Source organism: Euprymna scolopes, chromosome 2, assembly GCF_053919585.1.
Source record: "Euprymna scolopes isolate OS-2025 chromosome 2, ASM5391958v1, whole genome shotgun sequence".
Taxonomy (NCBI): Eukaryota; Metazoa; Mollusca; class Cephalopoda; order Sepiida; family Sepiolidae; genus Euprymna; species Euprymna scolopes.
The window spans coordinates 28,156,485-28,300,663 of NC_136483.1; the positions used below are offsets into that span (position 1 = coordinate 28,156,485).

The 144,179-nt window shown below is 35.7% G+C and overlaps 2 protein-coding genes across 3 annotated transcripts in view; both read right to left on the reverse strand.

Annotated features, from left to right (window-relative positions):
* Positions 1-28,969: 28,969 nt before the first annotated feature.
* LOC145241468 (uncharacterized) lies at positions 28,970-103,684 on the reverse strand. Its single transcript, XM_080104453.1, has 6 exons — positions 103,635-103,684; positions 86,995-87,330; positions 73,488-73,666; positions 69,369-69,520; positions 36,214-36,374; positions 28,970-29,388 (listed from the first exon to the last, which is right to left on the reverse strand). Exons 2-6 carry the CDS (start codon positions 87,320-87,322, stop codon positions 29,342-29,344), a joined length of 867 nt encoding a protein of 288 aa, XP_079960579.1. The 5' UTR covers positions 87,323-87,330; positions 103,635-103,684; the 3' UTR covers positions 28,970-29,341.
* A 22,913-nt stretch (positions 103,685-126,597) lies between these two features.
* Positions 126,598-144,179, reverse strand: part of LOC145290257 (uncharacterized) — a 48,350-nt gene continuing 30,768 nt past the window's right edge. Inside the window, exons 4-6 of one of the 2 annotated variants that reach the window (XM_080136472.1) lie at positions 139,345-139,505; positions 135,534-135,697; positions 126,598-127,086 (exon numbers count right to left, since the gene is read on the reverse strand). In XM_080136472.1, coding sequence (XP_079992598.1) covers positions 127,040-127,086; positions 135,534-135,697; positions 139,345-139,505 — 372 coding nt within the window. In that variant the 3' untranslated portion in view covers positions 126,598-127,039. Of the gene's footprint in view, positions 127,087-135,533; positions 135,698-139,272; positions 139,506-144,179 lie in introns of both variants that reach the window. The other variant, XM_080136471.1, reaches the window with a different exon arrangement.

The following is a 144,179-nucleotide window of genomic DNA, read 5'->3' on the forward strand; positions in this document are numbered from 1 at the left end:
AATTTTTTATTTCCATGCTTTGTGGACCAGGCGAGAACGCAGACCCCACAGTTTTAATGAACCACCGTTCTGCCAGATTAAACATACCCATTCCTGTGTCTCGATACATCTTCTATCACTATATGTAATCAGTTTTTTTTAAATAGTCAACCATATAGGAGCTTATTCATGACCACACACACACACACACACACACACACACACACACACACACATTCAGCTTTATATTATAGATATATATATGATTAGGTGCCTTCAGTCAAAAATAAAATCAAAACATAAAACTACATCCTTTTTCCTTAGTCTCTGAGTCACATTTCTTCCCCCCCATATCTATCTATCTATCTATCTATCTATCTATCTATCTATATATATATATCTATATCTATCTATCTATCTATCTATATCTATCTATCTATCTATCTATATCTTCTATCTTCTATCTATCTATCTATCTATCTATCTATCTATCTTCTATCTATCTATCTATCTATCTATCTATCTATCTATCTTCTATCTATCTATCTATCTTCTATCTATCTTCTATCTATCTATCTATCTATCTATCTATATCTATCTATCTATCTATCTATCTATATCTATCTATCTATCTATATCTATCTATCTATCTATCTATATCTATCTATCTATCTATCTATCTATATATCTATAAAAACAGAGATGTGTGTGCCACAGACGATTTCTGATTGGTTAATCCAATAATCACATCTCCTAAAAAACAATGGTTTCTACGCTCTTACCTTTACCATAAAATATTATGGCTTTATTTATTGTCCATCTTGGAAGGGTTTAATTTTTTGATAACTTGTTATTTACAAATTAAAAAAATACGAAACTAATATACGAAACTAAACTACACGAATCAAACGCTCCTACAAACTTAGTAGTAGTACTAGCAAGCACACGCGCACACACGCACACACACACGTTCACTAACGTCACGTTGTTATGGCAACCAAACCCGCTGACTTATATAAACAGTAAACACACACAGTAAATGTGATTTTCTTCATTTTCTCATTTCACTCGTGGTCTTAAATTCATTTCGGGTTCGTATTACTGTACACATAGATTCGAATAAGTTGCCAAAAAACAAATATATAACAAATAAATGTTATCAAAGGCAAGATAAGTTACTTTTCTACCAAACTGGATATAGTTTTTGTGTTTTTATTCAATGTAACATGTTTATTCAGCTCGAAAAACGGGTTTGTATTACTGTACACATAGATTCGAAAAAGTTGTCAAAAACCAAATATATAACAAATACAGGTACTTATGCAGAGAGTGATCCGGACGTAACTCACCGGACGCTCGGCTAGCCCCGTAGCACGACGTCAACAGCCGGAGTTAGCCGAGCGTCGGCGATGTAGTTCGACGGTTTTCAACGAGCGTCGCCGATGTAGTTCGACGGTTGTCAACGCTACGCGCGTGCGCGACGCAAGAAAAAAAATTCAAAGCAGCAGACGACAATAAGGAAAAAGAAGAAAAGAAAGTAAAACAGTACAGAATCAGATTTATTTAACAAGAACCGTTACAATTTCAGATTCATTTAACAACCCTTAAAATTGCGTACCTATGGAAGGAAATATGAACTTAACATATTTGTCGGAAAAATTGCAAACAGCAGCGCCGCAGCGGGTGTCCTGGAATTTTGTCAGGAAAGGAGTTTGCTTGCAAAAAAGAAAACCTGTCCCTCATAGTCGTGTGATGCTCTCCAACAGTCTGAGGAAATACCAACAGTAAATATTCCTCGCATTTTTCTTTTACCAGGTTTTTCCTTAACCAACCACCCAACAAAAAAAAAAAACATGTTTTGTACAAAAAAAAAAAAAAAACAGTTTGCTTGTTACCTTTTTTTTTCGCTGTTTATTCTTAAAAAAATAAAAAAAAAATAACCCTAACCCTAACCCTAAAAAAAGACACCCCCTAAAAAAACATGTTTTGTAAAAAAAACAAATTTTGCTTGTTACTTTTTTTTCGCTGTTTCTTCTTCTTCTTCTTCTTCAAAAAAAAAAAAAAAAAAAAAAACATAACTTTCTTGTATATAAAAAAACACTTTACATTTACAAAAAAAAAAAAAAAAAAAAATACGAAAAAATTTGTTTTCCGTTACAGTAAATAAAAGTTTTAACAAATTTTACATTAAGGTAGGTTTCTCTTTTCTTGTTATGTTTTCCTCGCCGACGCTCGGCTAACTCCGGCTGTTGACGTCGTTATACGGGGCAAGCCGAGCGTCCGGTGAGTTACGTCCGGATCACTCTCTGCATAAGTACCCAAATACATGTTATCAAAGGCAAGATAAGTTACTTTTCTACCAAACTGGATATATTTTTCGTGTTTTTATTCAATGTAACATGTTTATTAAGCTCGAAAACCATACGGTTTTTACCGATGTATTGGAAAATTCAAGATGGCGCCTCACTCCCTCTTTAACACGGTAAGTATGGGAAAAGGTGTTATAAATAAAAACTAGAAAAAATACTATTAAAAACCCGCCGAATATATGTCAACCTATGTCATGGTAACATATTGAGCGAGTTTTTAACAGTATTTTATTCAGTTTTTTATTTATAACACCTTTTCCCAAACTTACCGTGTTAAAGTGGGACTAAGACGCCATCTTGAATTTTCCAATACATCGGTAAACACTGTATGGTTTTCGAGCTGAATAAACATGTTACATTCAATAAAAATACGAAAATATATATCCAGTTTGGTAGAAAAGTAACTTATCTTGCCTTTGATAACATTTATTTGTTATATATTTGTTTTTGGCAACTTTTTCGAATCTATGTGTACAGTAATACAAACCCATTAAAAATATTGTTTTTGATTTTGAAAAAATATTGTGGTTCATTTGTATTTAAAAATATTGTGGTTCATTTTGATTAAAAAAATATTCATTTTGATTAAAAAAATATTCATTTTGATTTAAAAAAAATATTGTTCATTTCGATTAAAAAACATTCATTTTGATTTTAAAAAATCATTTTGATTAAAAATATTGTTTAATTCTAATATTTGTTTATTGTCTTAACTCATATCAAATGTTTTGCTTGTGTTCTGCTTAAAATATTCATATTCTTACATGCATAATTTTCATTTAATTATATTAAATAAACTTCAAGTTTACTACAAATCAAATCGTGTTCCTTCACTTTTTTTTTAAAATGTAATTTATAAGTAATTAAAGACCGCATTCTAATCTTTAAAATCTATAATACAACGAAATATTCAATTGCTTATAATACTTAAACAAACAACTTGTGTTTTTTTATTATTATTTTTTTATTATTAATATTAGATGAGTTTCAGTATAAATCATCGTGTTCTTTATTTCAATCCAATTTGGAAGTTTTGTAACGCTGTCTGTAAAAATATACATGATGTTTATAATGACCTATGATTGCGTATTTATATACATTATTTTCCATATCCTTCTGTTCATCGTACATTTTTTACTCCCAAACTTAAACATGGTGGGTGCATGGAATTCATTTACCGATACAAAAGAATTATTTTAATACTTGCCAGGATGCGGAGGAAAATGAATGAAGGGGGAGGGGAATGAAATAAAAACATTTTGGAAACAGATTAAGTTTGAAAGAATTGCTTTGCACAGAAAGAAATTAATGAAAAAAGAATAAAATTAAATTTCTTTTCCTTCTTGATTTTTTTTAGTTTTTTATGAAAAAGGAAGTCAAAATTAAGACTATAAAAAAAACAATTTTTATTAAGAGCGAACCTCAGTCGTCAGGTCTGTAAATAAAAAACGTGGAATAATCAAGAAATGTTTTCTAATACAATTTTTTTTTTTACTTATGTGTTCATTTGTCTCTTTGAAGTTCGTTTGTTTAATATATCGGTTTGCAATATCACTTTGTCATTCTGTCAGACTCAAATTTTAAATCTATATATCTATAAAAGTGTGTGTGTGTGTGTGTGTGTGTGTCTGTGTACATTTCCCTACGAAATAACTCTGTGAATTTTTAGTTTACAGACTCGAAATTATACAGGGTACTGAGATTTAGAAAAATCTATGTGATCGGTTTTTAGCCAGAAATTTGGCGATTAAGGGGTCAAAGTTAAACGATTTGAGCTTTGAGAACTCTAGCAAACTTCTCCGACAATTTTGGGTCTACACCCTTGAAATTTTAGATATAGGTTCCGTGGACATGGATCTAACTTAATAACTTGATTTGAGGCCAAAACAATAAATTTTCAGGGGTCATAATAGGGGTCAAAGTTTAAAAAATTACCCCTTTTTTTTGCTCAGCATACACCTCCAAACACCCGGGCAACGCCGGGCACCCATGCTAGTATATATATATATATATATATATATATATATATATATATATATATATATATATATATATATATATATATATACATGAATTTATCTATCCCTGTTTTAAATGATCAAATTGCCAGATCATCGAAGACAAAATTCAAGCAATGAAGCAGGTATATATATATATATATATATATATATATATATATATATATATATATATATATATATATATATATACTAGCTGTACCCTGCCACGCGTCGCTGTGGCTCAAATTGGCGCAATGGAAAACGTTCCAAAATGAGAAAAAGCATGTTTCTTATAGGTTTAAAATTTCCATTTTGCATGGGTACAGTTTTTGTTGTGCCATTTTCTTAGCTGATATAGAGATTTTCCGGTTTGGTGCCTCTTTTTTTTTTTTTTTTTTTTAATTACATTTTCACCCCAAACAAGGCACATTGCCACTTTGGTGTAGGGGGCTACTATCAGGGGAAACATCTACTGGGGTACTATGTAGGGATTAGGGCAGCGAGATGTTGGTTCACGTTGCACTTGAACTTATGCATGTCAGTACAGTTGGGGAAGCAGTGACCCGGAATGGAATTCCAAAGTCTAGCAGTTCTGGGGAAGAAACTACTGGAGTAGAAGGATCTTTTATATCTAGGGATTTCTACAGTGTGGGGGTGGGATTTTGCAGCTTGTCGGGTCTGTCGAGGGTGTTCACGTCGTGGGGGCACAAGTGCTTGCAGTTCTTCAGAGCATTCACCATTATAGTACTTGTAGAACAGGTAGAGGGATGCAACGTTTCGACGATGGGAGAGAGGCTGAAGTTTTGATGCCAGTTTAGGGCCTATCAGATTTGCGACTCTCTTTTGAACCCTGTCAAGGAGCGAGAGACTAGTAGCCGATGCACCGGCCCAAATATGACAGCAATACTCCATACATGGGCGAATAGTGGCCTTATAGAGGTACAGGATACTTTCGGGTGTTAAAAGTTTTCTAGCACGGTAGAGAGAGCCCACCTTCCTTGCAGCGGCCCTGGCAATGCCCTCGATGTAACTGTTCCAACTCATGTTTCCAGTGAACGTTAGGCCAAGGAGCTTGAGAGACGTACTCTCAGATAAAGAGTTGTTGGCCAATGCTATAGGTGGTAGAGAAGGTTTCTTGTAATTATTGAATGAAACCAGTTTTGTCTTGGTGGCATTGAACGTTACCATCCATTTTTGTCCCCATTCCACTACTGATTGGAGGTCATCCTCTAGTGTTTCTGCCATTACTTTAGATATATGTTCGTTTGTTTTCCTGTCGTGCCTGCTATAGAGTGTGGTGTCATCAGCATATATCCCCATCTCAGAGGCAATCTTGTCGGGGAGGTCATTTATGAATATCAGGAACAGCAGAGGTCCCAGGATAGATCCTTGGGGCACTCCCGCATTTATATCATATTGTTTAGATGTACGACCGTCGAGGACAACCTGGATTTTTCTCTTATCTAAGAAGGATTTAATTACGTTAAGTATTCTACCAGTGATACCGTAAGATCTAATCTTCCTGAGGAGACCCTCATGCCATACCCTGTCAAAAGCCTTAGATATATCTAGAGCTACCGCTCTTCCCTCTCCCGCTTTGTCCAGTGAATGGTATATGCGTTCAGAGATTACAGTGAGGATGTCTGCCGTGGAACGGGCTTGTCTAAATCCATATTGACGGTCGGTCAGAAGTTTAGCATCTGTAAGGTGCTGGACTAGAGCATGGTTAATTAAGGTCTCAAATATTTTGGCAAAAAGTGGGAGGAGGCTAATAGGGCGATAATTTAATGGGTCAGTTCTTTCGCCAGAATTCTTGAATACTGGTACTACAGAAGCAGTTTTCCAACAGCTCGGAAAGCAAGATTCATTAAGGCATTTGTTGTAGAGTTTGGAGAGAACTGGAGCTACTTCGGCTGAGCACTTTTTTAATAGCACAGCTGGGATGAGGTCGGGTCCACATGCTTTGGAAGTGTCAAGGTTTTTTATGATAGCATGCACCTGAGCAGGGGTGATTTTCAGGTCGTCTAGCGTGGCGTCTGTCCGCATAGGAAATTGAGGTAGGGGGTGGTTTAGAGGGTCCAGTGTGGAGTTTGAGGCAAACCGACTGGCAAGCATGTTAGCCTTCTCGGTTGCTGAGCAAAGAACCTCGTGATTGTTGGTTAGTGGGGGAATTGTTGATTGCCCATTATTTACTACACTGTTGTAGATTTTCCAGAAGTCACGAGTTCCTAGTTTTTGTGCTTCGATGCGTTTTTTCGTGGTTTCCGTAAATTCCCTCTTAGCTGTCGCTATTTCTTTCTTAACGTCACTTCTAGCTTCTATATACTTCTGTCTGTTTGAACTGGACTGATGTCGATTAAACCTGCGGAATGCACGCAGCCTTTGAGCAATGGCAGTTGCGCAAGTCGAAGTAAACCATTGGGGAGAGTGGGGCTTGCTATAGAATTTCCGCATGGGAACATGCGCTTCGATTGCAGTTTTGAACCATTCAGTGGTCTCGGTTGCACACTGTTCAGCAGGAAGAGAAAAAATATTTCCCCATGGGGCGTCTCTGATAAGATCTCTGATAGCTTCCCAGTCAGCCTTTTTATAATATCTCGTTGTTTTGAGCACTGGCTCTTCAGTTTTGGGTCTAGAGTTTAGGGCGATTTCAACCATTATCACCGCATGATCAGCGTTCCCAAGTGGGCTGTCGGCTTTCGTTACACAATCATCAGGAACTGTGGTCAAAAACAGATCTAATAGTGATGCGTGTTGTTCTTCCTGATCAGGGAAGCGGGTTGGAAAAGTAACAATTTGCACTAGGGAGTGAGATACAGAGAAGCTATGAGTTGCGCTGCCTGCTGCATCTGTGTAAGTAGAGAATCCAAGCCAGTTTTTGTGATGGACATTAAAGTCGCCAAATACATGTAGTGTCGAAGGAGAGTGCTGTGTCTATGCTGTCTCTTGAATATGTAACATAAATTGTCCATGTGAAAAAACAGTCAGTGTGTAACTGGAAGGCCCACAATTGTAAAGATTGTTCCCTGTGCTTTGTTGATGGTTATTGCAAATGACAATAAAATTGGAAAGTGCAATTTGCTAAAGTGTAATGATGTATCCGGTGGAATCATAGGAATGCATGGAATGAAGATATATTCATCTGTGAAAGGTCCTGTTAAGATTGTTGTTTCTATGATATTGTTTGTTAATTTTTTTTTTACTGCAAGCTATGTGCCATTGCAAAGCTTGGATTGGTTTATATTTCATGTCGTAAAAATGAAATAGTTTAGAAAAAGTTAAAACAAACTTTTTTATGTAAACAATGCCGTTAAAAGAAACGAAACAATTAAAACGTAATGTTTCATGAGTGAAAAGCTTTAACATAAATAAAATTAAAAAATTGGTAAGTACATAAATGAATTTAAATTTTTAAAATATGGGATTTTTTGTGTGTGTGTGTGTGTGTGTGTGTGTGTGTGCTAATGCAGAGAGTGATCCGCGCTATTTTTTTTTAATCGTTTTCCACGTTTATTTAAAGTTTATGATATGTTGTTATTCAATTGTAAGGTTAAAGTACAGAATAGGTACAAAACACCCTCCCTTCCCCATGTTAAGAATGGCTTTTTAAATAATAACATTATTTCAGCACTGATCACTCTCTGCATGAGTAAGTTCTTTTTTTTTTTTACTTATCGAGTTTACAGAAAATGAAATCTTTCGTCAATTCGTGGCTGTGAAATGAATCGAACCGGAAGTTCAGTTTTATCAACAGAACAGATTCGCAGTAACGGTTAAAAAAATATATTTATTTTATTTAATATTTTAATTTTAATAATTCGCGAGGTAAATTTATTTTAATAACATAAAAACATATCTCGACTCTAAAAATGAGGTGTCTGAAAATTTCAAATAAATTGGTAACGTAGAAATATGGTTTTATTCGTTTAGAACGAACCAACATTTACATTTTATATATATATATATATATATATATATATATATAGCTTAGTGCATTAGAAGAAAAGAATGAGCTCAATACTGTGGAGAAATGCGTGACTTACCTGGATAGACCACGTGCGGGTCGGTCACCAAAAATAAATAAAAAGAAAGAAAAGAAATGGTCAAGACTCTTATTTATAGAGTAGTGATCACGTGAGTTAGAAGAATATGCAAATAGAGGTGAACGATTTTGCGATATAAAAAGCCTGTGTTGTTAAGAGGAGGCGAGACTGTTGGCAGAAGTCAGTGCTGTCAGACGTGCTTTAGAGTTTTGTTATTATATGCTGTGTTCGATTGTTGGGAGAGAGAAAAGAGAAGAGGAGGAACCAAGAAGACATTCTGCAGATACTTGACTTTGTGTTGGTTTTTAAGAGGAGGCTTATCTGGACAATATAAAGCTCAACAAGTATCTTTTGAGCTTATATAGCAGACCAATAGGAATGCGAAATGAGGTCACAAGAACTATGTATTGGTAAATATAGATTGGTTCATTTATTCAATAAGGGAATACTAACAATTAGTTGGGGGATAGATGGAACTCTTTATGCTAAGGCATTTCGAAGTCTAATGCTTCTCATCAGAAGAGTAGAGAAGATGTTAGGTAACATAGTCGGGATGCAGCATCTAGCGTGGGATTTATTAGGAACGAAATAGATCAATTAAAATTATAGATGATGTTGGAGGGAGTTTTATCGAATTCTAAATAAAGGAGGAGCGTATAATATAGAGTGTAGTGTAGAAAGGTGTGTAGGGTATTTATCATAGTCTTAAATGTGTGTAGTGTATGTTTTGTTATTCTATTTTATCGGTGTGTAAGCTGTCTGTTATCTATGGAGGGACATTTTGACAGATGCAACCGAGACGACAACAGCACTATGAAGTGGGTTATAATTTTACCGAGACGACAACAGCACTATGAAGTGGGTTATAATTTTAGGAGAGTTATTATGGTCATGATTTAAGGCGAAAGGGCGAATGGGCGTGTCCTAAGCAGGGTTGAACAAGAGGGATTACATGAGGCGTCCTGTTTCAGAGTTTTAATTTAGAGAGGCGAGTGAGGGTTCGAAAGTGAGTTAAAGGAGCAAGTTATGGGGTGGGTCTGGGTGTGTAGTTGTAAGGCTATAATAATAGATTTCAGAATACCAATATATATTAGATAATATGTGGCAATAATTCTAGGTTTTCTTTGTTATTAGATATACAGGGAGGGAGTTTGGGTATAAGGCAGGGATAGGAAGATAGGGTAGCAAAATCTTTGGAGGTGTATAAAAGGATAAAAGAGAATTTTCGATGTGGATGATTGGTGTGGAGAAGTGATAGAGGGAAATGTACTATTATCAATAATAATAATATTAATAATAATAATAATAAAATACTACTAATAAAGATAGTAATGATAATAAACAACAACAACAACAACAACAACAACAATAATAATAATAATAATAATAATAATAATAATAACGATAACAAAAACAGAACAACCAAATCCGACAGAAACAAAACTCTGCTGGAGTAAAATATGGGAAGAGCGACGAGATCACAATAGAAATGCCAAATGGCTGAAAGACATGAAAGAAGAATTACAACAAATAGAAGAAGGAAGAGTGAATGAAATCAGCAAGGAAACCCTAAAGAAAACCATAGGAAAAATGGCAAACTGGAGAGCACCAGGGCACGACGGGATACATGCATACTGGTTCAAAAAATTCACAACCTTACACGAAAGGCTAGCCCAAAACCTGAGAATATGTATACAGGAAGCAAGCGTACCAGACTGGATGACAAAAGGTAGAACCACACGGCTACAGAAGGACACGGAGAAAGGAACCGTCCCTAGCAACTACATGCGAATCACGTTCTTACCAACTATGTGGAAGATACTGACAGCGCAACTGAGGGAACAAATCTACCACTCCCTGAATAACCGTGGATTCATCCCCGAGGAGCAGAAAGGATGTCAAAAAGGAAAAAGAGGACCAGATGACCTGTTATATATAAATCCAAAAACCCTAAAGGAGGTAAAAAGGAGGAGAAAGAATTTAGCCATGGCATGGATTGACTACAAAAAAGCGTATGACAGGATCCCCCAAGCATAGAAAATAGAATGCCTAAAAATGTGTAAAATACCAAGCGAGATCACTAACGTAATAGAAAATGAAATGAAAACATGGAGACTGGAATTGACAGCCGATGGACAACACATAACAGAAATTAACATACAAAGAGGCATCTTTCAAGGAGACTCACTATCACCACTACTGTTCATCATAGCCATGATGCCCTTGAACAGTATTCTGAGAAAGTGCCAAACCGGATACAAGTTCTCCAATACAGAGGAAAAAATGAACCACCTGATGTACATAGACGATCTGAAACTTTTTGCAAGGACCGAAAAGGAGCTAGCGACACTAATCAACACTACCAGTATCTTCAGCCAAGATATCCAAATGGAATTTGGAATGGAAAAGTGCGCACAACTAGTTATAAGAAAGGGAAAACTGGAAACGACAGAAGGCATTGAACTACCCAACCAAACAGAAATGAGGGCACTAGGGGAACACGACAACTATAAATACTTGGGAATTCTGGAGGCGGACACCATCAGAGCAACAGAAATGAAAGAGAAAATTGGAAAGTAATACCTCAGGAGAATAATAAAACTCCTGGAAACGAAATTATATAGCAGAAACCTAATAAAAGGTATAAATACATGGGCAGTATCACTAGTAAGATACTCTGGACCGTTTATAGGGTGGATCAAAGAAGAACTGAGATAACTCGACCAGAAAACCAGGAAACTCATGACCATGCATAATGCATTACATCCAAAGGACGATACTGACAGACTCTACTTAAAAAGGAAAGGCGCCGGGAGAGGACTGATCTGTATAGAAGACTGTGTGAAGGATACAAAAAAAGAACTAGAAAAATACATAATCCAAAACACTGAAAGGATAATTATGGCAGCGAGAGACACCAAAAAAACAAACAAAACAATAAAACAGAGAGACAAACAACAAAACGAGAAAAGAGAAATGGGAAGAGAAACAACTCCACATAAGTATGAGGCTGTTGCGATGACGCAAATTTATTTACAAATGCTACCGAAGGGGGTGGAGAGAGTTGGACGTCTGGAGAGACTTGTTGTCACTCAGCTTCCAGAGAACACCACAGGTCTCCAAACCGATCGTTTGTTGACTTGCGTGAAAGCTTCATGTGAGCCAATAATAATAATAATAATAATAATAATAATAATAATAATAATAACAATAATAATAATAATAGCTAAAAGGTAAATAAAATTCAGGGATCGAGATAAAGGTAAGGTCAAAATAACACATGAAATCAAATTAAGGGGTAAAGGATGAAGAGTGAAGTAAAGAGAAGAAAAAAAAGATAAAAATAATAGAAATAAAAAAGTAAATAACTAAGTTGAAAATTTAGTTAAATGGGGACAGAGTTAGATTATGCATACAAGAATGAGGCACAAGGGAATAACATTTTCCTATTTGTCCTCATATATATATATATATATATATATATATATATATATATATATATATAACCTAGATTTAAAACAGGTCAAGAAACTAGATATCCAGGTTAAATAGAGCATACACAAAGGAACAGGTCAACCAGAGGTCAAATAAGCCTTTGTCCGATAGTGCATGTTCATTGGCTGATAGGAATGGCGCTGTGAATACTAGAAAGCTGATTGGCTAACTAAAATCTCAATAGAAGTTGCATATATAAAAACGACAGACAACCACAAAATTCGTGCATAAGCCTGAAGAGTCCTAAAGTGGATGAAACATGGAATATTTAGTGTAGCTTAATCGCCATATATATTTTATAACTAGCTGCACCTACGTATTGAGCACTTTTGAAGCAAATACTTAAAGTTTATGCATAAATTTATACTTTCGTATATTAATTTTATGTGAGTAAATGAAGTAGTTATATATATATATATATATATATATATATATATATATATATATATATATATATATATATATAGCGAAACAGTACTGTATGTGGATGACTATACTGCTCCTTATCTTGAGTTGAGCATATTAGGACGTGATACACGATATACCAATAGCGTATTAAGCGATGCTCTTTGTGTAAACAAAATGAGCTTAGGTATTCGGACGATGTCAAAACGTTAATTCAATACCTGCACAGCAATTACCCATTAGCGTAATGGTTCGAAGCCTTGACTGTCGTACAGGCGGTTGGATTTCAATCCTGGCTTTGAGGTAATTGCCTGTCTAGTCGCACTGATGAGTTATGATACAGCGAAACAATACTGTACGTGGATGACTATATATATATATTTTTTTTTCAGAATGTTTGGCTGTGGAAATTACTGTAACACCTCACTCGAGAGAAGGTGGTTAGGACTCTTATTTATCTAGAATTCTTGGTACGTGTCGTCTAGACTCCTCAGAGATTGTTACATAAATCTGGTATGCTGAAAGTGAATATCGAAGCAGCAGACAGGAAGAAAGACAAACAATTGTAGTCTATCTACAGAAGCTTAATTTCCACAAAATTATATTTTTACAATTCTCATTCAATTCGTAGTAAGTTTTTCCAAAGTCTCAAATCTCTTCACAGACAGCGACAGACGGATAGATGAGGTGGGGAGGGGGCACCTCTCCAGGGAACGGCGGGTTTATACGACCTGTTCTCCCCGAATTCAACAAACAATCTGTTAAATTTTAGAGCGCATCGACCCGATGTGGGTGGGGTGGAAGTCTCCCCAGTCAATCAAATCACGCTAAGCCCCAACGATCTGAGACCCCATTCAAGACTAAAAATCACATAACATCGACGTCATCAACCATCACTCAGCCAGTACAGTATGTTCGTCTAACATCCTCGCATTTCCTGTTGTTGAGTTTTCTCAAATAACAAAATATCTCAGGTCTTCGAACCCCCCACCCAAAAAAACAAATATATCCATTTTGACAGTGAATTAAAATATATCTATATTTATCTTCTCTATCTTACATCCTTGGGTTATCTGGCGTCACCCGGGAATAAAAGCTACTTCAGCGTAGTTTTAACGCTCCTCAATGGGGGATTACGTTACATTAGCCCCCATTAGACTATATTGCTTCGTAGAACCAATGGAGTCTAATTCCTTAACACCATCCCTTTTTACAATTCGCCGTCAGATTTTTTTCCACAGACCCCTCTCTCCATCCTCAAATCATTCGGCAATAAGACAACATACACACAATCCCATATCCACCCTTTTTATTCTGGGTTCTCCCCTTTTTTCCTTTAAAAGTTCATAAGAAAGTTAATTCGAAAAAGTTTCTAAAATCATCAAAAATATAAAAGTTCAAAGTAAAATCATCAAAAATGTAAAAAGTTCAAAGTTCGTCAGGGCTAATATAATTTCTTTTTTTCACATGCAAATTTTTTTTCCTTGGTTATATATACTTTTTTTTTTCTATCTACATTAATAATTCAAAGATAAGATAATCATCATTTAAAAAATTGTCATTCCATAAAATGCATTAAGTTTATTAATTACTCGTAAGAGTTACTTCCCTTGTTTAAAAGTTTTGTCCCTTTTTTAAATAACATTACTCGACTTTTTTCAAGGCTTTATAAGAGTTATTCCCCTTTTTCCAATTTTTTCTCATCAATCTTATCATAGTTCAAAAAAATTTTTTTTCCACAGGGTCACAGTCACAATTTACAAGAGTTTTTTCAAGGTTTTTTTCTTTTCACTTCGCTGCTATCAACAACGCAGTCTCGTAATACAGGGTATGCAGCCCTAATCAGGGTTCTCAAGGACCCGCTTTTTATTGAGCTAGGGGAATTTTCTCACCTTATGCAGTTGTAGTTGAACTTCACCTTTTATTTCACAGTTCAAGTCTTCTTTCAAAAGCATCTTGTAAGATTTTCTTCACGGAGGGCTTTTTCTCACCTCAATAGACGGTCACAAGGTATCGTTGGGCTTTCTATCGACGGTTCTCAGCTCAACTCCCTGAAAGAATTTTAGATAAAGCAGAGAGAAAATAAAAGAAAAGAAAGGAAGATCTTCAAGTCGTCTTAAGTTTCCCTGGATTTCAGCATCAGGGAGGTTTTCAGGTTGCGTCTCGTTTTCGTCAGCACCAGCAGCCGCGTTCTTCCAGAAACACAGGTTGTTTCGAACCAGGATCTCTTCCGCCATCCGTGCAATCAGCCTGGAGATGCTCATCGCCTCGCTTCTTCCTCCATTCATGCACCATACAACCATTAGCAGTAACTTACCTTACTAAGTGTTGCATACATATCTTCATAGTACACCTGTTTCTCCTTCCCATTCCCGTTCACAACACCTATGAATGACTGCAGGGCTTATGCAGGGTGGAGGCACTGCCATCGGTATCAGGTCACTCCCGGCCTGATCCAAAACCGAGGGCCACCCGACGATCATTACAACGGCACATGCCCCCTCCCCACCATCAGCCCATATTTACTATTCTTTTTTTTTTAATTAATATCTCCAGGTGCGAACATCATGCACCTGAGTTACTCGCAAGGGAAAAATCCATCTAAAAAAATAATAAATAACTTTTCGCGCACAATTGAGTGTACCACACTTCACTCAGTGATGTCAATAATTATTTCCTAGACCTTATTTCGCAAATTAAAAATCCTGCCTGACTGAGGCAAAATCTTAATTCTTCCAAAAGTCAATTTAATCGCTGGAATGAATGCTTCTAATTATTCCCAACTGGACTCAACTAAAATTTGTACATTTAAAAACGAAATCCTTCCAAACTGAGGTAACAAAAAATATTTAAAAAAAAAATCATTTTAACTCTCCAAAATTTCCAAAAGTCTAATTCTGGACCATCCATTTTATATGAAAAAAAATGTATCTTTCCGCTTGAGGAGAAAGAGAAGAGAAAAAGAAAGAGAGAAGGAAAAGAACAATTAGTTAAATTTTCAAGAAAACCCAATTCAATTCTTAAATTAATATCTCCACAACTTCTGTCAAGGAATTACTTTCAATTTCCCAAATCTAGGTACAATTATTACTCCCCCCCTTTTTTTTCTTTTTACTAGATCAACTCATATAAACTTGATATCATAGTTTCCCACTAGGAGGACTGCTCCCACTCCAAAATAAAAACGAAGTTGATCTGACTCAATTTTCAAAATAGGATGTCAACAGTTCTCTCCCCTTCTGGCCGGCGCTCCCCTTAATCTGTCTTTCAGAGGAGTTTCCTGGGTCCCTCTTGGTCTCAGTGTCAACCGTTACTTCAATACGGATAGAGGGATTTGGTCTTCTTCCTCCCAGGTTCCACTCGAACCCTCTGACAGAATTTCACTGCCCGCATTCGACCCCTCTCCAGGGTCGTCTCCAATGCCAATGCCAATGCCCTCTGTAGTCCTCAGTTTGGAAATCCGCCCAGATTGGCGCTGATTTCCAGCCTCTTGCAATCCCCGGGGGTCTGAGATCGCCATTTTATTAATCCGATTTCTCAGCGTTCTCATAACATCTACGTCGAGTTGAACAGGCTCCCCCTCCTCATTGGAGGTTTCCATTTTCAGGGGTGCAACCAAAGTGGCCTTACGTAGGCATCTCCCCGATCTCTGCAGAACGAGTTTGACATCATATTCCAATTCCGCCAACTTCAGATCATTGGCGTGTACCCTTTTTATTTTCCCAGCAACCTGATCCCAGATTATAAATAAAAGCGGGCCAGTCTGCTCCACTATTCGATAATAAGGAGTCCAACGCTTATCCAGCTTCCCTTCTCGAGTTTGTACCTTATAATACACAGAGTCCCCTACCTTGAATTCCACTTCCCTTCGATCCTTGTTCATTCGAGCGTTCCGCTTCTTCTGTGCTCGCTTAATACGGTTCCTTGCCTGGACAAATTTCTGATGTTGCTGTTCCAACAATATTTGGTGATGCTTCTCCCCCAAATACTTCCTACGCGGCCTTAAAAGAATATCAATCGGGAGCACGACATCCCTTCCAAACACTAATTCAAACGGTGAGAATTCCGATGTTTCATTCATTGTGAAACTCACTGCTGCTAAGGCTTGTGTGAGGAACTGATCCCATTCCGCTGGATTATCAGTCACAAGTTTACCCAGGATATCCACCAGCGTCTTGTGGAAGCGCTCGACCTTGGAGTTACTCTGGAGGTGATAAGGGGAGGTCAACACATGCTGGACACCAAGTTCGTCGAGTACCTCCTTCATAATTCTATTCACGTTTTCTGTGCCATTGTCGGTAACTAATTGTTCTGGGGACCCATACCTCGGATAAATCTCACCTAGGATTATACCGGCCACCGACTGGGCTGTCTTATCTGGCACGGCATAAGCCTCTGGCCAGTTAGTAAGCCAGTCCACTATGCTCACGATATATTGATTACCACGCTCTATCAATGGGTAGGGTCCGGAAATGTTCAAACTCACTTTTTGGAAAGGATACTGTGGAAATCTGTCTCCGCCAGTGGAGCAAGCAGGTGGTATCTACTGTGAGTCTGACATGTTACACATCTATTTACCCATTCTACAACATCCAGGACTTCTCTCCATAGGCGGGCTGGTACCACCATCTTTAATTCCATTTTTCCGCCTCGACCGGCAATATAATTCAGCCTATCATGCTGGAGGGTGTATTTTTGGGTTCGACCCTCCTTCACTCGAGCTCTCAATCCTGCTAATTCCTTATCTTCTTGACCGGCTTCAATTATTTCGACCCAATGTGGGTCGACTATAGGCTCAGCTTCAGCTATATCTGTCTCACTCCAATCCGGTCTCTCCTTTATGGTGTGGGAATTAATCACTCCCCCCTGAAAAGCCCTATCATCCACTTCCGGTTCTAATCGGATGTCTTCGGATTCCAGCTGCTCTGGAATCCGGGACAGGAGGTCTGCACAGGTATTCTCCTTACCTTGCAAGTATTCAATTTGGCACTGATAGCCGGACAGCTTGAGTGCCCACTGTTGGATCTTCTTGTTTGTCCAATCTGCCTCAAATAAATATTTCAACGGTTTTTGGTCAGTTTTTTCCACAAATTCAGCCCCACTCAAATAATAATTTAGCTTTTGTACTGCATATTCAGGGGTCCACTTATAATGGGCGTGCTTTTTTGTTAACGCTATTATGGGGGCGGCCAGTCGGCTAAATGCAGGTATAAATCAGCGATAATAGCCGATCATTCCAATGAACCCTCGCACTTGGCGCACGGTTTTCGGCTCAGGTAAAGACCTGATAACCTCCACCTTGTCTATGTCCGGTCTTATTCCAGCTTCATTGATCACAAACCCTAAATACTTGGTCTCCTTCTTAAGAAACTGACATTTGAGTAACTTTTTTTTAAGTTGGTGTTGGCGCAACCTCTCAAGTACCTCCGTCAAATGTGCAAAGTGCTCCTCAGGCGTTCGTGAGAAGATTAAAATATAGTCCATGTATGCCACTGCAAACCTCTCCAACCCCCGTAAAACTATCCACATCAATTACAGAGGCCAAAAGGCATAACTCTAAAATTAAACAGTCCTGTATGACATGCAAACGCCGCTTTCTCTTGATCCTCCCCATCGAGGACTACCTGCCAGTAACCTGATCTCAAGTCCAGTGTGGTAAATCATCTCACTTTACCCAACAAAGCCAGTATATCATCTATTAGGAGCAAAGGCATCGCTACGGGTTTGGTAATGGCATTCAGCTTCCGGAAATCCACACAAAATCTATGTCCCCCATCTTTCTTCACGATCACCATGGGGAAACTCCACGGCGAGGTGGAGTGTTCAATTGTTCCCGCCTCCAACATCTCATACCCCGCTTCCTCCACAATTTTTCTTTTATGAATCAGGGTTCGGTAGGGTTTCAACCGCACAGGTGGGTGATCTACTATATCAATCTTCATTGTCACTGTGTCTGTGCATCCCAATTCCCGATCGTTGGAAGCGATAATATCTCGATTGCACTCTAACAGTCTTATTACCTCCCTTTAGTACTCAGGCAGGGCTATCACTTCCTCTGTCTTTATTCTGGGTGATTCACACCGATTCCTTGTCTCCTCTCTATCCCAGGTCCCTATACTTTGAAATCTCTTAACAGGGCAGGCTGTCCCCACCTGGGTTCCACATTTAACCCGTACCGTCTTACAGGAATTATTTGTTAACAGCACCGGGAAGCTCTCAGGTCCACTCACTATAGCATCACTAATCGCCACCTCAACATTCCCGTCTCCCTCTTCTACTAGGGAGGTCACCTGGTATCCATCAGGACTACCCCTCCTTCGTCCTTGGATCTCTCCTGTTGTGGACACTATTGTTCGGGGAGGAATTTCCGTATCCTCTGAGGTTATCACCGGAAGATCCTTTAGCTGCCTTTGGCCACTCAGGGGAATACCTTTCCCGCCCGACCGCAGGGTCGGTGGAGCAAAGGTGACAACTGCTCCCATTCCTTCTAACCAATCATATCTCAATATTAATTCTTCACATAAATCGGGCGACACGTAAGCCTGTAATTGCCCCCTTATCCCCTCTACCTCATAGGGGAGCCTGGTCAGTCCTTCCAAGCATAGTTGGCGCTGGTCAGCCTGTGTCAATTCCAGGTCAACCGTACATAAATGTCCTCTGCCAGCCATCTTCCGATAAGTACTGGACCTAATCAGTGTCACCGAGGCGCCCGTATCAATCAGGGCTGCCACCTTCATGACCCCCACCACCATCTCGCATCTAAGCTCTCGACACTCCTTCAATATACAGCGGACTTCCACCCGCTTTAACCTTTTTCCTTTTCCTGAGTTATCCTTAGGCAGCGGCTTTTTGCTCAGCTTCTGCATCAAGGAGTCTCCCCTTTTTCGGGAACTCTCTCCGCGTATGGCCTGGCTCCCGACAATGCCAACATTTCCTCTTCGGGCAGCCTCGTGCCATATGACCGAACTGACCACAGGTCCAGCATCTCAGGCGCTCCCTCGCGCTTCGGCTAGCCTGGGTTCCTGGTCTATAAGGGTCACCAGGTCGCAACCCTGTTGGTCTCTTTCCCGAGCCACTCCTGGGCAGGCGGGAGGCGATCTCCACTCTGACCACCTGACCTGTTATTCTTTTGTCTGGTGGGACAGGGGGTGGTCTACCTTTAGCTTTTCTTCTTCCCAACCTATGGTCCGCCGCATCCGTACACTGACTAGCCACATGGCTATAATGACCCCGTCTCTCACGCATCAGGTCATTCTCTACCCTCATTCCTTTCCATCTATAGGTAAAACAGGCCATTCCTCTCCCTCTCTGTGGGGGCATAGGGGCTCCCTGGCATTCCATCCTTCTCTGATACCTGTTGGGGCCCCCTCCTCCCTGAAGGGGAGTCTTCTTGACCCGCCTCGGTCGATACTCTCGATTAGGACTACATCTCCTCGCATCATTTTCCTGTAACCGGGGGCAACGAATTCGTGCCCATACCTGCTCCTTAGTCCGGGCCAATTAACTGCTTCCTGCAGTCCGGACGGTCCATCCTTCATGACATCGGCTCGGACATCTCTATCCCTTAAAGCGTCTTCAAATATAGCAGCGAATAACGTCTGCACTGTTTCAGTTTCTCTCAGCTTCTCATCCGAAAAAGCCCTTCCAGCCCAAACAGATATCCGGTCGCCGAGGTCAGCTATGCTTTCTCTGGATTGTTGTCGGATCTGAATCATTTTTCTCATTGCGTCAAGGGGACTCCGTTCTCCGGAATACTGCCCTTCTAAAGCTGCTCGTAATTGCTCCCATTTCAACTGAGGATTATCAGTTATCTGTTAGCAAATAAACCTCGAGGCTGATCCCGACGTGTGTTCACATGCCAGCAAAATTACCTCCCTGTCTGTAAGATCATAAACTGGTCAAAAGAGAATGTATCCAGTTATCCAATTCACCCGGATATCCTCTAAATTCGGGAGATTCCAACCTCCCCAACAGAGCTAGAGAAATTTCCGCCGCGTTCTGCTGTTCCCTGAGAAAACTTTCTGATTGGCCACGCCCCATAACTAACTAATTCAACCAGGGCTTCCGCCTCCCATATATTCTGATCGGTGTCAACCTCTCCCTTCTGCAGGAGCGATTCACTCTTGACGGTATCAATCGACATTCTCACAATTCATCCAGCTATCCCCTCAATATTGATTACTGCTCTACGCCCAACTGATCGTTTAAACAACAACAACAACAACAACAACAACAACAACAAATAAGAACTTCCTCTTAAGACTTTAACTCAATATCAACAACAAAAGAATAATAATAAAAAAACAATTAGACAATCACAAAAAAACCCTCAAGCAAAAGCAATAAAAACTTTTTCCACTTTCTCTTCCTCCCCCCTCTCTCAAGCCTTTTAATTCAGCAAAAAAAATATATAACTCAATCCCGGAAAGGAAAAGTTCACGCAACAGCGATTGGTCCGTTTTTTTAAACAACTTTCGCTTGTACCCGCAAAATCACCCCTTCCTTTCATTAATTCACTGATATTACTACTATGAGGTTGGAAGCACACATGACTATTTAATTTCACAGCGACAGCCAAATCACGCTATCTTACAACCTCTATCTCTATCTCTCTCTCTATGACCCTTCTCACACTCTCTCTAGGCCAAATTGCACAGACAACAGAAAGAAAAAAGGTTCGCTTACTTGCCTTTCTTGTTCTCCTCTTCCTCTCTGTCTATCTATCGCTCTCTCTTGTCGCTTCGCGGTTCGCACTTGTTGAAGGCTGTCAAAAGTGTCTTTTTCCTTTCTTCTCTCTGTTTTCCTTTTCTTTTTCAAGCTGTTCAACCGTTTTTTTTTAACCGGCGTTTCGTTTTCTCTCTCTGTTTTCTTCTTTTTTTTTTTTTAAATGTTCAAACGTTTTTTTTCAAAACAAAATGTTCTTTTCACGCGTGCGAATTCTTTTTCTGGTTCAAAGTCTTTCTTCAGGCGCTGTTTTTTTTTTCGGGCGTCTCTTTATCGGTTTTCTTTTCTGTCTCTCCTTCCTCTGTTTTCAAAAGTCCCCGTCTGTCTGTCTGTTTATTTCTTAGTACGTCTCTTCTTCTGCCACCGATAATGTAGGATTATAACGCAATCCCAACACCGTTTTTTTTTCGTGGCAACCCAAGGTCAAATCCTGGTCAAACGGCGATCAATTGTAACACCTCACTCGAGATAAGGTGGTTAGGACTCTTATTTCTCTAGAATTCTCGGCACGTGTCGTCTAGACTCATCGGAGGTTGTTACATAAATCTGGTATGCTGAAAGCGAATATCGAAGCAGCAGGCAGGAAGAAAGACAAACAATCGTAGTCTATTTACAGAAGCTTAATTTTCAGAAAATTATGTACAAGAATGTTTTTACAATTCTCATTCAATTCGTCGTAAGTTTTTCCAAAGTCTCAAATCTCTTCACAGACAGCGACAGACGGATGGATGAGGTGGGGAAGGGGGACCCTCTCCAGGGAACGGCGGGTTTATGCGACATGTTCTCCCCGAATTCAACAAGCAATCTGTTTAATTTTAGAGCGCATCGACCCGATGTGGGTGGGGTGGAAGTCTCCCCAGCCACTCAAATCACGCTAAGCCCCAACGATCTGAGACCCCATTCAAGACTAAAAATCACATAACATCGACGTCATCAACCATCACTCAGCCAGTACAGTATGTTCATCTAACATCCTCGCATTTCATGTTGTTGAGTTTTTCCCAAATAACAAAATATCTGACTTAAATTCTTTCCCAAAGCTGTACTCACAACTGCACATTTCCTTTTCAGTTTTTCCACTTTTCACCTTGTACGTTATATATGCTATTATTTTATTTCCATCATATTTGTTTGAAACACGTGTTCAATTGTTAACATTAATATTTCTAGAAACGATACACATGCAAAGAAATATTGTTGCGCCGCCAAATGGAAAACTTTTCACTAAGTGACCCCCTCCCCTAAATCAGCCCACCCACTACCTACTGAATAGATAGCATCTTGGTACCACAAATGCCATTCGACCAGCGGGGCCAAGGATAACGGCCACTGTGTTTTTAGCCTCGAGTGTCGAAGAAAAAAAACAAAGCTAAGTAAAATTGTTAACTGTTTCGCATGTAATTAAAGCAAATATTCTTTACATTTCCAGGCATATTGTAACGGATAATTTTTCTCCACTTAAATAGACCATTTCGCAGTTTACAATCCCATCTCACTTAAATAATAAGTCAATGCTATAGTAAAGACAAACTCGGTAAAAAAAGAAGAAGAAATTATGCTAATTTATTTAGAGGACATGAAAACTTTATTTAAGTCCGATACTCAATATAATCAGTCATGGAAAGGCAAATTATTTTTTTTTTTTATAAGAAAAAAAAATAACGTTAATAAGATATCAGTGACCCCCTCCCCTTCCTTGTACACTGCCATTTCCTTTCCGGACACCTGTTCCGAACCTATGCTCTTGATCCATCATTTCATCAAAATACGAAGATGAGGGGCTCCTATGTCTTACACAACAATTTATCAGTCTGTACAATTGTCTATAAATTGATATCATCAAAAATTAGATAAGCTGTTTTAAATTTCTTCTCTTGACAAAATTGCCAACCGAAATACAAACGGATTTTCCTTTACGATAGAGGATAGAACTGAAGCAGTATACTTGATATGTACAATATGTGCATACTAAACTAAACCACCTTTGCTAACTATATATAATCGCCTATACTGAATCCTCATCAGCTCACAACTTTCTGTATCCCCAGACTCTTAATTTCTCAAATCTTATATCACCAAGACATCGTTCTGAATATATACAAGAATTCTCCTGAGCAGTTCAACATCCAGTGATCATATATCTAATTCTCATGAAATTCCTTATATCACTCTGAATATTACCTTAAATTTTCATTCTATCCCTAAGCTAAGTAGAACCCAGTTGCAATATTAGAAGTGCTTCGTCCCTGACCTAGACTACGGACTTGTACAATAAACGATGAAACTATTGTACCTAAAATTCCTCTCAAAACTGCAAAATACCGCTGCTTGTATACTAAGTACATCCTATAGATACTTTACCTCCAAGATGACTGCCTTGTCTGTTTTGCATGACAAACCTTTTTATTTTATACTTAAATTCTCTTTCTCCTGATCACTAACAAAGCAAACTGCTCTATTTCCCAAGTTGCCACTAAACCTAATCCGTTTCACGTAACTTAGAGGGGTCCTTGCCCTCCGCCCTTGACCCTAACAGACTCGTAAATCGATACCCATTAACACCTAAAAATTTTCTAGGCATGCTCCTGATTATAACTCCTAACCCATAACCAAGCTTCTAAGTAAATACTTACTAGCCATAGTCCTATACATAGACTTAAAGTAATCTATAATGAACAGCAACCATTGATATCTCTTTGTTAAGAGGTAGTATTGCAATGATTATTACACAAACTAAACCGGTGCTCATTGAAATACAAACTTCCGGATATTAAGAGAAAGGCGAAGTCATCCTCCTTCGTTGTAGTCTAAAGGCAACTTACTCAAATTGTCTAAAATTCCATGCATTCGTATACAATACTACTTATCCATCCATCTATATTTAACTATACTTACAGAATATGCAATAACCTATATCTATCAGGTATAACTGTACTCCATATCAAATGTTCTCTTGTATCTATACTGAGCATATCTTATCTTTCAGTCTTACTAAATATTCGATTTGGGCACCAAATCAGAATTTCTAATAGCAAGTAAATCATACTGTAACACTTTATCCTAATCCTAAACCTACTAAACCATATCTAACCATACATTCCTAAACCTACTAAACCATATCTAACCATACATTCCTAAACCTACTAAACCATATCCAACCATACATTCCTAAACTTATAAAACTATATCTAACCATACATTAACTCGTCTCTCTCAATCCAATACTGTAGCAAATTTAGCTGCTTCCACTGCATGAATTTTTACCTATACCCCCTCCCAGTAAAAATGGAAATGGAAAGCATAGTAATGTCCTTTTTTAACCACGTTTGAGGAGTGAAAATTTTCTGTAGAAGTTAACCTAAATACCCGATTTTTTCAGGAGATATAAACCTAAATAACCAATAAATATTAACTACTCATGCGGGGTCGCAGAAATACCTGGATTAGGACCCAGGCGTGGGGCGAACCCCCTAGGAGCTGATGGACCCGTAGGGCTTCCCAGGTCATCCGTCTAGGAGAAGGAAAACTCTGAAACTAAACCTAGGGGAGGGAGGCCTCTTCAGTCCTGGAAGACAACCTTCCTAGAGCTGGTGACTCAAACAAATCACTGGTTGGCAAACCTACACTGCTTAAGGAGGAGATAGGCTCTGTCTATCGCCCGGCTTCCATACTCCTTCTTTGCCTATTGGCCAGGCGTAGAGGTACTATCACAGGGACTCGTCTGAATCACCCAGTGGTTGACCGTGTTTCCTGACTAGGGCAATGAACGCCGTTTTTCCCCGCTCCCGCCACATCCCATCTCCCTAAACTGGACACAGTGGGGTGCTTCAGTGCCATATATGTCGGTGCAGTTGGACTGGGCTGGCTTTGCCTAATGGATTGAGGGTACCGGATTGACAGTTCCTGGCTGCTGTTTTCGACTGATAGTACAGGAACCCTAACTCTTTGGTAGCGCTTAGAGCGGCTGCTCCATCAACAGTTGTAAAATATCGGGATGTTTGTAGTGCCATGTCGCGCATGGAAAGGGACCCTGCACTCATCCCCGGTGGGCATTCCTGAGGCCACAATCCTGTGGGTGAGGACAGCTGATGGTCTACGTGTATTGCATGTCTGGTATTCTGCACAACTACTTGTCCAGCGCCCCCTCACTCACTTACCCTAACTGACACTTTTAAATAAAATAAAATGAAATGACAGCCCAAGCAAAAGTTACGTTTAAACCAGGACCAAACTCAAAGAAAACCAACCTGCCTCCTCCCTTGAGGCTTGCATTTACTAATATCCGCGGGCTTAGAACTAACTTATATGATGTTGAGTCATTTCTCCTTGTAAACACCCCGGATATCTTAGCATTAAGTTAAACTAACCTTCACTCCTCCATTCCCTCTAACCACTTTAACATGCCTGATTAATCTCCCACTCTACCGTAAGGACTCTGACAGACATATGCATGGGCTTGGAGTCTATATTCGTAACACCCTCGCCCTGACTAGAGAAATGAAACTAGAATCAGCGGACCAGGCCTTTATGGGCTTCAGACTAAATATGCAACACAATATTAGCTACTTGTATTTTCTCTACCGCTCTCCCTCAAACCAAGACTGTACCCTAATAAACAAAGTCTCAGACAGCATAGATATAGCACTCTCCCTCGATACTAGCGCACAAATACATGTATTTGGTGACTTCAATGTCCACCACAGTAACTGACTAGGATTCTCAAATCACACAGACGTAGCTGGTAGCGCAACTCATAGCTTCTCTATATCTCATTCCCTATCTCAGTTGGTTACATTTCTGACACGTTTCCCAGACCAGCAAGATCAACATGTTTCACTTCTAGATCTCTTTCTGACAACAGTTCCCAATGATTGTACAACAAATGCCCACAGCCCACTCGGGAATGCTGATCACGCTGTGATAATGGTAGAAATCAGCCTAAATTCTCGCCCTAAAACTGAAGAACCACTACTCAAAACAACGAGGTATTACAAAAAGGCTGATTGGGAAGCCATCAGGGAGCTCATCAGAGATGCCCCATGGCAAAATATCTTTACTCTTCCAGCGGGACAGTGTGCAAATGAGACCACTGAATGGTTCAAAAATGCAATCGAACCACATGTTCCCGCATGGAAATTCTATAGCAAGCCCCAATCTCCCCAATGGTTTACTTCTGCTTGTGCAGCTGCCATTTGTCAAAGGCAGCATGCATTCCGCAGATTCAACCGACATAAGTCCAGCTCAAATAAACAGAAGTTTATAGAAGCTAGAAATAATTGTAAGAGAGTGATAGAGACAGCTAAGACAGATTACTCCGAAACCACCAGAAAACGCATCGAAGCACAGAAATTAGGAACCCGGGATTTTTGGAAAATCTACAACAGCGTAGTTAATAATGGACAGTCAACTATTCCCCCACTATCAAACAATCATGAGGTTGCTTGCACGGCAACTGACAAGGCTAATCTGCTTGCCAGTCAGTTTGCCTCAAACTCCACACTGAACTCGGTACACCACTCACTCCCTGATTTTCCTCTGCGAGCAGACGCCACACTAGACGATTTGAAAATGACCCCTTCTCGGGTACATGCTATTATAAAAAACCTAGACACCTCAAAAGCATGTGGACCAGATCTCATCCCGGCTGTGCTATTAAAAAAATGCTCTGCCGAGGTTGCTCCAGTTCTGTCCAAACTTTACAATAAATGCCTTAACGAATCTTGCTTTCCCGATTGCTGGAAAACCGCCTCTGTGGTACCAGTCTTCAAGAATTCTGGCAAAAGAACTGACCCACTAAATTATCGCCCCATTAGCCTCCTCCCGCTTTTCGCCAACATATTTGAGTCCTTAGTTAATCAAGCCCTAGTCCAGCACTTAACAGCTGCTAAACTCCTGACTGACAAACAATATGGATTCAGGCAAGCCCGTTCAACAGCAGATACCTTAACTGTAGTTTCTGAACGTATATACCATTCATTGGACAAAACAGGGGAGGGTAGAGCGGTAGCCCTTGATATATCTAAGGCTTTTGACAGGGTATTGTACGATGGTCTTCTAAGGAAAATTAGATCATATGGAATCACTGGAAGAATTCATAATGTAATTAAATCCTTCTTAAGTAATAGAAAAATCAAAGTTGTCCTCGACGGTCGTACATCTAAACAATATGACATAAATGCGGGAGTACCTCAGGGGTCTATCCTTGGACCTCTATTATTCCTGATATTCATAAATGACCTCCCTGATAAAATTGTTTCGGAGATGGGTATATTTGCCGATGACACCACTCTCTATAACAGATATGAGGGGAAAACAAATGAACAAATATCCAAGGAAATAACAGAAACATTAGAGGATGACCTCCAATCCGTAGTGGAATGGGGACAAAAATGGATGGTCACATTCAATGCTGCTAAGACTAAGCTTGTTTCCTTCAATAACTACAATAAACCTTCTCTACCACCAATAGCAATGGCCAAGAACACATTGCCTGAAAGTACTTCTTTTAAACTCCTCGGCCTAACGTTTACAGGGAATATGAACTGGAATAGATACATTGAGAGAATTGCCAAGGCTGCTGCAAGGAAGGTTGGCTCCCTCTACCGTGCTAGAAAACTACTTACGCCTGACAGTATCCTATACTTCTATCAGGCCACCATTCGCCCATGTATGGAGTACTGTTGTCACATCTGGGCTGGTGCATCTGCTGCTTGTCTCTCGCTCCTGGACAGGGTTCAAAAGAGAGTCGCCAACCTGATAGGTCCTGAACTGTCATCTAGGCTTCAGCCTCTGTCCCATCGACGAGATGTTGCATCCCTCTGCCTGTTCTACAAATACTTTAATGGTGAATGCTCTGATGAACTGCAAACACTTGTACCTCCCCGACGTAACTACCCCCGACAAACCCGACAAGCTACTAAGTCTCATCCCTTTACAATAGAGATCCCTAGGTGCAAGAAAGCCTTTTACTCCAATAGTTTCTTCCCCAGAACTGCGGGTCTTTGGAACTCCCTTCCGAGATTCTGCTTTCCTAACTGCACTGATATGCAGAAGTTCAAGTGTAATGTTAACAAATATCTTTCTACTTATCTCCCTTTATAATGACCCCGCTAATTAAGTCCCTAATAGTAGCCCCCTGCTTCAAAGTGGCACTGTGCCTTGTTTGGGGTGAAAATTGAAAAAAAAAAAAAAAAAATCTCAGGTCTTCGACCCCCCAACCCCCCCCAAATATATCCATTTTGACAGTGAATAAATATATATATATATATATATATATATATATATATATATATATACATATATATATCTTCTCTACCTTACATCCTTGGGTTATCCGGCGTCACCCGGGCATAAAAGCTACTTCAGCGTAGTTCTAACGCGCCTCAATGGGGGATTACGTTATATTAATATATATATATATATATATATATATATATATATATATATATATATATATATACATATATATAACATATATATATACATAGTATATAGTGTATACATATGTATGTATATATAGCACATAAGCATGAAGAGTCCTAGAGTGGATTAAACACAGTATATTCAGTGTAGTTTAATCGCCATATATATTTTATAACTTACTATATATATATATATATATATATATACATATATATATATATATATATACATATATATATATATATATATATAGCAGTACATTTAAGTCAAGAGCGATATATATCTCTCTCTCTATATATATATGTGTGTGTATGTATACATACATATATATATATATATATATATATATATATATAATGTAGATGTAAATTCATAAATAACTTCGAATAACTAACGAATCTTATGAAATATTAAAAATATTACATTATTCTTCATTAATATGTATAGTTTTCTTGTAGGGTTATTGTGGTTTCATGACCAAACCGATTTATAATGTTAAATATGAAAAGCGAATAAATTATTTTCACAAGAGATTATTGAATTTATTTTTATTATCGAATCTATGATGTCATTTGTTTGTTTTTTGTTTGCATGATTTATAAACATTTTGATATACATATTTAATATAGATATCAGAGAACATTTACTGTCCAAAAAACATTAAATCGTTTGCATTTACTCTCATTTTGAAATTATTCAAAGTTATTGAATTCTTGCTGTTACGACAAAATTTAAACGTATTACATCCTCACAATACAATATTAATATCAGCTTTATATTTCTTTGAAAAATCTCATCAGGAAACTTTTGTTTTCTCTCGCTTCGTTTCCAAATGTCACATCAGGATAAAAGAGAGAGCGAGATAGACATCATCAACAATGGTTCATTTTGTTCCCAACTGTATTTACGCAAATGTAACAAAGATCGTCATATCATCCGAATTTAACGAATCTGAAAAAAATTAAAAATAAAAATATAAATTGACGAATTTCTAAGTGAAAGATTCAATTTTCTGTATACTGTAACAATACTCACTTTCATGTAAATATATAGAATTTTATGTAAAATACACCAATAATCAATTTATTATAAAATATAATTATATTGCATTTCATATTAATTCTAACAATAATTAATTTTACCTTAATTATAACAATATTTAATTTAAAGTTCAATATGAAAATACACGCTTTTATATGAAATATAACAATGTTCAATTTTATCTTAAATATGATAATATTTAATTTAATGTGAAATATTATAATACTCAATTTCATATAAAATATAACAATATATAATTCCATAGACCATAACCGTGGCCGGAAACTTCGTTGAGCTATGCCTTCAAGCGTTGAACCGTCCGGATTTGCATTTTGAGGGTGTTATCAATACTGTTGTTGTTATAACTTGGATCAGTAGAGAGCATGGGTTGTACAGTGACGCATCTCTGATCTCGCTCGTATAGCATTGTGTCACTTTCAGACAAGATAGAAGTCTTCTATCGCTCTTGGGATTTGTAAACAACTGGTCAATCAGATGGTCTGCAACAAAAAAGAAAACCGGTTTTCATCAAACGAAAATGGAATCATGTCGTCTTTTCTAGCGCGACAATTTTATCGTTCCACGCTGTATAATATTATTCAATTTTGTGTAAAGTATAATCATATTTAATTTCATATGAAAAGTATTTAATTCTATGTCAGATATAACATTATATTTCACATGAAATATAACAATACTCAATTTCATATGAAACAACAATATTTAATTTTATGTTCAATAAAGCAATATTGAATTTCATATGTAATATAACAATATTTGTCTTAGTGTTGAATATAACAGTATTTCATTAAATATGAAATAAAAAAATATTCTATTTCATATGAAATATAACCTTATTTAATGTAATATGAAATATTACAATATTTATTGTCATTTAAAATATAACAATATTTAATTTCACATGAAATTTAACAATATTCAGTTTCATATAAAATATAACAATATTTAATTAACATGGTCAATATAATATACGGCATAATCACGTTTACACCCAAGTTCTTGATAGATAACCGAAGTTTAGCAACGTTGATACTGGTCAATACTAAAATTGATGACCATTTGGGAATTACAGATGTTGTATGTGCTCTCTGCTTATCTAAGTATTGTTTCCAGTCGTCCTGAAAATTTTGGCAATATGCTCAAGCAGTGTCGATTGAGGAGGAGTCCGGTAAGAGGTTGTGCAACCCTTGCATCACAATTATGCACACAGATGTCCATACAGCGGATAAATATTGTTTCTTGAGACAAAACGGAGAAATCCATCGTCTTTTTCGGTCGACGCAATGAAATATGGCAATATTTTATTTCATATGAATGTTTAATTTCATATCAATGTTAAATAAAATATAAAATATTACAATTTTTAATTACATGTTAAATATAACAATATTTGATTGTATACGAGATAAAGCAATATTTAATTTCATGTTAAACATAACAATATTTAATTTCCTGTTGCATATAACAAAATTTAATTTTGTGTTACATATAAAAACATTTAATTACGTGTTAAATATAATAAAATTTTATTTTATGTCAAATATAAAAATAGTTAATTTTATGTTAACTATAAAAATATTTAATTCAATGTTAATATAAAATTATTTAATTTATATCAAACACAAAATATTTAACTTTATCTTAAATATAACAATTTTTATTTTATGTTAAATATTACAATATTTAATTTAATATGAAATTAAAGAATATATCGTTTCATATTAATATAACAATATGAAATTTTATATGAAATATAACAATATCCAATGTTATGTGCATCTTACTGTATTTACCTTTATAATAAATATAACAAAATTTGTTTCATATGAAATTGAACAATATTCTATTTCATATGTAAATAATATCTAATTTCATGTTAAGCATAACAATATTTAATTTCACATGTTAAATATGACAATATTCAAGTTCATATGAAATGCAATAATATTTAATTTTATCTTAAATATAACAATATTTAATTTCGCACGTAATATAGCATTATTTAATTTCATATGATATATAACACTGTTTGATTTCATATAAAACAAAACAATATTTAATTTTATATGATATATAACACTGTTTGATTTCATATAAAATAAAACAATATTTAATTTCACCTGACAAATTACAATATTTAATTTTATATAAAATATAGCAATATTTAATTTCACGTGACAAATTACAATATTTAATTTTATATAAAATATAGCAATATTTAATTTCCCGTGACAAATTACAATATTTAATTTTATATAAAATATAGCAATATTTAATTTCCCGTGACAAATTGCAATATTTAATTTTATATAAAATATAGCAATATTTAATTTCACGTGACAAATTGCAATATTTAATTTTATATAAAATATAGCAATATTTAATTTCACGTGACAAATTACAATATTTAATTTTATATAAAATATAGCAATATTTAATTTCACACTAAACAATATTTAATTTTATATGATATATAACACTGTTTGATTTCATATGAAAGAAAACAATATTTAATTTCTACGCGACAAATTACAATATTTAATTTTATATAAAATATAGCAATAGTTTATTTCATGTTAAATGTAACAATATATTATTTCACACTAAACATAAGAATATTTTATCCTCTATAAAATATATTTTATTTCATGTTAATTATAACAATATTTATTTTATAGAAAATATGAGAAGATTCAATGTCATATGAAATATAAAATAGTTAATTACATGTGACATATATAACAATATAAATTTCCTGTGAAATATAGTAATATTCAGTTTTATATGATCCATAACAATAATTAATTTTGTGTATAATATAATATTCATTTTCATTTAATATTTTTTTTTTACACAGTGATCACCACTTATCAAGGCCACGAAGCCACTCAGGGATAAGGGTTATTGCAAGTACGTACATTACGTTAGTGTGGAGATTTGATGAAGTGTTTACTTAAGGGGACGGTTCATTAGGAATTTGTTAACGTTGGACTTGAACAAATCCAAGTTGTAGTCAGGTGGGAAGCAGGCTGACAGAACAGAGTTCCACAGGCGTGCAGTTCTAAGAAAGAAGCTTTGTTCATGGAATCCACGTTTTGATTTAGGCACAGATAAAGAGTGGGGGAAATTTTTCAAAGTGGATTCGGCTAGACGGGTGTTTTTCGTGAAAGATTGGCGAGGGGGTACCAGAGATTGGAGTTCAGACGAGCACCTGCCATGGAAATAACGATAAAACAAGGATAGGCTCGCAACGTCTCTTCTGTGGGAGAGAGGTTGCAGGGTAGAGAAAAGGGCATCCCCTACTAAGCCACGAAGTCTATTTTGTACTCTGTCAAGGCAGGACAGGCTGTTTTTAGCAGCTCCTGCCCAGATATGGCAACAGTATTCCATCCTTGGGCGTACTTGGCTTTTATATAGATAGAGAATTGCATCAGTAGTGAGATATCTTCTGGAGTGGTAGAAGGATCCCACCATCTTTTCAGCGACCTTGGCAACAGACTTGATGTACATGTTCCATTTCAGATCAGGAGTAAAGGTCAAACCCAGAAGCTTGTCAAAACACGGGGCCTCTCTCAGACGAGAGCCATCCATCCCAATTGTTGCCAGATGGGGATCATAGCGTTGGTGATGTAAGGATAGGAGTTTGGTTTTAGATGCATTAAAGGTAACCAGCCACCTCTTCCCCCACTGAACCACGCACTTGAGATCAGAGGAGAGAGAATCAGAGAGAACTTTGTCATTTACAGCCTTTGATGTGTTGCCGTAGATGGTCATGTCATCAGCATAGATATCAACGAATGATTTAAGTATATGTTTAGGGAGGTCATTGATGTAGATCAGGAAGAGAGTTGGGCCCAGGATTGACCCCTGAGGGACTCCAGCATTAATACTGCAGGCCTCTGATTTTTATCCATCGACCACTACTCTTATGAGCCTATTGGAGAGAAATGATTTAATGATTGAGAAAACATTTCCAGTTATACCGTAGCTGGAAATCTTGTGAAGTAGACCCTTATTCCATACCTTGTCGAAGGCTTTTGATATGTCAAGAGCAATTGCCCTAGAAAGGAAGCCTTTATCAAGAGATTCACTAATCCTGTGAGATATAACCGTCAGCACATTGACTATTTCTCTATTTAATATGGATTCCAGCAACTTACTCATTACACACAGGAGACTTATAGGTCTGTACTGAGAGGGAGATGACTTATCACCTGAATTCTTAAATACAGGGCAAACTGATGAGGTCTTCCAGGGAGTCGGAAAGCACTTCTCCTTAAGGCAACGCTTAAACAGTTTCGTAAGTATGGGCGCAAGTTCTGGTTGAAGCTTTTTTAACACTATAATTGGGATGCCGTCAGGGCCAGTTGCTTTACTGGAATCAAAGTTCTTGATTAGCTTGGCGACCTCATGCACGGATATTTGTATGTTACCTAGCTTGTTCTGTGTTATAGGAGGAAATATGGGGAGTTGATGGCGTTCGTCGCATAGGGTAGAATTAGCTGCAAAGTTCTTTGCAAATAGTTTGGCCTTGTCTGACGCTGACGAGATAACTTCTGGTCCATTGATAATGGTTGGGATAGAACGTACACTTCTGTTCAAGATCCTATTTGTTATTTGCCAAAACTGGTGGGAACCAAGCCGCTGATCAACTACCTTGGATTTAACAGACTGGGCATATAGCTCTCTTGCATTTTTTATTACTCTTTTACAGTGGTTGCTGGCAGTCCTGAAAGCAGCTTTAGTATCAGTGCATCTATTACGTTGGTAGCTATGGAAAAGTGATTTCTGTGCGCGATAGCAGCAGCACATTCAGGGGAGAACCATGGCTGGCTGTTAGGTTTTTGTTGGAATTTTTTGGATCGTATGAATTGGTCTATGCCTACAATTAACCATTCGGTCAGATATGATACTATAGAGGACACTTCCTTTTTAAACATGGAGTGTAGAGGTAAATCAGATATGAATGTATGGAAGCTATGCCAGTCAGCCTTAGAGTATCGGTATACAGTACGGTGGAGGGGTACGTCTGGGGACTTCTTACATTTCGTTTTTATCTTAACTGATACGACGGAGTGGTTGGAGGATCCTAGAGGAGAATGAACGGAACATGAACATAGCTCAGGGGAAGTTGAGAGAAAAATGTCTAGGAGGCTTGCATAATGACCGGGTGTATCGGGCACACGTGTCGGTTCGTGAACAATCTGAGTGAGGTCATAAGCAATGGCAAAATCATGACAAAACCTCCTCTCATCGTCTGTCTTATTTGAATGGGTCAGCCATTCCACGTTATGGACGTTGAAGTCACCACAGATGTGAATGTTAGCCGAGGGATGTGCAGACAGGATGTGGTCTATTTTCTCAGATATGCTCTTAAAGATAGTAACTCCGCTGTTGTGGGGCCGATAGAGGGCAAATATAAATGCGGTGGTGTTAGCAAGTGCAACCCGGAAGCACATATAGGGTAAGTTCGGATCTTCTCTAGAGATATCCCTGCCACACGGGAAGCCAACTTTAATGTAGGCACATATTCCATGCCCATGTCGATCTTGGGGGTCAGATTTAGCTGTTAAATTAGAGTATCCATTAATTATGAACTCATCTAGGGAAGTGGTCGGCCCTATTCCAGTTTCGCTTAGAAATAATATGTTCCGTTTCGTCTCCTGTAATTGGGTTTTAACCTCTGGAAGGTTGGAACGTAGACCCCTGATGTTGGAGAAGGAGACCTGGTAGTAGGGGTCTACGTTGGAAGATGGGGTTCTAGGTTTATTTGAGTTTTTTGTTGTGGAGGTATTTCATGTTGAGGTTTTGGGATTTGTGGAATAGGTCGGCATATTTAGTTAGAGCAGTACAGAGAGGGAAAGGAAGAGAGAAAAAGACAGGAATTTTATTTTTTTTGTAGCACACGAAAAGGTAAAGCCGTAACAATTACCCACTAGTATGGCATCGAGAGGCCCCACCAGAGACTACTGCATGGTCCAGATCCACTCACCAAATGGCAATACAGCAGTCCCAGTACTTTGCGCCTGCTGATAGGACAGCCTCCTTAGTGGTTAATCCAATGTTCGAGTCCCTGACTATAAGGCGGATAACGTCAGCTCAGACAAAACGTTTACCTCCAGCACCCTTACTAGTGATATGGCCACAAGAACAGACATAGAGACAGAAAAATTTCCGACATCTCAGACTACTGTTCACCAAGTACTACCAACCTTTAAGCAGCTTTTTCTTCACACTTTGTCAGAAAAATCACTCATTGAATGAGGACTGAGCGACAAAAAAGTTATTAATATTTAATTTAATGAGATTTATTACATTATCCACTTTCATGTAAAAGTTCACAATATTAAATTTTCTGTGAAATATCACATTTTATTTTATAAGAAATATATAAATACTCAATTATCACAAAAATGTTTACAATTCTCATTTATTTAACAAATAAAACTATCATTTACTTAGCGAATTCACTAACACAGGCATAATAGTAAACTGTCGGCACACATAGTGGGTTGACATTTTAAAATTGTACTTACGTTAGCATAATGTTTAATGAGTTTGTTTCTAAATATAATTTCTAGTAATATACCAGATTATTGATGGACTCTGCAGGGCGTACCGTATGGCAATGCTCTAATGATTTATTGGCAGAGTCGACTATAAGATGAAATGACTTCTAAGAGAAAATCCATTACTAATAATAAAACAACTTACCGAGCCATCCGACAGCATGTGTATTGTTTGTGTACCGGATGGTTGGAAAGGGATCGTTCTCATTAACTGTACAGTGGATGATGTATCTAGACAGCATAAACCACCCAGTGCCGCCCGGACATGGTGATGAGTTGTGATATATCCAAAAGCTTCCCCAATTACTAAAAATAGCGAACACAGACGAAACAAATGTTAGCATATATTAATTATTGTAGAGAGACATTCGCGAAATATATGAAGCAAATTCGGCTAAATTAAAACATATATCTGCTATGCGTACTTTATATATATATATATATATATATATATATATATATATATATATATATATATATATATATATATATATATATGGCGGTTAAGCTATACTGAATATTCGGCGTTTCATCCACTCTAGGATTCCTCAGGCTTATGCACGAATTCTGTGGTTGTTTATCGTTTTTGTATGGCCCCTTCCTATCAGCCAATGGGCATGCATTTTATTGGACAAAGGGTTTGTTTTAAAACTAGGTTAGTGCTTTTTTTGTTAGTTTATATATAAATATATATATGTGTATATACATATATGCACATATATATACATATATATATATATACATCCATACATATATGTGTGGTCGTTTATCTATATTCATGTTTATTTAATTTATTTATTTTCTATTGTTTTTGTTAGTTTTAAAACTATTTTGTATCGCTATCTTAGAGTAAATTTTATTTTGTGACACAGTTATTTGCTATTTCTCTTCTATAGTTTAATAAATGCTTGGGTTCTTTAAAGTACAGGATAGCAAATTTTTCATGAAAGCATAATCTACATGGGTCGTCTAGATGCCTAAACGTAGTAGCTTGTCTTATTATTTTCCATTCTACTACCGACGAATGTCCGCTCTCTTTGAGTTCCCAGTATTTATTCGCTAGTGTTGTTTTTATACGGTGTTTTTTTATTGTTGAATGTACTTTTGTGGTCATAAAACCCGATACTATGACCACAAAAGTACATTCAACAATAAAAAACACCGTATAAAAACAACACTAGCGAATAAATACTTTGATATTATTGAATTTACGTTCTAAAATTGTGAGAAAAAAGGAGATTAAGTTAACAAGGGTTAATAAATCGTCGATTATTATTGCTTTATACCCTCAATTATTCATTAAGTCACTAGAAAGAAAATTCAAGTTGAAGCTTTGGGTCCAGTGTTATGTAAAATGGAACAGATCCCAGTAAATGAATAGATAAGTTTAAAAATATTTGGAAAAGCATAGGATCGAACCCAACAAGTAGGAGTTAAAAGATAATAGAGATATTCAATTTAGGAATGCAGCGATTGCTCATTCTTTTAGAAATAACTGGATATTAAATATATTAGTTACAGGAATTTACAATACGAGTTTAAAATAATGATGAAATAAATAGGTTATTTATGATACAATTCATTTAGGAATTTCTTTTTTTGCCAAAAGCGTGTTTGGACATGCAGAGGTAAAATCCACATGAATGAATGAATTTTATGTGGCGAGACACACTTTGGTGTCATAAAGAAAGATAATTCCCAATATATTAAGACAGGGATTGAAGTTAGAGAGGGTCGAAGATCGACTTAGTGAGACTCAAGGCAGAGTCGACGAGGGGTGAGTCGAGTGAGTTGAAACCCTCTTGAAGCGAAGAGGGGAAGATACAACAATGTAATTGAAGCTTGAATTCCTGATTCATCAATCAACCAGCTGGTAAAATAAAAGGATCATCATTTATATTTGTAAACTGTTTGTCTTCGTGTCTTCATTACAACAAAGAAACGTAGATGTTTTTATCTATCATCTTGTAAACGAACTTTATGCAACACCCTTCAAGTGTTAACTGTGTGTTCCTTCCGCAATCATCAAAAGTAATGTGCCCCTCCTCTTCTGAAGTAAAATGAACTGTATTTCACATCTCTCATAGCTCGTGAAAAAATATGACCCCACTCCAAAATAAAATCACCGTCGGCGTCGTGTTAACAGTATATAGATGTTATTCCGGTATAAATGTGTCCCCGACCATATAAACATCTATAAACACACGATATACACTGTCTCGATATATATTTCTCCCCACGAAAACATAACACCAGCCAGATCCCTAAAATACGAGAATAGCCGAAGAAAGGAGAACGGAATTGAAAGTAAGTGGTCAGTATATAAAGTCCTAGCATGGGAAAGAAGTGAACAAATTATTAGGTGTAATTATTGTAACGAAGAAGGCTACATACAGGGATTCTGTAGACGACGTGTCCAGGGAAACGGCAATGCCCCGTTCGCACGACGCCTAACGAACGGAACGAGAGGATATCGGCGCACAGGGTCGGTAATATGGAGGCACCAAATTCTGTTTCAATTAGGATAGAAGATAGAAGAAATAGAGCTCTGGTGGGTACGGAAGCAGAGGTATTAGTGATAAAGAGCAGGATTTACGAATCGCTTAGACAGAGATATGAAATATAAATGAAAGTGTAAATTTAAGGACTTCTAATGGCTCTGCATTGATGATAAATGAGTTTTCCCGATTGAGGGTGCGAATAAGAAAATCAGTCATCATGACTAATTATGAAGACTCTCAATAGAAGTATAACACTGGGCCATGATTATTAGCTCATGCAAAATGGGATGAGAATGTATTTAGGGGCACAACGAATATATAGTTTTAGAGCAAGATGCTCATATTTCATCAATAGTTAGATTAGCTCAGAAACTTAAAATCCCAGAACTTGCATACGTGCAGGACTTGTACGAGTTTTAGAAATGGGGGAAGAAAGGAATTTGAAATAGCAATGGATACATTAGCAATAGTGGCATGTCAGTAACTAATGCGGTAGTGAGAATTATTAGAAATTTTTCCGATATCGCCGACTCACTAATTCGTTTTACTAGGAAACATGCACGTTTTCAATGGAACGACGCATGACAGGCTCCCTTTGATAGCCTTAAAACTAAATTCGCAGAGATGGTAATTCTGGCTTATCTTGATCCAACTGAGAGATACAAGCTATATGAGCCTCCAATCATTTGACTGTAGTAATGGTCTATGATCAGAGGGAGTGTAATTAGGTAAAAAAATAACAAAAATTATTTTTATCCCATAATCTAAGTTACATACTATAGACCAGAGAATGAAACATATGCTATACACTATGCCATTCATAAATTAAACCACAACTTACCCAGTTCAATGTTCATCATCTATACGGACCCTTAGAATACTTAGTGAACTTATACAAAACAATGCGTATGGTTGGCTATAATTGCATTATACAATACCTAAAAGGAAACGATACTGTTTCTGGGGATCTCTTATCACGCTCTGTGGATATGAGTCAAGACAATGATGATCCTCCAGTAGAGATAGTAGGAATTATCTAGTAAGTTCAATAAATTCGAATCTCTTTGGGCATCGTATCAGAATGCTGAGGATTCATCAGAAATACACGAACTTCCACATTATCAGCCGTAGGTTTAATTAGAAACAAGAAGCCAATAAGGAATTTTGGACTTGAAGATGCAAATAAAAAATGGCATAGTGTCCAGAAGAGAACAAGATAAATACATATTAATAGACGAAATAGTCTATTAATTATCTCAACCCAACGACGAAACATTGATTAGATGTAGGAAAAGAGTACTCAAGCAATATCATGACGCCAGTGGCAACATGGCCGTGGAGATGACGTTTCACACAATTAAACCAGAATATTTTTGTCCGTGTTTACTTAAGGAGGAAAATAAATACATAAGCAAATGTATTCCGTGCCAAACTACAAATTTGAGGAAATAACAATCTCAAATGCAGAAGTGTCGACATCAACGCGAGAATTCAGAAGAGAAATTTAACGTTCCGTTGATGAAGCGCCGTATTGCGACACGTTGTATTAAATCAGAAGACGTTAATAGCACAGGTGCGGATAGTCACGTAATTAGTACACGTTCAAGTCTTATAGATAATAGTAGGGTCGATACAGATGTAAATAAGGATAGAACTGAGGCCCGGAAAATTAACAAAGGACAAGAGAAAATGATGGCGATGAGAAGTATGCTCCTCAATACAGTAAGGTCACGAAAAATACTTGTTCTCTAATCGAGCTACGGTACCCCTCATCCTAAAATTTAGAAAAAGTAAAATCTTTTTCCTATTGAATCATATAACGAATGACATATGCAAAATAGTAGTGGCGTTTCGTTTCAAACATAGCATGTTAAATTTGTGAATAAAGTAAGAAAATTACAGAATTAAAATTGAGGGAGAGCACGTATGGGACTGTCAAGTGTCATTTATCCGATGTTAACTTAAAACTTTAGGCGCAGTTACATTGGAGTGTCTACCAATAAGATTGGAATGAATTTATTCCGTTATTAGGACAAAGACTGTTGTTTTTTGTTTGTTTGTTTGTTTGTGTTGTTGTTGTTTTCAGTTTTCTTCGAGGGGTCATGTGGTTATGCGGAAGAGACAGAGAGTAAAAAGTGGACCAAAGTTTTTGCGAACATGACAAAGAAAAATTGTTAAATAATAGTGTCAGGCAACGCCGGAATAGACAAGTTTGGAAATTAAAGTAACAAAATACTATTCAAATGATGCCAAGTTTTCCGAAAAAGAGCAAGGAGGAAGCATTTCTCTCTAAGGCAACGTTTAAATAGCTTTACAGGGTGAACAGAAAGTCCTTGGACCATTTTTAGTTTTAAAATTAAATATTGTTAAACTCACTTTTTCGCTTTTCGAATAAAGTATGTATTTAGTCTAACTATTGATCTAATTATTTTCAACAAAAATATTAAAATAATTTTGTTTAAACTTTCAGAAAAATGAGCAAACAAGAGGTCATAATTCAGCTTCATTGCGCGGGAAGGACAAACTCAGAGATTATTAAGCTCTTGAAAGTGGTTAAATCCACCGTGTACCATGTTGTGAACAGATTTAAGGAACTTGGTACATCTGAAGACCGTCCTAGGAGTGGAAGACCTCGCACTGCTCGAACAAAGAAGGTGATTAAAGCTGTCCGAGAGAGGGTAAGGAGGAACCCGAAGAGATCTGCAAGACAAATGGCTAAAGACATGAATGTGAGCGTGACCTCGATGAGAACCATCGTAAAAAACAATCTCCAGTTGCCCCCCTACAAGATGAATAAGAGACAGTACCTCACACCTGCCCAAAAGCACAAGATACTTGAAAGAGCAAAGCTTCTTCTTGGAGAACTGAAGGCTGGCACGGCAGAGCGAGAGATCGTTTTTTCTGATGAAAAACTCTTCACAATTGAAGCGACTGTTAATAATAAGCACGACAGAGTTTACGAAATATCTTCAGCAGACATTGATGACTCCGTGAGAATAGTTTTCCGCCGACAAAAGCCGTCTTCCTTCATGGTGTGGGCTACAGTCTCCAAATCTTGGAAGTCGCTTCTGATTTTCGTGGAGCAGGGGGTTAAGATCAACACAGATCGCTACATTAACGATATTTTGGTTCCAGCATTTGAAGAGATGAAGAAACACTTCAAAGATCAGCCTTTCACCTTCCAACAAGATGGAGCACCATCCCACACCTCCAGAAAAACTCAGGACTGGTGCCAACGTCGTTTTCCAAGATTCTGGAGTAAGGAGATTTGGCCTCCTGCATCGCCTGATTTGAATCCCATGGATTTTTCGGTGTAGTCTTTGTTGGAGGCAAAGGTCTGTTCTCTTGCTCATCCAAGTGTTGATGCTTTGAAGACATCTCTTCTGAGTTAATGGGCTAAAATACCTCAGGAAACGCTGCGTGCCTCGGTTGGTAACTTCAGACAGAGAATTGAACGTCTAATCGAAAGGAAGGGACATCACATTGAAAATAAATAATTTGAATTTATTCTTCGTTTCCTAACTTATAATTTTCATTCATGTTTAATTTATATTTTTGTAATTTTCTATTAATAAACCACTTTTGAATTGGTCCAAGGACTTTCTGTTCACCCTGTATAAGCATGGGAGCTACTTCCAGTTGCAGCCTTTTAGCACTATATTATTGTCGGGGCTAATTACTTTACTAGAATCAAGTTTTTAAGTCTAATCTTTATAATTCAATTTCAGTCTGAAAAGTCTTCACGTAGCATTATCAAAAATCTCTGCTGCTGTTCTCTAAAGATGGCGCTGTAAGCATATCATCTCGTGACTTTCGAATGTGTGGTTCTTATATTTCGATTTCTATGTTCTGCGAAGTTTCCGGATTTTGCTGCGGCAAATCAATGGTGTTCAACAAGATGTTCAATGGGATTATAGGATTTTGTTGTATTGATGGTCTCAGTCGGTTAGAATGTCGAACCCAAATGGAATTTTGGACATCTACTTTGTAAATGACATTTGCAGTTTGTCGTGCAATATGTCTTTGAGTTCATGCTACTGTATTGTTTCAGTAGTCACTAGCCAGGACTTGTGTACCAGGTAAGAAATTCCTTTGAACAGAACCACGGTTGGGATTGTACTGCCTGTTCATTTTTGTGTGTCTCCTGATAGAATGATGTTGTTTTGAACGTAAGATGTCAATGTGTAGTCAGATTTTCCGATTCATCAAGGATTCGGCAGGTGAGCAACCGTTTGGTGTGACAGGGTTTGATGTAGCTCTATAGCTTGTCAAAAAGGTTTCTAATATTTCTGATGTGCCCCTTCTCTAAGTTTTAAAATAGACTTTTTTAAAAGTATCTACATGATGTTCAACCTGCTTGTTTAGCTGTGAATGGAATGTTTGCATAGGAATATAGTTTATATTATTTTGGTTGCAGAAAGTGGAAACTTTGACTGAACTAAATGCAATGCCGTTGTCAGAGACAAAAGTCTCAGGATTTCTGAATCTGCAAACATTTTTTCTCAAGGTTAGAAATTGATTTTTAGAAGTAATGTGTGAAATTTGAAAAACATCTTAGGCCATTTGCTGTTGGCGTCTACAACAACAATAAATGATTGCCCATTCGTGGGTCCTAAAAAATCTGTGTGGCGGCTAAATCACGAAGAATCTTAAATAGACCATGAAGAAAGTGTAGATTTTCGAGGTGAATTGGCTGCTAGCTGGCATTTGGTGCAAGGGTGTACGAGGCCTTCCAGCTGTTTATCAATATTTGGTCAATACATATATAAGCACGTGATAAAGCCGTCATACTACTGACGCGATGGTGTCCAAAATGGAATTGTTTGAAGATCCTATTTGGGAAGGATGAAGGGATGATGACCTGTTCCGCAAAACGATTTACATCATCAATTTCGGATAGGGAAGATTTCAATTGGAAGAATTGTAGTAACTGCTTATTTGAGGATACTGTTTGCAATTTGTACGGCTGTAGCTGATGATTTTCTGCATTAGAGGGTCAGAAATTGTGGCTTCTTTAATCGTGTCATGGGAATACCTTTCTCGGATAAAAAAATGCTTGTCAGAGGTTTGTGATTTGTGACTAATGTGAAATAACGCCCATGAACTACTTTATGGAATATATTATAATTAAAGTTTCTTTCTCTATTTCACCATAGTTCCTTTCTGCTGGTGTCATTGACCTAGATACATCCCGTCAGGAATGATTTGAGAGATCACGGCTCCAACGCCATTATCAGAGGCATTGGAAACTACAACAATGTTCAAAGATGGATTAGTGGAAAGTTCAGTAGAGTGGTCTGACGCAGTTTGATGCACGATTCCTGTTATTCCTTGCTTTACCTGTGGTCCGAAAAATAAAAGAAACAACACTTTTTGGGACCGGCGTTAGGTTTGCCGCCCCATTTCTGCTCGCTGTCTCCTGAAAGAAATCAACTTAAATAAACGGTGTTCGTTTTGATATTTGAGTCACGAATTCCGTAGGAAACGAATAAAATAAAAATTTAGTCGTAAAGTATTGTTTTTATAAAGATTAATTATTAAATAAACTCTTGACTACAGTATTTGCTATTCTACAGTAAATTTAAATAAAAAAAAATGTATATGCAATTTTTCTTTTTTTTTTTCAACATCGCAGAGATTGTAGTAGCGTGAGCAGTTCGCTCAGAAAAAAAGCTTTTGCAATGCAACATTGCCCCATTTTTTCTTTGCATTCTCTCTCTTTCGGTCAATGAGCTGGGGATGTAGCGTGGGTGGGCGGCCCAGACTCAACTCAACTCACCTCAAACTGCCAAAACTCGCTTCTGCTCACCTTCTGATGGGAAGGTAACGGGGTGACTCTGATGTGGTCTAGGGTTTCATTCAGCCAATCCATCTTCGCTAGGTCAAAATTGAATTAACACTGATTGGCCAATTTGGTAAAATTACTGGTACATATTAATTTAGTAATTTTTATCAAACGTTTCTCACACGGCGCAACTTTGAAACTTTTACCTCGGGTTCACCTTCTCCTTGACAAAAACTCAAAACAATAACTCACTACCATTTCTCGAATTACATGGGTTGATTAGTGAAACATTATGAGTATCAAAATATTAATATCAATCTCAAATTCGCTCATCTGAAGTCATTTTTTCTTATTTTGGTTTGAGTCACCAACGAAATAAATGGAACCAGCAAGGCAACCGGGTATTGTCCGGGATCGCTCACAAAATAAAAAGCCCACACAGCTGTATTTTAACAGTATTGATGTAAATTTCGACCATCACAAGTGGCTGAGCCACAGTACTGTTTTGACTCCAAAAGGAAAACGGTTGTATCTAAATAACTTTTGTGAGTGTTAGTCATTAGAAGCTACTTGGAGTCTTCATCGACTCTCAGTTGCAATAATGCGTTTGAAAAATCAATATTTGTAAAACAGATTCCACTATTTAACTTGGCAAAATGGTCTTCGGATACTATCAGGCGACATTGGTGCGTATCTAATTTAGTCTGGTAGAATAATCAGCACAGATGCGTAGTTTACTATTTGCTTTCCTGACAACAACAATAGGAACCACCCACCTCGAGTAGTTTGTTGATTCTAGTGCTCCAGCTTCCTGAAGAAGATTCAGTTCCTCTTCGAGTAGGTTGAGCTGAATAAGACACAGACTGTTTTGATACAATATTGAGTTTCTTTCAATTTTAAAGTGGCTTTGATCTTCTGACACATAGCATGTCCCAGTGAATTGTTTGTCCCGAAAAGATACAGAACAATTAAGTTTGAGGCAAATGTCGTTTCCAAATGCGTTCTGGGCAATATGTTTCGTTTTTAGTAAATCAGCTTCGCCAATTTTTGTCTATCAGTGAAATCAGGTTGATATCAGATGTAGTATAAAATTGGAGCGAACCGATATTTCGTTTAAACTGACGTTGATATATTTTCTGTGGGATTTGAAATCTACCTTGAAATTAGCATACATTGAATTTTATTTTATCCGCTAATTCATGTTTTCATAAGTTTCTGAAGAGGACGCTTCACAGAACGTCTGAAACGCGTTAAAAACGATTTCAATTATTTAAAAACATTATTACAATGATCTAAACATAATTCTCAATAAAATCAAGACACGGAATAATAAAATAATGTCAAAAAATACACACACACACACACATATATATATATACATACACACGTTAAATCATTTTAGTTTATCCTTTACCCCACATTTTCCTGTACATATATTTTATTATAATTGTAAATTAATCCTTCCCAGGGTCATTATAAATTTTAATTTCTCCCCCATATTTTCTTTTATAAAAAAAGTTTGAAAATGCCATCGTTGGCCCCTGATAAGGATGGCGAAAGACGTGAAGGGTTTATAAGATATATATATATATATCGGAAAAAAAGAATTCTTATAAACCCTAGACGTCTTTCGCCATCCTCATCAGGGGCCAACGATGGCATTTTCAAACTTTATATATATATGTAAAATACACCAAGCCTCAAAGGAAAAGAAAGAGAAAACGATAAAAATCGCCCCTGATAATAATCGGGTGCGCCGTTAGAAAGCGCTTGAGAAGAATATGACGGCACAGAAATTTTTAGGCGCCATTTTTTATAATATGACAGCTGAAATTAAAAAGACCACTCGGCGAATCGAAAAGATATCCAGAAAAATCGGAAAAAAGAATAACTCTGTAGTGTTCAATCTGACGTGCTTATATATATATATATATATATATATATATATATATATATATATATATATATATGCACATATATATATAGTAAGTTATAAAAATATATATGGCAATTAAGCTACACAGAATATTCCGCGTGTCATTTTCGTGAGGATTCGTAGCTTAATTGCCATATATATTTTTATAACTTACTACCTTGCTTTACCTATGGATTGAGCACTGTTGAAGTAAATACTGAAAATTTACGCAATAAATTATATTTTCGTATATCAATTTATGTGATTAGATGAAGTAGTCATATATATATATGCATATATATATATATATATATATATATATATATATATATATAGTGAGAATATTTGGTATTTACGAAATTTATAATTATATTAATTTTTTTTTACACGGTGGTCACCACTTATCAAGGCCCGGAAGCCACTCAGGGATAAGGGTTATTGCAAGTACAGTACGTTGGTGTGGAGATTTAATGAAGTGTTTACTTAAGATGGCGGTTAATTAGGAATTTGTTAACGTTGGACTTGAAGACATCCAAGTTTTAGTCAGATGGGAAGCAGGCAGACGGAACAGAGTTGTTTAGTGTCTCGGAAATGATTTAAAAGGTTTAATGAGCATACTATGGATGCAATGCCACATTTGAAAATGCAAATATTTTGATTTGAAGTGTGTTTGTTTCAAAGAATAAAAATCATGCAATATATTTTCTATCAAAATTAAAATCTAAAGATACAGAATCTAACTATAGTAATTTATGTCTTCGTAAGGGAAATAAATGTAGGGCAAACTGCTCTGCTCAAGGAGTTTTCTTTACCCGCCTTTATATATTTAATTATTAAAACGAACGTTTTAATATATTCATTCATTGATATGCGAGCGATTTCATGCAGTTAAAAAAATTGGATATTCTTTTGAAAAAAAAAGGGCTTAATTAATTACCTTAATAGGGTATATCGAATGGAACATTACCCCTGCAAAATTAAACATTAAACATTCACTGCTCAAGGTCACTTAATTTTTAACATTTTGTACTCATCTGTCAGTAGCTCAGACGTTAACTACGCTGGATGGATAAGTAACAACTGAGGCTAGAGTGATAAACGTTCTGGTTTCGTTTCTAGGGGGTTATACATTATTTTTTATAATTTTTTAAATCATTAATATATATCGGTTAATAATCATAGAGAATTGGCTCTATAATAATAAATAAGAAATCTGCATTAATTAATATATAGTATATATATGCGTGTTTTACAACCGAGCAACGTCGAGTGACTTAATAAATCAAAATTTATCTATCTATCTATCTATCTATCTATCTATCTATCTATCTATCTATGATACAAAAGGAACTTTCTCTGCGCGTGTGTTGGTAGGGTGTGTGTGAGTTCGTTCCGTATGTACTCCGAAACGGCTAGGCTGATCGTTATGAAAATTCATACAAATGTACTTTAATGTATCTGGCAGTGTTCTTAGATAGGTTTTGTATCAAAATGCTCTTCGTTAAGTATAGATAATCGATAATCAAAAAAATGAAAGGAGGAAACGGAATTTTGACCAAAGTTAACATTTCATACAACCTAACATCACAAGTGCTTTTGAAGAGTTTTTTTTTTACCACAAAAGCAGTGAGGCCAGGCATATAAAATTAACAGTAGGTTCTTTATATTACACGTGCACGGTCGAAGTGAATGTTCTGTTTAGAGCACAATTGTACCATGATACTTGACTTTTGTATTTTAAATTTTAATTCAAAACAAATATGTTTAAAAAATTAACAATATGTTCTCTACAATGCAATGTAGACTACAATCTATTGTGGGTTGCCACAGCGGGGACGAATGTTAAGCTTCCTCTCAGAGCATCGTGATGCGTCCTCAAGTTAGAAAGGTAATCAATCGATTTGATAGAAGAATGGGCGATTTCTTCGATTTCGATGATAAAAATATAGGAGTATGAAACATTCGTTGATCATCATTCAACTCTTGGTAACGTAGTGTCTTCTTGCTAGTATGATTATATTTATATATATTATTTCTTTTAACATAAAAATGCGTTGCTTTTTTACTTTATTATTTCGTTGATTTCAAAAGTGTTCGAATATATATAGTATTCAATAAATAAAACAAAAATGAAAATATATGCCTACATTTCATAATTACATAAAAGCTAGGAACTCTCGAACGTAAAGGCGAAAACTAGAACCAGTTAATGTTGCTTGACAAAAGAAGTAATTGTAAACATCATATTAAAGCGAAGCAACTCCGGATTGCTTATTCATAATTTTATCTTTTTGAAATAATGATTTAGTTCTTATATTATTTAATTAATTATAATAATAAACAAATTAAATATAAATATGATTAATATATTAGATATAAACACGATTAACATTAATGATTAATAATAAAAAAATGTAAAGTACAAATTAATTTGTATATTATTCGTTTTTCTTTAAAAGGTAAGAAGAGACTCACTATTTTCAATAATAAAAAATTTCAAAAATTGAAATTCGTAAAAAAAAATCTATTGAAAATGAAATATTTCATGAGTGATTTAAATTATTTTTTACTTAATAGTTCCTCCAAGAAATTATGTTAGTCTGTTCCGTGTTACGTACACGAAAACAAAAATTAGATTTTGAAGCCTGATTTGGGTTGTATTCTCGGCCGCTTACAACATAGAATTAGAACAATGCTGCCAACAGGTTTTATAAATATATTATGAAGAAGTAAGAAAAGCAAGTCAGTTAAAAAAAAGCAATATGCTAACATTGATATGTTACAAAAAATGTATTTGTTTATCTTAAAACAAATATATACACCAGAATGATATGATCCCAAGAAAGAGATTATATACTTAAAGTAGCTGAGCGGTCTTGCTTCAATTCGAGTAATAAATTTGGTATATCCTACTATGAAAGAGTATTGTAATCATTTCTCCCAAATGTCTCTATCAGCGAGTATTTATTGCTTAATCAGCCAATCACAATATTGCAGGAGGAAGGATCTGAATGTACTTATATTCATTACATCAACTCTCCCTGATTTAAATTTTATCTTTGAAATTTAGCTTTAATATCTTAACTTTTTAGAGTTTTGGCATAGTCTATTTACATTTTTCTGAGCTTTTCTGACTCCAACTTTGCTATGGTAACCTTTGACCCACTGGTATTTCTAGCTTTGAGTTCAGGGATACCTCTATGGGAGAATTCTGACTTATCGGGGCAGGAATTTCAAACGAATCATATAGTATATTCATTGGTATCTCTTCGGTACATTCCGTGACCTCTGTAGTGTGCCTTGGTCTCAACTGATTCCAATGTCTTTTGTATGGAAATTTGTTTCCTGTTATGTCATATATAACCTGCTAAATTCGTTTGGTCACTATTCCCTATTTAAAAACATTATTTCAAGATTTTGAAAAAAAAACAAAACTTTGTCCACTGGCCTATAGACTTTAGTTGTATGCTTTACTTTATTTGACAGTGTCTTCGCTGTAATGGGCAACATCCTATCAAATACACAGTGTATTTTGCTCGCGAATATTAACTCTGCTGGCGATAACTGTGACGTCGAATTCAGATTTGATGTAATTCTGCTACTACCAAAAATGTCTAAATACGTCTTTCATTTGTGTCTACGCACTTGGTTTATATTCAGAACTCCTTTAAATGCACCCCTCCCCCAAACTCTTGCCATTCCGTTATATCTCGAATTGTAAACTGGCAGCATTTCGGAAATTCTTTCCCAGGATTCCATTGTTGCTGACTATGGTCTTCGGATGTCCAAAGCGACTAAAAATTTCATTTAGCGCATTTATTTTATTTGTTATCGTCAGATGTCTGCACTTAATAATTTCTAATCACTTTATGAAATTGTCCACGACGACAAAATAAAATAAATAAAATCCATTCATTGGGTTTGCATAATCGATATGCAATCGCGTCCATGGGACATCCATTTTTGGCCATGGCTGAATTGTTACTGGCGGATTCTTTGCTGCCAATTAGCATCAGCAACATTGTTTCACAATCACGCCTATGTCCTGATCCATCCTCGGCCAATACGTGTAACATCTCATTAACGATTTCATTCGGGAAATCCTCGGATAGACCGTGAAGAATTTTTTGAGTACTTTCTTCTGCAGAGTAGCTAGCATTACTACTATATTTGTGTGTAGCAATACGCGATCAGATATAGAAAAATGACGCACTATTCAATCTTTATTTTTACCGTTCCACCAGACTTGTTTTTTTGTTGTTGTTGTTGCTGTGGTTGTTGTTGTTTCCATTTTACTGATTAAATCATGATTCTCCGCTACTTTTTCACATCTTATAGCGTGACCTGAAATTCTCTAATCGTATTGCATAATAGTTGACAATTTACTTTCATCTTTTACCGCCGTTTTACTGTTTTGCCGAGTGTCTTCAAACATTTAGGTATCATTCTTGAAAACTGTTGTGTCATGGAACAACAGTGAAAATAAGAACAATCAAGTCGAGGTTCGGTTTAAGAAACAAGTGTATTAACAATAATGTACAAAGACAGGAAAGCGTGTATATCTGCTGGGAATTCGGCTAGGAGTTGAAATACAGTCGCATCTCTCTCACTAGTATTGGAATTACTAGCGCTATTTATAGTGCTAATCGGTGTAAATTCCTCTGTTCAAGGAAGGCCGGTATAACAACCCCCCCTCCGCTTTGAAAATATCCCGTCTAGGATTAATAACGTTTTTGTTTTGGGATCACCCTAATCAATTCTGTTGATTTCCGTTTTCTATTTGATCTTCTGTTCTCTGGAGCTGTCTCTGGGATGGGCACCTGAAAAGTATCAAACACTGTGTCCATGATGTCCTCCTCGGCCGATCTGGTCACCTCACTGTTTAAGTATCTTTTCCGAATTTGGTTAGTGTGACGTTTGTGCACGAAGTCTGGTCCCTTAATCATGTAGACCATGTTGCCTATTTGTTTCTCAACAATGCCGGTCTCCCAGAAAGTCTTATTATTTTTGTAAATCTTGTAGAAGACTCTTTCGCCAACTTTATACCGTTTTTTTTTTTTTGTTATCGGTTTTTAGGTTTGTCCTATCCTGGTTTGGTAACAATTTATGAAAAATCGATCTAAACTTGCGTCCGAACATAACCCCAGAAGGTGTCTTCGACATTTCGATGTTTGCATTCGAAGTGACTCTGTAGATTTGTAAAAACTGTTGGATTGACTTATCCGTCGGCGACCCACTAGTTTTTTTCAGAGCTCTCTTGAATGTGTCAACGAATTTCTCTGCTTGTCCATTACTTCTTGGGTGGTATGGCGGAATGGTTATATACTTGATTAGATGATCCTCGCAAAAATGTTTAAATTCGGTAGACGTAAATTGCGTTCCATTATCTGTAATAATGCTGTCTACTACTCCAAGCCTAGCGAATAGTTCATACAGGAAGTTGGTAGTTACCTCGGATGTGGGATTCTTACATTTTAATACTTCCGGTCATTTAGATAGGCCGTCTACAACAATGAGATAGTAGAACTCATCTAGCGGTCCTGCAAAATCTAAATGAATCCTAGACCAAGGCCGGTCCGGTTTTGCCCACGATCGTAATTGAGCTTTCATGGCTAATTCGCATCCTCTTCACTCCCTGATTTTTCCTTCTATATCCTTATCCAATTTGGCCAATAAACGAAAGACCTCATAAGGCTTTTCATTCTTGATATACCTGTATGTCCTACATGGAATTCCTTGAGCATTCTTTTCTGTAATGTCGCAGGAATTAAGACCCTGTCGCTATATAACAGGACGTTACCGCAAATTGAATAAATTTCTTCATCCATTTCGTTATTGTTGATTCTTTCTTTCGTGCGTATAATAAATTCGTCCACCTCTGCCTTACTCTTAATGTCAATAGTCACTGGAAGTTCTCTTATTGTGTCACATAACGTATTATTTACTTCCGCTTGAATGGCTGCTATTACCATATCCTTCAATGGTTCTGTCTGCTTAGGTATTAACCTCGATAACCCGTCTGCATGACCAAATTTTTAGATGTAGTAGTTCTTTTCGGCTGGCAAAAGTGATCGGGATGAATGTGCTTTGGGTTTCACTTTTCCATCATCTATTTTTGGTAAAATGCATGCTCCTATGCCATAGGAGCTGGCATCGCTTGCAACTATAATTTCACGCTTGAGATTATAATGTTCCAGAAACAAGTCAGACGTTAAAGTCTTTTAATTTCCTGAAATGCTTCTTCGCATTCTTTTTTGGTCTTTCATTAACAGTTCATTTAAAGGCAACCTTAGTTTATGCATATTTTGTAAGAAAAAAAATGTAAGGAAAAATTCAAGATGGCGCCCGACTCTCTCTTTAACACGGTAAGATATCCTCAACACGGCACAAGAAGCAACAGCCACACGATTCCCCAGCCAACTCAATCGTCACTCCCCCACGTCTTTCCCTTCACCCGCTTTTATCGTCGTTCTAGGTCGGCTAAATTTGCATATTCCGAGAATTCGTGTGACTTTGCGAGACATCATACTTTACAAAAGACGGCGGTCGCCATCTTGGTCCCTCTTTTCTATTTTTGGTCGGTAACGCTGAGCTGGTCTCGAGGTAAGTCTTTTTCCCCTCATCCGTCTCTCCCACGTACCCACACAACACGCAAACACGCGGGCGCTTATCTCCTGGATGCACGTTACATATTTGGCATAAATACATTGTAATAATTTGCCAAACCTAAGAAACTCGGTAAAGACGCAATATTTTCTGGAGCGGGCATATTCTTTATTGCACTCGATCTATCTGGATCCGGCTTTCTTCCATGTCTATCGATGATTTGCCCCAAGTATTTTCTCCATGAAAATGTACATTTTTCCTGTTTTACTTTAAATCCACAATTCTGGATCCGTTTGAATACTTGGTTTACATGAGCTTTGTGTGGTTCTTTGCTAGCGCTTTTCGTCCAGGTACCCTACTGCGAAATCCAACCCATTTAACATAATGTCCATAATTTGCTGAAAAATCGCAGGGGCGTCTTTGACCCCCAAAAGAAGTCTGTTAAACTTGTACACTCCCTTAATACATAGCAACTTTGAACACTCCTCATCGACTGGAACTTGTAAGTACGCGTCACTGAGGTTAATTTTAGAAAAATATTTCCCTCCACTCAGTTTCGTAAATATCTCTTCAGGGCTCGGAAGAGGATAATGATGATCTTGTAATGCTGTTAAAGCCTGTCGCGAAGTTGGCGCAAACCCGAATCTCTTTACTCTTCTTTTTGATGTAAACCGTTGGTGCAGCCCACTCACTGTGATCAATTTTTCCGATGACCCCCATGTTTTCGAGTCTTTCTAATTCACCGTCTATCTGTTTTATAGTGGCGTATGGAACATGTATTTTCTTTCTGAACACTGGCTGTTCATTCCTTTTATGTCAAATTTTGCTACCGCTTTTGTACACCTTCCCAAACCGCCTGAGAATACGTCTGGGAAATTCTCTTTCAACTCCCTCTTAAGTTTTTCTGCCTCCACACTAGAATCCCCAACCTTTTGGCAAAATGAGCTTAAAGGCAGATCCCATTGTTTAAACTTTTCGAATAGATCAGCTTCAAAGAGGTTGTTTGATTTTCGCATGACGAAAATTCTTGCTTTTTCCGCCCTTTTCTGGAAAAAATATTCCTCAATAATTCTCCTTCGAAGGTAATTATTTTCGCCACTGACGCTTCTCGCCGTTTTATGTGATTCATCATACTGGATACTCTGTATAATGGAAATATCAGACCCACTATCAAGCTTCCTTTCTTTTTTAACATTTTGACCTGTACATATTTCCGGATATTTTGTTCCTCAGGTTCAATTTTCGTAAGTTTAATGGATGTCTTTCTACCAGATATTTTCTATGCGATGCTTTATGCCCTTTCTGGTGGCAGTTGTCACATTGTTTGAATTTGTAGGGACACTCATTGTACCAATATTTATTTCCACACCTCCAACATGGTCCAGATGGATCTTTTCCCTGTTTCTTTCTCTGGTTATTTTTTGAAGTCGAATTTTTCTTTTGATGGATCTTTTTAATATGCGACACTCCGCTTTCCTCTATGTCACGATTGTCTTGTTTCAACGCAATAAACCGTTCACAGTCTTCCGCTAAGTTTTGTAGCTTTAAATTCGGTTCGTTTTCGAGTTTATTTAAAGCACGACGCCTGATTTCAGCGTCTTTATTTAAGACCAGCCCTTGCACAAATATTAAACATTTAAAATTATCTGCTGATAATTCCACCAGTTTAAAATCGTCGCAATGCTTGTTAACTATACTTGCATAAGTAGTGTAGTCGTCCTCCTCTCTAGTAACCTTCATACATTTATATCGCCTATGGAAAAGAGATGTTTTTGCAGAAAACAGTTCTGTAAGTAGCGTAACTGTTTCTTGGAAGCTCAACTCACTGGTCTTTATTGGAAAATAAAATTCACGAACTTTGTATGCTCGGCTGTTTCCAATTTCCTTAGCAAAAGCCTAACTTTTTTCGCATCTTACCAGGTACTACAATCCTCATATCGTTTATAGTACTAGACGAAAGTGACATCGTCTTCTGGATTATAATTGAAATTTTCAATAGCGGCCTACACAGCTGTTTGAGAAAATGCGTTATGATTATCATCCGCTTTAGTTAACTGTGTCGCCTCCAGAATTTTTCTTTGTTCCTCCTGTGTTTTTATCAATATTTCCTCGAAGCGTTTCTGTTGTTGAAGCATTTTTTTCAAATGCGTGTTTAAATCTCTCTTCTCTTCCTACTTGTTGTTGAATTTGCTACTTTTGCAACGCGAGATTTTGCTCTGCCTGGAATTGGAAGTATTCCAACAATGAATCTTTGAATTTCGCATCTATCATACGAATTCAGTTTACAATTCATGCTTGTATTAAATAAATATTCCTTAGTAAAAATAAAATCAACCAAGTTTTCTTTCCCAATTCTTTTGTTTGAAGAACAACAGTTTAGCAGTTCTTTTGGAACGTAATTTGTTGAACGCTATATTTCTAGTCTTACTAGAAATAATCCAGCGAAATAACATATGTTTAACATTTTTTATTATTTGCACGAGTTTTTACGTAGCAAAAATAAAATCCGTCGCTTTAAATATCCAACGAATTCATATGGGAAACTTTTAGTTTTTTTTTACCCTCTTTGCCTTTTGCAAAAATGACTTGATTCTTTACGTGTTTTGCTAAGCACAAATAACGTACGCGAATAATTATTTTTCACGATCTGTCTCTTTTTCTCTTTACAAAGTCAAGCGTGTTTTTTTTTTCAAATCCAAGATGTTATCGAAATAACGATAAGCTTACACAGTATTTGCTAGTTGTCTTTGGACATTTAACTTTGTAGAAGAAAATTCTTACCGTAGGAAAAATGGCTTCTGGTGAAGAAAAAAATGAACCCATTTTCCCTTTCTAAAACACTTGATAAGTGTGTTCAATTATTAAATAATGAACAACATTCGAGTTTTTCGCTGTAGATTTTGGTAGCAAGTTTTTTCCCCGTCGCCAAATTACTATTGTAGTAATTAATTCGCTCTTAATCCTTGCGTATCCAAATATCTGTTGAAATGATGAAGGCGTTCTGCCGTAAAGATTTCATGAATCTTTATTTCAATCACTTTTTGTGAATCTCTGCAGTGATGGTCGTTTCGATTCCTTGTCGCCAATCTGTTGTCGTGGAACAACAATGAAAATAAGAACGATCAAGTCGAGGTTCGGTTAAGGAACAAGTATATTAACAATAATGTACAAAGACAGGAAAGCGTGTATATCTGCTGGGCATTCGGCTAACAATTGAAGTGCAGTCACATCTCTCTCACCGGTGTTGGAATTACTAGCGCTATTTATAGTGCTAGTAAATTCTTTTGTTCAAGGAAGGTCGGTATAACAAAAACCATGATGACATGTATTATATTTTGAAATTATAATTCAATAGAATTAAGTCCCAAATTTGTTGTCCATTTGCCGTGTTCATTGATATTCCCTTTTTCGAACCAAATATTATTATCAACGCTTTTTGTCTATTTGCAGAATAAACTCTCTTCTGTATAAAAACATATAAAAGTTTTTTACAGCATACTATGCGAGGTCGCAGAAATACATGGTTTCGGACCCAGTGCTAATAGACCTATAGATCTTCAGTCCTGGAATTTGACTGGGCTGATTTTTGTCTGGCGGATTGAGGGTACCGGTTTGACAGTCTTTCTGACTGCTGTATTCCAACTGACATTACAATTACTCTTTGGTATCACTTAGAGCCGCTGCTCAACCACCAGTTATGCAATATCAAGATGGTTGTAGTGCCATGTCGCGCATGGAAAGAGATCCTGCACCTATATCCGGTGGACTTTCCTGAGGCCACAATCTTGTAGATGAAGATTGGGCTGATGGTCTTGTGTTGCATGTTTTGTATTCTACACAAATACTTTGTCCAGCACCATTTCACCCTAAAACTTAAACTATTAAATAAAATAAAATTGCAGTTCAATCAAAAATTACGACCAAACCAGGCGTAAACTGAAAAAAAAAAGAAAACAATTTGCATCCTCCCTTGAAGCTTGCATTCATGAATCTCCGCGGGTGTAAAACTAATTTAAGTGATGTTAAATTCTTTCACCTAGCAAACCCCGCGGTTATCTTAGCGCTAAGTGAAACTAACCTACATTCCCACATCCATTCTAACCACTTTAACGCGCCTGATTATCTATCACATTGCTGTAAGGACTCAGACAAATATAGGCACGGACTTGGAGTCTATATTCGAAACACCCTCCTTTTGACTAGAAAATCAAAACTAGAATCAAACGACCAGGCCTTCATGTGCTTTAGACTTAACCTACAGCATAGCATTAGATACTTATATTTTCTCTAGCGCTCTTCCTCGTCCCAGGACTGTATCCTAATCAACCAAGCCTCTTACCGCATAAATACAGCACTATTCCTTGATACTAGTACGCAAGTATATGCAATTGGTGACTTTAATGTCCATCATAGTAATTGGCCTGGTTTCTCTACTTACGCAGACGCATCAGGTAGAATAATACATAGATTCTCTATATCTCATTCCCTATCACAGACAGTTACGTTTCCGACCCGTTTCCCAGATCAGCAAGATCAATAAACCTCAATTCTATATCTATTTCTATTATACAGTTCCCGATGATTGTGTAATAAATGCCCATAGCCCACTCGGGAATGCTGATCATGCTGTGATAATAGTAAAAATCACCCTAAACTCTCAAGGCAAAACTTAAGAGCTATTGCTCAAAACAAGGTACTATAAGAAAGCTGACTGAGAAGTCATCAGGTATCTCATCAGATATACCTTATGGGAAAATATATCTTTTCTCTTTCTGGAAGAGAGTGTGGAAATGAGACTAATGATTGGTTCAGAGCGGCACTTGAAGCACATGTTCCCACGCGGAAGTTCTATAGCAAACGCCACTCTCCCTAATGGTTTACTTCTACTTGCGCAGCTGGCATTGCTGAAAAGCAACATTCATACCTGTAACAAGAATCATAGAAACAAGCGTCCAATGGTGGCGTGTGCGACACTCAAACTCGAAACCCGACCAATAGGAAACGAAAAGGTGATAGATGCAATTTAAGACGCGGTTGACTTTTGAGCATATAAAAAGCCGATATTTCTTTCATTGGGCAGAATATCTTTTGCTCACTCGAAGTCACTTTGTACGTACAGTTAATTTAGTTGAAAAAAAATTATGGATTTTTTTCGTACGGTTAATTCGTGTGTCAGTGGGAGAAAAGAACGACAGATTTTTTTGAGCATGAAACGGTATTCGGCAGTTCAAAACTTTAATTTCAACACTTCAATACAGAATATTCATTAGATATAAGCCCAATATAAACAGACAAAATTTATAGAAGCTAAAAGTAATTGTAAGTATGAAACAGCAACAGCTAAAAGATATTTTTACAAAGGAATCACCACTTATCAAGCCCCAGAGGCCACTTGAGTATAAGAGTTTAAAAGTGTAGTGTGGTCAAAAGGACAATATAGTAATCGTTAGAAGTGTAAATTTAGTAAATTGGATTACTTAAAGGTAACGGTTAATCAAGAACTTGTTTACGTTGGACTTGAAGACGGTCATATTGTAGTCAGCTGGAAAGCAGGTAAACGGAAGAGAGTTCCAGAGGTTTGCAGTTCTAAGAAAGAAGCTTTGTTCATGGAATCTATGTTTAGGTTTAGGCACAGATAAAGACCGGGGAAAATTATTAATAGTGTTTTCAGCCAGACGAGTATTTCTCGTGAATGCTTTGCGAGGGGGACTATAGAATGAAGCTCAGACGAGCACTTGCTATGAAAAAGACCTATTAAACAGAAACAGACTCCCAACTTCTCTTCCGTGAGAAAGAGGTTCCAGGGAAGAAAAAAGAGCATCCTCTACAAGGCTACAAGATCTATTTTGAACTCTGTCAAGGCAGGATAAGATATTCTTAGCAGCCCCTGCCCAAATGGAACAGCAATACTCCATCCTTGGACGTACCTGGCACTTATATACATAAGGTATTGCATCAGCAAGTAGATTTCTACTGGATCGATAGAAGGATCTCACTATTTTCCCAGCGACCAGGGCATTTGATGTACGTGTTCCATTTTAGATTAGGAGTAAAAGTCAATCCTAGAAGCTTGTCAAAACATGGAGCCTCCCCAAGACGAGAGCCATTCATTTCAAGTGATTCCATTTGTATTTTTGCTTCCCCAACTGATATGTATAAATTCAAATGTAATATGAACAGACATTTTGCTGCTTAACTTCCTACAGAGTATGCCTGCAATTATGTCCTAGATAGTAGCCTCCTCCTACATCAAAGTGGCACTGCGCCTTGTTGGGGTAAAAATGCAATTAAAAAAATTATCGCTAAATTCTCTTTTTCAATTTAAGTATGACTTGATTCAACCAAAAAGAACGTTCTTGAGGCATGTACTATTGGATTTTTTTTACTCATTCTCAAATTGTTACAGCACCTAGACACTTATTGTTTACTTCCGCTATAATGATTTTCTTGCCTGGGTTGAAATGTGCTAACGATATGTCTGCTAAGAAACAGATTTTTTTAAAAAGTCTGTTCGCATTATTCTGACCATATCCACTTTGTGTTATTATTTACCAAATTATTTAATGATGCTCTTATATCATATACTTTTGGGATACATATGCAATATTAATTTACTCAAGAAAGCCTAGAGTTTTGAAACGTTATAAGATACGGTCATGTTCTTTATAGCCTCAGCTCTTTCTGAGTCTAGTTTTCTTTCTTTACTGTCTACTATCTGCTCTAAATATTGTTCTTAAACTCGCATTTTTCAGAATCTATTATGAATTCATATTCTTCAATTCTCTTAAATACTGCTCTAATATGGGATTTTAATCAAAATTTCATCTAAATATGCGAGTGCATATTCCATACTCGCCAGCATTCTATACATTATTTGCAGCTACCTTTAATCCCAAAAGAAGACGGTTAAGTTTCAATATTCCTTTATTTGGGTTCATTGTCATGTACTCTGAACATTCTTCACTGATTTTAACCTGAAGGTAAGTTTCGGACAAATCCAATATTGAAAAAAATTTACCGATGTTTAATTTTGTGAATATCTCTTGTAAAGATGGTAGGAGATATACATGATCTTTCAAACAGTAAATAAACTCATTGAAAAGTCAGCGCATACTCCCGTTTTTCGTTTTTTCATTCATTCATCGACTTTTGAAATTACGCCATTTTTTCAACCCTTCTAATTTCTTATTTATTGTGTCTAGTGTGGAAAATGGTACTTTTCTTTTGGATTTATAAGTTCTAAAAAACGCGAAGGGATTGACTTTTCAAATCCATAATATTTCTTGTTTTGTTTTTCTTTATCTAAGACGCTTACTTTATTACAGAAAGAATTAAGCTGTAACTCCCATACGTTGAACAGTACAATCCAGTCTAACCCGAAAAGATTTCATGAACGATGAAATTTGGCTTAGAACACTTAAGCTGCAATGAGTAATAAATCTGGTATGTTGCGGTGTGGACGAGTATCGTAATGGAAGTGGAGGCCTTCATACCTCCGATGTTTCTCCAAAATGTCTCTACCAGCTTAACCAGCCAAGCACAATATTGCAGAAGAAAAGACTTGACTGTAATTATATTCATTACATCAACAATATTGAATAACATTTTATCATATATGTCTTCCCAATTTGAGAACAAAATTTAATTTAGATAGTTCCGTGTGAGAATTTTCTGAATAAATTTTAAATACGTTATTTACATAATAATTATATTTATATATAATAAATACATTTCTCTCTCTCTCTCTCTCTCTCTCTCTCTCTCTCTCTCTATATATATATATATATATATATATATATATATATATATATATATATACATACTAGCATGGATGCCCGGCGTTGCCGGGGTGTTTGGAGGTGTGTGTTGAGCAAAAAAATAAGTGGTAGTAGGAAGGCAGGCGCGAACCCGTAGCGTGAAGGAAGAACAGAACGGGGAAAAAACGTGACGTTTTTGCTGTTACGACCACCGCCAAACCGGAAGTGACGTAGGTTTAAATTAAGGCTAGACAATCGAAAAGAGGGGATGACTTTCGAAAATATCAGTGAAAAAAGCAACCCCTCCATGTAGAAAAGTTCCCAGTTTAGAGTGAAGAAATTAATGTTTTTAGCCAATTCTTCGGTATTTGTCGCCTGAAGGGTCAATCTTCAAAACGATACTGATCTTGTGAAAATCCGTCGCCTCTATCGAAAGTTTTAGGCAGACATGCAAACATACATACATACATTTATATATTGATAGCTCAAATTTTCGACCCAAACGGATTAAAAAGCTTACCCTATCTCTGAATGTTCTTTATGTAAAATTTCAAATGTTTAGACCAGAAATTGTTTGAGTAATTTGGGAGACCGCAGAGGTCAATTTTTTTTTAATTTGACCCCTATTATGACCCCTTAACATTTATTGTTTGGGGCTCAAATCAAGTTATTAAGTTAGCTCCATGTCCAAGGAACCTATATCTAAAATTTAAATTGTTTATGCCGAAAATTAGCGAAGAAGTTTGATAGAGTTCTCAAAAGTCAAATCGTTGACCTTTGACCACTTAACAGCCAAATTTCTGGCCGATAACGGATTTCAAAGATTTTCCGAAATCTCACTACACTGTATATCAAATTTTGAGTCGGTAGACTGAAAATTGACAGAGTTATTGTGTCGGGAAATGTACATAGAGAGACACACGCACACACACAGAGACAGATGGACAGATAGACACTTTCACTTAATAATAAGATTTTTTTAATACCTTAATACACTAGCGTTCCCTCCTTTCAGGAATCATCAGTGCAGGGTTACAGGATTACTACCTGTCGGAAGATTCAAACATGGCCACGAAGCCATCTCTTATTCTATTAGCACACACACTATATATATATATATATATATATATATATATATATATATATATATATTGAACATTTGTTGTTTTTATATATATTTATATACTTAGTTCATAATTTAATTTAATATTTTCATTTTTTTTTTCAATTATTATAAGTTTAAATGTTTATAACGCGTTTCGAGCTCTGTTTTTTTTTATCTATTCAGATTCTTATCTCGTGATAGAAGTCTGATCAGGGAAAGTCATTGCAAACCAAAGAATGTGTTGGTAAGAAATTTCGCAAACTTTTAATGAAGGCACTTGGAAATTATGCCCTCGAGGATACCAATATTGATATATTTTGAATTCAACCATACGTGTTTGACGTAATACCCCATTGAGGAGCTTTAGACTCTCCCAGAGGGTCTAGGAGGGGTCGAATAACTACGCTGAGATAGCTAATCGTTCCCGGGTGGCGCCAGATAACCCGAGGATTTAAAATGGAGAAGATAAATATATATTTTTTATTTCATGTCAAAATAGATATTGTTTGAAACCAGAAAAATATATTTTGCAGCCAAAGTTGATGACAGGAACTTGAAGCATAACATTGTCTGGCCTTGGTGAACTCAAGGTCGGATGTCAGAACTGACATCTGACCTTAGCGAGTCGTGAGAATTAGTAATTCAGATCCCAGATTGGGGAATTGCACTCACGCAAAATCAAGGGCTTTTCGATTTCGTGGCGAAATCTTATTGGTTAGGAAAACTCCCACCCCATCCACATACCTTACTATATATACGACTGTCGCGCGAAAATTAGCCAGAAGGATTAGAAGATAAGAACAGACTGTATAGAGACGTGACCCCTCTACTTCTTCATCCACCCGTCTGTCGCTGTCTGTGAAGAGATTTAAGACTTTGAAAAACTTACTAAGAACTGAATGATATTTGTAAAAACATTTGTACATAAGTTTGAGAAGATTAAGTCTGTAGACTAGAGTACACGGGGTTGTTTTTCTTCCTTCCTGCGGCTTCGATATTCGTTTTCAGCATTTTTTTTACACAGTGATCACCACTTATCAAGGCCCGGAAGCCACTCAGGGATAAGGGTTATTGCAAGTACATTACGTTAGTGTGAAGATTTGTTTACTTAAGGGGGCGGTTCATTAGGAACTTGTTAACGTTGGACTTTAAGACATCCAAGTTGTAGTCCGGTGAGAAGCAGGCAGACGGAACAGAGTTCCACAGGCGTGCAGTTCTAAGAAAGAAGCTTTGTTCATGGAATCCGCGTTTTGATTTAGGCACAGATATAGAGTGGGGGAAATTTTTCAAAGTGGATTCAGCTAAACGGGTGTTTTTCGTTAAAGATTGGCGAGGGGGGATCAGAGATTGGAGTTCAGACGAGCACCTGCCATGGAAATAACGATAAAACAAGGATAGGCTCGCAACGTCTCTTCTGTGGGAGAGAGGTTGCAGGGAAGAGAAAAGGGCATCCCCCACTAAGCCACGAAGTCTATTTTGTACTCTGTCAAGGCAGGATAGGCTGTTTTTAGCAGCTCTTGCCCAGATATAGCAACAGTATCCCATCCTTGGACGTACTTGGCTTTTATATAGATAGAGAATTGCATCAGTAGTGATATATCTTCTGGAGCGGTAGAAGGATCCCACCATCTTTCCAGCGACCTTGGCAACAGACTTGATGTACATGTTCCATTTCAGATCAGGAGTAAAGGTCAAACCCAGAAGCTTGTCAAAACACGGGGCCTCACCCAGACGAGAGCCATCCATCACAATTGATGCCAGATGGGGTTCAGAGCGTTGATGATGTAAGGATAGGAGTTTGGTTTTGGATGCATTAAAGGTAACCAGCCACATCTTCCCCCACTGAACCACACGCTCGAGATCAGAGGAGAGAGAATCAGAGAGAACTTTGTCATTTACAGCCTTTGATGTGTTGCCGTAGATGGTCGTGTCATCAGCATAGATGTCAACAAATGATTTAAGTATGTGTTTAGGGAGGTCATTGATGTAGATCAGGAAGAGAGTTGAGCCCAGGATTGACCCCCTGAGGGACTCCAGCATTTATATTGCAGGCCTCCGATTTTTGTCCATCGACCACTACTCTTATGAGCCTATCGGAGAGAAATGATTTAATGATTGAGAAAACATTTCCAGTTACACCGTAGCTTGAAATCTTGTGAAGTAGACCCTTATGCCATACCTTGTCGAAGGCCTTTGATATGTCAAGAGCAATTGCCCTAGAAAGGAAGCCTTTGTCAAGAGATTCACTAATCCTGTGGGATATAACCGTCAGCACATCTGCGGTAGATCTTGCAGAGCGGAAACCATATTGTGTGTCACTAAGAAGGTTGTTCCTGCTGAGGTGGTTGACTATTTCTTTATTTAATATGGATTCCAGCAACTTACTCATAACACACAGGAGACTTATTTGTCTGTACTGAGAGGGAGATGACTTATCACCTGAATTCTTAAATACAGGGCAAACTGATGAGGTTTTCCAGGGAGTCAGAAAGCACTTCTTCTTAAGGCAGCGCTTAAATAGTTTCGTACGTATGAGAGCACGTTCTGGTTGAAACTTTTTTTACACTATAATTGGGATGCCATCAGGGGCAGTTGCTTTACTGGTATCTAGGTTCTTGATTAGCTTGGCGACCTCATGCGTGGATATTTGTATGTTACCTAGCTTGTTCTGTGTTATAGGAGGAAATATGGGGGAGTTGATGGCCTTCGTCGCATAGGGTAGAATTAGCTGCAAAGTTCTTTGCAAATAGTTTGGCCTTGTTTGACGCTGACGAGATGACCTTTGGTCCATTGCTAGTGGTTGGGATAGAACGCACACTTCTGTTCAGGATCCTATTTGTTACTTGCCAAAACTGGTGGGAATCAAGCCGCTGATCAGCTACCTTGGATTTTACAGACTGGGCATATAGCCCTCTTGCATGTTTTATTACTCTTTTACAGTGGTTGCTAGCAGTCATGAAAGCAGCTTTAGTCTCAGTGCATGTATTACGTTGGTATCTATGAAAAAAGTGATTTCTGTATGCGATAGCAGCAGCACATTCTGGGGAGAACCATGGCTGGCTGTTAGGTTTTTGTTGGAATTTTTTAGATGGTATGAATTTTTCTATGCCTACAAGTAACCATTCGGTCAGCTCTGATACTATAGAGGACACTTGTTTTTTTAAGCATGGAATGTAGAGGTAAATCAGATATGAATGTACGGAAGCTATCCCAGTCAGCCTTAGAGTATTGGTATACAGTACGGTGGAGGGGTACGTCTGGGGACTTGTTATATTTCGTTTTTATCTTAACTGATACAACGGAGGGGTCGGATGATCCTAGAGGAGAATGAACGGAACATGAACATAGCTCAGGGGAAGTTGAGAGAAAAAGGTCTAGGAGGCTTGCATATTGACCGGGTGTATCGGGCACACGGGTGGGTTCGCGAACAATCTGAGTGAGGTCATAAGCAATGGCAAAATCATGACAAAACCGCCTCTCATCGTCTGTATTATTTGAATGGGTCAGCCATTCCACATTATGGACGTTGAAGTCACCACAGATGTGGATGTTAGCCAAGGGATGTGCAGAAAGTATGTGGTCTATTTTCTCAGATATGCTCTTAAAGATAGTAACTCCGCTGTTGTGGGGCCGATAGAGGGCAAATATAAATGCAGTGGTGTAAGCAAGTGCAACCCTGAAGTACATATAAGTTAAATTAGGATATTCTCTCGAGATATCTCTGCCACGCGGGAAGCCATCTTTAATGTAGGCACATATTCCATGTCCATGGCGATCTTGGGGGTCAGATTGAAGTGTTAAGTTAGAGTATCCGTTAATTATGAACTCATCTAGGGAAGTGGTCGGCCCTATTCCAGTTTCACTTTGCAATAATATGTTCGGTTTCGTCTCCTGTAATTGGGTTTCAACCTCTGGAAGGTTGGAACGTAGACCCCTGATGTTGGAGAAGGAGACAAGGTAGTAGGGGCTTACATTGGAAGATGGGGTTCTAGGTTTAATCGCATTTTTATTCGGGAGATATTTCATGTTGAGGTTTTGGGATTTGTGGAATAGGTCAGCATACTTGGGGTAGCAGTACAGAGAGGGAAAGGAAGAGAGAAAAAGACAGGAAAATTTTTTTGTAGCAAACGAAAAGGTAAAGCCGTAACAATTACCCACTAGTATGACATCGAGAGGCCCCACCAGAGACTATTGCATGGTCCAGATGCACTCACCAAATGGCAATACACCAGTCCCAGTACTTTGCGCCTGCTGATAGGACAGCCTCCTTAGTGGTTAATCCAAGGTTCGGGTCCCTGACTATCAGGCGGATAACGTCAGCCGAGACAAAACGTTTACCTCCAGTCCCCTTACTAGTGATATGGTCACAAGGACATATAGAGACAGAAAAATTTCCGACATCTCAGACTACTGGTCACCAAGTACTACCGACCTTTAAGCAGCTTTTTCTCCACCTTTTGTCAGAAAAATCACACATTGAATGAGGACTGAGGGACAAAAACGGAGAAGCGAGAGTTACTGGAGCTGCCGATAACACATCAACTGTATTATCTACTCTCCATTTAAAAAAAGGAGGAGGAGAGGAATGGGTACCAGATACTTATATCGAAGTAGTAACTCCGGTGATAAGTTAACAATTTAGCACACTTTTAATGATAATCTCCCCTCCCATATTGATGGGTGGAAGTTTGTCGTTATCTATCGAGTTTGAATCATTGGAGTTTCACCTTATAATTAATTAAAATCCAATAATTAACAATTTGTAAAGTCGGCTTAATATTAATTTACATTCGAGTTTAGATAATTATTCAAGGTTGTACTTTAGGAGGTTCGTTTTCATAGGTAACTTTTTCTTTGCTAATGGCACTACATTATATTTCGAATGTACTTGAAAATAAGGCTAACTATATTAGAGGGTTTGATTGGCTAGCCAGGAAGCAAGCATTTTCAATATAGGCAAGCTTGCAGTAATAGTATATATTAAGTATACTACTTAAATAAAGTCCTAAGTTTATCTACTCTAATAGAGAATAATTTCCGGCATTTTTTATCGTTAGTTTCCGGCATTTTGTTTGTTTTTATCGTTTACTTTGTAGCATGGGGGGTGACGAATAAGACAGGAGAATACAGACAAATACATAAATAAAACAAGAAAAACAAGTTTAAAAACAAGGTAACATAAAAACATTTAGGATGAGTTTTAAAAAAATACTTAAGGTGTTTGCCATAGTGTTGCGTCCGCCGTCTTTTTGCCAACTGGTAGCTGGCATGTCGTCGTGTCTTTCTAGAGCGTAAGAAGATTTCTATTTCCGGATAACTTGGACGAGTGCCTATCTATTTATAGAATAAAAGTCGTTACGTTCAGATGTGTAAAATATTTAATTAACATTTTTTATTGTTAAAAAGTTCTAACTTTTTTTTTTATAAAGTCCTAAGTTTATTTACTCTAATAGAGAATAATTTCCGTAATTTTTATTTTATTTTATTTTTTTATCGTTAGTTTCTGGCATTTTGTTTGTTTTTATTATTTACTTTGTAGTATGGGGGTGACGAATAAGACAGGAGGATACAGACAAATACATAAATAAAACAAGAAAAACAAGTTTAAAAACAAGGTAACATAAAAACATTTAGGATGAGTTTTAAAAAATACTTAACGTGTTTGCTATAGTGTTCTGTCTTCCGTCTTTTTGCCAACTGGTAGCTGACATGTCGTCGTGTCTTTCTAGAGCGTAAGGAGATTTCTATTTCCGGATAACTTGGACGAGTGCCTATCTATTTATAGAATAAAAGTCGTTATGTTCAGATGTGTAAAATATTTAATTTACATTTTTTTATTGTTAAAAAAGGTCTAACTTTTTTTTTATAAAGTCCTAAGTTTATTTACTCTAATAGAGAATAATTTCCGGCATTTTTTAAAAATGTTTTTATCGTTAGTTTCCGGCATTTTGTTTGTTTTTATCGTTTACTTTGTTGTATGGGGGGGGGGGTGAGAAATACGACAGGAGAATACAGACAAATACATAAATAAAGCAAGAAAAACAAGTTTAAAAACAAGGTAATATAGAAAACATTTAGGATGAGTTTAAAAAAAATACTTAACGTGTTTGCCATAGTGTTCCGTCCGCCGTCCTTTTGCCAATTGGTAGCATACAGAATTCAATGTAACACCCCTCAGAGAAGACTAGATGACACGAGCCGAGATTTTCACATAAATAGGGATCCTAACCAGCTTCATCAGTGGGGGGGGGGGTTACGCGTGTACTATTCGTGCAAATCATAAGAGTGCAGAGACCAAAGGTGTTTAGACTACTGATCTTTCTACTGATAGGAGCAAAGCAATCCCAACTAATATACGGGCATATAAACGCTGTTTCCTTATATATATTAGTAATGGAATTGGCTCTTCCTCTTTCTTCTAAAACACTTCCAAAGAGTAATGAGACATTATAAAAGCGATAGAAGAATACCAATCTCAGGTTAAATTTATTCCACGAACAGAACAGTTTGTAAACAATTTTATATGCTCTTACGGCCATTAAAATAAATAGAGGATGATGCTAAACCTTTGTCTAAAATTATTATTGATGAAAATTCATTGCATAATTTTTATTCTAGAAAATGTCTCGAATTAAAACCATAACCTTAAGATGGCTTGGGAATAAACTAAAATTAAGTGAATTTTACTTAATTTGTGACTAATGGACTATGGATAAAATTTTATGCAAATCTGATATATTTTAATTTTACAAAAAAATTTTACCTCTGCGCATAAAACTAAATTAACGACGAAGGCTCCTTCAGTCTTTGACAGACTATGGATACCCACTGTAGGGATACCTGCACGTGAAATTTTTATGTCAGGAGGTGTGCAACCTCCAACCCCACCTCTCCTGAGTCGACATTGTTTAATACCAGTGGCAAGTGAAGTGTGTATACAAGACGACTTGAAACAAATGCCGAGATAAACGGAGAGCACATACAGCGCCTTGAATTTCCATATGGTCACCCATAAGCTCAAGGTTGCTTAACTTCGGTGTTCTGACGAGAACCGGTGTGTCAACCCGATTTTGCCTTATATAGATAGTTGATAAAGATTTGAGTTACATATACAGGGAGTAATACGAGTGCGAGACAAAGCAGTGTGATACATAAAGAACAAACTAAATTAAACTAAATAATACCAACATTACGGCTACTTACACCTATCACTAGTGATTTTTAAAATCATAATTATTAGTTAATTAATTTCAGATATTTGTAAGCTGGGTATGAAAGTGATGTAAACCTATTATGTTCTGAGAATTTGGTTTACTACTAGTTATGCATATTAGGAACAAATTAAGTTAAGGTCAGCTTACGTAAGTTTTCTTTTATTTCTACATTACATAATCAAACGCACCTAATCCGCTATTTAATTATGTATAATGGAAAGGAATGGGGTTAAGGTCAACCACAGTCAACCATAATTAAATAATCTCTTTTTATTTGCGAAATCATTTTAACATTAAGTTCTATGACTATTCAAGAGTCTAGTAGCACTATTAACAACATACATACTAACGTAATCCGTACAAACCGATAGACAAACAAACAAACGAAACAGGCGGGAGTTAATTAATTCAACAAACCCGGGATTAATTACAAATGTTCCATTGCGAACACCGTCCCAAGGCGAGTATAACACACGAGATGATGTGAACCAAGATTCTTTTGTCGACCTTTTTCCATCAAAAAGCATACGTACGACATGTTTGTGATTACTTCTTGAAAGCAACTTCACCTGGAAATGTAAAAATAAGAATAAACAAATATATAATAAAATAAACAATTATTTTCCTTCTTATGTTTTTATAAAACTTTGGAATCTCGATGGATTAGAAAAGATTGTAAGACATACATAGATAAATAGATATAGACAAATGGTTATACGACTAAAAACTTCATTCGTTAAATAAGCTTTTTCATTGTCTTATTGGCACAGAGATCTCTGATTCTTCTATAGAATTATATATTGCAAAAGGGAACGCATGAAAGTTGCCAACATCCATCAGTTACAGTCTTAGTATGGATTTGAACTTGGCACACCCAAGCCGTCAGTCAACGTCTGTATGAACTTGTTCTCAGCCACTTATATAACCCTTCATGCAGCTGAGATAAACGTATCTTTGGACATATTTAGATAGATGATTATGTAAATGATAAAAAACATTCTGTAAATATGATGCACGATCGACAGTTGATAAAGATTTGAGTTACATTTACGGGGAGTAATACGAGTGCGAGACAAAGCAGCGTATTACATAATGAATAATTCTGAACTATACATAAGTGTATTGTATTCGCTGCTCGACATCATTCAGAGGTGATTATTGTTAGTAAAAACATTAACAAAGTTTTTCATAGAATTTCGGGTAAGTTATGTGTACACATTTAGCGTGTTGTCACACTACGGCATGTTAGAGTAGCGAACAAATATATATATATATATATATATATATATATATATATATATATATATATATATACAGTGATGATCATATTTATTGGCACGGTAAAATAAAAGTTAAATTTTGTCTAATAAATTCTAAAAAAAGGGATTAAATTAAAGAAAATAACAAAGTATATTATGTATTTTTAACTGGCCTTTCCGATGCAGCAATCGGATTTTAGAAAAAATAAATAAGAAAGGAACAACAAACATAATTGCAAAAAACCCTTGTTCAAAATTATTGGCACGGCTTTGTTTTTCTTTTAGTATCAGTATAATATCAATCAATTTCCGGTTTACGTGCTTTCTGAACTTTTTTATAGCCATATTATGCTTGTTTAACGCTTATTCAGTGAATAATTTTTTTCAGATAATTTTTAGATAGCGATTTATTTAAACTATTATAAGTGACTAAATTATAATTTTCAATCGCCATGGTTAAAACTAAGGAACACAGCGAAGACGTCAGGAAGCTTGTTGTAGCATGCCATGCCAATGGGGAGGGCTATGATAAGATTTCAAAGAAGCTAAACCTTCCCAAATCCACTGTTAGAGCCATAATAAACAAGTTCAAATCGCAAGGCCACGTTATGAGTTTAGAGGGTAGAGGGAGAAAAAGGATTCTTTCCCCAAGAGATGAACGGAAAATTGTTCGACAAGTAAAACAAAACCCAAGGATCTCTGTTGGGGAGATTGTTGATGAACAGAGCACCTGTGGAGTGAATGTAGCTCGACATACAGTTGGTAGAGTTTTGAAGAGAGCTGGTTTAAAAGCATGTCGTCCGAGAAAGACTCCCTTATTGAAGCCTATGCACCTGAAAGCAAGGCTAGCCTTTGCAAAACGTCATATTGATAAAGATGTTGTATTCTGAAAACGTGTTCTATGGACTGACGAAACGAAAATAGAGTTATTTGGCCATAATAAAGTGTCTTATATTTACAGAAAATCTGGCGAAGCTTTCCTGCCTAAGAACACCATACCCACAGTGAAACACGGTGGAGGCAGTTTGATGTTTTGGGGATCCTTTGCTGCCTCTGGACCAGGGCGACTTGTTAAGGTCACAGGTAGCATGAAAAAGGAAGATTATGTTAAAATATTGGATGAAAACCTGAAAGACTCTGCTAAAGAGCTCTCACTTGGTCGTCGTTGGTGGTTCATGCAATATAATGACCCAAAGCATTCGGCTAAACTGACTAAGAAATGGCTTGAGGACAATCATATTAATGTTTTGGAGTGGCCATCACAAAGCCCAGACCTTAATCCAATTGAAAATTTATGGAGAACATTAAAATTGAGGGTAATGCAAAGGAAGCCTAAGAATCTTATTCAATTGGAGGATTATTGTCAGGAAGAGTGGGCTAAAATTACTACTGAAGAGTGCAACAACTTGGTTGTAAACTATGAAAAGCGACTGAGGAAGGTAATCAAGGCCAAAGGCTATACAATTGATTATTAAATAAATCGTGCCAATAATTTTGAACAAGGGTTTTTTGCAATTATGTCTGTTGTTCCTTTGTTATTTATTTTTTCTAAAATCCGATTGCTGCATCGGAAAGGCCAGTTAAAAATACATAATATACTTTGTTATTTTCTTTAATTTAATCCCTTTTTTAGAATTTATTAGACAAAATTTAACTTTTATTTTACCGTGCCAATAAATATGATCATCACTGTATATATATATATATATATATATATATATATATATATATATATATATATATATATAGGCATAAATCATCGTAGAACGATTAGATCACTGTGACTGACGTAAAGAACATTTAAGAATAAAATGTTTAAATTCAACGTTATTTCTCGTGGTTAATGGTAGCCGATTGGATACGGTCTTTGCGAATCGAGACAGAGATGGTTCGTGTTGCCGGGTTCGAATTCGTCAACTTGTGTTATTCGTGACACCCTGCGCTAAAGATTCCCAAAAGGATGAAACACTAGTTTCTTTTGGTATTTAATTATTATAGTAAAAAAATAATGATCTCTCTCTCTCTCTTTCTCTCTCTCTTTATATATATATATATATATATATATATATGTGTGTGTGTGTGTGTGGGCGTGTGTGTGTGTGTGTGGGCGTGTGTGTGTGTGTGTAGAAAGACTCGTTATTGTTTAGGATTGAATGAGAATCACATTTTCACTAGACTCATAATACTATATTCTTGTTTTTACTACCTTTTCAGTCTGTTCCTCCTCTTAATACAGCCAGAAGAAATTAAGTATTTAAATTACTCTCTTATACATATGGTGTAGAATTCCTTTAAATCTGAGATATGTATTTGAAGTTTCAAAGGGAGTCCTGTCTCTGTAGGTCAGCTAGAGATGGGGGCACGTATATATTCGGCGCATAGACGTAACATAGAGAGTCGCAACCGCTGCCATTGTGTCCCTGGATAATTTTATAAGAATCCAATTTTTCTCACTAATAAGCTTAGAAAAATGTCAGTTTTCATTAATTAAACTCGTTCGGAAGAGAATTTAAATGAGTTTAGAAAAATGAACAAATTTGATCAATAAAACCTATTTGAAGGTTAAAAATAATTGAAAGTTGTTTAAATTTGTTTAGAAAATATCATTCTTATTTACACCTATCTGAAGGTTCTAAAGAATCTAAGTTCGCTTTGTTATTCGTTTAGAAATTTTCATTAATTTAAACTCATTCAAAGAAGAAAATTAAGATTCACTTACATGCCATGAGTTTAGAAATAAGGAAATTTTGATCGTTGAACTCTATTCAAAGGTATTAAAAGAATTGCAATTCGCTTGAATGTCATGAGTTTAGAAAAGTGGCAATTTTTATTAATTTCACTTTACTTTTATTCAGTGATTGTTTTACAACGTTTCGGCCAATTATTCCTCTGGCCTTCGTTAGATGGTTAACCGTAACGGTTAACTGCATCCACAGCAATTACTGCCTTCCAGAAACTCTAAACTGTATCCACAGCAATAGTTGTTGTCGTCTCACCACAGTTTGGCCAACTAACTGACCGGTTTTGGGTGGGATTGAAACCGCTGGAAGGCAGTAATTTTTTAGAAGTTAAACACGATGGAAGGTTTTCAAAGAATTGAAATTCGCTCTCATTTTGAGTATCAGCTTAGGTGAATAAATATCAAGTTTCTATGTCATGGTCATTATCATACTCATAGACTTAGACAGATACGCATTTCTCATATTATTGCAGATGTAAAAGGCTAAGTATACGTATGGTCTTATTTAAACATGGTAAATCACTTTAAAATACTTACCTTATTTATTGGTAGATGACGCCAAACATCAATCAAATTACTTCGAAATAAATCTGAACAAAGGGCACTTGTGCATTTCGTTGGACCCCAGCTCTCGTAAGCTCCAATGCCCAGAAAGGAATAAGCAGGATTAAATCCACTTCTGCTTTTCAGAAAATACATCTTAAACCATGTTTCATCTGAAAGACATATAAAGAATCATACAATGGTCGTTCCAAATGTAAGCCTCTTATTTTTAAAACCCAAAACGTTGAAGAGCTACGAGACAGGAGTGGTACCATCATCGCAAGCGACCTTTTGTGCTCTAGAATATATCTTTCTACATAGTGACCACCATTCTCAATATACTTTTGCCAGGAATTGAGTGATGCATCTCTGCTCCTGACGCACGTCCATGACAGGGGTCACTGTCTTAGAGTCTTACACTGTTCGTAACATTAAGTCCGACGATGAAAACCATTAAACAACGCGTAATTGCTTTATTTTTCGTATTACCACCCGGAGTTAGTGTTAATAGCAGGATGAAGACGTGTTTTTAACAAATTTATATGCGAAACTGATCTCTCACTCTACATTTAAAATAATTCTTTTTCTTTCTTTCCGCCCAAGTTTTTCAAAGTGTTCATATGTAATCATATAAATTGCAGAATCTCAATTTAAGAATACCTGAGGATGTTAATTAAACATTTGCTAATATTATTAGTATTCTCATTATTATGATCTGTATCTTTTCCCCCCTTTATTGTAAAACTAGGTGTTTATACCCAGCGTTGCCCTGTTGAAACATATTGCTTAGCATGGATTTTAGTCTCAGACTATTTAAGATACACCGAATATCTTAACTTGTTACGAAAATGACTATGCATTGGATTTCAGCAAGCATCGAACAAGTCCATCTTGGTATATCAACATCAAACGCGAAGTAACTTTCATAGTTTAAAGGGGAAGTAACTCTCGTAGCTTAAACAAATAAGCTTACTTTCGTTTTTAAATATAACTGTTTTCAGCTATTAATAATTGAAATGAAATTAAATTAAATATAAATTGAATTAAATATGAATTAAATTAAAAATTAATTAAATGCATCAACGCTAAATAATATTTCTTAATAGAACTATTAACTTTATTCTATCACAAAAAGTATAAATAGCATAGAGCTAATCATTAAAATAAAATTTCTTTAATGAAATATAAAGTTGCTCATTGTATGTAGATTTCTTTTGAATAAATAATATATATTGAAATCTAGCTGGAATGAAAGTACATATAAGCCCGTTTTCAGTATGAGAATTAATTTGTGTAATAGTGTATCTTTTGTACATATTAATTAAATTGTGAATAAACAAACAGACAAAAATACGACTTTATTATAAGATCTAAGCAAGCAAGTAAAGACACCCGAACAGTTCACAGAGTTTTATAATTATATAGATAAATTAATCTTCTACAATCGTGTTATATTATACTTAAAACGTTGAAAAGCTACGAATATAGGGGTGTAGTATTACCACAATCGACCTTTTGTGCTTTAGAATTTATTTTTCTTCACAGTAACCACCATTCCCAATACACTTTTGCTAGGAAATGAGTGATGCATCTATGCTCCTTACGCACGTTCATGACAGGGGCCACTGTCTTAGAGTCTCACACTCTTCGTAACATTGTCCGACGATCAAAGCCATTAAGCCACGCGTAATTGCTTTATTTTTCGAATTATCATTCGGAGTTAGTGTTAGTAGCAGGATGAAGGCGTGTTTTTTTTTCAAATCTATATACGAAACTGATTTCTTATTCTACATTTAAAAATAATTCTTTTTGTTTCTTTCCGCTCAAGTTTTTCAAAGTGTTCAAATTTAATCATATAAAAATATAGAATCTCAATTTAAGCATACCTGAGAAGGTTAATCTGACATTTGCTACTATTATTAGTATTCTCATTATTATGATCTGTGTTTTTTTTTTCTTATTTACGGTAAAACTAGATATATATACCCAGTTGAAGCATATTGATTAGCATGGATTTTAGTCTCAGACTATTTAAGATACACCGAATATCTTAACTTGTTACGAAAGTGACTGTGTTGGATTTTGGCAAGCATCAAACAAATGCATCTTCGTATATAAACATCAAACGCGAAGTAACTGTCATAGTTTAAAGGGAAAATAACTCTCTTAGCTAAAACAAATAAACTTACTTCGTTTATAAATATAACTGTTTCCAGCTATTAATAATTGAAATGAAATTAAATTAAATTAAATATAAATTAAATTAAAAATAAATTAAATACATCAACACTAAATAATATTTCTAAATAGAACTATTAACTTGATTCTTTCACAACAAAGTATAAATAACATAGAGCTAATCATTAAAATAAAATTTCTTTAATGAAATATAAGGTTGCTCATTGTATGTAGATTTCTTTTGAATAAATAATTAAACATTTGCTAATATTATTAATATTCTCATTATTATGATCTGTATCTTTTTCAACCTTTTATTGTAAAACTAGGTGTTTATACCCAGCGTTGCCCTGTTGAAACATATTGCTTAGCATGGGTTTTAGTTTAATACTATTTTAGATACACGATATATCTTAACTTGTTACGAAAATGACTATGCATTGGATTTCAGCAAGCATCGAACAAGTCCATCTTGGTATATCAACATCAAACGCGAAGTAACTTTCATAGTTTAAAGGGGAAAAACTCTTGTAGCTTAAATAAGCTTACTTTCGTTTTTAAACATAACAGTTTTCATCTATTAATAATTAAAATTAAATAAAATTAAATATGAATTAAATTAAAAATAAATTAAATACATCCAGTAATGTTACCGGGAGCTCTCTAACGGTGGTTGATATCATTATTTTAATTTCTCAGTTGGTGCAAAGTGTGGCTATAATATTGATGGTCGAAAAATCCTCTTTTTTTTAGGTATTAATCTAACCTTTTTCGATAACAGGTATTCCAGTTTAAAATTGTAATTTAATAGGATGGTACCCCATCTTAGTCATTTTTTTGGTCCGAAAATCGTCAGTAAAGTATGTGATTGGTCTACAGCGTGAAGGGTTTGACTGTGTATGTACTAGTGATGGGACGATTCCAAAAATTTTCTCGATTCCGGTACAATTACAGATTCCATTCTAAATTTACTATTCCGATACAATTCTCGATTCCGATTCTTTTAAAATTTATAAATATTTAATAAGAGATTTATTGTTTTTTTTTTTTGTAAATTTTAAAATTATTACATAAGCCCTGCTATTTTCCACGTATATTTTTTCTGAAATGTTTTCCTTTTAATTGATTGAAAATGATAAGACAACAAAAGATTTATTTTGATTTAAAACAAAACCAGATTGTATCACTTCGTCGTTAGTGTGATAGTTGACGATTGAAAGGCAAAATAAGAAAACGATGTAAGAACAAAATATTTAACAACATCCCCTCCAATTTTTACGCACGAAATTCTAAATAATAACGTTACTGTCTAAAAAACTATTTTCACATGAACAGGGGGTGGATTTTGTTAACTATTCAGTGCTTTCTCTATGAATGAAGTGAAAATTTTATTTCAATTATAAAAAAATGGTGGGTTATTAAATTTATTTGCTTTGTTGTAAAAAAACAAAAACAAAAACGAAATCGAGATAATAATAATAATAATAATAATAATAATAATAATAATAATAATAATAATAATAATAATAATAATAACAACCCATTGCCACATCACTGCCCCCGCCCAATAAAAAGAACGAGACCAAATAACCAAGTCGAGTCAAGGAGAAAGGAAAGACCGATGAACTGACCAGACTTCGGCCGAATAAGTGCGAAGAGAACTGGGACCTTGAGGAGGCTATCGCCACTCAAATCCAAGCCAAGACCAATAGCTGTTACCAACGAGAAATCAATGGCAAGCAGCTGTTGCGATAATGCAGATTTATTTGCAAATGTTATCGGAAGAGGTGGAGACTACTAGAAACCTGGGGAGACTTGTTGTCACTCAGCTTTCAGGGAACATCACAAGTTTTTTCAGGGAAAGATCTCTGAAAACCTGTGTGAAAGCTCCTTGTGAGCCAATAATGATAATGATAATAATAATTGTAGATTAAAACTCTAGGCTAAATCCCCTATTCCAAAATGAAATATTACTCCTATAGGTGATTACGTGTGGAACCCATAAAAAATGACGAAAGGAAAAGCAATCATTTTAGTATTTAAAGTGGAAGCTCAGTTTAGAATATAAATTTAACGTAAAATAATAATAATTTTGGGTCATTCTAATTCTTTATGGATGTTAACTAAATTGTTTACCAGTAACATAAGTTCGATTGACAACGTCGTAAAACCATGCGTAATCGCTTAAAATAGTAGACATCCCTCCAAATAAACGCACATAATTTATCTCTAATAGAAAAAAATATTTTACTTTTGGTTAACTGCCCTAACGCACTGGAATTTTTCGGAAAAGACGCTTATTTTATGTTAAATTTATATATGAAACTGATCCTGCACCTTAAATCCTTAAAAAAATCGTTTTATATTTATTTATTTGTTTAATTGTGAGTGTTTATAGATAATGTTTTAATTTAATTTTGAATAGTTACGTGTAAAACGGTACATGTAAATACTGTATTCTCATGAAATTATCGTTATTTCTTCTTCCGTTTTCATTGTTCGCTAATCGCAATTATAACTTTTTGTTGCGAAAAGAAAAAATAGAGCCTTCATTGTTTAGGCTATTGCAGGTAAACAATCTGAAAAACAGCATATAAATTTAACGTAAAATGATAATCTCTTTCGAGCCAGACAGTATTTTAAGAACAGGTAACGGATTTTGTTTTGTTTTGAATTTTGGCCATGTTCCTAGTCAAACTGTAGTATAAAGTATTTCATTGTCAAAAGTAATAAAAGACACAACCCTTTCCTACTACTAACCCCAAGTCCGGGTGATAATACGAAAAATAAAGCGATTACTTATGATATTGCAGATTAGGCTTCGGGATCAGTGGTAATAAATTCAATTAACTGCTTTAAGATAATTAGAGTGGCCCGGAAACGGGTGATCATTTTACGTTAAATTTATGAATTACGGAAAATTGGACAACGGAAAAGGGGCAACGAAAGAAAGGGAAACGGAAAAACGGTCATTTGGGCCAGCTTGAAAAAAGGTCAATTATTGAATAAATTTCGATTGGAAATACATTTTAGTAAAGTTCTTGCGGGAGATATTGTTTTAAGAAGGGGGTCGCCACCCCTCACTCAAATTTAAAAAAATATATTAATATACTAATTGTTTTTTTGTTTTTGTGTTCTCGAACTCTGGAATTTTTTCTGTTGAACTCCAGAATTTGCGCAGAATTTCAGTCGGCGGTTACGTCGATCGAAACGTTAAGAAAATGTAATATCTGTTCTGGTGCTACACTGTAGCACCATAACAGATATTACACTTCACTACTACACTTCACATATTCTGGTTCAATGAAGGAGAAATTCTTCTTGATTGAAGCTGGATAAAAATTAAAAAAGATCTTGCGTTCAAATTTACCCTCTAGGGGAGGCAAGTAAATAGGAACGCTCAACATGAGATCAGTAGTACGAAACGTGTTCATAACTTATAAAAATCTTTTATTTCGTTTTAAAGAAACCTTAACATTTAAAGATATTTTTTTAAAATATAATTTGGAAGAGGGGTAGCTGCTTAAAAAAAAACTCTTAGACAACGACCTATTTTCAATCGATATTTACTCAATAATTGCCCTAAATTTATATGCGTTACTAACCCTCCATCCTAAATTTTGAAATAATTTTGTTTTTAGTGGGTTCACAAATATCGTCTAAAATGTAGATTATCCTATATTTAAAATGTCGATACAATTTATTTTCTAATTTGACAAACATATACATGTTTCCATTTATTTATTCTATTCGATGCACGAAAGACTCGTCCCCGGAACACTTGTACCCGGAAAACTCGTACCCGGAAAACTCGTTCATTTTTGCTAGGTAGAAAAATTATTGATGAAATATCTATTGATGTATTTATGGAATATCTATTGATACGTTATGACCGTTCTTGAAGGATATATTATATTGTATTTAAAGGAGACTACCCAACACCCATAATATTAAAAAATATATTTTTAATTGTTTACTCTTGTTTCAAAAACGGAACCATAAATTTATTTTTTTTAAAATACTTTAGTTTTAATACTATTTATTATTTATTACGGGACAGAAAAAAAAAAGAAAGAAAACACTTATGTATTATCAAAGAAAGCTAATATTTTATTCAGAAGAATTAATTTAGTTCAAACAATTATTGTGTTATTAAGAACAAAAAAAAAAAAGAAAAAAGAAAACACGGTACTTATGTATTATTGGTACTGGGCTGAAATAATACCGTTATTATTTATAAAGCCATTCTTAACATGAAAGGAAGGGAAGGATGTTTTCTAACTATTCTGTGCTTTCTCCTAACAATTTAATAAGAAAAAGATATCGTAAAACTTGAATTTAATCTGAAAAAAATATTTAAAAATAGCGCGGTACAAAAAATACATAAACACCGAAAACACGCTTGTATAATTTGATAATATAAGAATTTTTGTTTCAATTCATTTGGGGGCACTTTTGCAGTATGCAGACAGCGGCTATTGCTAAGGGGCGAGAACTCACATTTCTTCTTGGTCAAATAATGAGGCAAATAAGAAACACACATTTTTTTTTATTCCAAACAGAAAAATATTTGAAAAGCAAAACATTTATTGTATAAAAATTGTGAAAAAATTTATTTAAAAGTCTGCGTAAAAAATATAATTTAATAAAACAATTTTTTAATGAAAACAACATTGGATTTTTATAAAATAAAATAGCTTTTCTCCGAACAAATAAATAATTTAAATGAAACATTTTTGGAATTAAAGCAACTTTGAAGGGTCAACAACAAATTAATAATTTTAATGTTTTTTGACCGAAAAGTGCTACCTGGCGGCAGTTGACTGAAACGCACAAAGAAAAGATGGCTGCTGTCCGCATACTACAGAAGTGACTTCTGTTGTTTCGTAAACACGAAAAGTGTAAAACCTAAATTAATTTTTCTAAATAAAATATTGGTTTTATTATTTGATAATGCAAGAAGTGTTTTCTTTCTTTTGTTTCGTAATAACACAAGAAGTGTTAAAAACTAAAGTAACCTTTTTTTCTTTCTCTTCGATAATCTTGGAGGTTGTTTATTTTTCTTTCTTTTTTTTTCTTCTGTGTTAGGGCGTTCAGAGTTCAGTGGGATATGCTTGGACCTCCCTTCTCACCCTAGGGGAGTGGGACGTTACTGGACCCCGAAACAAAAGAACGGCCGCTGATTGGTGGACACCATTTGAGGGCGTATTGAGAGGAGCGGGGTTGTAACCAACTGATGCTGATATAACGTTAAGTGAAGACATCCAAACGACACACTTTGCCACGCGTCTTCGGGGACCTCCCGTCCCGATAACACGCGCCTCTGTGAACTTTTTCTCCCCCGTGTAACTGACGATAGAAAAACGAAGAACATTGTTAAAAAACGCCTGCCCAAGATCTGATAAGTGACCAAGGCAATTGTGTATATGCTATTTGTAAAGTTGAAGGCGATAATTATTTTATGTTAATCCTTGATTTCTTTTCTTTATTTTGAAAACACCGTTGTTGAGTGCAGTCTATTTCAGACCGGCCCTGTTGACAGTTTGGAAGCCAGATCAAGGTTGGGAACAAGTAAGCAGACCACGGTGACGGGGACGAATTCGACCACTAGACGGAAACAAAGGTTATGCCACAGGGATCAGCACCAGTGCACTCTTCTTTCAAGCCTGTGCATCTGAGCGGGCCCTGTAAGGGTTACATTTTCAATTGTGACGTGACCGCTTGGAAGGGAGGCTGGAAGTTCATCAGTGTAGCTAGTATAGTGAGATTCAATCCCTGAACCAAGTGAGTGGAGTTAATGCCCTAGCAGCTGATTATCATATTTAATTGGGAATATTGAAGTATTTCCAGCGCTGATAATAATTACGTTAAATTTAAGCAGAGACCATCCATTCTTCCACTAGCACACACACACATACACACACACACACACACACACACACACACATATATATATATATATATATATATATATATATATATAGTCATCCACATACAGTAATGTTTCGCTGTTTCACAGCTAATCAGTGCGGCCAATTTTACGAATATCACAGTACTAGGGCTACCTAAAAAATTTGTCCTAACCCGACAGCTTAAGACCACCGAAATGTTTCAGTTTTTGTAGATCTGATTGCTGAGGTCGCTACCTCGACTGGCGTAATTACCTCTCTCCCATCATGAGGGCATGTGACACCAGGTCGGAAGGTGGGATGAGGAAAGAGAAGACATTCTGAAGTCATCAGAAAACACATCGAGTTGCGAAACTAGGAACTCGTGATTTCTGGAAAATTTATAAGTGTATTAAATAGTTGATACTCCACAGTTCCTCCACTATCCAACAACCTTGAAATTTTTTGCACAGCAACTGAAAGGGCAAATATGCTTGCCAAACGTTTTGCCTCTAACTCCACTTTAGTCTCAACAGGCTACTCCCTCCCAATTTTCCCTTTGCGGACAGTAGCCACACTCGATGACCTTAACATCTTCCCTTTCCTTATTCGTGATTCTATAATAAATCTAGACACCTCGAAGGCATGCGCGTCCGACCTTATCATAGCTATACTTCTAAAAAATTGCTCTGCTGAGGTTGCTCCGGTTCTTCCAAGCTTTACAATAAATGCTTTAACGAATCTTGATTTCCCGACTGTTGTAAAAAGATTTTTTGTTGTCCCAGTTAGCAAAAATTCAGACAAAAACTGACCCACTTAATTATCGTTCCATTAGCCTCCTCGCTCTCTTCACCAAAATCTTTGAGTCCTTAATCAATCTAGCACTAGTCAGTCACCTCACAGACAATACTTTTATCTGACCGACAGTATGGATTTAGACAAGTCCGTTCTACTGTATATTTCCTAACTGCAATCTCCGATCGTATATATTAATCACTTGATAAGGCAGGAGAATCTAGGTCCGTAGTCAAACATGTTTTGGCACGAAAGTCTTCTCATAGAAATCAAACTGTACGTATATGTAGCATAAGCAAACCATTCTTAGTTAAGAGAAAAATCTAGGTGTTCCTCGATTATGGTACATTACCACAACATGATATAAATGCGGGTGTGCCACAGGGGCCAATCCTTGGATCTTTATTGTTCCTGATATTCATAAATTACCTTCCTGATAAATTTTTTTTCTGAGATGGAGATATTTTCTGATAATACCACGCTTCATAGCTAAAACTCTAAGAAAGATCTCCAATCTGTAGTGAAATGGGCTTATTTTCTTTAATAATTAAAGAAACCTTCTCAACCACTGATTGCCATGGCTAAAGATATACTACCTGAAAGTACTTCCTTCAAGGTCTTTCACTGACAACATGAATTGGAACAAATACATTAAGGCAATTGCGAAGGCTGAGAGGAAGGTAGGTTGTCTCTACCGTACTAAAAGACTACTCACATCTAAGAGTATCCTATATTTCTACAAGACCACGGTTCGTCCATGCACTCAATATTATTGCCACGTTCGGTGCATCTGCCACTAATCTCTCGCTCCTAGACAGCGTTTTAAAAAAAAGAGTCGCCAACCCGAACTATCAACTAAATTTCAACCTTTGTCCCATCGTTGAAACATGGCATCCTTGTGCCTGTTTTATAAGTATTTTAATGACAATAGCTCTGACGAACTCCGAGCACTAATGCCCTCTCGACGACAGTACCATCGACAAAGCCGACAAGCAACAAAATCCCACTCCTAAACTGTAGAGATCTTCTACTCAAATAGCTTTTCCCCTCGACTGCTGAACCTTGGAATTCCCTCCCGAGCCCCTGCTTCCCTGACTGTACTGTTACGTAGAAATTCAAGTGTAATGTGAACAGATATCTCGCTGCCCAACTCCATAAAGAGGATCCCTGCAAATATGGTCCCATATATCAGCCCCTCACGACGAAGAGATCATGTGTCTTGTTTGGGGTGAAACAACAATAAAAAATACTTAGAAGGCAATGCCTGAGAGGGTAAACCTCCTAGAGCTGCACGGAACATTTGCATCAATTCGACAGCAAATTACTACTGAAATAACCCAGTTAATGTTGGCTTGATTTTTTGAGATCGGGAACTTGATTGACGTGTACTACACACGCACGCACGCACGCACGCACGCACGCACGCACGCACGCACGCACGCACGCACGCACGCACGCACGCACGCACGCACCCACCCACCCACCCACCCACACACACACACACACACACACACACACACACACACACACACACACACACACACACACACACACACACACACACACACACACACACACACACACACACACACACACACACACACACACACACACACACACACACACACACACACACACACACACACACACACACACACACACACACACACACACACACACACACACACACACACACACACACACACACACACACACACACACACACACACACACACACACACACACACACACACACACACACACACACACACACACACACACACACACACACACACACACACACACACACACACACACACACACACACACACACACACACACACACACACACACACACACACACACACACACACACACACACACACACACACACACACACACACACACACACACACACACACACACACACACACACACACACACACACACACACACACACACACACACACACACACACACACACACACACACACACACACACACACACACACACACACACACACACACACACACACACACACACACACACACACACACACACACACACACACACACACACACACACACACACACACACACACACACACACACACACACACACACACACACACACACACACACACACACACACACACACACACACACACACACACACACACACACACACACACACACACACACACACACACACACACACACACACACACACACACACACACACACACACACACACACACACACACACACACACACACACACACACACACACACACACACACACACACACACACACACACACACACACACACACACACACACACACACACACACACACACACACACACACACACACACACACACACACACACACACACACACACACACACACACACACACACACACACACACACACACACACACACACACACACACACACACACACACACACACACACACACACACACACACACACACACACACACACACACACACACACACACACACACACACACACACACACACACACACACACACACACACACACACACACACACACACACACACACACACACACACACACACACACACACACACACACACACACACACACACACACACACACACACACACACACACACACACACACACACACACACACACACACACACACACACACACACACACACACACACACACACACACACACACACACACACACACACACACACACACACACACACACACACACACACACACACACACACACACACACACACACACACACACACACACACACACACACACACACACACACACACACACACACACACACACACACACACACACACACACACACACACACACACACACACACACACACACACACACACACACACACACACACACACACACACACACACACACACACACACACACACACACACACACACACACACACACACACACACACACACACACACACACACACACACACACACACACACACACACACACACACACACACACACACACACACACACACACACACACACACACACACACACACACACACACACACACACACACACACACACACACACACACACACACACACACACACACACACACACACACACACACACACACACACACACACACACACACACACACACACACACACACACACACACACACACACACACACACACACACACACACACACACACACACACACACACACACACACACACACACACACACACACACACACACACACACACACACACACACACACACACACACACACACACACACACACACACACACACACACACACACACACACACACACACACACACACACACACACACACACACACACACACACACACACACACACACACACACACACACACACACACACACACACACACACACACACACACACACACACACACACACACACACACACACACACACACACACACACACACACACACACACACACACACACACACACACACACACACACACACACACACACACACACACACACACACACACACACACACACACACACACACACACACACACACACACACACACACACACACACACACATTCCGAGAGTCTGTACGTTTCGATCTATTTATACAGTTCGAAATAGTTCATATTTTGTGCGTGGGTGAGTTCCCACAACACATGCCAATCGTTGAATATTTTCGATTGTATACGTAAAAATCCAAATTGGATTTTGTCAACTAACGACGAACTAATTCAAATCGTCTTTGTTTGAAAAGGTGAAAAGAGAAATGAATTTTCAATTGTCTCACTATTTTTTAATTAATTACAAAAAAAAACAAAACATTTGCAAAAATATTTAGAAAAATCTAGTCGTGTGATATATTTGCGTTGCGAAAATATATGTGAACTGAGGATTTACATTAATCCGAAAATTAAAAAGCCACAAATTTCTAATTCAATATTTAAAAATATGAAAAGGGTCAAAATCGATAATTGCATTACGGAATGTTTACGTTAACACTTATGTTTTATACTAGCCTCTCTGCCCGGCATTGCCTGGGTGTTTAGGGTGTTGAGCAAAACAAAACACAAAAAAGTGGTGGTAGGCAGACAGGCTCGAATCGTAGAAGGAAAAGAACGTGGAAAAAAACCCTGATGTCTTTGCTGTTGCGTCCATCGTCAAACCCGAAAGGGCGAAGGTTTAAATTAAGGCTAGACTATTGAAAACAGGGGATAACTTTCGAAAATATCGGTTAAAAATGCGACTCTTCCTTGTAGAAAGGTACTCAGTTGAGGGTGAAACAACTATTAGCCAACTTTTCGATATTTGTCGTCCGAAGAATCTTCAAAACGTTACCGATCTCGTGAAAATCCGTCGCCTCTGTCGAAAGTTTTAGACATACATACATACATACATACATACATTTAAACAGACAGGTGATATTTATATTATAGATGTTTTACTTTTTAAATCCATCATTTTTTGTTGTGAAACACATTTAAAACTTACAAAGAAATCTCATGCGAATATGATGATTAATCATCTACAATATACTATTTGTAGGGTATAAAAATGATAATTTAGAAAGTACTCACCTCGTTCTGTTTGATAATAAGTTATTACTGAGGGATTACTTGATATTTCTACTCTAAGCTTGTCCTTCATGGAGTGGAAAATATGACACTTTCCATTGTCAAATCTCCAAATATGGCAGAACAATTGTTTTGCGCACAGTTTAACACATCTGGTTCGATCTCTCACTTTCGTCGGTGGAAAAAACGGCTCAACTCCCGTTTCCATGTAAATGTTATATCCACGAGGGAGTACCTTGTACGGTATGGTAGTACAGTCAGCTTTTGTGTAACAGGGACGTTGCAGTAGAATAAAGATTATTTTTAAAACGAAACAGTTTACAATCTCCATCGTTGAACCTGCAGTAGAAAAATGTGTAAGAATTAAATTTAATTTAAATAAGTAAAATGGAGAATACACCAGTCGGTGTTGCTTATTGTAATTTTTTCCATTCGTTGTTTTATGCGGATGTGTTTGACAACACTCAAATATTTTGCATAAATATTATTATATATTAATTTTGTCGACAGTGAAGAACAAATCAAAACTGCATTATCTATATATTAATACGATAGCGTGTGTGTTATTTTCTGTGTCATGCTTACACTCGGATCGTTTGATTGTTATGTACTTCCATTTCTTGTCATAAATAATTTTACCAAAAATTCTTCATAAGTTTTGGTTTCGGTTTCGATTGTGGCTGAAGGAACTCAAGTTATATCTATATATACATATATTTTTTTCATCTCGGTTTCGATTCAAGCTAATGAACCCAAGTCATATGGATATATTTTTCTTTTGAGATCGCAACTTTATAATATATAAAAATCGATAGAACATTAACTCTATAATAATATATACGAAATCTGCGAGAATTAAAGTATCATATTTAAGCGTACTTTACGACTAGGCTTTACCGGGCGGTCGTTCAAGCTTAGATAAACACTCTTGCAGTTTTAACAAAAAAGCTACAATAATATCAGAGCGTCTCCATTTACACTGAACATCTGCAGAATGCCAACATCAATATATTACATATGAATGGGTTCCCTATGGAATTTCCACAGGTCCCGTAAGTTTGGATGTTTCAGATTAATGTTCCCATCTTGAGTGTTATCGGATTAATGTTCCCATCTTCGGTGGTATCTTTCCCGCAAGGACTCGTGGCATAACGAGTAAAGTAAGTGACACGTTTCTGGAATTCCAAGATTCAATCTTTAGTGCGGGCAACAATCAAAATACATTTATTTAAAACGTACTCCTTCAGATTAAAATCAAAACAATGTGTTTTCATACAGAATATGTTTAAATGTTTAAAATATTTGATTAGAACATTTTGTTATAATAATAAACAAACTAAACTTTTCAACTCGTTAAAAACAGGTAAAAGTTATAATCCGTTGACTTAGAATGAGTACTTTATGCCAAATTGATGGTTAAATATGGTTAAATTTATACTCATTTTTGCATAAAATACTAATTCATTTTGATCCATATCAAACCAACGGATACCACCATACATAGTTTGCTGTACCTTATCATAACAAGGGTGCATACATTTTGGCCAGATCAGCCAAGTAGTTTCCGAGAAAACTTCTAGAGTAAGTGTGATATTGTGATTTATTCCTTATTATCCTTATCAATCTCTACCAGTGCATCAAACGGATACTATAATACTTGGTTCGCTGCACCTTAACATAACAAAGGTTCCTCTAAATATCAGCTTGATAGGCTCCGTAGTCTCCTAGAAATATTTGGGAGTAAATATATTGTGGCAACCAATTCATTAATCCCTAACAATGCATCGAGTAGATACCATAATTCTTAGTTCGTTGCATCTTATCATAACAAGGTTCCATACAAAATTTAAGCTATATCGGTCAAGTAGTTCCGAGAAATAGTGGAATGGCCGTATAGACCCAGAGAATAATAATAATAATAATAATAATAATAATAATAATAATAATAATAATAATAATATCTATATATTAATACTCTAATTCGCTTCGACTATTATCATCCTGACATCTCTTAAAAGGAAAGTAGATTATTCTAAATGATTAATAAAACAAAAAATAAATTATATTACTGCTTAGGAAAACCCTAATAAAAACTATTTGTTTTTCAACTACTTTATTTAATGTAACAAAGTTTTAACATTAGAAAAAGCCATGGAAAAGCCATTTCTCATTAATTTACTTCTGATTAATTGCGAGAAAAATGTTTTGTTTTTTAACTACTTTATTTAATGAAATAAAGTTTTAATATTACAAAAATGTCCCGAAAGAGTTATTTATGATTAGTCGTAAAAAACAATCTGTTTTTAAACTATTTATTAAATGCTCCGGAAAAATCGCTTCTGATTAATTGTATAAATTTTGTTAGTTTTTTTTTTTTCAACTACTAAGTTTAATGCTACAACATTTTAACAAAAATGCCCTGGAAAAACCATTTCTGTTGAATTGTAAGAAAAATGTTTTGTTTTGAGATACTATATTGAATATTACAAAGTTTTAACATTAGAGAAATGCCCTAGAAAAGTTACTTCTACTTAAATAAATGCATAGGAAGTCACTTCTTATTAATTACAAAAATTCCCTTGATAAGTAACTGCCCATTGACTGTTAGAAAATGGTTAGTTTTTTTTTCAACTAGTATATTTAATGTTAAAATATTTTAGTGCTATAAAAATGCCCTGGAAAAGTACTTCTGATTAATTTTAAGAAAAACTGTTTTGTTTTACAATTACTTTGTTTATTTTAACTAAAAAAATATAAAAATTCCCGCCACAACCATTACCATCGCCTCACTACCGCCGCCGCCATCGCAGCTACCACCACCACTGCCACTACCATTAGTTAGTTATTGTCAGCCAGTGTGTGGTTGGTGAAGATCACCACCAGCATAAACAGCCACCACCGTCGCCGCAAACACCATTACCTCGCTGGAGCCATCTCAGCCACCACTACCGCCACTACCGCCACCAGCGCAAGTATCACCACTACCGTTACTGCGACCATCGCCCCACTGACGCCACCACCACCATCAATACCACCTTCAATGCCACCACCACTACCGCCACCACCATCGCCGCTAGTGTCGCCATTGCACCGCCACAACCTCCACTGCAACTGTCACCATTACTGTTGTTTCCTTTGACCTTAGGCACATATTAAATACAGCACAACAACGCACAACACAATTGTATATAAAAGATCTTAACTATTTTATTGTCCAATTGTTTCATACAATAAACTGTTTCATACAATAAGCTCCTTAAACTAACGAACCTAACTAATGATGCACGATTATGTTGCTTTTAAAATTGCTCTGGAGGCTTCCACAAATTATCAAACCTTCTTTTTTAGGCAAAGGTAAGGGGAGTAGTATTTGTTTTTGTTAAGTTTTGAGACATTATGCTGAACAAAGATGGCGGCGTAGTTAAGATCAGTAACCAAGATGGCAGCCAAGAATCAAATACGGTCCGTGGCGTAGTTAATCTGTTAAGTTCTGAGATATTGTGTCGAACAAAGATGGCGGCGTAGCTCAGATTAGTAACCAAGATGGCGGCCAAGAATAAAATGCGGTCCGTGCTGTCGTTCGCTATATGTAAATTGCTATAGTTTTTTTTTTTTACTTAGATCTGGTTTTAAAATAGATTTTAGAAGGGTGTTCAGAAAAATTGCCTCCTACGCGGAATGAGTAAGAGCCACATATTCTGCTTCACAAGTAGAAAGGGCAACAATTTGTTGCTTTTTAGTTTTCCAAGAGATCATAGGTCCAGTCTTTGACAGTCTAAAACAATACCCCGCTATACTCTTTCTATCCTCAGAGTTAGCCCAATCTGAATCCGAAAAGCCTTCTAAATTTAGAGAATATGTAGATTTGTTAAATCTTAAAGATTTTTCCTTGGTTCCTTTTAGGTAACGAAGGATTTGTTTTGCACGATTAAGGTCTTTAATTGTCGGTTTCGATAAGTTTTGAGATAGCTTTGTTACAGTGTAACATATGTCAGGCCTTGTTGCGGTCATCAAGTAGATGAGGCTCCCTACCATTTCCCTGTATATTCGATTATCTATGAATTTTGTTTCGGTCCCTATATTTTTATTTATGTTCATTTCGACGGGCGTTGAACGCGGCTTACAATCTTGCATTCCGAACTTGAGCAGAATTTTTTCAATGTATCGTGATTGGTTCATAGTTATAGTTTCAGTTTCAGAGGTAAATTTTATACCGAGGAACCATGACAGTCGTCCAAGATCGGCCATTTTAAATGTTTTATTTAATTCATTTTTAACATCTTTTAGTGTTGTCACAGTTTGAGGCGAGTAATATATCGTCAACCCAAGAAAACAAAATCAACAATTTATTACCTACATTTTTGGTATACATGCACGCGTCTACGGGACATTGTTTGAATTCCTGTTCTATTAAATAATTATGGAGTGTTAAATTCCAATTGTGTGCACTTTGTTTTAGTCCATATAACGATTTATTTAATTTCCACACTCAATTTTTTTTTTCATTTGAAATCCCTCTGGAAGGTAAATGTAGATCTCACAGTCAATCGGAGCATTTAAATAAGCATTTTTTACATCCATTTGATGTATTTTTAAATTGTATTGCGTGGTAAGTTGTAATAAAATTCTAATTGTTGTTAAATTTGTCGTCGGTGAAAATGTTGCAAGATATTCCACTCCAGAAATTTGTGAGAAACATTTTGGAACAAATCTTGCTTTAAAAGTTTCACTGCCAGAAGCTGTGATTTTTTTGGAAAAAAAAACAGCGTGAAGAAATTATATTTTTATCTGTTGCTTTTGCCACAATTTCGTATGTGTTATTTTCAGATAAAGCTTTCAATTCGGATACCATAGCTTGTTCCAATTCTTGGTGATTTTCTGAATTAATCGCTTCATTATAACTTTCCGGTGTGCTGTTCAACGAATAACAGAAACCCACGGCGTAACCTTGTATCTTTTCAATTTGCAAGAAGTCTGGCCTTTTTCGTTCCCTTATTGGATATCGACGTGTCTGGTTAATATTTTCGTCAGAAGTACTGTAACTGTCGTCGTTATTAATATTTTCATTGTGATCGATTAAGATGCTAAGTAATATTTCACGTTTTTCATCCACTGGATCGCCATTTTTTAAATTTAATGTATCGTTGCATTTTACACATCTAACCCTTTTTATGGCATTTTGAGCTGCGAAGTAGATTAAGTATGCCAGGCGATTTTTATCGTAACCTACGAAAGTACCTTTTTCGCTTTTACTATTTAGTTTACTGGTGTTTTCTATAAATGCAAAACAATCAGAACCAAATAGATGCATTCTGTTCATTTTAGGTTTTACACCGCAAAACGCTTCATACGGCGTTTTTCCTAGCCTCTTATTGAACGATCTATTTCTGATATATGCTGCTGCCATTAAAGCGTATGCCCATAAACTATGCGATAAGTAGGCATCTTGTCATCTCAAAAAGGGTTCGCCATGCCCTTTCAGCGGTGCCATTTTGGAAGGGGGAATACGGCGTCGATTTCTCGTGTTTAATATGGTGGTTAATTAATAGAAGTTCAAAGTCTTTACTAGTAAATTCAGTCCCATTGTCTGAGCGAATACATTTTACTGAACCGTACGGGGCAACACCAGCTAAATATTTCTTAGTGGCGAGGATAGTGTCGGATTTGTATTTTAGAAAATAAACCATAATTAAACCGGAAAAATCATCAATAAAGTTCAAAACGTACCTTAGATTATTTCTCCCCATCGGGCTGATCATACCTGCTAAGTCACAATGCACAAGTGAGAGAATTTTCGTAGCTTTTTTGTCTGGCATTCGGCCTATATTTTTTGTCATTTTCCCCTGTGCACACACATCACAATTTGGGAGATCGTCTGAAGGTATTATTTTCATGCCTTCGACTAAATTTGGTAATTTTTTAATATCAGCTGTATTGCAGTGTCCTGGAATTTTATGCCAGGTTTCCAAGTCGTGACAGGCAGTTTTTGAAGGAACCATACTTTTTAAATAATATAGTCGGCCATTTACTTTAATGTCAAATACAGTTCCATTGGGGTATATCAATTTTGATGTATTTTGGCCAAATTGTATATTTGCGCCTTGTTTAATTGCAGCCTGCACGGAAAATATGTCTTGCTTAAATGTAGGTATGAACAGAGCATTCTTTAGAATACAGTTACAGATTTCGCCTTCATCATTTTTTAGGGATATTTTAGTATCGCCTCTTTTCAAGACTATATCATTTATTTGACTACCGTCGGCAAGTTCGACAAAATGACTTTGAGCATTAAAGTTTGAATCAAAATTAATAAAATCAGATTACTTGGTGATAACGTGCGCTGTAGCACCACAGTCTACAAGGAGATTTTTACCGTTTGTGATATTGTCAAAGTTACATGTGAATAGGAATGTATGTTCTTCCTCAAAGTTCTCAACGTTTTTTACGGAGTCAATTTTTGAGCGTTTATATCGACATTGGAAACTTTTGTGGTTGGCTCGTCCACAATTATAGCAGATAATTTTATTCTTTTTCTTGGGAAAATTATTTTTGGAGACGTTGCGGTAAGGTACGTAATTTGGTGGTGTCTGCTTTTGAGAAGCATTTTTGAACTTCATAATATTGCTGGAGTTATTATTGTCCACGAGCATACGATTAGTCTCTTCGTAACTGCGCAATGCCACATTAAATTCGCTGAAATTTATGGGTTTGTCTTTCTGAGTTTAACAGTTGTAAATGGTTTTAAATCGACTGGAAGTCCCTTGAGGGTCATTGATATGAGCAAGCTATCGCTTATTATTTCACCTGAGAGTTTTAAAGCATTGGCAGTTGTTTCTGCCCTTATAACGTAGTCGGTAATCGTTTCATCCTCGTTACATTTCAGAGACGTTAGTTCTGTATATAGGGATATTATTTTCGATTTCCCTTTTGATAAATAATGTTCTCTTAATATGTTCAATGCTTTCCTTCCATCATCCAATGCGTCTCTTATAATCAGAGACAGGCTTCTATCGTCTAAACATTGCACCAGTTCTGCAAAAACAATCGCATTCTTTTCGAGAAATTCGGAGTCGTTTGGATTCTCTGTTGGAGATTGTATGACTTTGTGTAGTTTTCGAATCCTTAGATATCCCAGAAATTTTACTTGCCACAATTCGAATTTAGATTCCGATCCGTCAAAGAAAAGACGGTGGCTGGGCGCATTACCTGTTAAGTTTTGAGACATTGTGTTGAACAAAGATGGCGGCGTAGTTCAGATCTGTAACCAAGATGGCGACCAAGAATCAAATGCGGTCCGTGGTGTAGTTAACCTGTTAAGTTCTGAGATATTGTGTTGAACAAAGATGGCGGCGTAGTTCAGATCAGTAACCAAGATGGCGGCCAAGAATAAAATGCGGTTCGTGCCGTAGTTAACGGCGAACTGATTGAATCCAAAATTCGACAATTTTTATGATAATTTTTAAATATTTTCATTTACCTGTTGGACTGAGGTACGCCGCCTGGGTAATACCTAGGTGGTCCATCCTCTCAGGCCTTGCCACTAGGCTTTCCGGTGGAGTAAGTTCATTGCGTACTGCCTAAGGCGCCCCTACCGGGGAATGCCGACGGGGTTACTCAGGTAATTTTTACAATTGCCTGAGTAACCAAGGATGGAATACTGTTGCCATATCTGGGCAGAAGCTGCAAAAAACAGCCTATCCTGCCTTGACAGAGTACAAAATAGACTTCGTGGCTTAGTGGGGGATGCGCTTTTCTCTACCCTGCAACCTCTCTCCCACAGAAGAGACGTTGCGAGCCTATCATTGTTTTATCGTTATTTCCATGGCAGGTGCTCGTCTGAACTCCAATCTCTGGTCCCCCCACGCCAATCTTTCACGAAAAACACCCGTCTAGCCGAATCCACTGTGAAAATTTCCCCCCACTCTTTATCTGTGCCTAAATCAAAACGTGGATTCCATGAACAAAGCTTCTTTCTTAGAACTGCACGCCTGTGGAACTCTGTTCCGTCTGCCTGCTTCCCACCGGACTACAACTTGGATGTGTTCAAGTCCAATGTTAACAAATTCCTAATGAACCGCCCCGTTAAGTAAACACTTCATCAAATCTCCACACTAACGTAATGTACTTGCAATAACCTTTATCTCTGAGTGGCTTCCGGTCCTTGAGAAGTGGTGATCACTGTGTAAAAAAAAAGGAGTGCCCCTCCTTTGGGGGAGCCTGCTGGATCCCACTTTCCGGCCTTGTGCCACATTTTGCCGAGGTGGACGGCAAATAAATCACTACCCCCATCACTCGTCTGATGGGGAAGGTCTCCTAGCGCCTTCGGCTGCAGGGAGGGTAGTAGTACTCGTCAAGGATCCGTTCTTGACACTCATCCCGACAGATGAGGGACCGGGAACCGGCCCAGCATCTGTCGGACTGAGGTACGCCGCCTGGGTAATACCTAGGAGGTCCAACCTACCAGGTCATTCCACTGGGCTTTCCGGTGGAGTAAGTTCATTGCTTACTGCCTGAGGCGCCCCTACCGGGGAATGCCGACGGGGTTACTCAGGCAATTTTTTCAATTGCAGGAGGGCCCCTCCTTTAAGGGAGCCTGTTGGATCCCCACTTTCTGGCCTTGAGCCACATTTTGCCGAGGTGGGCGGCAAATAAATAACTACCCCCATCGGGAGTCAAAAACATTTTACAGTTTTGTTGTCACAAGGTTATCTCTCCCGTTTTTTGTTTAGGCGGAAGTGGGGGAATAGTGTTCGTTTTTTTCCCACAATGCAAGTCTCCCAAGCATTATTTTCTTTTTCTTTTTTAGTTATAGTTAACATGTGATATCTGTACCTATATGAAAAAACAAACTCTTAGCCATAACGTAAAGAAAATCTTATCTGTGACGTACATAAAAATTATTAAAACGAAGCTCAAATCATTGCGTAGTATAACTTTTAAATAATAAATAAGGTGCTTCTGCAGTATAACACCCATATAGAAACAAAGAAAATCTTACGTGTAACGTGCATAAAAGTAGTTAATACTGAAAACCACGTAAAATCATCGAGCAATATGACTTTTAAATAATAAATAAAATGCTTCTACAGTATAGGGAAAATTATTGAAAGTGAAGGAATTAAATTTTTAAATGGAGAAAAGATAAAAGAGGTAGGAGAATACAGATAATCTACTTAGGAATTGTTGAATCAGATAAAATAAAAGAAGTTGAAATGAAAAAAAAAAATAGAAAAAGAATACAAGAGAAGACAACCAAGATTGAATGGAAAAAAAATATTTCCACAATAAAATAAATAATAAACGCATGGGTAGTAGCTATATTCCGTTATGGGGCGGGTTCAATGGAACGAAAAAAATCTTATATGTAAATATGGACAGGAATACAAGAGAAAACAATCACAATGACTGGAACGTTTAACCCAAAGAGGTTATAAGTGAAAAGAAACGACTGTATAAAGAACGCTGTATAAAAGAAAAATATAATCTGAAATTTCACATCTTCAACTTTAAGGAAAAGCTTATAATGTGACGTCACCGTCTTGAGGGAGCTATTTGCTCCCCATTGGGGGAGATTAAGCACCCTTAGGCCCTGAGGGAGGCCGGGTAAATATGCTAAGATATACTAAGATTGTCTGTTGAACGTTAATTGAATCTCGGACAGCAGCGGGTGACTTATCAAAAGTGATATACTTGTACTTGGGGAAAAAGCAGACATAAATTTTATTGTTTGAAAACGAAGGGACCGGAATGTCAGAGTAATGTGAAAATAAAGCCAGACCTATGCTGGCCTAACGAACACCTGTTCAGACAATGGCTCTCTGAATGACAGGTTTGACCCTTTGAGGTCGTGTGAAAAGGATTTCATTTTTGGTCTCAGATTTCAGAACTGCGGACGGGTTTCTGAATTGCACACACGCAAAATGGCTGAGGAATTCCTCTCGTGACGTGTTAAATTTCGGTTGTTCTGGCAACCCGCCGGACCCCAACCCGTCCCTGAATATTTAAACAAGCGTCTAGACGGTTGGGACCAGAGATTGAGGCCGATTTTCGAGAAGAAATAAGCTCCCAGAACCTGCACCCGACCCCCCCCCCTCTTCATAGCGACCGCCACCCAGGGGACGAACAATAGATTTGTGAGACTTAAAATGTTTTGGTGAACTGAACGATGTACATATGTAAAAAAATTGTAACTTTTGTGAAATTAACTTTTCGTAGCTAGGAAACCCTGAGTTGTCTGTCTTTCTTTCCGGCGTGCATGCAAAGGAGCTTTATTTTTGCTTTTCAGCAGAATTCAACATAGAGACACAGAGAACCATTGTGAAGCTCTCCCAGTTGATGTCACGAGCCATAGTTTCTGATAAGGTTAGAGGTCAGTTGCTGACCTGAGCACGGGAGATCGTTACAACGAGGTGTGTGTCCAAAACTTTGAAAAATTGAAAGTGAGCAAACTAATAAGAAGAAAATTATTTAAGACAAAAAAATGGACAAAAAAGCTCAAGAGAAGTGGTTTAAAAATGAAAATGTGGAGTTAATCCAGTAGAGATCTACTAGAGAAAATGGACAAGGAATAAAAACTGATGATGGTTGTTACTATATGGTTTGAAGTTTGGGACAGAATCCTTAATATGTCACATAGAAGCAAAAGCCCAGAACAAATTATGTTTATCAATAATCATTGATATAGCACTGCCAGTTGATGTGAACGTGGTGGAAAAGAAAGTCGAAACGTACCACGAGTTAAAAAGGGATATCAACAGATTGTAGAAATTAAAGAAAGTAGATGCATCTGTTAGGATGAGAGCCCTGGGGAGTGTCACAAAATGATTTAACAAGTGGATTGAAAAATTGGGATACGTTGTTAATGTTAAAGTGTTTCAACAGACGGCCTTGTTAGGGACTGCTAGAATCTTACGGAAAGTATTGGAGGTCTGAGAGAACAAGATGCTGATAGCCTATATGAATTTCTTATGATTTGTCTAAATTGGCAATAACAACAGACAAACACAAAATCTGAGACATAATAATAATAATAATAATAATAATAATAATAATAATAATAATAATAATAATAATTATTATTATTATTATTATTATTATAATTTATGCATTATTATCTTTAATAGCTTCAACCGTTATTATTCTGACATCCCTTAAAAAGAAAGTGAAATATTCCAAATGGCTAAGTAACATTTGAAATAAAACTATTGCTGTTTTACCAAAGGAGTTACAATAATATCAGAACGTCTCCATTTACGCTGAACATCTACATAGTGTCAACATCAATATATTATATATGAATAATAATAATAATAATAATAATAATAATAATAATAATAATAATAATAACTAGCGGGACCTGTGGAAATTCCACAGCGGCTTTTTGCATATGCAATATATTGTTGCTGGGCATTCTGTGGGCGTTCTGTTCAACATGAATGAAGGCACAATCATATTATTCTAGGTTTTTATAAAAACTGTATCGCCCCCCCCTTATTAAAATAATAACTTTGATATATTGCCTGGGATAATTATTTCATTACAAACACACATTTCACATTTCATCATTTTTCATTATTCTTGCATATGTTACTAATTTCGGCAATCATATTTTATCATTTAAACCGACATCATCGCCCACCATTACTAAATTAACAATTTTGATATATTGCCTAGTCTGATTATTTCATTGCAAACACACTAATGCATTAAATCACATATCATTTTTCATAATTCTTGGATATGTTACTAATTTCGACAAGCATTTTTTCATATTTTAAACCATACTTATCGCCCTCTCTTACTAACATAATAATTTGATATATTGTCTAGGCTGATTATTTTATTATAAACACACCAATGAGTTAACTCACATTTCACCATTTTTCGTTATTTTTGGATATCTTACAAATTTCGACAATCATTTTTTATAATTTAAACCAGCCTCTTCACCTTCTCTTACTAAAAAATATTGTTGATATATTGTCTGGGCTGATTATATCATTAAAAAACACAACTATCAATTAACTCACATTTCATCATTTTTCATAATTCTCGGATATGTTACTAATTTCGACAATCACTTTTTATATTTTTAACCTACATTATTAACATCCCACTGCTAAAATAATAACTTTGATATATTATCTGGGATGATTATTTCATTTCAAACACACCAATCAATAAATTCACATTTCGTCATTTTTCATAATTCTTGGGTGTTACTAACTTTGACACTCATTTTTCATCATTTTAACCCACATCATCGTTCACTATTACTAAAATAATAACTTTGATGTATTGTCTTGTCTGATTATTTCATTGCAAACACACTAATGCATTAAATCACATATTATCATTTTTCATAATTCTTGGATATGTTACTAATTTCGACAATCATTTTTCATAATTTAAACCATCCTTATTCCCTTCTCTTACTAACATAATAACTTTGATATATTGTCTGGACTGATTATTTTATTATAAACACACCAATCAATTATTTCATCGTTTTCCGTAATTCTTGGAAATGTTACTACATTCGACAATCATTTTTCATAATTTAAACACATCTTATCTCCCTCTCTTACTAAAATAGTAACTTTTATATATTTCCTTGGCTGATTATTTATTATTATTACAACCACACCAATCAATTAACCTACATTTAATCATTTTTCATAATTCTTGGATATGTTACTAATATTGACAATAATTTTTCATAAGTTTAACATACCTTATTGCCTCCTCCTTACTAAAATAATAAATTTGATATATTGTCTGGGCTGATTATTTCATTACAAACACAACTATCAATTAACTCACATTTCATCATTTTAATAATTCTTGGATATGTTACTAATTTAGACAATCATTTTTATAATTAAAACCCCACATCATTCCCCCCCTCCTACTAATATAAGAACTTTAATATATTGTCTGGGCTTATTATTTCATTACAAACACACCAATCAAGTTACTCACATTCCATCATTTTTCATAATTCTTGGATATGTTATTAATTTCGACAATGATTTTCATAACTTTAACCCACTATGTCGCTTCCCCTTACTTAAATAATAACTTTGATATATTGCATGGGCTGATTATTTTATTATAAACACATCAATCAATTCCGGGTATTCTCATAGTATATATGTTCCACCCATCTTATCCAATCCCGGGTGACGCCGCGTATTCTGCTAGTATATATCTTTCAACTATCTCATTCGATCCCGGGTGATGCTGGGGATTCTGCTACTATGTTTTCACCTATCTCATTTAATACTGGGTGACGCTTTCTGCTAGTATATATTTGCACTTATCTCAGTCAATCACGGGATTGACTTCATGTCCACCACCACACTTAAATATATACATGAAATAAAGTAATGTTTAAATCATAAACTGTTTCAGCTATTTCTGGAACTGACTTTATATCCCCAGCCCTGCTGCTAAAAATATACATGAAATAATGTAATATCTAAATAGTAAACTGTTTAAGCCCTTTCCCGGACTTGCTTCATATCACCCACCACACTGTTAAAAATACACATTAAATAAAATAATGTCTAAAACGTAAATGGCTTCAGACATTTCTGGGACTGACTTCTTATCTCCCATCCTACTGTTAAAAATATACATTAAATAAACTAATGCCTAAAACGTAAATGGTTGCAGCCATTTCCCCCACCCCACTGTTAAAATATACATGAAATAAAGTAATGTTTAATGCGTAAACGGTTTCAGCAATTTCCGCAACTGATTTCATAACCCCCAACTCCACTGTTAAAATATACATGAAATAAAGTAATGTTTAAATTGCAAACGGTTTCAATTATTTCCGGGACTATCTTCATATCCCCAACCCCACTGTTTAAAATATACTTGAAATAAAGTAATGGGCAAAAATCACCTTTCGTCTTCCTTTGTTTACAAAGCCATTTAGCGGAAGTGACGTCCGACATATTTTTAGCTACGGATGACCAAAACTGTATAGAATGAACCTTTTTTTAGAAGTTTCATTCAGTCTTTATTTGAACTTAATGGACTGATGTTTATGAACTGTTTTATTCTTTTTATCAAACAAAAATAGAACTTTTATAATGAAATATATATATTATGGACTGTTTTCCAAACATCGAAATTTTAAAATTAAAGTTAGTTTTATTTTTAAAAAAAGACAAAAAAAACGAGGTGTTTTTTCTTTACGAGATAATTTCATTTTCTTCATTTATCACTTTGAAATTTTATTCAACTATAAGATGATAAACCAATTTACAATTCTATTTTTTATGTATGTAAAAATGTTAAAAAGTTCAAATAAAATTTATAGTATAATTAAAAAACACCTCGTTTTTTTTTTAAATAAAACTAACTTTAATTTTAATATTTCGATATCGACGTTTGCCTTACTTTTATTATAAAAGTTAGTTAAATGTTCATAAAAATATTCATGGGGAAAAATAGTTCATAAATTATAATAATAATAATAATAATAATAATAATAATAATAATAATAATAATAATAATAATAATAGTCCATTGAGTTCAAATAAAACTGTTTGAATAAAACTTCTAAAAAAAGGTTAATTCTATACAGTTTTGATCATCCGTAGCAAAAAAATGTCGGACGTCACTTCCGCCAAATGGTTTTGTAAACAAAGGAAGACGAAAGGTGAATTTTACCAAGTAATGTTTAAACCATTAACTGTTTCAGCAGGTTTTCGAAATTAATACATAAAAACATTTACACAGTCAGAGATTAGGCAACCATGTCTTCAACATGAATTTCGTAGTGTAGTATCAGTCTCAGCATTCCAATAACTTAAATTCCCCCTTTTTTGGTCTTGTTTAATTACTGATACAATTTTTTATTTTTATTACTGACCAGAGTTCCCCTTTTGGGGAGCTGGTTTCCCCCCAAATTTTTAAATGACCTCATGTCCAACTCTGCTCTGTTGGGGAGGCAAGTAAACAAAAAAATAATCAGAAGCGCCATTTTTCAGGGCATCTCATAATTAATCAGAATAGACATTTCCAGTGCATTTTATAATTAATCAGAAGGGATGTTTCCAGAGCATTTTATAATTAAATCAGAAATTACGTTTTCCAGTTATTTTTGTAATATTAAAACTTTGTTATATTAAATATAGTACCTATTTACAATGCCTCCCCACGGGACAGATTTAGACACCGGGATTGTTTTTAACGTGGAGAAAAGAAACAAAAAATTGTCTTAGTCGTAAAGGATTTCTCCTCCAGTGAGAGAGAAAGAAGAAGTTGAAATGTAGCATCTGAAGTAAGATACTACACTTTGATCTTGACCAAAAGGCCAAGAAGAACAAATCATTTTTATTAGCTTTGCCTCAACAGCGACACCAATTATTTTATTTTATTTTATTTTAATTTTTTTCATTCAACACTTTTTTTTGTTTCATTCTGCTTTTCTTTTAAGGGGTGGCAAGGTTTATTTGGAATATTCCACTTTCCTTTTTTATGGATGCACAGCATGATAACAGCCGAATCGAATGACGATATTAATATAAAGATAAGAAATAGAATTAAGCGTGACACACAAAAGAACACACACGCTATCGTATTAATATATAGATAATAATAATAATAATAATAATAAGAAGAAGAAGAAGAAGAAGAAGAAGAAAGAAGAAGAAGAAGAAGAGGAAGAAGAAGAAGAAGAAGAAGGAGAAGAAGAAGAGGAAGAAGAAAACTCATGCCAAATCATAGATTTCGCCGTTCCAGCAGACTAAAGAGTTTTAATATCAAGGAGACCGAGAAGCGGTGCAAATAACCGGAACTGGCCAGAGACCTGAAAGGAATATGGAAGATGAAGAAAGTCAAGATAACACCAATGATAATTTGAGCAAAAGAAACAATCCCGAAACCCTTTCAAAAAGAATTAGAAAAAGTCTTATCAGAGGGATGACTTAAAAGATATACACCGGATGGCAATAATGAAAATGGCTCAACTATCAAGGAAAACCCTTGAATACGGAGACTAATACACATAAGCAATGGGCGCTTGCTGGACATATAGAAACTGACGCAGAAGCAGAACACAAAGAAATACCACATGGAATCACGAAAAAACAACTGGTACCAAACTAAATAGTTGAGGAGGGGCAAAGAGGACAGAAAGACCAGGGAGAAAAAGCACTAACCAGATCTCCACTGCAAATAGAACTGGGACCTTAGGAGACTTATTGCCACTCAAATTTCAGTAGAGACCAATGATCGCTGCAAACAAAAACAAAAAAACAATAGTAAACGGCTGTTACGAAAATGCAAAGTAATTTGCAAAGGGTATTGAAACTGGAAATCTGGAGAGACTCATCCAGTGGCGGTCTGATTAGTGCTTTTTCTCCTCGTTCTTTCCAATCCCCCATCCACCATTCTCGACTATTTGGTGTGATGTAGTTGATGCCAACACTACAATTTTAAAAAAATTATTATTATTATTATTATTATTATTAGTATTATTATTATTATTATTATTGTCAATGGCTGATCAATGGTGATGGTCTGTGTCAGAACTCGTAGCTAATAATTCAACTTATAATAAAGTGGTAAAATGATATATAATGATAGAAAGTGCATATTTCTAGGAGAGATAAAATGAAACTTACCTGGGCGTTGTATTCGTTGTTGATAGACGACGCCGAATGTCCGTAATGATTTTTATTTCTTCCGGTCGAATAAAGAAACATTGAAAGTAATTCTAATCAATCATTTTGCTTTTCAGTAAAGTTCTTGTTTGGACTCGTTAGAAACATTTTAAAATTACAAAACAATTGTTCGAAAATCATTTAACTGTAGTATAAGACACATACAAAATCATTTCAGCATAACATAAAACCTCCTCCAGAATACATTCTATACACTAATGAGTCTAACTTTTATTGATTTATCTGATTATAAAGAAATAACGAACGAGAACAAATATACCATCTACATAAATCAATTATACTATTCAAAAAATTATAAAGAAACTAAACTATAATACATGTACTATTTATGTAACTAGATATAAGCGAAAAATACTCGACCACTTGACATGCAATATAGTAAATACACTCAAAATATTGCGGGCCAGGTTTCCAGGTCTTCTAAACTTGGGTACATATACTCGATGGATACTTGTAAAATTGCCATACCAATCTATCAGGTTGACAAGCAAGTTCTTGTGGTTTTTTAATTTTTAAAATTAGATGAATATATCTCGGCAAAATTTATTGTGAGTGATCGAAATAACCACCATCAGAATCAACACTTTTGCCAACGCAAAACAAATGTTTTTTGCCAGTAACGTAAAAATCATGCGTAATGGTAACGATGAAGTCGCTGAAGGCGTTTTTGATATCAGTTAGGTTTTTAAAGCATAAAAGTTGTCGAGATGCTTGAAAAAGTGGTAGTCGGTAGGTGAGATTTTGGAAAGTATAACGGATGAAGCAGATTTTCGTAGCCCAATTCGTTCAACTTCTAAAGGGTCAATTTAGCAATGTGTGGTCGGACATTGTCATGGAGAACAATTCGGCCTTTTCTTTTGATTAATGATGGGTGTTGTTAAAGTTTCTCATGCATTTCATCCATTTATTGACAGTACTTCTTTGCTGTAATGGTTTTGCATGCATTCAAAAGACTGTAATGGGTGTGACCGATCTCAGATCACCAAATAGTCAGTATGACCTTCTTTTGGTGCAATTCTGACTTCGAGAAGTGTCATGGATGGTCGTCTAACTATTGAGTTGAGCTTCTCCGATTATAGTAAAGAACCCACTTTTCATCGTAAATCACAACCTGGTCACAACCGGGTCGTTCTTGTTGCGTAAAAGAAGAGGAGGTAACACCTCATAAGTTTCTTTTCGTTTTCGTTCAATTTGTCAGGCACCCATTTATCAAATTTTTTGTCTTCCCAATTTTACATCTAGGGATCTCTACTGTGTGGGGGTGGGATTTAGCTGCCTGTCGGGTTTGTCGAGGGTGTCTACGTCGTGGGGGCACAAGTGTCTGCAGTTCGTCAGAGAATTCACCATTAAAATACTTGTAGAACAGGCAGAGGGATACAACGTTTAGTCGATGCGACAGAGACTGAACCTTGGATGCCAGTTCAGGGCCTATCAGATTGGAGACTCTTTTTGAACCTTGTCTAGGAGCGAGAGACTAGTAGCAGATGCACCGGCCCAAATGTGATAACAATACTCCATACATGAGCGAATGGTGGCCTTATAGAGATACAGGATACTGTCAGGTGTCAGTAGTTTTCTAGCACGATAGAGAGAATCTAGCTTTTTCGCAGCGGCCCTGGCAATGTTTTCAATATAATTGTTCCAACTCATGTTTCCTGTGAACGTTAGGCCAAGGAGTTTGAAAGATGTACTCTCAGACAGGGAGTCACTGGCCATTGCTATTGGTGGCAGAGAAGGTTTCTTGTAATTATTGAAGGAAACCAGTTTAGTCTTGCCAGCATTGAATGTGACCATCCATTTTTGTCCCCCATTCCACTACAGATTGGAGGTCATCCTCTATTGTTTTTGCCATTTCTTTAGATATGTGTTCATTTGTTTTCCTGTCATGCCTGTTATAGAGTGTAGTGTCATAAGCATATATACCCATATCAGAGGCAGTTTTGTCGGGGAGGTCATTAATAAATATTAGGAACAATAGAGGTCCAAGGATAGACCCCTGAGGCACTCCCGCATTTATATCACACTGTTTAGATGTACGACCGTCGAGGACAACCTGGATTTTTCTCTTATCTAAGAAGAATTTAATTGTGTTAAGTATTCTACCAGTGATGCCATATGATTTAATTTTCCTGAGGAGGCCCTTGTGCCATACCCTGTCAAAAGTCTACCGCTATGCCCTTCCCCGCTTTGTCCAGTGAATGATATATACGTTCAGAGATTACAGTGAGGATGTCAGCTGTGGAACAGGCTTGTCTAAATCCATATTGTTTGTCAGTCAGAACTTTATCATCTGTAAGGTGCCAGACTAGACCATGGTTAATTATGGCCTCAAATATTTTGGCGAAAAGTGGGAGGAGGCTAATGGGACGATAATTTGATGGGCAATTCTTTCGCCAGAATTCTTGAATACTGGTACCACAGAAGCAGTTTTCCAACAGTCCGGAAAGCATGATTCATTAAGGCATTTGTTGTAGAGTTTGGAGAGAACTGAAGCTACTTCGGCTGAACACTTTTTTAATAGCACAGCTGGGATGAGATCGGGTCCACATGCTTTTGAAGTGTCAAGGTTTTTTATGATAGCGTGTACCTGAGCAGGGGTGGTTTTTAGATCCTCTAGCATGGCATCTGTCCGCATAGGAAAGTCAGGTAGAAGGTGGTTTAGAGGGTCCAGCGTGGAGTTCGAGGCAAACAAGCTGGCAAGCATATTAGTGATTGTTTGTTAGCGGGGGAATTGTTGATTGCCCATTATTTACTACACTGTTGTAGATTTTCCAGAAGTCACGATTTCCTAATTTTTGTGCTTCGATGCGTTTTTTAGTGGTTTCAGTAAATTATCTCTTAGCTGTCGCTATTTCTTTCTTAACGTTACTTCTAGCTTCTATATACTTCTGTTTGTTTGAACTGGACTTATGTCGGTTAAATCTGCAGTATGCATGCTGCCTTTGAGCAATGGCAGTTGCGCAAATCGAAGTAAACCATTGGGGAGAGTGGGGCTTGCTATAAAATTTCCGCATGGGAACATGTGCTTCCATTGCTGTTTTTAACCATTCAGTGGTCTCATTTGCGCACTGTTCAGCAGGAAGAGAAAAATATTTCCCCATGGGGCATCTCTGATAAAATCTCTGATGGCTTCCCAGTAAGCCTTTTTATAATATCTCGTTGTTTTGAGCACTGGCTCTTCAGTTTTTGGTCTAGAATTTAGGGCGATTTCTACCATTATCACTGCATGGTCAGCGTTCCGAGTGGGCTGTCAGCATTTGTTGTACAATCCTCGGGAACTGTAGTCAGAAACAGATCTAGAAGTGATGCTTGTTGTTCTTGCTGGTCAGGGAAACGGGTTGGAAATGTAACCATTTGTGATAGGGAGTGAGATATAGCAAAACTATGTGTTGTGCTGCCCGCTGCATCTGTGTGAGTAGAGAATCCAAGCCAGTTTTTGTGGTGAACATTAAAGTCACCAAATTCATGTACTTGTGCGCTAGTGTCGAGGGAGAGTGCTGTGTCTATGCTGTCAGAGACTTTGTTTATTATGGTGCAGTCCTGGGTCGAGAGAGAGCGGTAGTGAAAATAAAAGTAGCTAATGTTGTGTTGTATGTTTAGTCTAAAGCACATAAAGGCTTGATCATCCGTTTCTAGGTTTGTTTCTCTAGTCAGGGGGAGGGTGTTACAAATGTAGACTCCAAGTCCGTGCATATGTCTGTAAGAGCCCTTACGGCAGAGTGGGAGATATCCAGGCATGTTAGAGTACTTAGAGGGGATGTAGGAGTGTAGATTAATCTCGCTTAGTGCTAAGATATCCGGGATATTTGTTAGGAGAAATGCTTCAACATCAGCTAAATTAGTTCTAAGCCCACGGATGTTAGTGAATGCAAGCCTCAAGGGAGGAGGTAAGTTAGATTTGTTTGTCCCTAGGCCTGGTTTCAGCTTATTTTTTGATTGTACTGTCATCATGTTTTTAAAGAGTTTCAATTAGGTTAGGGGGAGCTTAACAAGAGGTTATGCAGGGTATCAGACATGCAACACAAGTAGACCATTAGCTTACCTTTCTTCAACTAGGACTGTGGCCTCGGGAAAGCCCATCGGGAGTGCAGGGTCCCTTTCCATGGCACTACAAACATCCCGATATTATACAAGTGTTGATGGAGCAGCCGTTCTAAGCGCTCCCAAATTGTTAGGGCACCTGTACTACCAGTCGGAAACAGCAGCCAGGAACTTCTTCTCAACCTTAAATAATTTTTCTATTAATGATTAAAACTGGAGGAGAATTTGAAGAATTTCATGATTTCAGGGAAAACTATTAAAATATATTGGATGTGATGTTTCTTCATTGTTCATCTAAAAATAATATTATATCCTTTATTTAATTATACAAACGTGAAATATTAACAATAAATACTTTTGGATTTTATTTAATTTTTGTTTAAAAAGTTTCGGTACAGAGTTTAGATTTTGTTACTCAAAAAATATCGGTTTTGACCGTTTTGTAAAGATTTGATTTTACTCTCACAAACTTCGTGCGCGTTTCGATGTAAATTAAATGGGGTGTAACTAAAACTCTAATTGTCCCACTGAATATTTAATAAAAAAGACAAATAAAAAGATCATAAATCACTCGCGAGACAGCGCAACTCTACCTTCCAACATAAGGATACAGCAACATATTATCCATGCGTTATTTCTCCATGTTGAATCATGTATTCCTTGGGTTATGACATGGAAACGTTGATAACTCAAGAACTATTTATTTGATTAGGCTGAATCGTGAATGGTGGTCCCTGTTATAAAAGAGCACCAGGCTGATTGTAATATTTAAATTAAAAAATTCAAATTTCATCAAAAGATAGTTGAACCTCTTTCACAGCGAAACAACGTCGCAGCCTACAAGAGCCATTGCAGCCAACAAACTGGAAGTCCAAGACTCGTGTTGCGCCCTCATTTGAGTTCAACAGTCAGACATATCCGCACTCAGTCTTGGACTTCCGGTTCGTTGGCTGTCATGGCTCTTGTGGGCTGCGACTTTGTTTGGCTGTGGAAATGATTATATACAATATCTCACATTCTGTATATATATGTATGTGTGTGTGTGTGTGTGTTCAAAATGAACTATGCAGCAAGTCTCTACGATGAATAGAGCTGAAGTTTTCGCCAAAGGTGTGATGTTTACATTTTTGTGATATGGATCATATCTTTTGACCTGACTATTCCAAATTTAAATCAATTTCAAGTTAGACTATGACCGATATTTTAACATTTCTAAAGATTCCTAAGGCGATATATGTTCGTGAAATATTTTCCCGATAAACCGTAACGTTTACTAAACCTGTAAGCAATAACTATTCAGAATGGTCAAACGAATGAAGCCCAGTACTAATTTATTCTACGAAGGAAAGTGATCGTTATTTAGATTTCAAATCTAGTGTAATATGTTGTGAGAAGAAACAATAAATAAGTTCGATATCTTAAAAAAAAGTTTCTCTATTAAGAAAATTCTAGTGAATGCTGGGATGTTTGTAGTAGATATTAATATGAGAATGAAAATTGCCGTGGCCTTCTTTTTCTGTTAAGTAGAAACTGATAAAGTGGAGGACATGTAAAAAAATAAGAGCATATTTTCTGAAAACACACCTAAGACCTTCGTCTATGACGCAAGTATAACCGATTAGTGTATACAGTTCTGGCTACAAAATCTATAATAGCTATATATATATATATATATATATATATATATATATATATATATATATATATATATATATATATATATATGCGTGTGTGTGTATTTGTGTGTGGGGAATATACTTTATTTCCTTATAATATATACAATCCTTATTTAAGAAGCTCAATGTAATTTTAGAGCAATGTGAATGCATGACAATAGTCTATATTCCAAAGTTCATGATGTTCATATTCTTGCAATTTATTCCATTAATTCAGTTGACATGTATAATTCTTGACAGTATCCGTCGATATATATATATATATATATATATATATATATATATATAGTTAGTAATTTATAAAATATATATGGCGATTAAGCTACACTGAATATTCGGCGTTTCATCCACTATAGGATTCGTCAGGCTTATGCGCGAATTCTGTGGTTGTTTCTTGTTTTTATATATGTTGAGGATTTTAGTTAGCCAATCAGCTTTCTAGTATCCACCGCGCCCCTTCCTATCAGCCAATGGGCATGCATTTTATCGAACAAAGATCTGTTTTAGAACTAGGTTAGTGGTTTACGGCAGACGATTTTCCTCATTTCTTCTCTTTTTTATGTATATATAAATATACATATGTGTACACACATATATGCACACACACACAAACACACACACACATACATATATATATGTGTGTGTGTGTGTTCGTTTATGTATATTAATGTTTATTTAATTTATTTATTTGTTTGTTTTCTATTATTTTTGTTAGTTTTAAAGCTATTTTGTATCGCTATCCTAGAGTAAGTTTTATTTTGTGAACACAGTTGTTTGCTATTTCTCGTCTACAGTTTAATAGATTTTGGGGTTCTTTAAAGTACAGGATAGCAAATTTTTCATGAAGGCCTAATTTACATGGGTCGTCTAAATGTCTGCATGTGGTAGCTTGTCTCATTATTTTCCATTTGACTAACGGCGAATGTCCGCTTTCTTTGAGTTCCCAGTATTTATTCGCTAGTGTTGTTTTTATACGGTGGTTTTTAATTTTTGAATGTACTTTTATGGTCATAGTATCTGGTTTTGAAATCTAAGGAAGTCATGCCTACGTAATATTTCTTGTTATTCGGGTTTTCTTTCGCAAATGTTGTTGCTTGATAAACTACGCTTTTTGCTAGACATTTATTTTTAACTGGGCAAAGTGTGCGATGTCTACAGTTTCATTTATCTTGTTCGTTATTAGTATTTTTATTTATGGTATGGTTGTTCTTGTCCGGGGTTGGTTTGTAATTATTATTATTATTATTATTATTATTATTATTATTATTATTATTATCATTATTATTATTATCATTATTATTATTATTATTATTATTATTATTATTATTAATATTATTTCTGCTAGTGTTGGTTTTATTTTTGTCATGGTGTCTACTTTTTTTATTGTTTATTTTGTTGTTATTTACATTGTTTTATTTAGTATTTTGTTATTATGTGCTTTAATTATCATCTCTAAATTTTCGCAACAACTGTAAGTTAACTTCAAGGTATTTTTATTGAAGATTTTGTGTAAGGGGTTGGTTGCGGGAAAGTGTTTTTTCAATAAATAATAATAAAGAACAAGATAAATGCAACTGTAGACACCGCACACTTTGCCCAGTTAAAAATAAATGTCTAACAAAAAGCGTAGTTTATCAAGCAACAATATTTGCGAAAGAAAACCCGAATAACAAGAAATATTACGTAGGCATGACTTCCTTAGATTTCAAAACCAGATACTATGACCACAAAAGTACATTCAAAAATTAAAAAAACACCGTATAAAAACAACACTAGCGAATAAATACTGGGAACTCAAAGAAAGCGGACATTCGCCGTTAGTCGAATGGAAAATAATAAGACAAGCTACCACGTGCAGACATTTAGACGACCCATGTAAATTAGGCCTTCATGAAAAATTTGCTATCCTGTACTTTAAAGAACCCCAAAATCTATTAAACTGTAGACGAGAAATAGCAAACAACTGTGTTCACAAAATAAAACTTACTCTAGGATAGCGATACAAAATAGTTTTAAAACTAACAAAAACAATATAAAACAAACAAATAAATAAATTAAATAAACATTAATATACATAAACGACCACACACACACACACACACACACACATACATATATGTATGTGTACATATATATATATATATATATATATATATATATATATATATATAAAAGAGAAGAAATGAAGAAAATCGTCTACCGTAAACCACTAACCTAGTTCTAAAACAGATCCTTTGTTCGATAAAATACATGCCCATTGGCTGATAGGAAGGGGCGCGGTGGATACTAGAAAGCTGATTGGCTAACTAAAATCCTCAACATATATAAAAACAAGAAACAACCACAGAATTCGCGCATAAGCCTGAATATTCAGTGTAGCTTAATCGCATAAGCCGAATATTCAGTGTAGCTTAATCGCCATATATATTTCATAAATTACTAACTAGCTCTACCTACGTATTGAGAACTTTTGAAGTAAATACTTAAAGTTTACGCATAAATCTATACTTTCGTATATTAATTTTATGTGAGCAAATGAAGTAGTTATATATATATACATACATACATACATACATATAAATATATATATATATATATATATATATATATATATATAGTAAGTTATAAAATATATATGACGATTAAGCTACACTGAATATTCCGCGTTTCATCCACTCTAGGACTCTTCAGGCTTATGTGTGTGTGTGTGTGTGTGTGTGTGTGTTTAATTGGAAACAGAGTTATGAAAATATACTTAAGGCAATCAAAATACAAAAATACGTCCGCGTATCTATCAGGCATGCAATTCGTGTTATCAGGTATTGAGCATTGCTGAAGTAAATACTGAATATCGATAAATAAAATAATCTATCTATTAATAGCATTTTATGTGGATACAAGTAAAATAATAATATATACATATGTATATAATTCATAACTTCATAATAAAATATATTATGTACAGATTTTTAGTACTCACTTTCACAGTGAGACAAGCTACAGAGTAACGTATTAAATATATGCATCGCAATAAGGATATACAGAGGCATCCGTGTTTAATTCCATTACGGTAATACACAGGATTCATTTTACTGACTGTTTTTTATATATGTCCGTGTAGTTCAGTCTATCTAACGAATGAAACTGGTTACTGGGTTTCTTTATAACAAATGTTTGACTAACCTTTACTTTATATACTTTTCTTTTGCTTATTTTTGTATGGGTGTGTTTTGGGAATGAGATTTGAAAACCTGACCCCAGAATCTGAAGCCTGAGCTAATTTTTGCTACTAGGGGAACGCACCTGGCGTTTATACATTCATTTGTTAATTTTGTTTTCGATACATTTGAACAATTCTAATTATAAAACAAATGATATCCATAAAAGAAATACGCGGAATCTCGCTAGATAAAACCACGCTGATGAGTTGTACACGTCGGAACATGTGTCGGTTGATAATAAAATCTTACACACACACACACACACACACACACACACACACACACACACACACACACACACATATATATATATATATAATATAAAGCTGAACGTCTGTGTGTGTGTCTGGTCTCGAATAGGCTCATATACGGTTGACTATTTTAAAAAACTGATTACATATAATGATAGAAGATGTATCGAGAATCAGGAATGGGTATGTTTGATCTGGCAGAAGTGTGGTTCATAAAAATTGTGGGGTCTGCGTTCGCGCCTGGCCCCCAAAGTATGGAAATAAAAAATGAAAAAAAAAACGTTTACAACGGTTTTTGATATAGATGTACATAATAATACTTTGATAAGTATGTTTTAACTTAAATAGGCATGGTATAATAAATTTGTTGGGTCTGCGATCACGCCTTGCCTCCATAGAATGAAAATAGGCACAAACTTTAATAAAGACTTTTCATATCTATCTGCGTAAGTATACTTTGATAATTATGTTTCAGTTTGAATAAATATGGTGTAATAACATTATGGGGTGTTCGTTCGCGCCTGCCCTCCATAGAATGGAAATCTGTCCACAAGTTTAACAAGGTTTTTTAATATAGATCCACAGAATATTGTGATAAGTGTTTCAGTGTTAACAGGTATGGTATAATAAATTATGGGGTTTATATATTTCATTTTACTTTCATCATATTTTGCTTTGGTTTTGATACCCACAAATTCGAAGCTATCTCTTTACAACCTTTCCTTTTCATAACCTATAATACTTTCATAAATCAGAGTTCATTTTCTATAGGCTGTTTTTGAACCCAGTCAACGACGTGTACTTTTGCTAGTATATATATATATATATATATATATATATATATATATATATATATATATATATTGCAATTAGGAAGGGAAGACTTCTATGATTCATGATTAAAAGTAAATTAGTATATATATAAATATATATCTATCTTCTCTCCAAAAAGGTGGGAATGAAGGGGGAACAGGAGAGGAAAGAAAAAGGAACGGGGAGCCAGCTGACCGGTTTCAACCCTCGCTTCTCAAAGCTGTATCGAGGGAATTTTTAAAATAAAGAATGAAAGCGATTAAAATAGCGTTTTATTTAATTTACGGGGAGAAAATAAAAAAATGGAATGCATTCCGCGTTAAAGTACACCTATGAGGGAGAGTGCAATTCAACCATAGCCTTCCTTGATATGTTGGTAACAAAAACGCCATCTAGTTACCATACATCTATATACCGTAAACCAACATTTACAGGTTTGTACACTCGTTGGGATTCATTTTGCCCCAAAAAACGTAAGATAAATCTTATTTGGACCCTAACACATCGTGCCCTTATGATTTGTTCCAAATTAAAATTAGATGAGGAATTGGAAACAAAATATGGGTACCCATTGATGTGATTAGGTCAACTATTCAAAAGAAATTGGCTGAATTCTCCGGAATGAAAGAGAATATAGTAGTCAAATGTCCAATTTATCTTCGTTTGCCTTGGTTAGGTAGAGTGAGAAATTTGACAAACAAATAAGTTCAGCAGTTCATGGATGTTATTTTTGCTGCCAATGTGCGTGTTGTTTTCTCTACGAGAACTTTATTTCTATCTTCTCGAAAAGACGTTCTACCCCCCCCCCCATGAAAGTAATGTTATTTACAATTTTAAATGTGGTTGCGGTGCCAACTACTTGGGTCGAACGACATTAACGTTAGATGGAAGAATTCAACAACATGTACCCAGTAAAATTAGGAATGGAACCTTCCGGGCAACTGATGTCGTCACTAACACATACGGGTCCTCAATTACTGATCATTTACTTAAAAACCCGTCGTGTGCAGCAAACTTTAGCACGTACTCTTTTACTATTATTAGTCGTGCTCAGTCTTTATACCATCTCAAGATTTTGGAAACCATTTACGTTCGACTCAGAAAACCTTCTCTTTGCAAGCAAAGGGAATGCCTCCTGGGTTTGAACGTGATTAATCTCTAGGGTATTCGTCCATAACGCTGTTTTATTTTAATCGTTTTCCCACTTTTTTTTTCTCCCCGTAAATTAAATAAAACGCTATTTTAATCGCTTTCATTCTTTATTTTAAAAATTCCCTCGATACAGCTTTGAGAAGCGAGGGTCGAAACCGGTCAGCTAGCTCCACATTCCTTTTTCTTTCCTCTCCTGTTCCCCCTTCATTACAACCTTTTTGGAGAGAAGATAGATATATTTATATATATACAAATTTACTTTTAATCATGAATCATAGAAGTATTCCCTTCCTAATTGCAATATTTAAATTTTGTATCTCTAAAAACATCATGATATATACATATATACACACACACACACACACACACATATATATATATATATATATATATATATATATATGAACAAATGATTAATACAACATGTTAAAAGACATCTTGAAAAAGAGTTAAAAACATATTTAATTTTAAAAAAAGAAAACACAAGATAAGTGGATAGTCCTTAATCCGCGGAGTTTCGAAGAAATACTCTCCTTCTCATCAGAGGGCAGGAATTAGTAAAATGCAGGATCGGATTTTGTATATAAAAGTATTTAATGAAACTACAAGTAAGTCACAGATCTTACTTGGTTAAAAAAAAGGTGAGGTAAGAGGAACAGGAGGCAAAAGAAAAATGATAAAAAGATTTCACATGAATGGATTCTCTTCGAAACTCCGCGGATTAAGAACTATCCACTTATCTTGTGTTTCCTTTTTTAAAATTAAATATGTTTTTAACTCTTTTTCAAGATGTCTTTTAACATGTTTTATTAATCATTTGTTCATATTATAAGCTCTATTTCCTTTTCGGTTTTATTGAGCTTTTACATCTGGCTGAGTTTATTTTACTTGTAAATATTAACTCTTTAATATTTATAATATATTTTAAGTTTACCATTTTGATTACCTTGGTAAACTTATTGTAATTTTATTCTATATATATATATATATATATATATATATATATATATATATATATATATATATATATTCATTTCTTGCTAATTATTGTCATGCATGTAATTACATGCATAACAAATAATTTCTTTCATAATTTAGTTTCTGCTTTCTTTTTTGTTATGACAAAAAGAGTATCCCTTCATCCACAACCGCAATGCGAATAATAAAAAAACAAAAAAGCAAAACATAACAAAGTCAAAGGCATTCGTCAATATCCATTGATTAAAGGAGTACATTCGTGTTCTAATGAGTTTTTTTCCTGATTAACACACTTACTAATTCAATATGTGCTTTTATAGGATATAACCACCCACTTATTTGAATGTGTCATTCGACATGTTTAGTCAACAATAATTAACGGTTGGTGTGATACTGGTTGAATAGATGTTGTTATGCTCGATATGCTATGTCGAATTCAAATAACATCAAAATTTACTTTGCATATATAAAAGTTAGTGATGGGAACGACCCCAATATTTTTCCCGATTCCGATACAATTACCGATCATCTATCGATTTTAGCTTTACTGATATTTTAAAATCGATAAGTATTTATTATTTTATCGGTATTACTAGCAATGGAAGATTTTTCTTGAAAAAATCAAATAAGAAAATACAAGTAAAAGAATCGTTTTGGCATCGGAAAATAGGCACCAAATTTTTAGATTCCGATTCCGATAATCCCAAATTTTTCGAGTTTTCAGATTCCCGATTCCGATTCCGATTAATTATCTCAACATTAATATAAATGCAAAAGAAGACTTATCTTTATTGTTTTAGTTGGAATTTATTGTTGAGTATTATTTATTAATTTATTTTTATTGCGAAACATTATCCTCATCTTTTCTTAGATGTTGTTTCACGAAGTTTCGAACAACTATTCCTCTGGCCTTCATCACGTGGAAACTGCGACGGAATAGGAACTCCGAATCTCCTAACTGCATTGTTGTCGCCTCATCACGTTTTGGCAAAGTAAGCCTCTGGTCGGCTTTGGGTATGATTGAAACCGTTGTTTCACGAAGAACAGCTATCTTCAGACGATTCTCATCTGGAACCGTAGAGATTCAACGTCTCTATCCACTGTGCCACGTGTGCCGAAGGGCGATCAAGGTTGGATTTTTTGGTCTTATAAAACCATGTCTATTCATTATCTGATCTTCCGTGGTCTGTATTATTTTAGTTAGAAATCATTATTGAGATGAGTATTATTTTTTTTTTTATTGTAGACCATTATCCTCATCTTTTCTTAGTTAATGGCCCGCAATAAAAATAATTGATAAATAATACTCATCTCAATAATTATTATAATTATTATACAATAGCATACATCTTTACAGTTACATTCGCCATTGCATTAGATCAAACCGTTATGCCGATAATTGCTTAAAATATAATGGTTGCACTATATTTTCTTGGTAAATCTTCCTTTGCCTCCAAATTACACATGCAATTGCATTTTTATTTACGGTTGCACTACAATAGCATTATATTTGACAGTTAGATCTGTATTGCATTAGATCTAAAATGTGCAACTACAATCGCATTATATTTAACACTTACATAAATACTGAAATTTTAAATGAGCTCTGCCATTACATTAGATGTATAAGTTTCACATACAATTGCATTATATTTAACGTTCTCACGAATATAGCATTATATTTTACAGTTAAATCTTCCATCACATTAGATCTAATTGGTCTAGATATAAGTTTCACATATTTAACAGTTGCACTTATATAGCATATATTTTTACAGTTAAATTTGCCCTGGAATGAGATCTAAAAGTTGTTTCTATAATTGCTGCATATATATAACAGTTGCAGCACTGCAAAACATTTTCCAGTTAAATCTGCCAGTTCTATAGATCTAAATGAAGCACATACAATTTTACTGTTGCATTAATAGCATTATATTTTACTATTAGATCTGTCATTGGATTAAATCTAAAATTTTCACATACAATTGCATTTTATTTAACATTTGCACTACTAGTGTACTATATTTTACAATTAAAAAGGCTATTGCATTCGATCTATAAGTTGCGCATACAAGTGCTTTATATTAAACAGCTGCAAAACAATAACATTGTATTTTACTGTCAATTCTGCCATTATAATAAAATATTTATGTTGCACATACAATTGCATTATTTTTTATAGTTGCACTAATGTACTTTATTTACAAATTTTACAGTTGCACTGCTGTATTTTATTTACAAATTGCACGAACTGTTGATTTGGTGGGTTGGAAGTTTTTGTTTTACGGCATTTTCAGGTTATTTAATGCAGAATCCAGTGATTTTGAAGAATTTTTTTTTAAATATATATATATATTTTTTTTACACGGTAGTCACCACTTATCAAAGCCCGGAAGCCACTCAGGGATAAGGGTTATTGTAAGTACAGTATGTTAGTGTGGAGATTTGATGATGTGTTTACTTAAGGGGGCGGTTCATTAGAAATTTGTTAACGTTGGACTTGAAGACATCCAAGGTGGGAAGCAGGCAGACGGAACAGAGTTCCATAGGCGTGCAGTTCTAAGAAAGAAGCTTTGTTCATGGAATCAACGTTTTGATTTAGGCACAGATGAAGAGTGGGGGAAATTTTCACAGTGGATTCAGCTAGACGGGTGTTTTTCGTGAAAGACTGGCGAGGGGGGACTAGAGATTGGAGTTCAGACGAGCACCTGCCATGGAAATAACGATAAAACAAGGATGGGCTCGCAACGTCTCTTCTGTGGGAAAGAGGTTGCAGGGTAGAGAAAAGGGCATCCCCCACTAAGCCACGAAGTCTATTTTGTACTCTGTCAAGGCAGGATAGGCTGTTTTTTGCAGCTCCTGCCCAGATATGGCAACAGTATTCCATCCTTGGACGTACTTAGCTTTTATATAGATAGAGAATTGCATCAGTAGTGAGTGGTAGAAGGAATCCACCATCTTTCCAGCGACCTTGGCAACAGACTTGATGTACGTGTTTCATTTCGGATCAGGAGTAAAGGACAAACCTAGAAGCTTGTCAAAACACGGGGCTTCTCCTAGACGAGAGCCATCCATTTCAATTGAAGCCAAATGGAGATCAGAGCGTTGATGATGTAAGGATAGGAGTTTGGTTTTAGATGCATTAAAGGTAATCAGCCACCTCTCACCCCCCCACTGAACCACGCGCTCGAGATCAGAGGAGAGAGAGAGAATCAGAGAGAACTTTGTCATTTACAGCCTTTGATGTGTTGCCGTAGATGGTCGTGTCATCAGCATAGATGTCAACGAATGATTTAAGTATGTGTTTAGGGAGGTCATTGATGTAGATCAGGAAGAGAGTTCGGCCCAGGATTGACCCTTGAGGGACTCCAGCATTAATACTGCAGGCCTCTGATTTTTGACCATCGACCACTACTCTTATGAGCCTATCGGAGAGAAATGATTTAATGATTGAGAAAACATTTCCAGTTATACCGTAGCTGGAAATCTTGTGAAGTAGGCCCTTATGCCATACCTTGTCGAAAGCCTTTGATATATCAAGAGCAATTGCCTTAGAAAGGAAACCTTTTTCAAGAAATTCACTAATCCTGTGAGATATAACCCATATATAATAGAATATATTTGTTTTCTTCAAGTCGGTTTCTACGTATTTAACTCATAGTTGGAACTCTGGTATTACCACTCTGGGTCAGAGTGGACCTTTGAGCAATGGCAATTAAGGGGTGGCTCCACACTCCCCAAAGCCCGCAAGCTGGGGCCTCACCATCGGATATAGTTTAAGGTCATATCTAGGACCGCACGAACTGTTGAATACTATTTTGCAGTGTAATACAGTGGAATGTTGTTTTTCATTTGCGCGTATCATTCATTCTATTTAGTGTGGAATGATATTTATTCAGTCTTAAGTTTATTTTGTGAGTGAAGCCATCATTTTTTTAAAGACGTAGTCTTACCTTTGTCCCAGGTTTTTGTCCGAGTTCAGAATTTTTGAAAGGATTTCCTTTACTCGTATTTAAAGTACAAAGAGCTCAGAATTACCATAAACCAACCACAACCGGAAGAACATTCAATGAGATATGAGAAAATGTAAAATTTCTTTTGTATACTGGAAAATGTTAAAAAATTTTAATATTAATTTTGGGAAGATAAAACCCGCTAACAACGGCTTTGTTTAGTTAACTTTGAATTACGAGGATCGTTCCAAATGTAAGACCTATTTTTAACTTAAAAGTTAAGATGCTGAAGAGCTATGACAACGGTAGTGGTACTATTAAAAAGACCAACATTTTGTGCTTCAGAATTTATTTTTCTACATAGTAACCACCATTTTCAATGCACTTTTTCCAGCGATGAATGCTGCCTCGGCCATAAAAGTTTGAGCGCGATTTGTCACACACATCTCTGTCGTCACTCTGAAATTAATGAACCCATCTCCTAACTGAGCTGACATCAACTACATCAGCTACTAAACGTTCAACAAGGTCCGATAAATGTTGATTGGTTCAACTTTTTCTACGTGGGGCATTCAAAGATGCATATATGCTTCTGACGAACTTGCATGACAGGGGTTGATTTCATAGGTTCTTCACAACGTCAATATCTGCAACAAGTTTATGAAAGTTTTAGGTCATGAATACATATGTTCAATTATCATAACAATGCAATTTGCAATCCCTCTGATCCATGCGACCTGAATAAATAGGAGACATTACTTTTGGAACATCTCTGTTAATTATTTTAGAAAGGTATGAGTCGACTTCTTTCAGCTCAATAGTAAAGTTTCTATTAGTAATTTATCATTCTAATATAACAAGGCCAAACAACGCTTTTTGTTTTCCTATGCATTTTTCACCACAAATTACATAAAATATTTCTCAGTTTTGAGATTGATTTATATTCGAAATACTTTTTATTTTAATTATTCTAAGTAGCCGTATTTTTTTTTTAAATAACTCCGCAAATGACCAATCTCTTTCTATATTTCTATCCATTACTTATGTTTCTATCTATCACCATGTCTTCTATCATTGTCAATTGTTTTACTGCCCCTACTCTAATATTTTACAGTTTCTTCCACATTTGTTCCGTCACTTCTCCTTTATATCTGTTTATTACTAGTTAAACGTAATAAGAATGACGACTTAAATGATAGAAATAGTTTATTATAATCATAGAAATATGCAAATCGTAATTCTATTTAATTTCTAGGTTGAAAAAAGTCAGACAGAAAGGGAAAATATAATTAAGACAAAGCGACGAATATTTCATATACTTTTTACTTTTTTACATTTAAACTTCTTTTACAGTATATATATATATATATATACATATATATGCATACATATGTACATACATCTTTCTCTCTCTCTCTCTCTCTCTCTCTCTCTCTATATATATATATATATATATATATATATATATATATATAGTCTTGGAAGTTTTTAACGTTTAAAACTATACAAAAACATATTTTTTATCATTCGTTAGAAAAATATTTAGTCAGTAAGTCATTCAATCACCTGCAATCACTGCATCAACTTGCTCTCTCGAATTCACTATAGTACCAGTAATAACTTATTTTTTAAGGAATCATCGGTTGTTTACCATGAAACACTGTTTCGGGGATTATATATATATATATATATATATATATTAATTTTATTTATACAAACATTAATGGCTACATATGTGCATACATGTTTCTGTAATCACCCACGTCGGGGGATTACGTCTTCAGGCCAAGAACCACCTTCAAAAGGTTCTTGGCCTGAAGACGTAATCCCCCGACGTGGGTGATTACAGAAACATGTATGCACATATGTAGCCATTAATGTTTGTATAAATAAAATTAATATACCTGCTCTGTTCACTCATTGAGCACTATTTTGGTAGACACGTGTTGTTTCATTGGATTTACTTCTAGGAAACTAAACTCTACTGGCTATATATATATATATATATATATGTGTGTGTGTGTGTGTGTGTGTGTGTGTGAGAAACAGTGAAGAAACATCCATCAAAACCACACACAGATTATTAAAATGTTCTCTTGGTAACCATAACAAAGCTTTTAATATTTACATCCCAAACCGGATTAATTTTACAAACATTTCGCCTGACAACTATGCCAACAACACAAATAACACCGAATGATAAAAATAAAAGAACATATTTATCCTCTTACAACACAAAATATTCAAATCATAATGATATCAACTTCTAACCACATTAAAGATTTACTACTTAGTCCGGTTAATTATTTTGGATCCCCTCGACAAAATAAGGGTGGAGATGTAAATTCACCCTTGTCCGTTCGACTGTCCGCACTTTCCTGAATAACTACGCCTTGGAATTTTTGGAAATTTTGCGCAAACATTAAACATGATATGAGTAAAACAGTAACAGAACGGATTTTCCGGGAAAACTCTGGTTGCTCCCGCCCTAGGGGTGCTTTTCGGGTTAAAATGCCTAAAATTGACACTTTTGCGCTTATAAAAAACATTGATGCCTTTGGTTTTCATAAAACTTTCTGAAAAGTTGTAACTAACAGATTTCTATATAATTTTCTTTGTCTATACTTCGCGATAACTCTTGGGTGTGCGCCAGGGGACTTTTACGGTTAATAAAAAAAACTCCATTTTTGGTACTATTTTACCATATTTGTTCAAAATTTTCTGTGTATGTGTATTTAGCAGTTTTGCATGGTTCACAACTCAAATTTACATATGTTAAGGCCTAAAACTGCACCGTTTTTCTTTTTTCATTTTTGATGTCTCCTGGGAACTTTTGGGATTAAATGGAGGGGGTGCTGGACTAAGTCATTTTTATGCCTCGTTCACTGTGCACTCACGGGGGACCATGCATGGTTGACTTGCTATTTTCTAGTTTTTATTCTCCTTTTTTCTTTTTTCTATTTCACTTTCCAATTAATATATCATTCGTACGAATTACACATTTTCAAATACTTACATACATGCAAAAACGTAATGGAAACATTTTTTTAAAAATATTTTTCTTTAAAAATTTCAAATCTTGACTTATTCTTAAAACGTTCGTGGATCCTAAAACACTGGTCAAACTTTCTACATGCTTATTTATTTCTACTTTTGTTTAATTATTTTTCTAATATGTTTGTCATTCACTTGAAGAATATTCATGCCAAAACCGCTGTACTCAACCCTCGAGCAGAACATTTTAGCACCACTGAAATGACACCCTTATAATAAAGATGGTAAAATCAATGACTTTTGTTTTCAACAATGTATGATTCAATACAAAATATTTCCGAAAAAAATAGAGTTATCCGTTGTACGAAAAACTCAGTGTTTATTTTGCTGCGATAGCATGAATTACCATATGCACACTGTAACTGTGTGACACGCCTCTCGTGGTGAGGTCAAGCAACTGACTTCCGGTCTTCTTCGAAACTTTGGCTCGTGATGTCTAACTCTCCGAGAGACAACAACATTAGATCCTGAACGCCTCGGTGTAGAATCCTTTAGAAGCGGAAAACGAAAGCTGCATTCATCAGAAAGAAAAACAGACAATTGGGTTCTATTCTACTAAAAATTAATTTCACAAAAAATTACAAACTTTTTACAGATATGTACACGTTAAGCTCTTAGCACATTTTTTAAATTCAGTTCTTTTTTTTACATGGAGTTCACCACTTATCAAGGCCCTATGGCCACCAGGGATAAGGGTTATTGTGTGTACAGTAATCAAAGGGATAGTGTAGCAATAGTATTGGAGAATTGGTAAGGTGTCATTACTTAGGAGGGCGGTTCATCAGGAATTTATTTGTGTTGAACTTGAAGACATCCAGGTTGAATTCGGGAGGGAAACAGGCAAGTCTAACAGAGTTCCACAGCCGTGCAGTTCTAACAAAGAAGCTTTGTTCATGGTATCTACGTTTTGATTTAGGCACAGATAGGGAGTGGGGAAAATTATTGCCGGTGGTTTCAGCTAGCCGGGTGTTTTTTGAGAAAGATTGGCGAGGGGGGACCAGAGAATGGAGCTCAGACGAGCACCTGCCATGGAAATAACGATAGAACAATGACAGGCTCGCTACGTCTCTTCTGTGGGAAAGAAGTTGCAGGGTAGAGAAAAGGGCATCCCCCACAGAGCCACGGAGTCTATTTTGTACTCTGTCAAGGCAGGATAGGCGGTTTTTTGCAGCCCCCGCCCAGATGTGGCAGCAGTACTCCATCTTTGGACATACTTGGCTCTTATATAGATAGAGAATTGCATCATTAGTGAGATATCTTCTGGAGCGGTAGAAGGATCCCACCATTTTCCCAGCGATCTTGGCCACAGACTTGATGTATGTGTTCCATTTAAGATCGGGTGTAAAGGTCAAGCCCAGGAGCTTATCAAATCCTGGGGCCTCCCTTAGACGAGAGCCATCCATTTCAATTGATGCCAGATGGAGATCAGAGCGTTTATGATGTAGAGATAGGAGCTTGGTCTTAGATGCATTAAAGGTAACCAGCCATCTCTTTCCCCACTGTACCATACGCTCAAGATCACGTTTTTAAATTCACAATCTTAGCACGTTTTTAAATTCAATTTTTAGCACGTTTTTTAAAGTCTCAATTCTTCGTAGATGGCACTCAGGCGAAATGGAGAGGCGGTGGTCAGGCCTTTCGGAGCGATATTATTATCTCTAGATTCCACGCAAATCTGGTTAATTTCGAGCGGCATTGATATCTGTGGCAAAAATGATATCTGTTCCCATGACTTCAGAGAGTCAACGCCTGACAATTGTCCTTGCTTAAAACTCAGAACACCTGGCCCGGTACTCCTCAGCCCAGACTAATGCCATCGTCAGTATTCTAACATTTCCTGTCGTCTATTTTTCAAATAACAAATAGGATTATTAAATTATAAAGTATTAAGAAGTATGTAGAAAAACGATAAAGTTAAAGAAATTTTTTTTATATCTATATAAAAGGTAAGAGTAATAACTATGTAATTTCAAAATTGCCATAATTAAATTTGGACATGTTTACAGAAAGAGATCAGTTCATTTTTAGAATTTATTATATTGTTACTTTGAGGGGAAGTAATTATAGTTATAGCTTCGGTTGTGCAGAGGCGACATGGCTTAGAGCCTGGAGTATAAGACTTAACTTTTTTATGATAGTCCATTTGATTGAAAAGGGGGTATTGTTAGAGTTAAGTTATTTAATTAAAGTGGTTAGAGAAGTTCCTTGGTTACTATTAGAATTATGGTTGTTAAAAGAAGAAATGTGGTTTGATATTCTTTTCTTAATTAATGTTGAAGTAGCGCTGATATATGTATGTACTTTATTAAAAGCTCGAGGTCTGGTATTAATATTAATTTGCTGATTTGTATTAGTTAAATAGTTTGAATTTTGTTCATAGTGTTCAACAAATGGTGGGACAATGTCTGTATGAGAACTAGTTTGGAGGGGATAATGAGTGTTGTTAGTGTTAGGATGGCTGTTAGGAGAAATATTATTATTATTATTATTATTATTATTATTATTATTATCATTATTACTAGTTGTATGATTGTAGATGGAGGGGCTGCTCGAGTGGCGTATTGGATTAGTAACTATATCAGATGGAGGATGGGAAGAAGAATAACTTGAAGACGAAATATTAGTGTCTGTTATGGGAGGATTGCGTGGGAGCTCAGTAATGGTGCAAGAATATATAACATCTTTATGGATGCAATCATTATTGAGTGGCCAACCATGTTTGTTATTACAATTACAATTAGTTTTGGGTTTAATTGGGAAAGAGATTTTTTGGGCTGATTTATAGGGCTGATATATATATATATATATATATATATATATATATATATAATTAGTTATATTTTTGGAAAAAAGTGCTGTATTATAAGGAAAAATCCGAAAATAAGAGCGTATTGTTAATGTTTTATTTCCAGAAAATTCAGATGAGATAAGTCATCGGTACCGTCGGTTTCAAACCTTATAATTACGGACGGTTTTAAATACTCATATAAAGCTCTTTTCAGACAAAAATATGTGTGTGTGTGTGTGTGTGTGTGTGTGGTGTGTTTGGTGTGTGTGTGTGCGCGCGCACGCGCGTGCGTGTGTGTAGTCGTTTGGAAAATAAGTTCTTTATAAATACCAAAACACATTCCAAAGCATATGATTTTATTATTAAACATTTCTTTTGGCGTTGAACATTTCAGAAATATTAAGAGTAATTTGTTTCGTATTTAGTGTGGGAGACACTGTTTGCCAGAGAAATAGAAAGTCAAAACGATTCTTGATTAAATACATCAACAAAAATGAAAGACGAACAACTTTTATAATATAATTTTTATATATAAAAAAATAACCTAGATTTAAAATAGGTCAGTTCACTTGATATCGATGCTCTTCGCTAAAACAGCACACACAAAGGAACGGGTCAGCCGGGGGTCAACTGGGCCTTTGTCCTGTAAGTGCCTGCTCATTGGCTGGTTAGGAAGGGTGACGTGGAAACTAGAAAGCTGATTGGCTAACTAAAAACTCAATAGAAGGTGCGTATATAAAAACGCGAGACAACCACAAAATTCTCGCATAAGCCGGAGGAATCCTAGCGTGGATGAAACGTGAAATATTCTGTGTAGCTTAATCGCCATATATATTTTAAACCTTACTATATATATATATATATATATATATATATATATATATATATATATATATATATATATATATATATAACTCTATTTTTTGGAAAAAAGGATTCAATCAAAGTGCTCTATTGTAAGGAAAAAATCCGAAAATAAGAGCGTATTATTTATGTTTTATTTACAGAAAATTTAGATGAGATAAATCATGGGTACCGTCGGTTTCAAATCCGATAATTAGGGATCGTTTTAGATACCCATATCAAGCTTTGTTCAGAAAAAAATATATGTGTGCGTAGTCGTTTGAAAAATTAATTCTTTATAAATACCAAAACCTATTCGAAAGCATATGATTTTATTATTTCACATTCTATTTGGCTTTGGACGATTCAGAAATATTAATAGTAATTTGTTTGTATTTAGTGTGGGAGGCACTGTTTGCCAGAGAAATAGAAAGTCAAAACGATTCTTGATTAAATACATCGACAAAAATGAAAGACAAACAACTTTTATAAACACCGAATTCCTTGAAGTTCTTTTTGGTTTCATAGTGTTCACAACTGACGTTTTTGATTTCTTTGTTATTCCCCAAATTTACTCACTTGAATGATATAAAGATAGAGAAATCCTCAGCCCATTCATATCCTGGACAAAAAGAAAAGAAATATATTAACAGGATTCCACACCAATATAAGAACAGTTAATGCAAGCTTATAAGAACTGTAGCGAAAATTACAAACAATATTCAATATTAAATGAGAATTGTATGAAAAGTGAAAATAGTTTTTTTTATTAAAGTATTTAATTTAAATTGTATCAATTTACGAAAATAGTTAAAAGCTTGGCTAATGTAATGTTAACTGATATTCTGCAAAAAGGCTTACATAAATGTACACAGAAAATCATAATTGCATTTACTTTTACGGAAGAATATGAATGGATAATAGATTTAACATAATCCGGAAAACTTAAAATTTAACTTGAATTCCCATCGGATAAAAAGTCCCTAAACTTAAAAGGCAATATATATATATATATATATATATATATATATATATATATATATATATATATATATATATAATGAATGAATTACAAAAGTCTATATTCCAAAGTTCATGATGTTGACCATTCTACCATTTATTCTTTTGATTCAGTTGACATTTACAATTCTTGATAATATCTGTTTCGTAGCACAAAATCAATCACTTAATTATTATTTCGTAGCACAAAATCAATCACTTAATTATTATATAAATAAATTAATTAATCTATTTTGCCTTTAACTTCAATAGTTAGCATATATCCGTGAATATATATATATATATATATATATATATATATATATATATATATATGTGTGTGTGTGTGTGTGTGTATTCTTGGTAGTTTTTCACATTTTTAAATTTATATGAAAGAAAAAAAACTCGTCCTTTTTCTTAATCTGCTTCTTTTGCCCGTTTCACTTTTCTAGGAAACGATAGATCGGATCTGGCTGGAATTTTTTATGGATCCTTATTTTTATATGGTGCCGCGAACCAAGTATTATGGTATCCGTTTGATCCAGGGTTAGGGATGAATAAGGATTAGTCATCACAATATCACATTTACTCTAGAAGTTTGTCATAATAAGCCAACCGATTATATCTTTCGTGACGAAATTATCAATGTAAACGTAACCGCTCAAGTCACTCGCAGAAATCAAACAGGGACAAAAGTCACTTTCAAACCAATTTCTTGCAGGCTAATTCTTATATTGGGGGGTATATATTACGGCGCCAGACCGAGTATGTAATATTCGCTCTGTATAACATGGAGGGGTGTATATTATGTACGTCTGTCTAAACTGGTACATCGTCTACTGATATAACACGTACAAGAGATACAGTATAACAACGGACATGTACATTTACAACACACAGAGATAATAATAGTTCTCTGGGGTTGTAACATCGGACCAATCGGAGAAGCATACCTGATCCGTCCATGATCTTGCTTGACGGATCATCGGGAAAAGCTGGAAATAAGATTCATCCCAATTAATTAATAAATCTCGGGTTGTCTTTACAGCAACTTTTATTACCGATGTTTCACCATTGGAAAGCTATCACCGATCCTAGACTAACGAATTCTGCTCCCTTCTACTGGAAACCATCACTAGCCGTTGACTGTCTTACTCCCTCTCTCAACCCCGACACCGTCTACTCTCTTTCGCTCCCGATCTCTGACTGATCAAATCATAGTCTTTTCCAAGCTTTACAATAAAGTCCACTTCATTTTACAAAACTTCTACATCAGACTCTTGAGGTCAGCGTATTTTTTAAATCATTGTTTATATTCTAACATTCTTATCTATTAAAAACATCTAAACATAAATAATTTTCACTGTAAATGTTTATTTAGCTATGTTCTTACAAATATAACACCGATCATAATCTTCGACGTTACCCTGCTAATATCTAACATAATCGATGCGCCTATTTCAACAACCACAGTTGAGATGAGAAATAAATCTTATGTATCAAGTAGATAGAAAGCCATACTCTGTGGCCATAACAGTGTTCAACAGGAACGAAACTTGCATTTATAGCTTCGGTTTGCCGCCTTTTTTTGTTACTCATCCTTATATGACGGCTTCTATTATATATATACTAGCAAAAGTACCCGTCGTTGATTGGGTTCAAAAACAGCCTATAGAAAATTGACTGATTTATGAAAGTATTATAGGTTATGAAAAGGAAGGGTTGTAAAGAGATAGCTTTGAATTTGGGGGCATCAAAACCAAAGCAAAATATGATGAAAGTAAAAATAAAATAAATAAACCCCATCATTTATTATACCATACCTGTTCACACTGAAACACTTATCACAATATTCTGTGGATCTATATTAAAAACCCTTGTTAAACTTTGTGACATATTTCGATTCTATGGAGGTCAGGCGCGAACGAACACCCCCATAATTTTATTATACCATATTTCTTCAAACTGAAACATACTTATCAAAGTAGACTTACGCAGATAGATATGAAAAGTCTTTATTAAAGTTTGTGCCTATTTCCATTCTATAGAGACCAGGCGCGAACGCAGACCCCACAATTTTATTATACCATCCCTATTTAAGTCAAAAACATACTTATAAAAGTATTATTATGTACATCTATATCAAAAACCTTTGTAAACGATTTTTTAATTTTTAATTTTTTATTTCTATACTTTGTGGACCCCACAATTGTAATGAATCATCATTATGCCAGATCAAACATACAGCTTCCTGTGTCTCGATACATCTATCATAATATGAAATCAGTTTTCTATAATAGTCAACCATATAGGAGCATATTCGTGACCAGACGTACACACGGACGTTCATATATATATATATATATATATATATATATATATATATATATATATATATATATATATAATAGAGTTTTCGAGCGAGATTTTTGGCCTGAAGGCGTAGTCTCCCCAATAACGGGTGATTACAGAAACATGTATGCACACATGTAACCATCGATGTTTGTGTAAATAAATTATATATCTATCTATATATCTATAAAAGTGAACGTGTGTGTGTGAGTGTGTGTGTCTGTGTATATTTCCCTACGAAATAACTCTGTCAATTTTCAGTCAACAGACTGGAAATTTGATATACAGGATACTGAGATTTGGGAAAATCGATGTGATCGGTTTTTGGACAGAAATTTGGCGATTAAAGGGTCAAAGTTCAACGATTTGATCTTTGAGAACTCTACCAAAATCCTCCGACAATTTTAGGTCTAAACACTTGAAATTTTAGATATATGTTCCTTGGACATGGCTCTAACTTAATTGCTTTATTTGAGCCCAAAACAATAAATTTTAAGGGGTCATAATAGGAGTAAAATTTTAAAAAAATTGAACCTTTTTTTTGCTGCTCAGCATACACCTCCAAACATCTGGGCAACGCCGGGGACCCATGCTAGTATATATATATATATATATATATATATATATATATATAAAAGTGTAAGTGTGTGTGTGTGTCTGTGTACATTTCCCTACGCAATAACCCTGTCAATTTTTAGTCTACAGACTCGAAATTTGATATACAGGGTACTGAAAATTGGGAAAATCGATGTGATCTGATATTTGTGAATTCTACCAAGCTCCTCCAACAATTTATGGTCTAAGCCCTTGAAACTTTAGATATAGGTTCCTTGGACATGGGTCTAACTTAATAACTTGATTTGAGCCAAAAACACTAAATTTTAAGGGGGCATAATAAGGGTCAAAGTTACAAAAATTGACCGCTCTTTTTTTTGCTTAACATAGCATACACCTCCAAATACCCGGGTAACGCCGGGCACCCATGCTAGTATATATATACATTTATATATATATATATCACCTCCTATATGATTAACAGTGAACTGTCATCAATTATTTCTTATATATATATGTATATATATATATACACATATATATATATATACGTGTGTGTATGTCCGTGTGTGTGTGTGTGTGTGTTTGTGTGTGTGTGTGTGCGGATATAAAAATAATTGATGTCAGTTCAAAGTTTAATAAACTTTATTCGGTCATCAAATTAATAACAAAAAATATGTGAAGAAAAGTCTGCAGACTATAGCATTTCGAAACTTAATACTTATCATCAGAAGAGAGAAGTAAAGAAGAGCAACGTTATAGGTAAAATCCTGGCATATGAACATTCGCCCAGAAAAAAAACAACAGATACTAAAGGTATAAGTAGATAGTGAAAAATTGTTATCAATAGAAGAAGAATAAAAAAAAATAAAGAAAGATGAAACAATAATAGAGAAGAATAGAAATAAAATATAATAAAAATGCAATAAATCTAAATATAAAATATAAAAATGAAAATACATAATAAATTTAATAAATAAATATTTTCTTTATATATATATATATATATATATATATATATATATATATATATATAACTACTTCATTTATTCACATAAATTTAATATACGAAAGTATAGATTTATGCGTAAACTTTAAATATTTACTTCAAAAGGGCTCAATGCGTAGGTAGAGCTAGTTAGTAATTTATAAAATATATATGGCGATTAAGCTACACTGAATATTCTGCGTTTCATCCAACTATAGTATTCGTCAGGCTTATGTGTATATATATATATATATATATATATATATATATATATATATATATATATATATATATATATATATACTAGCTGTACCCTGCCACGCGTTGCTGTGGCTCAAATTGGCGCAATAGAAAAGTTCCAAAATGAGAAAATGCATGTTTCTTATAGGTTTAATTCCACATTTCATATGGGTACACAGTTTTTGTTTTGTCATTTTCTTAGCTGATACAGAGATTTTCTGGTTTGATGACTCTTGAACACATAACATAAATTCTCCATGTGAAAAAAAAAACAGTCAGTGTGTAGTTGTAAGCCAAACAATTGCAAAGATTGTTCCCTGAGCTTTGTTATTGGTTATTGCAGTAGAGTATTTGAGGGAAGCATTTATTTCATCTGCCGGTTTGGATTGAAGAATTACAGATAGCATTTGTCTGAAATCTCCTGTAAGCAATATTACTGCATTTCCAAATAGTCTGCCATTGCCATGCAAATCTTGCAAAGATCGACCAAGAGCCTCAAGTGATTATTTGCCTGCCGTTGTGCATGCATCCTAAACAATAAGTTAGAATTTCTGTAATATTTTTCCCCATACTGGATGGCTTGCAGATGTTGAACATGAGATTTTTGTAAAATTGAATGTTTAATAGTAGTTTCAAACTAAAATAAGTAGTTCTACTTGATAGGAAGATCGCAGGTATTCCGTATGGACAGATGGACAAGAAGATATATAGATAGAACAGATCAAGTAAGAGGGAAATTCAGAAAGAGAAGGATAGAGGGAGATAGAGCGAGAGTTAGAAACAGAGAGGAAGCGATACAGAGGAAAGGAGAGAAGGGAAGATATAGAGGGAATTAGAGAGAGAAAGGGACACAAAGAGAGATGGTGATATATATATATATATAGAGAGAGAGAGAGAGAGAGAGAGACAGACAGAGAGAGAGAGAAAGAGAGAAAGAGAGAGAATTAGAGGGGAGAGAGATGGATAGAGAGAGTTATTAAGAGAGGAAGAGAGGGTGAGAGAAACAGAGGGTGCAGTACACTTCTCCGTTTTTCCTCGATTAGTAAATCTAACTCGATCCTTAGAGACTGGGGCAATTTTTATTTTTGTTACTATCCAAAGTAACGGTTTTTTTTTCGGGAGCTAGATTTTCCACAAGTTAGAACCGATTAGGTTATTTGTACTTTCACCTAACAATTTAATGAACAAAAAAATATTTTAAAACCTGAATTTAACGTGTAAATACTAATTTAAAAAAATAGAACGGTAACGTAAGTGCATAAGCACTACTTTATTTCAAATATTTATTTTCCAAAGACGGGTTGAATGAATTAAACTTTAAGTGTTGTGTAATTATTTTCTCAGCGTTCGACTTTCACCGGCGCATGACGTCAACAGCCGGATAAAGTCGAGTGTTACCGAGGAAATAATAAAAACGCTATGTGAAAGAAAAAGTAAAGTAAAATTAAAAAAAAAAACAACAAAAAAAACTACCGGTCATTTGTATTTCTTAATAAATGTTTGTAGAAAATAACATGTTTTTTTTTTGTCACAAAAATAAAGTTTTAGCATTTTTTGCAATAAATAATAGCAACTTCGTTAATTTTTACGACTTGCCCCAGCGTATTATAAACACCTCAACCTCCTAATGTTAAAAACTGCTTTAGGAATACACACTACCTCCCCATGTTAAGAACGGCTTTCGAGGTTTTGGGGGTATATATATATATATATATATATATATATATATATATATATATAATATAAATTTGGTTCGTTAAAAATGAATAAAACCATATTTATACGTTACCAATTCATTTGAAATGTTCAGACAACCCATCTTTAGAGTCGAGGCATGTTTTTATGTCATTAAAATAAATTTACCTCGCGAATTATTAAAATATTAAATAAAATATACATATTTTTCGAAGTCGTTTCTGCGAGGCTTGTCTGGTTTTATTTCTGGTAACTTCCGTTTCAACTACTACAAGGTAAGTAAAAAAAAAAACAAAAGACTTACTCATGCAGAGAGTGATCCGTGCTGAAATAAGAACGTTATTATTTAAAAAGCCATTCTTAACATGAGGAAGGGAGGGTGTTTTGTACCTATTCTGTACTTTAACCTTACAATTGAATAAAAACATATCATAAAACTTTTATTTAAATGGGCCCAACTCTCTTTCTGATCTACATCAATGACCTCCCTAAACACATACTTAAATCATTCGTTGATATCTATGCTGACGACACGACCATCTACGGTAATACATCAAAGGCTTTAAATGACAAAGTTCTCTCTGATTCTCTCTCCTCTGATCTCGAGCGCGTGGTTCAGTGGGGGAAGACGCGGCTGGTTACCTTAATGCATCTAAAACCAAGCTCCTATCCTTACATCATCAACGTTCTGATCCCCATCTTGCATCAATTGGGATGGATGGCTCTCGTCTGGAAGAGGCCCCTTGTTTTGACAAGCTTCTGGGTTTGACCTTTACTCCTGATCTGAAATGGAACACGTACATCAAGTCTGTTGCCAAGGTCGCTGGAAAGATGGTGGGATCCTTCTACCGCTCCAGAAGATATCTCACTCATGCAATTCTCTATCTATATTAAAGTCAAGTACGTCTAATGATGGAATACTTCTGCCATATCTGGGCAAGAGCTGCTAAAAACAGCCTATCCTGCCTTGACAAAGTACAAAATAGACTTCGTGGCTTAGTGGGGGATGCCCTTTTCTCTACCCTGCAACCTCTCTCCCACAGAAGAGACGTTGCGAGCCTATCCTTGTTTTATCATTATTTCCATGGAAAGTGCTCGTCTGAACTCCCATCTCTGGTCCTGTTACGTTGCCCAGGACCCCAGGTTGGGAACGGTCGTAGTTAGTAAGTTCCCTGCTGCAATAAAACCTACCAGCCGACTTTTATTGATCGTCTAGTTTGTTTAGGACTTTGGTCGTCAGGGCAACTGCCAAGACAGCAGAGTTATTTCCCCCTTGACCGCGCATTTTTTCCTCTTACTTGCTGTCAGCTGTCAACCGCTTGTCATAACAACGTTGCCGGCTGAAACAAAATTAACATGCACACAAAATCGATAATGGATCACGCATTTCCGGGTCACGTTTTCAGTTTTTGTTGACAAATGCATTTCTGCATCTGACCCAGAGACACTGTAACCCATTTCTCTTCAGCTGACCGACTATTGAATTTGTTTATACACGTGAGTCGCCACCTACTGCCAGCTTCATATGACATTCCAATCCTCCATTATAGTGCAAGGAATGTCACGTTTCAGCTAGAAATGCGTCTCACCACAACCTTCATTTTTGTAAACAAAAAAATCGTCGTCCGATTTCTCTGTTTACGACGTAATTAATTTTTTCGCTTCGACTGGTGGACAATCGATTATTCGATGCCCACCTTTAAAATATTTTCTCCTTTTTTTAAGGAAGTTTATTCCCACAGTTTGTGTCTCGGATGTCCCATCCATCCATTACATAACAGTCCCCCCTCACCAATCTTTCACGAAAAACACCCGTCTAGCTGAATCCACTGTGAAAAATTTCCCCCACTCTATATCTGTGCCTAAATCAAAACGTGGATTCCATGAACAAAGCTTCTTTCTTAGAACTGCACTCCTGTGGAACTCTGTTCCATCTGACTGCTTCCCACCTGACTACAACTTGGATGTCTTCAAGTCAAACGTAAACAAATTCCTAATGAACCGCCCCCTTAAGTAAACACTTCATCAAATCTCCATACTAACGTACTGTAATTGCAATAACCCTTATCCCTGAGTGGCTTCCGGGCCTTGATAAGTGGTGAACACGGTGTAAAAAAAAACGATGATGCAACCGCACTATTCGAATCCCAGTTTCTGGTATTCAGAACCATAGAATCTTACCGCACAGTTAACTGCCGTTTGTAAGTGAAACGATAATTTCACTAAATATAAAAACTTACCTGTGCTCCACCTGGTATATGTTGGGTTGCCTGAGTGCAAGATTTGGGGGTATAGTCCGTTGCTTTCGTATGAGCAGTAATGAATAGGCTTAGTCACCATTAACCAACCCGAATCATATGGACATCCACCGTGAGTTGAGGAAATGTAAAAGTTCCTATGAATCCTGAATATAGATTAAAATATGAAAATCTAAGTTTTTGAAGCATAAAAATAGGCAAAGTTCGATTCGGTTATATTTTCCTTTGCATTAAAACATTTTAGAAATAAATTAGTCAAATCCACTTACTAAAAGCAAGTAAGAAAAGAATTTTAGATATTATTTGGTGAGAAATTTCTTATATAAATTAATATATATATATATATATATATATATATATATATTATTTGGGGTAAACGGTTATATATGGTCGCTATAAATAGCCATCTGTTTCAGTCAAAGAGACTTCATCAAGCGACCTGGAACCTCTCGACACCGAAAATAAAAATGAAAAATGGGATAGATTAGAGAGAAATTAAAAAAGAAAAATGGAGCTGTTCAAAAAAAGGTTCCAGGTAGCCTGATGAAGTCTCTTTCTGAAACAGATGGCTATTTGTAGCGACCATACGTAACTGTTTACCCTCAAATAATAAACAAATATTTTGCTCTTCTTATTGAGTACTATTTAACAAACTCGTTGTCTTCATTAGTTCTGACTTTTGAACACCTCAAACCTATATATATATATATATATATATATATATATATATATATATATATATATATATATATATATAATTGAAATATATAATTGAAAAATTAAAAAAAAATATATATAATTGAAAAATTAAAAAAAAAAAAAAAAAAAAAGGGGGGGATTAAACAAAACGAGATTTGAACGTGGATTCGCGAGGTATATATACTTCACACTTCCGGTTATAAGATAGACGAATATTGGCTGAAGAGAGCTCGATAAGGATACCTTAAACGGGCCTTATTATCGGGCTTGAAACCGACGGTACCAATGACCTGTCTCAACTAACAACTTTCTGTACACAAAATATATATATATATATATATATATATATATACATACATATATAGATTAAAATTATTAAGAATGTTAAAAGTGTAATAAAACATTGAACACCTATAAGGGAGGAAAATTCCCGTAACCTCCCACCAGAGAATTAAATGCATGTGAGATATAATTCTATTTAAGCTATATTTAGGTTGTCAGGCCACTTGAACGTATCTGGTCGATATTAGGCACTTAAAATAACGAAAAGAAGAGATATCAAGAAACGATTGAGGAGGGGGTTTTAAGGACTCTCTAATACAGTGTTTTAGAAATTGTAACGAAAGTTGACACGAGCTGAGATTAAGGAAGGAGAAAAAAATAAAAAAGGAGAGGTATTATGTAAGGGTCGTATATGTCCGTCAAAGGTAAATACAAATAGAAACACATGGCCAAACATTCATAAACGTATATGTGAAAACTCGGTCATTATATACGCACGCATTTTCAACAATCTAATAATATTTCAATATCTTTATATCTCAGTTTTCTTATATTAAAAAGAAAGGAAAACGAGATACAAGATTCCAAGATTCATATCACTCTCAAGATTGATATATCCACGTCCCAGGTACGTAACTGTAAGAATTGCTTAGTTCTAATGAGTAGTGTATGACTTATTTCTAACAGCTGATTGATATTTTTCAAGGTCTTCATAATGTATTCGATATTCAACTTTCACAGACGGTCCAGTATAGATTTTTACAAACTCCAAATATTTCGCATTGTATGGTAGCCGGCCTCAAACAGAATCTTACAGATGGATGTCAGGTGGCTCACACTCTCTACTTCTGCACTTATAACTATTGCTTAGACCACGTATCTTTTTTTTTATATAATTTTAATTTTCCTTTTATCGTGTTATGTTCAATTAGATTACGATATGTTTTTCTCATTTAGAATTTTCCACGTGTGCTCTTACGTAGACAAGTGTGTGAATGTAATTATTGGTATCATAGTACTTTTCTTTATGTTCCATATTCCCTTTACCGTTATGGAAGTCTCCATATATTTTCTGCCTCATTCAGCTTTACCGTTCAGTGGTGTAATCTACTACATGGCGTATTTTTTCTGTGTTATTAATTAGTCGTATTTGTTTTTACATAGGCATCACCACTTATCAAGGCCAATAGGCCACTCGAGGATAAGGGTTAAATAGTGTACAGTAGAAATTGGACAATGCATATCCTAGAAACTTAATCTTTTCATTTTACATTACTTGCTATGTTTTTTCTTTACTTTCTGCCTGTGCTTAAAACTAAACAAAGGTTTCATGAGTAAAGTTTCTTTCCAAGAACTACGCGACTGTCGAAAACAACGCCGTGGGGGGTTGCTTCAGGCTAATTATAGGTCGTTTTCAAGTCGAATGCAAAGTTATTGTTAAGCAATTCTTTTAAATAATTAAATTCTGTACAATTTCAAACGTGACCAATCCTCGCCTTACCGACCATGTTACACTCATTAACCCGTATCCTCAAGTGGCTTTCAGGTCTTCATAAATGGCGACTCTATAGTAAAATAAATATGATATGCATTTGCATTTTTTGCTAATTATGTGTTTATGTAATTTTATAATTTATTTGGTCACGTTGTTAGTAACGATTATGAATACAATTTAGAAATAATTGTAAAAATGCATTTACAGAGATAGGTTGAGTTCTATCTTATGAAATATTTTACGGGGTTTAATCTGTGTATTCATGTTTTGTATTTTGTGAGATTTTCATTTCTTTTAAATTGACAATTTATACATTAAAAGAATAAATGTTTGTATTAAAAAAGGTAAAACTTCTTTTAACAAAAGCTTAACCAACGACGATAAATCTTAAACTTTAATTCTCTCTTTCCCTTTCTCTCTCTCTCTCGCTCTCTCTCTCTATCTATCTCTCACTCACTTTCTATTCGCTGTCTGAAATTTAATTATTTGTCTTCCTCAATTACTCCTACATATAGGTGACCTATATCTAAAATAAGTAATGAATGCGAACTATAACAAATCTAGTTACGAATACAAGTTCTATATTTAGAGAAAAATGGCTGCCCGACATGTGCTTTAAAGTGAGAAAGTCTTCATTTTGATCTTTATTGTTACAGTAAGCAATGATTTTTCTTTTTACTCTTCAAACTACGAGGGACGTTCCAAAAGTAATGCCTCCTATTTTTTATTCCGCCTGAATAAGGAATTGCAAATTGTATTGTTATGACTGAGTTTATGTATTTATGACCTGAAAGTTTCATTTTCCTGTTGCATATATTGACATCTAAGAAAGCAAACTGTTATGGAATTCGCCAGAATCAGAGATGCGTATTTGGATTCCTTCATGCAAAAAAAATTAAGCCCATCAACATTTCTTAGTGCCTGTTGAACGATTAAAAAGCCGATTCAGTTGATGTCAACACAGTTAGGAGATGGGTTCGTCGATTTCAGCGTAGCGACAGAGATGTGAGTGACAAAGCGCGTTCCTATCTTTTACAACACAGGCAAAAAAATGTTGTTAAATGTGCATTAATAATGGTGTCAATGTAGAAAATAAACTCTGGAGCACAAAAATCGCTCGTTTTAATGGTATGACTCCTGTCTTCGTAGCACGTCAACGTTTTAGTTTTGCCGTTACAAAAAAATGAAGGCCTTACTTTAGAACGACCCTCGTACACTTCCTAAAAAAATTCATTTATATTTTACCATAATAACGCACAGACAAACAGGAATGTCAATAAACAAAGTATGTTGTGAGAGGTAATAAATAGAACTGACGAGTTTCTTATGGTAAAAACGTTACACGGTGCTGTTTTTAAATCGGTCCAAGGCGATTCCAAAACGCGAGACATTGAGAACCAATTTTCTTTTGTTGAACCTTCACCATTGAAAACTATACGCACAACAGTATTGTTGTCTTTTCTTGCAATCAGCTTCACCTGGAAATTTAAAAGGAAAATAAAGAAATATTAAAATAGAAGAAATGAAACATATATATATATATATATATATATATATATATATATATATATATATATATATATATATATATATATACTAGCAGTTTAGCTCGACTTTGCTCGGGCCCTATGTACTGTTCATAAGTTTATGTGCATATGTATATATATATTACAAAGTTTGACTCATGTCCAAGTAACCTAGATCTAAATTTTCAAGTGTTTAGACCCCCAAAATGGCAAAGGAGTTTGATAAAGTCTGCAAAGGCCAACTTTTTCAACTTTGACATCTTGGTAGCCAAAATTTCGCCCCAAAACTGATTAAACTACTTACTGCATGTCTGAATACCTTTTATGATAAATTTTAAATGTTAAGACCCAAAATTGGCTGAATAGTTTGCTAGAGACCGCAAAGGTCAAATCTTTGGATTTTTTTTTTATCCCTTGGTAGCAAAGCTTTCGGCCAAAAACCGATTAAAAAGCTTGCCCTATGTCTGAATACACTTTATATAAAATTTCAAATGTTTAGACCAAAAATTGGCTGAATTATTTGGTAGAGATTTTTAACTTCGGTCCCAATTTTGACCCCTTAACATTTATTATTTTGGGCTCAAATTAAATTAAAAGGTTTGACCCCTGTTCAAAAATTTCAAGTGTTTGGTGGAGGAGTTTGATAGAATTTTCAAAGATCAAGTCGTTGAACTTTGACCTCATGACAGCCAAATCTCTGGCCGAAAATGGATTAAAAAGATTTTCCCAAATCTCAATACCGCTTATGTCAAATCTTGAGTCTGTAGACTGAAAATTGACAGAGTAGTTTGGTAGGAAAATGTACACACACCGACACACACAGACAATTTCCCTTATATATATATATATATATATATATATATATATATATATATATATATACTAGCATTTAGCCTGGCGTTGCCCGAGTGTTTGGAGGTGTGGGTTGTGAAAAAAAAGTGGTAGTAGGAAGGAAGGCTCGAACCCGTACTGTAAAGGAGGAAAAGAACGGGGGAAAACCTGACGTCTTTGCTGTTACGACCACCACCAAACCGGAAGAGTAGACAATCGAAAGGAGAGGATGACTCTCAAAAATATCAGCGAAAAAAGCGACCCCCCTGTAGAAAAGTGCCCAGTTGAAGGTGAAAATATTGATGCTTTTAGCCAATTTTTCGATATTTGTCGTCTGAAAGGTCTAACTTCAAAATGATACTGATCTTGGTAAAATCCGTCGCCTTTGTCGAAAGTTTTAGGCAGACATGCAAACATACATACATACATTTATATATTGGTAACTAAAAATTTTCGCCCCAAACTGATGATAAAGCTAGCACTATCTCTGAATACCCTTTATGTAAATTTTCAAATGTTTAGACCTGAAATTGTCTGGGTAATTTAGTAGAGACCGCAGAGGTCAATTTTTTTAAAACTTTGATCCCTATTATGCCTCCTTAACATTTACTTTTTGGGGCTCAAATCAAGTTATTAAGTTAGGTCCATGCCCAAGGAACCTATATCTAAAATTTCAAGTGTTTATACCAAAATTGTCGGAGAAGTTTGGTAGAGTTCTCAAAGGTCAAATCGTTGAACTTTGACGTCTTAACAGACAAATTTCTGCCCGGAAACGGATTACAAAGATTTTCCCAAATCTCAGTAGCCTGTATGTCAGATTTCGACTCTGTAGACTTAAAATTGACAGAGTCATTGCATAGGGAAATTTTCGTTAAGAACATTTCTGAACAAATTCGAATTTTGCATGGAAAGTTTAAATAAAGCGGACAAATTATTAGTGCTGAAATCGAAACTAGAGGGTGATGTGTTTGACGTAATCTCCAGTCTAGATATAACCACAGATAATTATGATATAGCCCTAAAATTGTTAAGGGAAAAACATTTGAATCCTGATTTGATTAAAAATCAGATATTTTAGGAAATTATTCCTGCTCCGTCTGTTATAACGGATTTTAAAATTTTGAAGTCGTTTCTCGAAAAAGTTAAGAGAAATTTGACTGAGCTCGACAAGTCCTATGGGACTGATTTTTTACTGAGAGTAGCGCCTCAGGAGCAATGATAGCTCACATAATATTTGCCAAGTGTCGTAATGCCATTAGAAGAGAGTTGATGAATAGAAGTGGGGAAAGATACCCTTCACTAAATAATATTATGTCGCATGTATTTGAAGTAATGGAATACTTATTAGCCGCCCCGCTCGATGTTCGGCGGGAAATTTGCGCGCCAAAAATGGCGCCTTTTCCACCCAAGATGAAAGCCAAAATGGCGTCTTCTTCCATGAGAGAAGGAGGGGCCACTTTATTTTGTAAACTGTGCCAAGCTACAGATCATTCAATCAAGAACTGTAGTAAGTTTTGCACCTTCGAAGCAAAGTGTCGAAGGGCTAAATAGTTAAATTTATGTACTCGGTGTTTGGGTGAGCATGCAGAGGCATTTTGTCGTGGTAGTAAAGGTTTTCCTTACCCGTGTGTAATATGTGGGTTGAGAACCCATTTTACCGCCATGTGTCCCAAAGAAATTAATCCTTTGTGGGCCAAACAATATATTCTGAATCGCGGAATAGTATTTTTCCCGTCATCAGAATATTTATGAAAACACACGGACAACCGGTATATTTCTTCTATTTAATAGATACTGGGTCAAAACATTCGTTTTTCGCCCAGGAGATTCTCAGTAAATTGTGTTCTGAAAAACCCATAAACCACAAGAAGGTTAATATGGGGGTGAACACGCTTATCGGGAGTGACTCCTTAAGATTGAAGGAGTGCTACATATCGATCGAATTGGGGAATCGAAACCCCTTTAAATTTGCAGCTTTATCTCTCAAAAATTAAATTTAAAATTTGAAGTGAATAACTTCAATAAAGTTGTCGAAAACTTATCTCAGGAATGTTTCCGGCTATATCCCGGATATAAGAATTTGAATGGAACAACCTTTATGGGGATTATTGGATTGGACATCTGAGCAAGTTAAATAATCTAAAGCTAGTTGAGTGTCTTAATGGAAATGCATGGTGCCATGGAAAATTCATAATTCCGTTTGGCGAGAGCCGACATTTTTTTTAAAAAGATTCGAATGAGGTAGAATCGCCCCCCCTTCAATTATATAGTAAAATCACTTCCTCAATCCAACAGTTATTTAATCGATTCGGTGCTAAATCCGACACTCTCTTATTAGGACGGTTTGAAGCCTTTCTTTTTCGAGTCCACGGTCGAGCATGGGGTTGACACTCTGCTCAGTCTCGATTCATTAGGTATTGAAGATGCTAAGTTGTCGGCTGTGGACAAGAAAAAAATAGAAGATTTAAAAAACTCTATCATATGGGAGGGTGGCAAATATCACGTAGACTTACCGTGGTATCATGACAGGATCCCACTGGTAAACAGTAACTTTGTGACTTCCTTAAACGTAATGGACAGAGTGGCAGATTCCTTAGAAATGAAAGGGAATGTATAATGAGTACCTCCAAGTGTTTGAGGATTATGAGGAATGTGGAATAGTAGAGCAGTTTTTCGTCCTGCCTGGAAAGTATGAAAATTATATTTGGGTTCCACATAGACCCGTTATTAAGGAGGGGACTGGAGTGACGACAAAAATTCGTCCCGTATTCAACTGCTCCCTAAAACGTCGAGAGGGGGCGTCAATTAATGACGCTGCCTACATGGGCGTGAACTTATCTGCTAATTTATTGGATTTATTGCTGGGATTCAGGAAAAATAAATATGTCCTTCTTGGCGATATAAGAAAGGCCTTTTTACAAATTCACCTTAAGTCAGAAGAGAATAAAAACAGATTTTGTTTTTTCCTTAAAAAGGTGACAAATTGTGTACTTACAGGTACAATGTTGCATCGTTCGAGGATAAATCCAAATATGATTAAATTAAACCTTATGTCTTGAGTCCTTATTCCACTGATACTAAACCTTATGTTTATGCTTTAATTTTAAAGAAAATACATTACATTACATGGAAACAACAACAACAACAACAACAACAACAACAACAACAATAATAATAATAATAATAATAATAATAAGGGAACATGATTACTTGTGTTTAATTATTTAAGAAAAATATCTTAAAATACACATCACAATTTATGAATTTTCGAATGAAGTAGAATAGCGGTAAGTGTTGTGATTCGATGGCATATATATATATATATATATATATATATATATATATATATATATATATATATATATATATATATATATATATATACTAGCAAAAATCGTTGATTGGGTTCAAAAACAGCCTACAGAAAATGGACTCTGATTTATGAAAGTATGATAGGTTATGAAAAGGAAAGTTTGTAAAGAGATAGCTTCGAATTTGGGGGTATCAACACCAAAGCAAAATATGATGAAAGTAAAAATAAAATAGATAAACCCCATCATTTATTATACCATACCTGTTCACACTGAAACACTTATCACAATATTCTGTGGATCTATATTAAAAACCCTTGTTAAACTTTGTGACATATTTCCATTCTATGGAGGTCAGGTGCGAACGAACATCCCATAATTTTATTATGCCATATTTCTTCAAACTGAAACATACTTATCAAAGTAGACTTACGCAGATAGATATGAAAAGTCTTTATTAAAGTTTGTGCCTATTTCCATTCTA

Coding starts and splice junctions, on each gene's coding strand:
- LOC145241468 (XM_080104453.1), bottom strand. CDS start 87,322: ATGGAGATTGTAAACTGTTTCGTTTTAAAAATAATCTTTATTCTACTG. Junction 69,521..73,487: donor GTCATCTACCAATAAATAAG/GTAAGTATTTTA, acceptor TTACATTTCCAG/GTGAAGTTGCTTTCAAGAAG. Junction 36,375..69,368: donor ACATTTGTAATTAATCCCGG/GTTTGTTGAATT, acceptor CGCTATTTTTAG/TAATTGGGGAAGCTTTTGGA.